This window comes from Cryptomeria japonica, chromosome 11 (assembly GCF_030272615.1).
Source record: "Cryptomeria japonica chromosome 11, Sugi_1.0, whole genome shotgun sequence".
Lineage (NCBI taxonomy): Eukaryota > Viridiplantae > Streptophyta > Pinopsida > Cupressales > Cupressaceae > Cryptomeria > Cryptomeria japonica.
In genome coordinates, this window is record NC_081415.1 from 92586388 (window position 1) to 92730566 (window position 144179).

Genomic DNA, 144179 nt, shown 5'->3' on the forward strand with positions numbered 1-144179 from the left:
CAAAACAAAAAAAGGACATGTAACTACTTCTTGAAGAAGTAATGATTGTAACGAAACTGGCCTAGGGAAGTCTGAAGCTTGGTATGCATCCATGTTATTATAAATGGATACCAAGACTGTTAAAAGGGGATCGCAAGAAATTGTAAAAGTGCTCTACAGAAATAGATCTGGATTTTCTAGTCCTAGGGAGAACACTCAAGTGTTTTTTGTAATATTTTCTGAATTAATATCAATATACAAACCATCAATGTGAACCTAGAATTTGTGTTGTCTTCAAGTCTGCTTGCAAATATTTACTGTTTTCAATTTGAGTAATCTAGGGTTATTCATTTGAGTATGGATTGTAAGGAAAACCTAAATAGAGGTGTTTCTTAGCTTTTCTCTTCAGGAGGGAAATTAAATATGCATGAAGCATTTCTATCAGTAAATTCCTTATTGAAGACTTTGAATTTCATGAATGCAGTCTAGTTTGATAAGGGTAAATTCTTATGTATGTTAGGCATATGTAGGGTTTTATAGAAGCCGAGGTGATGGGATGTGTGGAGATATTTGATTGTGGGAATATTGTTTAAACTTAGATGACTCTGTGGCCTAGATAAGGCACTGGTATCAATTTTAGTTATCTTTTTACATATCTTGTAGGTCAACACTAAAAATGAGCATAAGTCTTTCTTTATTGTTTTAGTTTTATTGAGGTGAAGAAGTCCATAGGTTTTTAGCATTGGTTTACTATGGATTTCAATTTAAAAGGTGTGAAAGTATTCACATAAGGTATACCCACCTGAACTTTGGATAAGTTCAAAGTGTAGAAGGTGTTTGAAAACCCTTGTTATATGTTTCCATAAGATTCTTTTGCTTTCTTATGTCCTCTTCCTTATACTGATAGAGTTGTTGATTAGATCTTGAAAGGAGGATAAGAGGGAATCAAAATTTGAGGACAACAAAAATGGCAACTCTGCTGGGGAAAGACACAATGTATCTGTTACAGATTGGCGCTTCAATAAACTATGAATGTTGTCTGGACATCTTTTTCAAAAATTTTCATGATATTTAATACATGATCTTGTTCTGAAGATTTACAATATTTTGTTCAAAGCTTGTTTTCATATTTCCCATTGTTTTGTGGGTGGTGACTCTGTTAGTACTAACCAGTCCTTTTGAAATAAGAAAATTCTAAAAAGAAAACAAGCACAATGCAAGGAGGAAAGAACACCAGATGCTTCATGAAAAATCATCCTCATGAAATGTTGCAGGAGGTATTACCTAAATAGTCATGAAGAGGTCAAAAAAGATCAGTAGTACATGAGCCATCAAATGTTGCTTGGGTGCAGAAAAGCAACAATACTGGTAAGATATCTGAAAGACCTATTTATGCTAAATCAAATGCTTCTTCCCAAGAATCTAAACAAGATGTTTTGGGTTTCCATTCTGGTTTATTTGGAAATATAGAAGATGTTCATGTCTTAAATCAAGATATATCTCATACTAGTTTTTCTGCTAGAGACAGAAGTAGTTCAAATATAGTCATAAATTTTGTACCTAGAATAGTTGATGGAAATATTAGCTTAATTGATATTGACCAAGTTAACATATCTGACTCTAAGGAGTTCTTCCCTAATGAAGATAAAGTGTCCCAAGAAATAAAGGACCTAAATAGAAAGGTTCTTCACTTAATCACCTTAAGAGCCCAAAAGGAAGCAAATAGGGAGAAGGAACTCAAAGCAAAATTGATGTAAAGAGATAGGCTTCTTAGGCAGACTGTTGATCTTGAATTGTTGGCCCAAGAAAAGGCCAAGAGTGAAGATGAAGGTCTTGTGATTAGAGAGATTCTAGTTCCCAAAGCCAAACTGGCATATAAGCCAGTAATCCAACCAAATAAGGAGGTTTTTAGTGACACACAACCTGTTAGAAATGAGGTTGATAAAGGAAAGCAAAAATGCATGCAAGGTAGGTTAGGATCAAAGACTACAGGGGAAATCTCTCATAGATTATTAGCACATGAAAGAGAAATGGAAAGAATGAGGAAAGAGAAAGAAGATCTACAAATGGAGCTAGAGAAAATTGAGTTAGAGGTAGCTAACCAAGAAGTTAAAAGAAAAATTGGTTATCTAAAAGCTCCCCCTATCATCTTCCCATCAAAAAATCTCAATAAGCCTGTTCCTCAGCAAGCTCCACTCCCTCCAATTAAAATTAAGTCCACTTTGCTTGTCAATATAGTAATAGTTGTAGACTAGGAAATTGAGGATTCATCAAAGCAAATAACAATTAGGACAATCACAAAACCTAAAGCAATGAAAGCAATCCTAATCTAATCAATGAAAACATAAAGATGAGATATTAAAAATGAAATCAAAGAAAACCAAATGCTGATATCTCCTTCATGTGGCTCCGTTGTTCTTCTTTCACCTTCCAATTTGTTGTTGTTCTCACCTACAAAGTGCATTTGAAAGTGGAAAGCAAGTTGTTGATGAAATTTGTAGCATAAGGTTACTTGAAAATGTGATTCGATCCATGATTAAAGAAAATCATCCAATTTATAGACAAATTGGAGAGATGACAAGATTAGCATGAAGAGATTTGAAAGGAAATTTCAAATCAAGAATGACAAATATGACAAATTATGACAAAATTGACATTTTCTATGCAAGATTGGTTGATTGACAAATTATGACAAATTGACATGCAAGATTGATTGATTGATAAATTATGACAAATTATGACAAAATTGAAATGCCATTCCCATGAATTTAGGGGAAATATTAGAAAAATAGGAGAAATAGAAAATTAGGTTTAGAAATGATGAATTGGAAATTAGGAAATTAGAAATTGATGAAAATTAGGTAAATTAATTAATAATTTTTCATTCATTAATTAATTCACAAAAAGAGGGGGAATTAATTAGCCAATTAAATAAATATTTAATTGTGACAAGAAGACTTAGGATAAATAAATAAATTAGTTAACCTAGAGGGAAAATGACAAATAAGATTAAATGAACAAATCATAAAACCCTAGAAGATGAATTAGAAATGCAAGGATGACAATTAGGTTTTGACAAAAGATAATTGATGTAGGTTCAATCATGATTCTGATTTTGATTGACAAAGGACCAATGTTAATAAATGATTGAGATTGATTGATAAAAAATCAATGACAAATTGACCAAGATTGACAAGGAGATCAAATTGATAGGCACCAATTGACAAGGAACAATGACTAATTGATCCAAACTGACATGATTGAAAATGACAATGATCGATGATGAATCGATTGCAAAATGACAAGATTGACAAGAGGACAAGGATCGATGATGAATTGATCACAAAATGACAAGATTGACAAGAACGAGGATTGATGACAAATCAATTGCAAGATGACAAGATTGACAAGAACAAGGATCGATGATGAATCGATTGCAAGATGACAAGATTGACAAGAACAAGGATCGATGATGAATTGATCACAAGATGACAAGATTGACAAGAATAAGGATTGATGATGAATCGATCACAAGATGACAAGATTGACAAGAACAAGGATTGATGACAAATCGATCGTAAGATGACAAGATTGACAAGAACAAGGATCGATGACAAATTGATCGCAAGATGACAAGATTGACAAGAACAAGGATTGATGACGAATCAATCACAAGATGACAAGATTGACAAGAACAAGGATCGATGATGAATCGATCACAAGATGACAAGATTGGCAAGAGGACAAAACCCTAATTCTATCATCGATTAGGATTGACGATGTCCAAAATGATGGTAAATGAGCATGCATATTGATGCGACAGGATAAGATCGACCAAAATCATGACTGAAGATTGCTATCAACAAGACCTAATTCGAAAGTGAGAAAAACAAGGAATGTAGAAGAAGGACTTGATGCTCACAAATGATAAAGACCAAGTACACAACATAGAAGAAATGTTAATGCAACCCAAAAACCCTAAAATAAGGCAATGCCTGAATGTTAAAGTATGACTCTGCAAGCGTTGAACATTTTTAGATGTCTACATTTTGCCCCTCTTTGAGACAATGCGATTCTAAGAATTGTTTCAAAGAACAATGATGAAAATGCCCCAGACAATGACAATGACATATGCATGCCCCCTTGAGGAATTAGCTGGAAAAATCCTGAACAGAGGCCAATTGATCGATAAGAATGATAGAAAATGATAGGATTGAATGGATGAAAGATCGGAGGTTGGATACACAAATGACAAGTAGTGGAAGTTGCAAAAGACCATGAACAACATAAGATGGAGAGGATGCATGTCCATATAGGCACTGACAAAGAGCTATGTAGGAGACAAAGAGAATGAAAATAGTTCATTTGCGCTAGCCAAAGTAGAGGAATTGTTGCTCTGGAAAAGGACCCTTGCATAGAGATGGCAAACATTCCAATGGAAGATCACCATGGGGAAAATGCACGCACCTATAGATGACTGGATGACATGGGAGCAGTGGTATGTATCTGAAAAACCCATATTGTCAATTTCATGAATTTTGCTTGATTGTGAGACATTGCGGGGCCTATAGGGAATGGAAAAATGGACATCTGCGCCTATGTGGGCACATTTTGTGCTTGTGTGAGGATGTTCTGCACCTGTGTAAGGGACACAAATGCAGCTTGATGTTGCACAGGTGCAAGACAGGGGACACAGGCACAGTTGTGCACTTAGGACCCTAATTTGACCTAAAACAACATGCGGATGATCCCGAAAAGAGGGATAAGTGTAGGATAGGTCAAAATAGATAAGAAAAACCCTAATTTGTGCATGAAACAAGGAAATGTAGCCCTTAGGAGAAAACCCTAAAACTGACAAAGTGTGCCCCAATTGTGATGCAAAGTCGACTATACCCATTGATTATGCGGGAGAACAGACCCAACTGCTTCATGTTGTGATATAGACTCAAGAGCACAGACAGAGATACATTAGCAGGACTTCGATTATACTATATTAAATTCATGCCCAAGATTAGGGAAAACATAGGACTACTCACCGTATTGGCAGAGTGATGGCATTCAGAGACTTCCTCATTCCATCTGTCGACTGGAGAGGCGACAGTGACACTAGAGGATGTGTGGCGTATCCTTCGCACTCTGGTTCATGGGGAGATGATAGTATATGACCCAGTGATAGGGAGAGATGCTTTGTGTAGATTATTCAAGTGTGACATAGAAGACCTTGATATCGTAGAGAGGGAGATCTGCTGGGAGACCATGGCAGCAGAGTACGATCAGCGATATGTGGTGATAGCTATGGTGATAGCATGCCTATTAGTAGGGGACAGATGAGGACATGGATTCCCTATTGGATGGAGAAGAGTGCTAGAGAAGATGGTGATAGAGGGGAATGTGTATGCATGGGGACCATGTGTGCTTGCTATGCTATATTTTCAGTTGCATCAGATAGCATATCAGAGGGTTCAGACTTTGAGTTGTGGGGTCACACTATTACAGGTATGGGCATTTGAGCACATAGCCATATGTCAACCGATTGTAGAGAGATAGGTAGTACCACATCGACCATATGTGTACTACTATGGGGGTACATTGAGACAGGGTCCATTTGGATACATACTGTATTGGCGACATGAGCTAGACAAATTGAGAGAGTTCACATGGAGGCCATATCAGGATTTCCCTTGATGGTCAGATGATAGTGATGAGCTACCGTATTATAGATAGGAGAGATACTTGATTGGGTGACCAATGAACTATTAGAGAGTGATTGAGATGTACCTACCAGAGAGAGTCAGATGACAGTTTGGAGAGAGATAAGATGTACCGAGAGGGACTGCACACTTTGCCTGATCTCATAGAGAGACGAGCCAGTGGGGGAGGATGATTCAGCCACACATAGCATATGCCAACTTCACATAGCTATAGTAGAGACAATGGGATTGTAGATTAGATGTGGTGGACGCCGGGATGATAGAGGAGTATGAGCGATGGTTTGCATGGTGATGGCCTGTGCCATTGACAGATCCTGATATTCCAGTACCTAGGAGACAAGAGGACTTCCCACTCATTGGAGAGGAGGAGGGAGATGATGAGGATGAGGATGATGATGAGGATGAAGGTGATGAGGATGAGGATGAGGATGAGGATGAAGGTGAGGAGGATGAGCCAGATCTAGCTGATCAGGAGTCATTGCAGGATATACCCATAGAGCCGGAGACAGCTAGCATAGAGGAGATGGAGATATGTAGGGCCACCATAGTGAGTCAGCATGATCAGATTGTGACATTAGAGAGATAGAATGCTATCTTGAGGATAGAGAAAGATCAGTTCAGAGCAGAGATAGCCAGACTGACAGCGGCTCGAGATACAGCAATAGCCCAGGCACAGCAAGCAGAGCAGAGAGTGACCAAATATATTGGGTCGATTAGGAATGTGAGTGCATGTGAGATGGCATAGATGTTGGTAGAGACTGGAGATGAGATACACTAGTTGAGGACACTATATGAGAGTGCAGTTCCACCAGAGTAGAGAGAAGCTTCATATTAGTCATGGTCAAGGATAGAGAGTAGGCCATGTTCTCAGAGGTTAGTGAGCAACATGGGGGTGAGTGGACCTAGGAGACCACCACAGCTAGGACCAGGGACAGGAGGGACATCATCCTTGAGACATGGCAGGGATGAGGAGGATAGAGAGAGCACCTAGTGATAGAGGCACATGCTCCTTACGATAGAGACATATATAGTGTGACATTATGTATTCAGCTTGCGGGCCATACTTAGGATAGGCAGTCCAATTTTGTACTCTGATATTGTTTTGATATATGATATAATATACAGCTATATGATGGGATGCAATGTGTTATGGCTTATATTTACTTTCCATGCATGTATGGCTTATGCACTATGGATGTACCATTGTGGAACATGTATGAATATATTCTTATGTGTTTTTGAGGTATTTATAATATTAAATGGATAAAATGCTTGATATGGGCTTGATATAATGCAAATGTACTAATCAATGAATGCAAGATACAACTTATATTTTTGGAGATCAGAGAACTAGACCAAACCGACTACCCAAACTGATGGAAGAAATGTTAGTAAGATGAAATTAGATAGAGGATAGTTAGAGATGAAGAAGAAAAACTTGCTTTCACCAATGCATAGAAGTAGGTGAGAACCTTTATTTAATGTAGCAAAGTGGATGCAGAGTATCATGGCATTGAAGGCCAGAGTTGGAACTCAACCCCTTTTGCAAAAGACAGACACATCATACACAAGGAATGAGTGAAGCATCCTAGGGTGCATACATCAAGGGTTGAGGTATGTGCGGCATTCACAAAGTGAACGTACTTATCATAGACACCCAATGATATAGTTGCCCCAGTTTTGTGACAGACATTCCACAAATAGAAAACACAACCAAAAAAGGAAAGGGACCATGAACCATCCTGGTCACTCTAAATCACTCAGTGACATCCTTGAGTAACATAGGAACATGATCAAATCCAAAGATAAATCAATAAAAAGATAAGACTCACAAATTCAACCAAGTCAAACAAACATTCTGATCATCATTGTCAAAAGTGAAGAACAAGAAAGATCATGTTGTCTGGTTTCAGGGAATGCGGTATCCTATCTAAGATAGGACATAGTCTGGTTTCAAGTATACCACACCCTATATAAGACCCATGATAATAGTGACAAGGCCAAATGATATTGATGTTGATTGATTGATATGACAATTGTGATCAGTTTGAATGTCTGGTTTGATTGAAAAATTCATCTGTTATTGCGTGATTTCATTGAAGCATAGTGTGTTGTGATTGAGAGTCATTGGATGTATGCTCAACAATCTGTCTATGCAGAGGGGGTACCATTTATTGACAAAATGCAAAATGCCAAAGAAATTATTTTTGGATTTTGATGTTTTTAAAATTTTGTTGTTTTGTTTTTTTTTCAGGACTTTATTTGACTTTTTAGGGATTTTTTTAGGACATTATGTGATTTTTTTGATTTTTTTAAGGACATTTTTTTATTTTTGTGATTTTTTTCATGACATTATTTGCTTTTTAGATATTTTTTCAGGACATTATATGATTTATAGGGATTATTTTAGGACATTATTTGATCTTTTTGGATTATTTCAGGACTTTATTTGATTTTTATGAGTGTGCCCCCAATGTCTAGCAAGCCAAAGAATATGACAGGTGAATAAATAGGCTTTCTGAAATGATAGTGGATAGAGGGAAGACAAAATCCTTTTATTATGGAGACAATAGGACAAGCGATTGGATATGACAATGTAAAGCAGGAACATGGCATGAGGGACATGTCAAGAGGTTTTTGAAAAACATGTTTAAATTTTGTGTCCTTATGTCAGATCAAGATCAAGGAATGAAAAAGAGTGTATGGATAGTGATAAGATATGGATAGGATAAGCAAGACCAAGAATGGATAAGGGACATGGACTAAAGGTCAGGATAGGATACAGGATAGTGGCAGAAAGTTGTAATAAGCTAGGGAATATGGATGAAAGGTTATAATAAGCAAATGGATGAATACCAAAAGCTATGATGGATTAAAAGCTGCAAACAAGATGCATGATGCTCATGATGATCCTCAACCTTGTCAAGATCAAAGGTGGAAAGAGGAAATGGACATGAAGGACAATAGGATAATAGAGGAGTGTGACATGGGTGTGATAGGATACTGGAACAATGAAGGACAAAAGGATATGAAGGAGGAAACTTGCCCCCAAGTATGGTATGCAAGAAGTTCATAGATTACGCATGACACCTATTTACCAGGTTTTCATCACGGTACTTGCCCAAGGTGCCTATTTGCTAGGTTTTCACCAGTGGATGAATTATTTTTGCTTTACTTTCTTTTCTTTTATCTTTTTTTTTTTCTCACTTTTTTTTTTTGATTTTGACATTTTACTCAAAAATGGACACATGATAGGGGATGGAAGAAGGACTCAAACATCTTTTTGTTTGGATAGTAGCCTTGAAAAAAAATGGACCATGACCTTTAAAATTATGCTCAAAGACGCTGGTAGGATAAGGACATGGAAAAAGAGATGAAATTAAGGCAAGGATTTATGTAAAGGATTGGATCAAAGGGATTGAAGAATGGAAAATATGCATTGGATAATGGATAGGGTATTGGAAGAATTGGGCTTCATTGGATGGAAATTAAGGAAAGATCAACATTGGAACACACCTTGAGGGGTGATGGACTGATGGAGGAAAAATGGATCTCAAATTGTGACATTTGGATGGAGGAATAGCTTGGGATTTTGGGACATAAGGGACCAAAATGGAAGAAGAAGGTGATGGAGGAATAGACTTGGAAATTTTAGATGGAGGAATAGCAACTTTGGATGCCAAGTTGGATGTTTCTTTAGGCTTTTGTGCTTCAAGGAGCCGCTTAGAGATCCACATGGTTTTTTATTTTTCATGCTTTTGTGGTTCCTTGGAGTGCATTGCTTGCACAAGGGATTTAGGAACCCATATATATTTTGACTTTTTTTTTTGACCAATGGGCCTTTGTGACCTTTTGGATATTTCTTTTTCTTTATAGATCATATTATTCTTTGTTTTGACATGTTGATTGTATTGGACATGTTGATCCTTTAATACATGTGGATTGCTAGACTTATGACATTTATACTTGGCATCCAAATTGCTTGGAGGAGGAAAGGAATGCATGGATGGATATGAATGAAATGGAGTTCTTTTGGATTGATGAAATTTACTCAAGGATGTGTGCCTTTGCTGACCTTGCATAGATGACGAAGGGATATAAGGACCTAAGATGGATGGAAAGTATGATGGGGAAGGTGTATATTTTTATTTTGATGGAGGGATACCAATGTCTTGAGAGTGAGTTGTGTAGACATGACCCTTAATATTTTCTTTAACATGAAGGGATTCTTGCTTATGAAGATCTACTCCTTTGCCTTTATGAATATCTTGACTTGTAGGATACTCTTTTCTTTGGGAAGAAGACGCGAGTCCATTATGAGGTGGATATGATATGAGAGAAATAATGAGATCTTGAAGTGGATCGGATTGCACCAAAGTGGAAGAACCCATTATGCATGTTGAGGGTTTGTGAACATCTTGCACTGACACGTTAGAATCATGAGGGGGATTAGGATTTGTAGTGTCATAAAATTGTGACACTTGCAATTTCGACTGCATTTGGGTCTTCATGATGGCGGCGCAACATTGAACCTGAATGGAGACCCTGAAACCTGTTTACGACATCAAAAACTGCATATTTCTGCACCTTGGCCTGATCCTCCTTGCACCCTGCTGTCCCGGGAGGTGGGACCATGGCGCCTAGCACCCTGGTCCTTCAGGACCATGGCACCTAGCACCCTAGTCCCACAGGACCTTGGCGCCTAGTGCCCTGGTCCCTCAAGACCATGGTGCCCAGTGCCCTGGTCCCTGGCCCTATTTTGGGCCCGGTCTCTTGTTGGGCATCGGGTCTTCAAGTTTGCAATTTGGAAAATAATACTTCTGGGTCGGCCTAAGGTCAGAAAAATCAGTCTCCTAACCCTAATTGACAAGTATATAAACTACATTTCCCCTTATGAAAAAAGGAGGGAGGAAAAACATATGTGTGCAAGAGGTGGAAGCGAAAGGCAAACATTCAAACATTCAAGCATTCAAGAATTCCTTCAAGCAATTGAACATTCTAAGTCTCCATTCAAGGCTAGGTGTTGCATTCAAGACAAGGATTCAACCATTGAAGAGGAAATCACTTACAACCTACAACATACTAGATACAACATCATTACACCTTCGCATGTAAGAATACAAACAATCTTACAACAAGGTTGCAGGTACGTGGCTGTAATTGAAGATCTGGAATCCTTGTGCAGAGATGAACAGATCCCCCTTCGTTTCGTGGATTTTTTGGAGGACCGTGTGCATGTCGGGCACCATCATCCCATCAAATTTTTCTCAAACTTGTAGGACAACATCATCTCGACATTTTACTACTAATTCCAAGTCCGTAGCTTCATCCCATGTCTCTATCTCAGTCTACAAGCCAATCTTTTTTACTTTCACATACACTCCTAGTTCAATCCTTCTATCTACATTCTTTACAAAAGAGGGTATCCTTGCTATCTCAAACCTTGAAACTCATTTAGAATTCAATCTTGCACTGTGTGGGATTGGATCTTGTGAGTTTCAACCCATCTTTTGAATGTAAAGTCTCTCCTAATTGAAAACTGTCAATCCTAGTGACCTTCTTTCTCTCTCCTTGGAGTGGGGGGAACACCTAGGGTTCGATTTTCCACTTTACATTTTGGTGAACCCAATGTGAACATCCTAATTCTGATTATTCATGGTTAGATCTGAAAATTTTTTGCTTCCTTAACTACATTTCCATGTTTGATCTTTTGCAAATTTTAGAGGTTAACGGCATAAAAACCCTAAATTTTCTTTTTAGTAATTGAGCTTGTGAAATGTTTAATTGTTAATGCTTGTTTTAGATCTACCCTTCTATTGCAAATTTTCAATTCATATTTGTGCTTTAATTCTAAAAATTAAGTGGTTAAGTGTCAAAACCCTAATTTTTAAAACCCTCATGATTCAACCTTTGATCGATGATTTCACTGATTAAAACACCTCCAAATCGGCTGTAACTTTGGATTCTGCAACAAAATAATAATATCTTTCATCCCTAAAAATTTTGAAAAAAGCTGCGAGGACCATGTGCACCCCGAGTGGCATTGTCCCCGACATTTTTTCTAAAATTTCGGGAGCTAGATCTTATTGTATTTTTCTGCTAAAATCCAAAATCTTGGCTGATTTCATCAATTCTAACACTTTCAAAATTAAAGTCAAAGTTGGTCTAGTGATTGCTTGGATTAAGGCTTCTAATCATTCAAAAATTATTGAAACTGAAATTTTGTGTCAAAATTGTGTTTCTTACTATGCTAAATCTAAAAAGTGTGTTGGCATTCATTCAAATTTTTAGTGCTTTATTCAAATTTTTGCAATTTGTGACTTTTGAAATTAAGTGTTTGATTGCAACAACTTTGATTTCTGCTTTCAAAATTGAATTTTGCATGAAATTGAGTCAACTTTTAAATTTCAAAGCTTGCATTGCTTTTAGTATTCCCTCTAAAATCATAAAATTCAAAATTTCAGTTTCCCTCTCTTTTTCAAAATTCAAATTTTGCATTTTTCAACAATCTTGGTAGGGTTCAATTTTGAGATTGCAACTTTAATTTGGCCTATCTACAGATCGTAAAATCACTCAATTTTTTCAGATTAGCTTTAAAATCATCATAACTTTCATCCCTAAAAATTTTGAAAAAAGTTGCGAGGACTGCATGCACTCCATTCACCACAGTCCCTGACATTTTTTTTGAAATTTTGGGAGATAGTCGTGATTGCATTTAACAGCTTAAATCTAGGAGATTGGCTGATTTTATTGAAATTTGCTACCTCTAAATTCAAAAATAAATTCAAAATTTGAGATTTCAATTTTCAAGATAACAATTAAAATTAAGTGCTACCCCCTTGGCCCTATTTTTTCAATTGTGCCTACCTTTTCTTGGAAATTGTGTTTCCCTCTTCTTTCATAAAGTTCAAATTGGATAATCATTATCTCATTGTTCAATTTTGCCAACTTTATTTTCCAAATTCAAAATCTTCTCTCTCTCTCTAGTGCATGAGTTTTACAACAATAAGCCCTACTTACACTATTCCCATTAGACAAAGCCTTAGAATTAAGTCTTTCCAAGGTTTAATTACCGAGGAGATGGAACCTAATTTGAATGGCCTTTTTAACGAGGACACGGGTAATTCTTCTAATCCTCTTAATGATGAAGAAGCTCTCCATGAGGTTTCTATAGAACAACTTGCAAAATTGGATAACCAATTTGATGATTTTCAGCAATGGATGTCTCGAGAATACCCCGATAGTCAAGCTCTTTCATTAATTGAGGGTCTAAAACGTATGGTTCAAAGTGATAAGAATAGAATTGATATTTTGCATAGTATTGCACACATTGTGGATTCGAATGTGATGCCTATGAAGAGTTGTGCCAAAACTTTAGGTTATACACAACCTCCTACTCAAGTCAATCATTCTATCCCTTTGACAACTTCTATTGCTAGTATACCTACTTTTACATCAAACATAATGACTACTTCAATACAAAACATTCCACCCATGATCACCAGTCATGGGGGCAATCCTTCCTCTTCAATCAACCCTCTTCCTTCATTCAATCCGACTTCTTCATTCATTCCTTCAATGAGTGTCCCTATTACATCTCTACAAATGAACATGACGCAAGGGGGCAATTCATTCAACCATTCCATTCCTCCTTGTAGTTGTAAAGCGGAAAATCACGGTCGAACCCTAGTTGGTCTCCCCTCTTCTAACTCCGAGGAGAGAGAAGGGAGGTTCGCTAGGATTCGATGGGTTTTCACTTAGGGGGAAGACTTTACATTCAAAAGAGGGGTTGAAACTCATAAGATTCAATCCCACACAATGTAAGATTGGATGCTAAATGAATTTCAAGGGTTTGGAAAGCAAAGCCACCCTCTTTTGTAAAGAATGTTGATTAAGGAAATTAAGCTAAGAATGCATATAAAGTCATAAAGGTTCGCTTATAAACTGAGTTTAGGTTATAGGATGAAGCTGCGGACCTGGAATTAGCAGTAGAATGTCGATACGGCGCTGTCCTGCAAATTTGAGAAAAAGTTGTCAGGACGATGGCGCCCGGCGCCACGGTCCTCCGAAAAATCCGCGAAACGAAGTGGGATCGGTTCGTCTCTGCACAAGGATTCCAAATCTTCAATCTCAGCCGCGTACCTGCAACCTACACACAGAAAAGCGAAGACGATTGGGGGGTTAGGGATTAGGGGTTTTCCTTTAGGTCAAACCCTGGTTTTGGAATTAACCAAGAAATGAGCAAGAGCTGTAAATGTAAATGACTATAATGTAAAACAAGTACTAATACCTTGTTCTAAGGATGTTTGTATCCTTATGTGCAAAGGTTTAGATGTTGTATGTTGTAGTATGTAGCATGTAATAAGTGATCTCCTCTTCAATGGTTGAATCCTTGACTTGAATGCAACACTTAGCCTTGAATGGAGACATGGAATGATCAATTGCTTGAATGCTTGAATGCTTGAGTGTTTGAGTATAGTTTCCACACTTTTTACACATCTACTTTCCATCCCTCCAAATGAGAGAGGAAAATGTAGTTTATATACTTGTCAATTAGGGCTGATAGACTGATTTTCCCGACCTTAGGCCAACTAGGGAAGTATATTTCCAAATTGCAATCAAAAAGACCCGATATCACTTAGGAAACTGGGCCCAAAATAGGACCCAGGGACCAGGGCGCTGGGCGCTCTGGTCCTGAGGGACCAGGGCGCTAGTCCTGAGGGACTAGGGCGCTGGGCGCTCTGGTCCCACCTCCAGGACAGCGGGGTGCAAGGGGGTTCAGGCCAATGGTGCTTGAAAAATGCAGTTTTCAGTGTCGTGAGCAAGTTTTGGGGTCTCCATTCAGGTTGCGTGTTGCGTCGCCATCGTGAAGACCGAAATGCAGTCGAAATTGCAAGTGTCACAATTTTAGGATGCTACATTTAGCCCCCACTTTAGCGAGAGTATGTATGCTCATACTTCCGGTAAAGTACAAGGAAACAACATTGAAAGACTTTCACCACGTCAAGGAGGCAAGACACACCGAGCCCCCAGTGGACTAAGGATCTTACGACTTCGATTGACAAAGTAAAAGGGAAGATCATGAGGGAGAACCATGACTGTCAGTAGTAAGGTTCCCTCACTATGAGTCATGCAAAAGAAATACCAAAAATTTTCAAGACAAAGCTAAGTTTGCCAAGAAATTTTCAAGTATCTTTGAAAGGATAGATAGGGTGTATGCCCCCCTACGTTAAAGCGATCGCACACGCCTCAACGGGGGTGATTGTTTTAACGTAGTGATACACATAAGAAATGAGAAGGGAAAGGAGCATGTTATTGCAAAGATTTAGCCCCCAAGTATGAGATAAACCTAAGGATAATAAACACAAACACAAAGCATGAGGTGACTTTGCTTTCCTCGGGGTCAGTATGCTGCATGATAAGTCATGTATATATATCATATGTATGTATGCATAATTGTTCTTCATTCCCCAATCAAGGAAGGTCACCTAGAAGAAGGAAACACATGTGTCTTTTGAGTCAACATGAGAGAGACCAAAAGAGATCTCAATGCTTTGCATCGTCCTCAAGTAGACAACACTAAGGATGACAAATAGAAGAATGAGAATAACATATAGAAGAAGTAACAAAAGAGAGGGGGAGAGAATCTGCCATGCTAATGTAACTAGTCTAGCATGTCATCTACCCCCCGATCTTGCTGATCAATGTTTCGGGAAGGCAGGGAACACGCTAGAGGAGGAACATCCAACACAGCAGATGGAGCTATCACAAGATCCAAACAAGGGCTATGTTCATGTTCCAAGCCACGTTGTTCTTGTCTAGGAGCGAGGATAAGTGCTTTAGAAAATTCATTAGATAAATGGTTATCAACATCAACAAGTTCATATTCGCTATCAGAAGCAAGAGGAGTAACATTTTCATCATGAATAACATTTTCATCTATATCATCATCAAGATTTATAAAAATAGCATCTTTAACTCGCATAGGATCAAGACCATCATGCATCTTATGTTTAAGAGATTTAGGCTCAATATCCGGCTAAGGAGAAAATGGAATAATGCTTGTTGAAGGTGTTTTTGGAGATTGCAAAGTTTGAGAAGCAGCTGCTTGAGCTCTAAGACGATGCTTTCGTCGACGTTCGCGTGCAGAACGATTACGTCTAGTCTTAGTAGGAAGTGGAGAAGATAGAGGAGGAGGAATGTTCTCATCCTTATCACTTGGGTGTTTAGGTTGTGGTCTCTTAGGCTGGATAATAGGAGAAGAAGAAGGTCTCTTCTCTCTATAAAAGGAAGGAGGAGGAACTGCTCCATATAAAGGAGGAATTTTTGGTTTAGGGAGAAGACCAAGTCCATCATGACGAGGAGGTATAGATCTACTCTTAGAAGATTTATTAGGCATAGACATAGTCACATCCATGGGGACGGGTTGGGAATCTTCCTGGGGAAAGACATTAGTTTTGTCTTTCAAAGGAAGAATTTCCTTCTCAAGAATGATAGGAATGTCAAGTTTAGGTGTTCTAGGTTCACTTAGAGATAGGATCATATCTGTTTTCCACTTTTGATAAGATTTAAAAAGATGATCACTTCGCGGAGGAAGAGATTGGAATTGTTTAGGCCAAAAGTAATCAATAGGAACACTAGAGGTTCATTCGGCTGGTTTAAAGAGACTATGATTGATAGTAACAACTTCACCATTATGGGGAAATTTTAAACACTTATGAATAGGAGAAGCAATAGCTTTCATGGAAGATAGCCAAGGATAGCCAAGCTTCACACGAAATTGTTCGGAAGAAGGAATAATAGCAAAGTTCACATCAAGGGATTTGTTATGGACTTCAATAGGCAATGTAAGAGAACCAATTGCAGGAGAAGAAAATGCATCAAATAGTTTCACATCACATCTGTTTTGTCATAGATTACTTGATTCAATTGCAAAGTAAAAAGAAATTCTTCAGTAATAACATTAACCATGCACGAAGGATCAATAAGCACTCCACGGCAAGGTGTATTTTTGACTTTTGCAACTACGTATAAAGGACCATCAGGTGCTCTAATGGTTTCACTAGAATCAAATGTGATGGAAGGTTCTTTAGGGATTTCTTGCTGCTCTACAAAGTTAATCACATTCGGAGTCATAGACACAAGACCATCAGATGAGAAAGAGGAATCATTAGCCTCAATTGCATTAGAGGTATGAGAGGTATGAGAAGGTAATGGATCAGTAAAAATCTAAAGATTTTGGTTAGGAGGAGCTACAGATGTGTTGCCTTTATCATTCACTCTAGAAACAGAAATAGTATTATTATCAATCAAATCTTGAATTTTACCCTTTAAAGAAAAACATTTTTTAGTATCATGCCCAGGCTGACGATGAAAATGACAAAAGGCTTTGTGATCAAAATAAGGTGAAGTAATCTTTGCAGGATCAATTTGTCGTACAGGAGGAAGAGTAAGCACATTTTGTCCCAATAACTTATTCATAATATCATGCAATGATTCATTCAAAGGAGTATACTTTCTTTCTTTCCTAAAAAATTTAGAAATAGGAGTCACACCCGATGCTGCATTCACATTGTTGTTGATGATTTTTTCATTGAATTTGATGGAATCTCTGTTCGGTTTAAACTTCCCAAATGGTTGTTGACTGCTATCACCCTTATCACTCAGAGCCATAGGATGTGATTGTTCCATTTGACTCACAGTCAGTTGATAATTGTGAAGAGTGGCACACAACTGTTGGAAAGAAGTAAACTCAGAAAACAGAAGTTTGTCTCGAATATCTTTTTGCAAATTAGAAATAAAGATTCTTTGAATATCATTATCAGGCACTGGAAAAGAAATTTGAGCATACAAATGCTTATATCTACCAATGAAATCAGTCACTTTTTCTTTAACACCTTGTTTACAATGTATTAAATCAATCAAAGTAACTTTAGGACTTATATTGTTTTGAAATTGTTGAATGAAAGCATTTGCAAGTTGTTCAAAAGAAGTAATAGAATAGGAAGGCAACGAGCAATACCATTGTAGGGCTTTGTCTCTTAATGTTCTAGTAAATAGTTTTGCAAGCAACCTTTGGTCATAAGCAAAATCAGTACATATTGTTTGAAAAGTGTTAACATGTGTTAGAGGATCTCCTTTACCATTATAGAGCTCCAAATGCGGGATTTCAACATGTTTAGGAGGAATAGCTCGAACAATATCAAGAGAAAATGGGCTCGCAACATCAAATGTGGGCACACTAAACTTAGATTGATTCATAGAGGCAATTTGTTGCTGTAAAGAAGAGACAGTTTGTGCAAGATTATTAATGGTAGCTTCAGTCGAAGAGTTCATATTAGGTGTGTTAGATTGAGATGGAGGTGTTATGTTATTGAAAGAGGGCAAAGAGTAAGGTGGTGGGACCCTATGATAGTCAACCATAGGGGATGATTGGATAGGAGGAACACTACAAGGAGGAATGGAATGGTTAAATGAATTGCCCCCTTGCATCATGTTCATTTGTGAAGATGTAATAGGAACACTCATTGAAGGAATGTACGAAGAAGTTGGATTGAATGAAGGAAGAGGATTAATTAAAGAAGGAGGATTGCCCCCATGACTGGTAATCACAGGAGGAATGTCTTGTATAGAGGTAGCCATGATGTTTGATATAAAGGTAGGTATACTAGCAATAGGAGTGGTCAAAGGAATAGAATGATTGACTTGTGTAGGAGGTTGTGTATAACCTAAAGATTCAACACAACTCTTCATAGGCATCACGTTCGAATTCACAATGTGTGAAATACCACACAAAATATCAATTCCATTCTTATCACTTTGAAGCATATGTTTTAGACCCTCAATTAAAGGAAGAGCTTGACTATCAGGATACTCATGAGACATCCATTGGTGAAAATCGTCAAATTGGTTATCCAATTTGGAAAGTTGTTCAACGGAAATTTCATGGGGAGCTTCTTCATCATTAGGAGGATTAGAGGAATTACCCATGTCCTCGTTAAAAAGGCTACTCAAATTAGGTTCCATCTCCTCGGTAGTTAAACCTCGGACAGACTTAATTCTACAGCTTCGTCTAACGGGAATAGTGTAAGTAGGGCTTATTGTTGTAAAACTCATGCACTAGAGAGAGAGAAAAGATTTTGATCTTAGAGGTAGCAATTTTCAGTAAAACCAGCCAATCTTCCAGATTTAAGCTGTTAAATGCAATCACGACAGTCTCCCAAAATTTCGGAAAAAATGTTCGGGACCGTGGCACTCGGAGTGCAACACGGTCCTTGCAACTTTTTTCGAAATTTGCAGGGATGAAAGGTATGATGATTTTAGAGCTAATCTGAAAAAATTGAGTGATTTTACGATCTGTAGATAGGCCAAATTAAAGTTGCAATCTCAAAATTGAACCCTATCAAGATTGTCGAAAAATGCAGAATTTTGAATTTTGAAAAAGAGAGGAAAACTGAAATTTTGAATTTTATGATTTTAGAGGGAATGTCAAAAGCAGTGCAAGTTTTGAAATTTAAAAATTTATTCAATTTCACGCAAAATTCAATTTTGAAAGCGGAAATCAAGGTTGTTGTAATTAAGCACTTAATTTCAACAGTCACAAATTGCAAGGATTTGAATAAAGCACTGAAATTTTGAATGAATGCAAACACAATTTTTAGATTTAGGACAGTAAGAACACAATTTTGACACAAAATTTCAATTTCCACAATTTTTGAATGATTAGGAGCCCTAGACCAAGCAATCACAAGACCAACTTTGACTGTAATTTTGAAAGTGTTATAATTGACAAAATCAGCCAAAATTCTGGATTTTAGCAGGAAAATACAACAAGATCTCGCTCCCGAAATTTTGGAAAAAATGTCGGGGACGATGGCGCTCGGAGTGCAACACGGTCCTCGCAACTATTTTAAAAATTTTTAGGGATGAAAGATATTGTGATTTTATTGCAGAATCCAAAGTTACAGCTGATTTGGAGATGTTTTGATTAGTGAAATTGTCGGACAAAGGTTGAATTAAGAGGGTTTCAAAAATTAGGGTTTTGACATTTAACCACTTAATTTTCAAAATTAAAGTACAGATATGAATTGATAATTTATAATAGAAGGGCAGATCTGAAACAAGCATTAACAATTAAACATTTCACAAGCTTAATTTTCAAAAAGAAATTTTAGGGTTTTTATGCAATCACCTCTAAAATTTTGCAAAAGATCAAACATGGAAATGTAATCAAGGAATCAATTTTCAGATCTAAGCATGAAAAATCAGAAAGGATGTTCACGTCGGGTTCACCAAAATGTAAAGCGGAAAATCACGGTCGAACCCTAGTTGGTCTCCCCTCTTCTAACTCTGAGGAGAGAGAAGGGAGGTTCGCTAGGATTCGATGGGTTTTCACTTAGGGGGAAGACTTTAAATTCAAAAGAGGGGTTGAAACTCATAAGATTCAATCCCACACAATGTAAGATTGGATGCTAAATGAATTTCAAGGGTTTGGAAAGCAAAGCCACCCTCTTTTGTAAAGAATGTTGATTAAGGAAATTAAGCTAAGAATGCATAGAAAGTCATAAAGGTTCCCTTATAAACTGAGTTTAGGTTATAGGATGAAGTTGCGGACCTGGAATTAGCAGTAGAATGTTGATACGGCACTGTCCTACAAATTTGAGAAAAAGTTGTCGGGACGATGGAGCCCGGCGCCACGGTCCTCCAAAAAATCCGCGAAACGAAGTGGGATCGGTTCGTCTCTGCACAAGGATTCCAAATCTTCAATCTCAGCCGCGTACCTGCAACCTACACATAGAAAAGCGAAGACGATTGGGGGGTTAGGGATTAGGGGTTTGCCTTTAGGTCAAACCCCGGTTTTGGAATTAACCAAGAAATGAGCAAGAGCTGTAAATGTAAATGACTGTAATGTAAAACAAGTACTAATACCTTGTTCTAAGGATGTTTGTATCCTTATGTGCAAAGGTTTAGATGTTGTATGTTGTAGTATGTAGCATGTAATAAGTGATCTCCTCTTCAATGGTTGAATCCTTCACTTGAATGCAACACTTAGCCTTGAATGGAGACTTGGAATGATCAATTGCTTGAATGCTTGAATGCTTGAGTGTTTGAGTATAGTTTCCACGCTTTTTACACATCTACTTTCCATCCCTCCAAATGAGAGAGGAAAATGTAGTTTATATACTTGTCAATTAGGGCTGATAGACTGATTTTCCCGACCTTAGGCTGACCAGGGAAGTATATTTCCAAATTGCAATCAAAAAGACCCGATATCACTTAGGAAACCGGGCCCAAAATAGGACCCAGGGACCAGGGCGCTGGGCGCCATGGTCCTGGAGGACCAGGGCGCTGGGCGCTCTGGTCCCACCTCCAGGACAGCGGGGTGCAAGGGGGTTCAGGCCAATGGTGCTTGAAAAATGTAGTTTTAAGTGTCGTGAGCAAGTTTTGGGGTCTCCATTCAGGTTGCGTGTTGCATCGCCATCGTGAAGAACGAAATGCAGTCAAAATTGCAAGTGTCACAATTTTAGGACGCTACAGTAGTGTTCCTTCTTTCCAATCATCTCCTATGACTAACTATCATAGTGTCCCGCCACCTTACTCTCAATCAATACCTTCGTTCAATAACATAATACCTCCATCACAATCTAACATGTCTAATATGAACTCTTCGACTAAAGAAACCATTAACAATCTTGCACAAATCGTCTCTTCTTTACAGCAACAAATTGCCTCTATGAATCAATCTAAGTTTAGTGTGCCCACATTTGATGTTGTGAGCCCACTTTCTCTTGACATTGTTCGAGCTATCCCTCCTAAGCATGTTGAAATCCCACAGTTGGAGCTTTATAATGGTAAAGGTGATCCTCTAACACATGTTAAGACCTTTCAAACAATATGTACCGATTTTGCTCATGACCAAAGGTTGCTCGCAAAACTATTGACTAGAACATTAAGAGATAAGGCTCTACAATGGTATTGCTCATTGCCTTCCTATTCTATTACTTCTTTCCAACAAGTTGCAAATGCTTTTATTCAACAATTTAAAAACAATGTAAGTCCTAAAGTTACTTTGATTGATTTAATGCATTGTAAACAAGGTGTTAAAGAAAAAGTGACTGATTTCATTGGTAGATATAAGCATTTGTGTGCTCAAATTTCTTTTCCAGTACCTGACAATGATATTCAAAGAATCTTTATTTCTAATTTACAAAAAGATATTAGAGAAAAACTTCTATTTTCTGAGTTTACTTCTTTCCAACAGTTGTGTGCAACTCTTCACAATTATCAAATGACTGTGAGTCAAATGGAACAAGCAAATCCAATGGCTCTGAGTGATAAGGGTGATAGTAGTCAACAACCATTTAGGAAGTTTAAACCAAACAGAGGGTTGATTAATGAAAACATCATCAACAACAATGTGAATGCAGCATCAGGTGTGCCTCCTATTTCTAAGTTTTTGAAGAAAGAAAGAAAGTTTACTCCTTTGAATGAATCATTGCATAGTATTATGAATAAGTTATTGGAACAAAATGTGCTTACTCTCCCTCCTATAAAGCAAATAGATCCTGCAAAGATTAATTCACCCTATTTTGATATCAAATCTTTTTGTCAATTTCATCGTCAACCTGGGCATGATATTGAAAAATATTTTTCTTTAAAGGGTAAAATTCAAGATTTGATTGATAATAATACTATCTCTGTTTTAGGTGTGAATGATATAGGCAACACATCTGTAGCTCTTCCTAACCAAAATCTTAAGATTTTTACTGATCCATTACCTTCTCATACCTCTAATGTGATTGAGACTAATGATTCCTCTCTCTCACTTGATGGTCTTGTGTCTATGACTCCGAATGTGATTAACTTTGTAGAGTAGCAGAGAATCCCTAAAGAACCTTCCATCACATTTGATTCTAGTGAAACTATCAGGGCACCTGATGGTCCTTTATATATAGTTGCAAAAGTCAAGAATACACCTTGTCGTGGAGTGATTATTGATCCTTCTTGCATGGTTAATGTTATTACTAAAGAATTTCTTTTTACTTTGCAATTGAATCAAGTGATCTATGACAAAACAAATGTGGTTGTGAAATTATTTGATGCATTTTCTTCTCCTGCAATTGGCTCTATTACATTACCTATTGAGGTCCATAACAAATCCCTTGATGTGAGCTTTGCTATTATTCCATCGTCCAAACAATTTCATGTGAAGCTAGGCTATCCTTGGCTATCTTCCATGAAAGCTATTGCCTCTCCTATTCACAAGTGTTTGAAATTTCCCCACAATGGTGAAGTTGTTACTGTCAATTATAGTCTCTTTAAACCAGCTGAAAGAACTTCTAGTGTTCCTATTGATTATTTTTGGCCTAAGCAATTCCAATCTCTTCCACCGCGAAGTGATCATCTTTTCAAATCTTATCAAAAGTGGAAAAAAGATATGATCCTATCTCTAAGTGAACCTCGAACACCCAAACTTGATATTCCTATCATTCTTGAGAAGGAATTTCTTCCTTTGAAAGATAAAACTAATGTCTTTCCTCAAGAAGATTCCCAACCCATTCCTATGGATGTGACTATGTCTATGTCTAATAAACTTTCTAAAAGTAGACCTATACCTCCTCGTCATGATGGACTTGGTCTCCTTCCTAAACCAAATATTCCTCCTTTATATGGAGCAGTTCCTCCTCCTTCCTCTTATAAAGAGAAGAGACCTTCCTCTTCTCCTATTATCCAACCCAAGAGACCACAACCTAAACACCCAAGTGATAAGGATGAGAACATTCCTCCTCCTCAATCTTCTCAACTTCCTACTAAGACTAGACGAAATCGTTCTGCATGTGAATGCTGACGAAAGCATCGTCTTAGAGCTCGTGCAACTGCTTCTCAAACTTTGCATTCCGCAAAAACACCTTCAGCTAGTATTACTCCATTTTCTCCTCAGCCGAAAATTGAGCCAAAATCTCCTAAGCGTAAGATGCATGATGGTTTTGATCCTGTGCGAGTTAAAGATCCTATTTTTATAAATCTTGATGATGATATAGATGAAAATGTTATTCATGATGAAAATGTTACTTCTCTTGCTTCTAAAGCACTTATCCTAGCTCCTAGACAAGAACAACGTGTCTTGGAACATGAACATAGCCCTTGTTTGGATCTTGCAATAGCTCCATCTGCTGTGTTGGATTTTCCTCCTCTAGCATGTTTCCTGCCTTCCCGAAATATTGATTAGCAAGATCAGGGGGTGGATGACGTGCTAGACTAGTTCATTAGCACAACAGACTCTCTCCCCCTCTCTTGATATCTTTTGTTACTTCTTCTATGTGTTATTCTCATTCTTCTATTTGTTGTCCTTAGTGTTGTCTACTTGAGGATGATGCAAAGCATTGAGATCTCTTTTGGTCTCTCTCATGTTGACTCAAAAGACACATGTGTTCCCTTCTTCTAGGTGACCTTCCTTGATTGGGGAATGAAGAACAATTATGCATACATACATATGATATACATGAATTATCATACAGCATACTGACCCCAAGGAAAGCGAAGTCACCTCATGATTTGTGTTTTGTGTCTATTATCCTTGGATTTATCTCACACTTGGGGGCTAAATCATTGTGATAACATGCTCCTTTCCCTTCTCATTTCTTATGTGTATCACTACCTTAAAGAAATCACCCCCGATGAGGGGTGTGCGATCACTTTAACGTAGGGGGAATACACTCCATCCATATCTCTTCAATATTCTTAAGAATTTCTTGGCAAACTTAGCTTTGCCTTGAAAATTTTTGGTACTTTTCTTGCATGACTCATAGTGAGGGAACCGCGCTACTGTTAGTCATGGTTCTCCCTCGTGATCTTCCCTTTTACTTTGTCAATCAAAGTCATAAGATCCTTAGTCCACTGGGGGCTTGGTGTATCTTGCCTCCTTGACGTGGTGAAAGTCTTTCATTGTTGTTTCCTTGTACTTTACCGGAAGTATGGGTGTATGCTTATACTCTCGCTAAAGTGGGGGCTAAATGTAGCATCGTAAAATTGTGACACTTGCAATTTCAACTGCATTTGGGTCTTCACGATGGTGGTGCAACATTGAACCTGAATGGAGACCCTTAAACCTGTTTATGACATCAAAAACTACATATTTCTGCACCTTGGCCTAATCCTCCTTGCACCCTGCTATCTCGGGAGGTGGGACCATGGTGCCCAGCACCTTGGTCTTTCAGGACCATGGCGCCTAGCGCCCAATGCCTTGGTCCCACAGGACCATGGCGCCTAGCGCCCTGGTCCTTCAGGACCATGGCGCCCAGCGCCTTGGTCCCTAGCCCTATTTTGGGCTCAGTCTCTTGTTGGGCATCAGGTCTTCAAGTTTGCAATTTGGAAAATAATGCTTCTAGGTCGGCCTAAGGTTGGAAAAATTAGTCTCCTAACCCTAATTGACAAGTATATAAACTACATTTCCCCTTATGAAAAAAAGAGGGAGGAAAAACATATGTGTGCAAGAGGCGGAAGCGATAGGCAAACATTCAAACATTCAAGCATTCAAGCATTCCTTCAAGCAATTGAACATTCTAAGTCTCCATTCAAGGCTAGGTGTTGCATTCAAGACAAGGATTCAACCATTGAAGAGGAGATCACTTACAACCTACAACATAGTACATACAACATCATTACACCTTCGCATGTAAGAATACAAACATTCTTACAACAGGTTACAGGTACGTGGCTGTAATTGAAGATCTGGAATCCTTGTGCAGAGACGAACAGATCCCCCTTCATTTTACGGATTTTTTGGAGGACCGTGTTCATGCTAGGTGCCATCATCCTATCAACTTTCACTCAAACTTGCAGGACAGCATCGTCTCGACATTTTACTACTAATTCTAGGTCCGTAGCTTCATCCCGTGTCTCTATCTTAGTCTACAAGCAAATCTTTTTTACTTTCACATACACTCCTAGTGCAATCCTTCTATCTATATTCTTTACAAAAGAGGGTATCCTTGCTATCTCAACCCTTGAAACTCATTTAGAATTCAATCTTGCATTGTGTGGGATTGGATCTTGTGAGTTTCAACCCCTCTTTTGAATGTAAAGTCTCTCCTAAGTGAAAACTATCAATCCTAGTGACCTTCTTTCTCTCTCCTTGGAGTGGGGGGAACACCTAGGGTTTGATTTTCTACTTTAAAGGATCATGAGGGGGACTAGGATTGTGTAGTGGACATGGTTCAATGACAGGTTCTTCAAGAGATGGAATGGGAGAAATAATGGGATCATCAAAAGAAATGTGATCTTGGAGTGTATATGGAGCATTAAGACAAGGAGATGGAGGAACAAAAGGATCTTGTGGAGGATTTAAAGAAATAATTTGATCTTGACAAGGAGGAAGATCATTGGAATCCTCTTTAAAGGTGCTTTGCTCTTGACTTTCAATGGGATCATCGGAAAGGATGGAAGGGATATCTTGATCTTTCTTAGTGAATGGAGTGTCAATAGGACTTTGGATAGGATGGACAAGAATAGGGGGATCATTGTGAGTGTCTGGGAACATGGGGTCCTAGTCAAGAATTGGATGGGATGATAAGGTTTTAGGATCTTGATCTTGATCTTTTTTAAGACACATTTCTTCATGCCCTAAATTATCTTCTTGACATGGGGTTGGACTTTGGATATGCATGGGGGATTCTGACAAGGGATCAATGCTTTGGCACGAAGGGCATGGAATTTGAATGGGACTCTCTAAAAGAGAAGCATTTGATGGCATTAACTCTTGCATTTCCAAATAATACAAGGGATTTGTATAAATGAATTGATTAGCATATATTTCTATGGAAAACAATCCTTGGGAGGATGCATTATTTGATACATCATTCGGAGACGATGGTGTAAATTGCTCTTGTGAAACTTCAAAATATGATGGAATGGGAGGGGAAGTGGAGGCAAATTGAGGGTCAAATTCTTGATGGATGGATGAGCCATTGCTAGACATTGGTATATGACTTTGATCATCCTCAGGAAAATCACTTAGGACTCTCTTTAAGATTTGTCTAATAAGGCCACCTTTCTTTTGAGGTTTTGACATAGTTGTGTCAGGAATTTGAACTTGTTTGGAAAGGAGTTGCTTCTGGTTTGATGTCATGTTTTGATTTTGAACTAGATGTTGATCAAATTGGTTTGACATGTTCAAAATTTGGCTTGGTGCATGTTGCAAGTTTTGTTTTTGAATTTGTGATTGTGGTTGTTGACATTGATATGTTGATTGAACTTGTTGATATTCCACCATTGGTTGAACTATTGGTGGAAATTGTATAGTTGGTTGGACATATTGTTGAAATTGGACCATTGGTTGTGTTGATTGTATATGTTGGACCATTGGTTGCGTTTGTTGAATATGATGTTGATTTGAGATTTGATTGAATGAAATTAGCCAGTCAAGCCCCTATTATTAGCCAAAATAACTAGATCTCTCCAATTCAAATCCTCAATGTAAGAATGAACATGGGTAATAATAATGTTGTTAGCCCTTTCCAAAGGAGACCCATCAACTTAGAGCAGTACATGCAGTTGTTTTTTGATCAAAACCCAAGATATCCCAACCATGTTCCTACTGAGTTAAGAGATAGACTTCCTAAGTTTGCTGGAAATAATGCAATTAGTGTAGAGGAGAATTTAAAATCTTTTGGTGACTTGATAAATGATTATGAGATAGTAGATGAAGATGTCATAATGAAATTATTTGTCCAGTCCCTAATAGATGATGCAAGAGATTGGTAAAGAGGTCTCCCTATTAATAGCATTGGGTCTTGGGAGGATTTCAAGAATTGCTTTCAAGAATAGTATGGTGACAAAACAAATGTGAGCTTCATGCGAAATGAATTTAATAATATTAGAAAATCTGATAATGAAATGGTCACTGATTTCAATGCTAGATTTCAAAAAGCCATGCATAGATTATTTCAGGTAATGAGACTAGATGATAACATGTTCCTGAATACTTACTACAATGCCTTTGAATCCAAAATGGTATATATTTTAAGGGATAAAAATCCACATAGCCTAAGAGATGCATTCAAAATTGCTATCAATGTAGAGAGTAATAGAAAGGCATCCGGAAAATTAGGAAGAAGAACTGATGGTAGGCTATGGCAAGAAACAAAATAGCAACCCAACAAAGTTGCTAAGGAGGAAGACAAGATAGAAAAGTTGGTCACTGCTATGAAGGATCTAACTACCAAGGTGAATAAAAATGATAAGCCTCATTATAATTGCCAAGATAGACCTCCCAGATTGCATGATATGCCTTATAATACCAACTGGAAGGATGGTAAACCTCAGAATGAGAAGCCTAAGAATGTTCAGAGTCAAGATACCCCTGATCCCTTAAGAGGAAAAAATGTTCATAACATAGAAAATACTCCCTAGTGTGTAGCTTGTGATGGACCACACTCTCCTCATCAATGTGCAATAGCTCAAGCCCTTGAAGAGTCCATGAGACAAGAGGCTGAGCCTGATATTAATATGTTTGAAACCATTATAGAAAGTGATGAGGAATCTATACAAAGTGAATTTAGTGATGTGTTGGATAGTAAAAGGTCCTCTCAAGGACAATTAACACTTGATTGGCATCCTACTCTGAATGTGGTAACCATTGAAGATGAAGAAGTTCATCTCAGAAGGCCTAGTGAGGAAGAAGTAAAAAATCTCACTAAGGCTACTATAGCTAAGGCCAGACACAATTATAACTTAAGGAGCATCAAAAAGGATAGTGATTAGAGTGAACCTGGTTCTATGTTTATAAAAGAGGTTTTCCAGAAAAAGGCATCAAGTAGTGCTACTTCCCCTCAAATTGGTCAAGAAAAGAGAGATCAAATTAAAGATGTACCCAAGGGTATAGATCATAAAAATACCAATGATACTCAAGGAGTTGCCACAGCAAAGAAGGTGAGTCAGCCTAAGGTAGAAAGAGCTAAAGCTAACAATGAGTTGAGCAACAATTCCACATTTGACATGGCTCAGGCTCTTACACAAATGAAGGTTACTATCCCATTAATAGAGTTGTTGAAAATAAAAGAACATAGAGAAGCTGCCTTTTCCTTATTTTCTAACATATATGACAGTAACACAGTTTTACCCACCGGTTCAGTTATAGATGGAAAGGATCAAGAGTTCCAAACCCTAGAGGTGTATGTTGGAACAACTATTACTCAAGAACCTTCACAGGTAGATCCTTTTTATGTCACTTTATTAGTAAATAACTAATTGATAAAAATGGTATGATAGATTCAGGTACAACTGCTAATGTAATGCCTTATGGTATTATGAAAGAATTAGGACTATCAGTGACTACAATATATGGGAAATGTTATGCTATGGACAACAAAGAAGTGCTTGTAATAGGTACAATGAGAGATATTGAAGTGAAGATAGTAGCATTCCCTGAAGCGATCTATAAGATGGATGTTATTGTCACTAACACTAAGCCTCATTATGGCATGTTATTATCTAGGCAGTGGGCAACAATAGTAGGCAGAAATGTCAAATTAGATTTATCTTATGCTACTATCCCAATCAATGGGAATCAATTCAAATTATACAAAGAACCACGTGCTCCTAGAGTAGTTGAAAATGTAGATCCTAGCATGCTCAATTGTATGATTGATGTGGATCTTGACAACTTTAGAGTACAACCAATTTTACCCCAATTAAAGAATACTAACTCCATTCTGACTGAATTGAAATCACAATAGCATGGTCTATGGCAGGTGTATTTTGATGGAGATTGCTCCAAACAAGGATTTGGAGCAGGAGTTCTTTTTGTATCCCCATCAGGTATAACTTTTAAGTATTCTTTCTTATTAGCCTTTTAGTGCACAAACAACATAGCTGAATATGAAGCCCTATTATTGGGGCTTGAAGTTGCAAAGAGGCATGGGATACAACTATTAAGAGTATTAGGAGATTCAGAATTGGTTGTTTCTCAAGTTAGAGCTAAGTATGCATCCAAGAATGATAGATTGAAAAGATACAAGCATGTAGTATGGGATGTCATTGAGAATTTTAATGCATTTTCTATAAATTGGATAGAAAGATCTAAGAACATCATGGAAGACTTCTTAGCTAATGTTACATTAAAGAATGATGATGCAACCCTAACTGGTGTATCCACAATTGAGATAAAAGTTAGGTCTACCATCCCTAATAATGTGTATAATTGGCAAGTGTTTGTTGATGATGAAGATATTCTCAGGTTTATACAATGCATTGATGACTATGACGGGCAAAAAATTGATTGTAATGCATTGGTGGAAGTGGTTGACAATAGAGAAATTGTATTTGGAAATGACCTAGTCCAATTAGAAACTAATAAAATACCTATTGGTAGAACTTGAAGGTATGTTCAGTTATAGTGATAGTCATCTACACCAGCAATCAACCACTAAGCTAGATGAGTTGGAGGAAGTAAACTTGGGGACATAATCATAACTTGGGGATAGAATCATAACTTGGGGACAGAATCATCCCCTAAGTTGGTATATATTGGAAAAAGGTTGCCTCCTCATGTTAGAGTGAATCTCATTAATTTATTAAAGAAATATAAGCATGTATTCAATTGGTCTTATGAAGATCTAAAGGCATATAGACAAGATTTGTTTTAGCATGAAGTCCCTTTGCTTCCAGATGCTAAGCCTTTTAGACAAAAGCAGAGACCTATTAATCCCTTGCTGGAAACCAAGATGCAACAAGAATTGACTAAACTAAGAGAGGGGGTGATTATTAAGCCTATAAGGCATTCCTCATGGGTCTCCAATCTGGTCCTAGTTAGAAATAAAAATGGGTACATAAGGCTCTATGTTGACTTCAGAAATTTAAATGTTGCTTCCCTGAAGGATAATTATTCTTCCCCCAATATGGAAGCTATGCTGTAAAGGGTAACTGGTTGTGATCTTTTGTCAATGATGGATGGTTTCTTAGGGTATAATCAAGTGTTAGTGAAGGAATCTGAACAATTCAAAACCACTTTCACCACCCCTTGGGGAACATATGTTTATGTTAGAATGCCTTTTGGGTTAAAAAATGTTGGAGCTACATTTCAGAGAGCAATGGATGTAGCCTTCAAAGAATTCATCAACATCATCATGGTAGTGTACCAAGATGATTTAACCTGTTTCTCCAAAAGAGATGATGACCACTGTGGACATTTGGAACAAGTGTTCAGTAAGGCTTTGGAATTTGGTGTGTCATTAAACCCCAAGAAGTGTCATTTTGCTGTCATTGAAAGGAAGTTGTTGGGGCATATTGTCTCCAAGGAAGAGGTAAGAATAAACCCTGAAAGAATTGAGGCAATAAATAATGTGCCTAAACCAAAGAGTGTTAAGGGTATCCAGTCTTTTTTAGGCAAAGTTAATTTTGTTAGAAGATTTATTGCGTAGTAAAGCCTATTGTTAGATTGCTCAAGAAAGACACCAAGTTTTGGTGGGATCAAGAAGCTTCAAAGGCTTTTGCTGAGATTAAAAAAGCCATTCAGGAAGCACCTATGTTGAAATGCCTAGATTATAATAAGCCCTTTTCTTTGTTCTCTTTTGCTTCGTATCATACAGTAGTTGTAGTGTTGTTGTAAAAGGATAATGAGGGACATGAACATCCCATATCTTTCTATAGCAAGTCTTTACAGGCAGCAGAATTAAGATATGAAATCATGGAAAAACAAGCATATGCTTTGGTTAAAGTTGTTAAGGCTTTCAGGCCATATCTTGTAAATGCACAAGTAGTTGCTTATGTTCCACATCCAGCAGTCAAGGACATTTTGTCCCAATCTGAGGTTATAGGCAAAAGGTGCAAATGGATTAACAGGATCCAAGAATTTGATTTGGAAATAAAGATCACCAAATTGGTGAGAGGCTTAGGCCTTTCCAAGCTTATGGTTGAATCCAATCTTCTTGATGTTGAAATAAATAATGTTGAAGTTGAAAACATCGTAGTCACTAGCATCGAAAGGCACACTGGTATTCAGAGATAGTCCATTTCTTAAGAGATGCTACATTTTCAGAAGGAATGACACATAATCAGAGAAGAACTCTAAAACTCAAGTCACAAAAATATGTTCTCATTCAAGGTGATCTATTTTGGAGAAATAGAGATGGGGAACTGCTAATATGCTTGGATGAATCCTAGGCTAAGAAAGTGCTGACTAAAATGCATGATGGAGTGTGTGGAGGTCATTACTCTGCTAAGACAACTACTGGCAAGATAGTTAGGGCTGGGTATTATTGGCCTACTTTATTTAAAGATGCCCATGAACATGTCAGGAAATGTGACCCATGTCAGAATTTTTCATCCAAATTGAAGTATGAAGGAGCTTTACCCCTAAATCCAATCACAGTTGAAGCCCCTTTTGTCCAATGGAGCATTGATTTTATTGGAGAAATTGTTGAGAGATCAGGAAGAGGTCATAGGTGGATCATAGTGGCAACTGATTATTTTACCAAGTGTATTGAAGCTATTCCCACCAGAAGAGCTACAAGTAAAGTTGTCATTGACTTCCTGATGGATAATATTATAACTAGATTTGGAGTCCTTGTAAAATTAGTAATGGATAATGCCATGAGCTTCAAGTTAGAAGAGTTTGTTGAATTTTGCACTAGTCATGGAATAATCATGTCCTACTCTTCACCTTATCATCCTCAGGGAAATGGACAAGATGAGTCTAGTAATAAAAGCCTCTTGAACATTATTAAGAAAATCTTGTAAGAAAACAAGAGGTCTTGGGATCAAAAGTTGAAATTAGCTTTGTGGGCTGACAGAGTTACTATCAAAAAGGGTATTGGAGTTTCACCTTTTGAATTGGTTTATGGTACACAAGCTAGAGTGCCAATAAATAATCTTCTTCCAGTATATAAGTTCCTACAAGCTGAAGACATGGAGTTGTCTGAACCTATGGAAGACCGAATGATTCAGATAGTGGAAGTGGAAGAAATTAGAACTCTAGCTCATAAAAGAAATTTAAAGATCCAATTGCGGTCCAAGTACCTATTTGACAAGAGAACCTCACTGAGAAAGTTCCATGTTGGAGATGTTGTTCTTCAATGGAATGCAAAAGGACAGGATAAAGGAAAGCATAAAAAAATTGAGTGACTATGGATTGGCCCCTCTGTGGTCTGTGATCTAAATGGAAATGACTCATATTTTTTAAAGAATATGAATGGTGAAGTACAAGAATTTCCAGTGCATGGACAATTCCTAAAACATTATTTCTCTTGAAGTCCATGCACAGTAGGTCCTTGTTTCTATATATTAGGTTTGCTTTAGTTGTTGTTTTTGGGCTTGTGTTTTGGTCTATTTTTCCAGAGTTTTCTAAGTTCTTGTGTTGATCTTGCAATCAACCATCCCCAGTCAGAGCCATTGTTATCACTGTTTAAAAATGGGTATGCTTGTCCCTTAATTGGGTAGGGTTTTTGAAAATTTTGTGTCTAGTATGCCCATGTTCTTTTAAATTGTTTTAAGTCCTAAGGGGTTCAGGGTTTAGGTTTTAAGTCGCTTCAATATCTAAGAAAAACCCTTTTGGTTTCTAATTTGGCATTACTTTATTCACTTAATTGATCAGTCCATTTATCATAAAAAGTGTCTCCCCCTTATCATTTACCTAGGTCGTCCCTTTAAATGTTTTATTTTTTTATTTACTTTTAATGGGCCCTTTCTAATGTTCGTCAAACCTTGTAAGCATCATGCAACTTTCTATTGATCTGATGGCCCACATTGATTCATGACCAAAAGGTGCTCACAACTTAGCTTTCACAAAGTAGCAAACGATGAAAGTGGACCCAACATATAGGTTTGGACTAAGGCTAAACATTGATCAAGTTCCATCTGATTGGACAGACAACATGGTTTCGTGAGATCAAGCTGAACGTGCTTTAACCTTTGCAAAATGGTGAAAGAGTTTAGCGGGACCTAGCAATGAAGACTTCTCCTTTGGCTAAAAGGTGATCAGGTCAGGGAGAGATCGATGGCTCGCGTTGTTTCGCGACTGATAGATGCTTGTGGTTTACTCTTCATGAAATAGTTAAAGGTTGATGGGCCCAGATAAGGAGGTTTATAAGAGGTGTAACAGATGCGCAGGTCCCCGAGATCTAATGGCCAACACAGTTTCGCAGGATGAAGGTGCTCGAAAGTTAGCTTTCACGAAGTGGAGAAATGACATGGCATTCCAAGTGAGTAGTCCAACTGGCTTAAATGGCAAGTAAGAAAGTGACACATGGCTGAAAAGTAAAGTGATCAATGAACTAAATTTGAGGACTAAGGAGTGGGCCCAAGGAGGAGAGTCATACCATGAATAAAGAAGTGACCTGTCAGACACAGGTGGCAATGAAAGAAGTGGATCCCACTGAATTCTTTTAGCGAGTAAGAAGTTGACACTTCAGTTCAAGAGGGATCAAATGCTAGGTGGATAAAGCTAAGTCAAAGGACCCACGTCTGCCAATTTTAAACGAGTTGTTAAGCAATGGGCATCTCAAGAAAGATCTGACAATGAGCATTATTTCGCAACCTGAAGATGCAAGCTTGTTACCATTCGCGAAGTGGTGAAAATGGGTAGCGATAACCGATTTAAGCATGGTTAGTGATATAAACCACCAGGTTAAGATGGTGTAAATACCAATCAAGTCTTAGTTGATTGGATGGCTAGCGTAGTTTTGTGAGGGAAAAATGCAAGATGGTTACCTATTGCGAAATAGTGAAAGGATTTTTAGCCCGTTGCCAAACAAGGAAGAGTCAAAAGGGTAAAAGCAGTGCAAGTTCACCTGATCCAATGATTGGCATGACTTCACTAGATCAACATGTGAGGGTTTTATGCTCTGCAAAGTAGTCAAAGAGCAAAAAAGAAGAATACTCAGTGACCCATTGGAGCCAAATTTTTGAATTCTTTCATGATTTCAATTCTAAAGGGACGACCGAAGTGTGCTGAGTTAATGTCACAGCTAAGAACCCCAATCATCGTATATACCCTTGCAATCAGTTGAATAAATATATAATTTCAAAGATGTTAAGGAAGAGAGAGCTGTTGTAGAGCAAAATTCTTTGAGCCAAAATCAAGTTTTCTTGTGTTTGTTCTTATGCACCCTTTGTAATGCCCCTACCCTAGTCGGCCTTGTAAACCCATTTGACCTTGGTTGACTTCCTATGTGGCATTCTTGAATGATTGATTAACCGTGATGTAATGTTGTAGATTAGATAATATAAATAATTGTGCATACCTATTATTGTGCTTTTGCATCGATGCTTGTGTTAATGTAATTTTTCCCTAATTCTTGTTATAAATATTGAGCTAACGCCTTCATTGAATATGTATATATATGTATGCTTGCGTGACTCATGGTTGTAGGAGATTGCAGGTACTATATCGCCTAGGTGCGGGGTTCACCTCCTTTAGGATTCACAGGGTTGATTATACCTCCTTCATCCTTAGAATTCGGATTAGGTGGTCATAAAACTCTCGTCTTTCCTTATCCATGATCAGGTGAGCATTGTGTGTGGTCCATCAAGTTACTTTTTTGTTTGGGTTGAGAGTCGTGTGATTGGTGGGCTTTCTTGGTTTGCCTGCCTTGCCTGTGGTGAATGGAGTATTTTAACCTAAGTATTTAATTCAATGTATGGTGTTGATTTATGCATTACTAATTGAGAAATTAAAATAGATAGGTTTATATTAGGTGATTAATCATTAATTAAAAAGATCACTTTATTTATGTTGTAGCGAATTTAATTTAATGGTTAATTTTAAATAATGAATTTAATTAGTTTATGCGTTTTTAAAAAAAAGAAATATCTAAAGTTATTTGAAATACAATTAATTTAACCTCTTTTGCATTTTGGAAAAAGAAAGGTTAATTTTACTTATTTAACAAAATCAATTTTTTATTAGAAAAGCAAGTTTAATTTATAAGTGAATTTGATATAGTGTGAAAGATTGATTTTGGGAATTAATTTGATTAAAATATTTTACCCTTGTCAATATTGCGAAATATAAATATTGGCTTAATTAATATCGAGAAATTAAAATTAAATAAGAGAGAAGCTTTTTAATTAGAAAATCAAGTTAAATTAATTGAATAGTTGAAAAAGAATTATCATTTCCTTTCTTATTTAAAAGTACTTAAATTTCAAAATTAGAAATTGCACGAGGGAGAGAAAAGCATTTTAGATTTAGTTAAAACAAAATAAAACAAAATGCTCTTTTATTAAATACTTTATTATTGGAAAATATTTTGGGGGAAAACCTAAAAAAAGTTTGGGTTGCATATATATTTTTCTAAATTATTTTTATTTGGGGAGTTCACAGGAAAGAGGCGGCAGCCTGGGGAAAAGAGGAAAATCTTCATTTTTTTTTATTTAGGTTGGAGGAATAAAAATCTGGAAGGAAGGTTGGGTGTGGATTTCTAGTTGCATGAGCTCTTCCTCAAGATCTTTCAGGAAAGCTTCCAAGGTTGGATAGCTTCTACCTATTTTTATTTTTTGGTTATTTATTAGCTTAATAAATTTATTCTTCTCTGTAGATTTGTGTCTTTCAAAAGGAATAAATGAAAATTGGTTGTGTCTTCCATTTCTAGTTGTGCTTTACTTTGTGTATAAATGTTTTGGTTTTCTAGTTTGAATTCATAGGGGTTATGCTAGCAAAATTTTGCCAGGATTTCCCTTCTGTGCTTACAGCCTTTGCATTCCTTTGATAGATTTGTTAAAATAAAATAAAAATAAATAAAATAATTATATTTCGTCTTTCCCATTCTTGTGTTGCCTAATTTATTTGAGATGTTCAGCCAATATGGATTTGTGAAAGAATTTGTCTGGGTTGGTTTTTTTTTCCCAATCTCTGGTTTTTGGAGTATCTCGGTATATTATTTTGCTAGTATTTATTTTATGAGTTATTGTTTTGATTTTTTTTTTTTTTAAATGGTGTAAATTTAAGAAAACTTATAGTTTTCTGGAAAAAGAATTATTTTTTTTAGTCTCTATGAGACTTGTTTTCCTTTTGGCTCTGTAAGTCATAGTAAATAAAATTAAAAATAAAAAAAAAAATAAATAAATAAATGATAATATAAAATAAATGGGTGGGCAACATTCTACCCTATGGTAACAAAGCTACCAGGCAATATTAAATTGCCTTAATGTTTTTTTTACACGCTGTTACCAGGCAATATTAAATTGGCTTAACTTTTTTTTACATGCCTCCAGCATGTGGTGTTTTGTATTTTTAATATATATATATATAGTTCGTTATTTATTTCATTATGTGGGGAAAGGATAAAGTAATATTTTATTTGGAAGATTTTGGAAATAAAAGGATAAAGTACTTTCTGTTTTAAAAAATCAATTTTATTTTTAGTGTTAAATATTATTATTATATAGCTATTAACAAGGGTTAAAAATATATACTATTTAATATTAAGTTTGAAATCTATGATGTATTCAATTCGTTTATTAATATATATATATTTTTTAAGTGAGATTAATATATATTTTAATAATAATAATTAAGTGAAAATTGTGTATTATTAAATTATTAATTGATTATATTTTATTATCCAGGGGCTAATAATTATATAATGATTAATATTGAAGTTGGGAACCTGTTTTAATGAGGAAATACTCCTTTGGGAATAGATAGAATAACTCTCTTTCATTGGAGATGTATGAAATAAATCATATTTATTATTCGGAGATTTTTAAATTTACATATTATCCAGGTGCATATTATTTTTGAATTTAGATGTTATAAGACATATGGGAAATTGCCATAGCTGGTCAAGTCCCTAGGTAGAGTACCGTCTGATAAGAAACCCCTTGTAATTGATTTAGATGTGTTTAGATGGTTCCACTTCTATGAAGGGATCATTTATGTATTTATTGGCCGAAGTGGTCATTGTATAGTGGTTGTGTTAGCCTATAAGGTTGAGATGTAAATGACATGAACCTTATGTAATCTTAACTTAAATAATTGCCAGAGGGGTCTTGCAGTTGAGCAAACCCGGAGATGTAGCCCTGTAGGGGTGAACTCTGAGATCATATATGTGTTATGTGATGCTTTTGTCTCTCATGTTTCATACTTAGTGCTAACATGTATGGATGCATTTTGTAAGTGTATAATGGGGATTTAATGAAGTTAATTTTTGAATGCATAAATAGAGTCATATTGTTATCTACATTTTAATCTTAATAAATAAACTTCATCTTGATAGTTATATTTGAACTAAAATGGGTGGACTCATTTAGTTATTTATATTTTAATCTTAACAAGTGAGACTCTTCATATTAACCTTATTCTATTTAAAATAGGTGAACTCAATTAGTTATTTATATCATAATCTTAGCAAATGTATTTCTTCATATTAACTTTATTTTTAACTATTAAGAGTGTACTCATTAAGTTACCTATATTTTAACCATAATGGATGAACTTCATTATGTTATTTACAATTTATCCTTATCAAATGATCTTCATCTTATTAGCTATATTTTAATTAAAGGGATGAACTCATGTGGCTATATTACATTTTCACCTTAAGGAATGAACTTTATCTCTTAGCAATATTCTAACTACAAAGGATGAAGTCAATTGGCTAATTACATTTTGACCCCTATAAATGAACTTCAATATATTAGTTTTATGGTATCTAAAATGAATGGCTCACCATGTTAACCATATTTAAACCTTAATGGGTGAATTCTTAAGTTATCTATGTTTTAAATTTATTTGGCAAATATCCTCATGTTAGCCTCATCTTCAACCATAATAGATGAACACTTCCTAATCCCTTTAATGTTAATTCATTGAACAAATTTTATCCATGTTCCAAGTAATAACATGTAATTAAGATATCCCATTAGATTGGATCAAGATCTCACGAATTGAGTTAGGTGTTAAGCTATGTAATCATGTTGGAAAACTCCATAGGTTCGTTTAGTCTTCCGCTATGTTATCTAAGATTTAGATAACTCCAAAGTATCTTAATGTCATGTCATATTTTAAAACTAAAAAAAAAAAATACTTACACTACATTGAGTGTTTTAAATTAATCCCTTCGAGATTTCCTGGCGAGGCATTACACTTGGTATCAGAGCCCATTTTGCAACACTAGGATCTCTAGTTTCGCTTGTGCCCTTAGTTGGTGTGAGGTTTATCTACCCTATGTTGTATGCTTGTCCTCTTGACGTGTGAGTTTGATTGAACAAACCCTACTTGTGTGTAACGCATGTGTTCACACCTTGTTTTCACCTTCTTGATGTGGGTGTTTTGGAATGATTTTGTGTGCTTTGACTGCTTATTGAGGTCTTGGTCTATGGTTTATCTTATTCTAAAAGAGAGTTGTATGTACCTTTGTTCTTGATTTGTTTTGCTCCTTTGACTGGCCCATCTGGGTTGGTTGGTGTTGTCTTGAATCTAAAAGTACAAAATGTTCTTGTTTATGGTTGTGATCTAGCGTAGTGTTGTTCACTTGAAGGACTAGTATGGCAAATATTAATGCTTTTTTTGTAATAAAAAGAATGATTATCACCTTTCCTTCTCTGTCTCTAGAAAATTAAAATGTTTTGATATGGGTAATTATCTCTTATTTAAGTTTTCTTATTGCAAGAGAAAGGATGATATTTCTTGAACCCTTGTGTGAGCCTTATAACGCTTATGTGTTTTAGATTGTGAAAGGGATTTGGATTGAAAGTAATATTGGTTAATGAGAGAAAATATTATGTTTAAATTAAGGATCCTCCATGTGCTTGGTAGGAGTAATAAAATTAAATTCCATCTTAAGGTGCATTAATATGCGCATAGTTGATTTTGTGAAAATTGCTTTGTTGTGAAAGAAGTACCAAAAGTGTTATAGTAGCTTCAAGAGTGTATTAATGTGTTCCATGAAAGATTGTTTTATGTGCATCTTCAAACCAATTTGATTTAGGACCTATTTTAGGAACACTCCATTTAACTTGCCTTTGGATATAGATAATTGTCTTATTGTATTTAGAAAGAGCAAATGAAAGAATTGTTAATTTGTATGCATTAATCTATAATATTTAGTAGATAGTTCCTCATTTACCCTCTTGTCGTATTTCAATTTTCAATGTTAGGTTGCAGATTTTGATGTATTGTTGTATTGAATTAAGAATAGTGAGGGTTCTCAAGGTCTTATACTACCGAAAGATTGTCTGTCTTGATTTCTTGTTCAAAAAACTAGAACATTATATTTCATCAATAATAATTAGAAAAGTCATGTTAGGTTGCTTTGGCACCCTCCTAAAAAATAACGAAATGAAAACCATGCAACTAAAATGATAGACTTATATCTAAGCCTATAGTGTGATCTTGTTGATCTTGTGTATTCCTAGGAAATAGTTGATTTTCCAACTCTCTTCCTCCTCTTGCCTAAATTATAGGGTTTGTTATTTTTGAAATGCTATTAAGAATGCAGTGATTTCAGAAGAATTTTTATAACACATATGAAATTGTATGTTTGCTTTGGCTTCTAATTCAATGAGGAAAGTTTTTCGCCTTGGAAAAGAAAATTGCATAGTTAGTAATGTGAATGAAAATGCTTAGTGGAAATTGAGAAAGATATCGAAATGATGTTATTTCCTTATGTAAATTTGATTTGTTGAGAATTTCAGTACATGTATCAAGAGTAAACTTTATTTAAGTGATTCATGTGAAAAGCATAATTAAAACTTCCCTTAAGTAGATGATAGCGTATTGAAGATTACCCTTGTAAATGTGACTAAACCAGTAATGGTGCTATTCCTTGTGTGTTGTAAGAAACCCGTACTTGCTATGTGTGCCCATGGGATGGTGAAGTAATCAACCATGGGGGATATGTTTGCCTATGAGTATGGGAAACCATACCTATTTATGTGATGTTGCATATTTGTTCCCTTACTGAGTGCCAACCCACAAGTTGTTGATAAGTTAGTATGTGAAGGCATAGTATTAGAAGTCACCATTCCTTGAATAGTATGAACAACGTACGAGTATGTCAATGCAAAGCAACTTTAGCTTCCCTATCTTGAGGAAAAATATAGTTATAGAATAAAACTGTAGTATAGGTGTACTCAATACTTTCCCTTGTGATGAACCGATTTATGAGGTTCATGTGTGCTAGCCTAATTCCTATCCCTTATATTGAGCATATAGATGATAGTTCTTGAGCATAATGATGGATTTTATTGGAGCATCTTTTTGCCTTGTCTTCATGAGAGGTGTGTTATTTTTCACATGAGCTGCCAATTGACTAGTGTTGGGAGACTTGTGGGTAGACCTTAGCCATGTATACCTCTGGCTTACGGTGAGTATCCTGAGAGGTACGTCACTATGTGGGGTGTGACCTACATGTCCCTTATCCATGAGGTACACTACCATGTGGGATACATCCATTGCATGCCTTTTCTGCTTGGAGTATTGCCATGTCGTGCTAAGACACGATGTGGGATGTAGTAGACATTACCATACGGCCTACCGATAGGTATAGGGTAGAGCCATGCCACGTGACGATGTGATGTGGGGTGATGTCAAGGTGCACACTGCCATGCCATGCGGATGTGTGACTTGGCCACACCACATGATGAGCTACTGTGATAGCTAGATGATTGTTCCTTCCTTCCTCATTGGTGGCTAGCTGCTAGTCACATAGTGATGTAATGTGCACTTATGATCTTCATTTATTATTTATTTATTTATTTATTTCCTTGTGGGCTAGCAATTTATTTTATTTTGACCTTGAAGGTTTAGCCACGATCTTGCAATCTTGTTCTTACTTGATTTGATGTTGCAATTCTAGAATTATTTTCTTGCCTTACTATTGGAATTGACGATTATTATCTTTATTCTTCTATACTTTGGTGGCTAAACTAGTTTATCCTTATTGTTTTTGTAAGCTCGTCTGGTGTTGCAATGTGAATTCCTCTCCAAGAATGTAGGAGATGGTCTTGGTTGAGTGTATACATGGAAGTAGACATAGGGAACCTTGAGGATGGAGGTATGTGAGGCTGTGAGATAGCTAGGATCCACTACCTACCTATGAGTGGTGACTATCTCTTGGAGGCTAAACACCTTACACAACAAGGGATGTTCACAAGGGTCTTGTATGGAAGGTAGCACTGCTATGGTGTACCCTAGCACCATCAAGCCCTTGAGTGAGATGTTGGATATTGATGATCATGTTATTTATTCTGAGAGCAAGCATAGAGATGTTGATCGTGCATGTTATCTTTGACCGAGCATTAGACGTGCTCACATGTGGCCTTTTGTGTTGTGCAATTCTAGTTATGTGGATGGTTATTATGTGTAATCATGGATTAAATGGTGTTAACTTGTCACTATGTTATGGGACATAGTCATTGGAATAGTTCTTATATGCCTGGAAAGTGTAAACAATTGAGTTATATATGTGGCTCTTATTTAATTAAAGTTAACTTGGTTGTAGAAATTTATATTTGAAGCTAGTACTATGGGATAAAGTTTTGCTAAAAGAGGTATGGGTGAAAGAATTTGATCTTGATGGCATGTTTTCTTGTCATGTTTGATAGATGAGTATGGTAACTGTTGCCTATATCTTTTAATGCTTTAATTTGGTGTAATGAAAGGAAGGAAAAAAAAATTCTCATTTCTCTACAATGATTGTGTGTAATTTCTAGAATATTTTAAGAAGTCGATGATTTTAGATGTAGCCTGCTAATGGATAATGACATTCATAGAGGATTTATAAATAATGTTTTAATTGTTGACAAAATATTTATTTGTGCAAATTGATAATTGTTAATTGAGTTTCAGGGCTAATACGTGTTGTATGACTTCCGCTTAGCCTTGCAACTTCCAGGAGTAAGTTGAAGGCTAGGGGGGAGAATGTAATGCCCCTACCCTAGTCAGCCTTGTAAAACCTATTTGACCTTGGTTGACTTCCTATGTGGCATTCATGAATGATTGATTAACCATGATGTAATGTTGTAGATTAGATAATATAAATAATTGTGTATACCTATTATTGTGCTATTGCATCGATGCTTGTGTAAATGTAATTGTTCCCTAATTCTTGTTATAAATCTCGAGCTAATGCCTTCATTGAATATGTGTATATATGTATGCTTGCGTGACTCATGGTTGCAGGAGATTGTAGGTACTATATTGCCTAGGTGCGGGGTTCATCTCCTTCAGGATTCACAAGGTTGAGTATACCTCCTTCATCCTTAGAATTTAGATTAGGTGGTCATAAAACTCTCGTCTTTCCTTAGCCATGATTAGGTGAGCGTCGTGTGTCATCCATCATGTTCCTTTTTCATTTGGGTTGAGAGTCGTGTGATTGGTGGGCTTTCTTGGTTTGCATGCCTTGTGTGCGGTGAATGGAGTATTTTAACCTAAGTATTTAATTCAATGTAAGGTGTTGATTTACGCATTAGTAATTGAGAAATTAAAATAGATAGGTTTCTTTTAGGTGATTAATCATTAGTTAAAAAGATCACTTTATTTATGTTGTAGAGAATTTAATTTAACGGTTAATTTTAAATAATGAATTTAATTAGTTTATGCATTTATTAAAAAAAGAAATATTTAAAGTTATTTGAAATACAATTAATTTAACCTCTTTTGCATATGGAAAAAGAAAGGTTAATTTTACTTATTTAAGAAAATTAATTTTTTATTAGAAAAGCAAGTTTAATTTATAAGTAAATTTGATATAGTGTGAAAGATTGATTTTGGGAATTAATTTGATTAAAATATTTTACCCTTGTCAATATTGCGAAATATAAATGTTGGCTTAATTAATATCAAAAAATTAAAATTAAATAAGAGAGAAGCTTTTTAATTAGAAAATCAAGTTAAATTAATTGAATAGTTGAAAAAGAATTATTATTTGCTTTTTTATTTAAAAGTGCTTAAATTTTGAAATTAGAAATTACATGAGGGAGAGAAAAGCATTTTAGATTTAGTTAAAACAAAATAAAACAAAATGCTCTTTTATTAAATACTTTATTATTGGAAAATATTTTGGGGGAAAACCTAAAAAAAGTTTAGGTTACATATATATTTTTCTAAATTATTTTTATTTGGAGAGTTCATGGGAAAGCACTGGCAGCCTGTGGAAAAGAGGAAAATCTTCATTTTTTTTAATGCAGGTTGGAGGAATAAAAATCTGGAAGGTTGGGTGTGGATTTCTGGTTGCATGAGCTCTTCCTCAAGATCTTTTAGGAAAGCTTCCAAGGTTGGATAGCTTCTGCCTATTTTTATTTTTTGGTTATTTATTAGCTTAATAAATTTATTCTTCTCTGTAGTTTTGTTTCTTTCAAAAGGAATAATGAAAATTGGTTGTGTCTTCCATTTCTCGTTGTGCTTTACTTTGTGTAGGAATAAATGTTTTGGTTTTCTAGTTTGAATTCACAGGGGTTATGCTAGCAACATTTTGCCAGGATTTCCCTCCTGTGCTTACAGCCTTTGCATTCCTTTGATAGATTTGTTAAAAAAAAATAAAAATAAATAAAATAATTATATTTCCTCTTTCCCATTCTTGTGTTGCCTAATTTATTTGAGATGTTTAGCCATTATGGATTTGTGAAAGAATTTGTCTGGGTTGGTTTTTTTTTTCCCAATCTCTGGTTTTTGGAGTATCTAGATATATTATTTTGCTAGTATTTATTTTATGAGTTATTGTTTTGATTTTATTTTAAAAAAATGGTGTAAATTTAGGTAAACTTATAGTTTTCTGAAAAAAGAATTATTTTTTTAGTCTCTGTGAGACTGGTTTTCCTTTTGGCTGTGTAAGTCACAGTAAATAAAATTAAAAATAAAAATAAAAATAAAAAAATAAATAATAATATAAAATAAATGGGTGCGCAGCATGCTACCCTATGGTAACAAAGCTACCAGGCAATATTAAATTGCCTTAATGTTTTTTTTACATGTTGTTACTAGGCAATATTAGATTGCCTTAACTTTTTACATGCCTCCAGCATGCAGTGTTTTGTATTTTTAATTTATGTAAATATATATATATATATATATATATATATATATATATATATATATATATATATATATATATATATATATATATATATATAGTTTGTTATTTATTTCATTATGTGGGGAAAGGATAAAGTAATATTTTATTTGGAAGATCTTGGAAATAAAAGGATAAAGTAACATTTTATTTGGAAGATCTTGGAAATAAAAAGATAAAGTAATATTTTATTTGGAAGATTTTGGAAATAAAAGGATAAAGTAATATTTTATTTGGAAGATTTTGGAAATAAAAGGATAAAGTACTTTTTGTTTAAAAAAGTCCATTTTATTTTTAGTGTTAAATATTATTATTATATAGCTATTAACAAGGGTTAATAAACATATACTATTTAATATTAAGTTTGAAATCTATGATTTATTCAATTCGTTTATTAATATATATATATTTTTTAAGTGAGATTAATATATATTTTAATAATAATAATTAAGTGAAAATTGTGTATTATTAAATTATTAATTGATTATATTTTATTATCCAGGGGCTAATAATTATATAATGATTAATATTGAAGTTGGGAACCTGTTTTAATGAGGAAATACTCCTTTGGGAATAGATAGAATAACTCTCTTTCATTAGAGATGTATGAAATAAATCATATTTATTATTCGGAGATGTTTAAATTTACATATTATCCAGGTGCATATTATTTTTGAATTTAGATGTTATAAGACATATGGGAAATTGCCATAGCTGGTCAAGTCCCTAGGTAGAGTGTCGTCTGATAAGAAACCCCTTGTAATTGATTTAGATGTGTTTAGATGGTTCCACTTCTATGAAGGGATCATTTATGTATTTATTGGCTGAAGTGGTCGTTGTATAGTGGTTGTGTTCGCCTATAAGGCTGATATGTAAATGACATGAACCCTATGTAATCTTAACTTAAATAATTGCCAGAGGGGTCTTGTAGTTGAGCAGACCCAGAGATGTAGCCATCTAGGGGTGAACTCCGAGATCATATATGTGTTATGTGATGCTTTTGTCTCTCATGTTTCATACTTAGTGCTAGCATGTATGGATGCATTTTGTAAGTGTATAATAGGGATTTAATGAAGTTAATTTTTGAATGCATAAATATAGTCATATTGTTATCTACATTTTAATCTTAATAAATAAACTTCATCTTGATAGTTATATTTGAACTAAAATGGGTGGACTCATTTAGTTATTTATATTTTAATCTTAACAAATGAGACTCTTCATATTAACCTTATTCTATTTAAAATGGGTGAACTCAATTAGTTATTTATATCATAATCTTAGCAAATGTATTTCTTCATATTAACTTTATTTTTAACTATTAAGAGTGTACTCATTAAGTTACCTATATTTTAACCATAATGGATGAACTTCATTATGTTATTTACAATTTATCCTTATCAAATGATCTTCATCTTATTAGCTATATTTTAATTAAAGGGATGAACTCATGTGGCTATATTACATTTTCACCTTAATGAATGAACTTCATCTCTTAGCAATATTCTAACTACAAAAGATGAACTCAATTGGCTAGTTACATTTTAACCCCTATAAATGAACTTCAATATATTAGTTTCGTGGTATCTAAAATGAATGGTTCACCATGTTAACCATATTTAAACCTTAATGGGTGAATTCTTATGTTATCAATGTTTTAAATTCATTGGGCAAATATCCCCATGTTAGCCTCATCTTCAACCATAATAGATGAACACTTCCTAATCCCTTTAATGTTAATTCATTGAACAAATTTTATCCATGTTCCAAGTAATAACATGTAATTAAGATATCCCATTAGATTGGATCAAGATGTCACAAGTTGAGTTAGGTGTGAAGCTATGTAATCAGATTGGGAAACTCCTTAGGTTCATTTAGTCTTCTGCTATCTTATCTAAGCTTTAGATAACTCCAAAGTATCTTAATGTCGTGTCTTATTTTAAAACTCAAAAAAAAAAATACTTACACTCCGTTGAGTGTTTTAGCTTAATCTGTTAGGGGTTTTCTAGTGGGGCATTACACCCTTTGCTTAAAGATTGTTTAATTATGGTCTTGTGTTGTTATAACATTACTTTGATTGATAATCGGCTCAGTCATATACCCTTAAAATGGCACCTAGAAGAGAATTAATAGAGAAAGTGAATTACCAGGACCGAAATATTTGTGATGACTTCCTTGAGTAGTTAACCATGTTGACCAATCTTGGGGCTAGGGCTAAGGAGTTAGTTCCAAAGAACCCTCATTTGAAAATTGGGGATGGTTTATATGACAAGGAGAATTGGTTGAGGGTCCCTGAAATAGGGATTTCAGGTCTTAGTCTATTCAAAATTTGTTTTGGTCAAAGATATTCCTCTACCCCTTTGAATAGTATTTGGGAACTAGATGTAGGAAAACTTGTAATCCCTGGTGTATTCATGGATGTGCACTTATTGGACTTAATTTCATAGAGGTATGACCCTATTGCTAGATGTATCAGAAGTATAAAAGGATCAGTCCTAGTTGAAATCAAAGATGAGGAGTTTAGGAATGTTTTCAAGCTTAGTGAAGCTTCAAATTATCTAGAGCCTATTGATTTCAAAGCATTAGCTTAGGTCTACGATGCACAAAGAGATCATCTTAGGAGTGGTTCACTGAAAGAATTCTTTGTTAAAATAGGAGTGTTAATAGTTGTAGGCCCTAGCAAAATGGAACCATTTTCCCTAAATTTGTTTACCCTAAGTGCTAAGGGTATGTATTGGACACTATGTCAGATCTTTGGAGAAGATGCTGAGAAGAATATGCCCACCCACTATATGCTAATGATTGCCTAAATTTTGAACCCTTCCTTGGCCATAACATTTGACTTTGCTCCTTTCCTCATAGATGCTATCCATGCAAGCCTAATAGGAATTAAGAATGGTAAGGTAGATAAACTATTTGGATGGTATTCCTTGTTGATGCACATGCTTTTATCAAAGGGGCTGATTATTATGAAAAGGAGATGGACCTAGTTAAGGTTCAAAATAAAGAGGAGATGCCTGTGCAATTATGGAGTACTGTTCTATCTTGGAATAGGGAGGATGCAAGTTATTTGAAGTTTGATAGATGCTTTGCATCTAAGATTAGAGTGTTGTTATGTGCAGAAAACCCTAGGATTGCCAAAGCTCTCTTGGAATTCCTTAGGCCCGAAGAGTTTGCAGAGGATATCAAGATTGTTCATAACTAGGGAGATATGTATTTGTATCCTATCTCTACTGATTTTAGAGTATATGGTTTTAGAGGGATCCCTTATCTGCTGCCCTATCAAGTGCCATTAAAAATAGGAATTGCAAAAGTACTGAGGCAGATTGGTGGAGTGCAAGAGGCCAAATTGACCAACAGGGGTAAAGGGACAATTTTCCCAACCATCACAATGGCTCATCACTTTGTAATAACTAAAGGTGGATGGAAGTTTTTTGAAGAATTCTTTAAACCATACATGTTATCAACTGCAGTGTCAAGGTGTGCAGACCCTGAAGATTTCTTCAATGACATGTTCAGAAAAAGGGCAGTATGTAAGATCGGGCCTCACCAATTTTAGTTTCCTGAAGATTTGATCAGGAATGCATTCAGTCTAGATGAGCAGGAGTTGAGGAAGGAGAAGTGGATTGCATATAGAAGAGCCCTTGACTTTATCCACCAATTTGATTCTAGCTATGATCCTCTTTCCAGTTTTACTCCTTTTGAAGAAAAGGTTAAATTATTAATTCTTTATTTTGAAGATTTAAGGCAAACCTTGAAGGAGAAAAGGGAGGCCATAATACAGAATGATCCTGATAGGGCTAGATTGATCCTAGCCAAGCCTGCTTTTGCTAAAACTATTCCACCAAGTAACTATATAATGTAGAAGAAATCTAAGTATACTATAATGATGCCAGTGTCAGATGAACCTTCTACTTCTAGAGGGAAGAGGGCCATTGATGATGCTATTGAGATTCAAGATTCGCTTAAGAGGTAGAGGATAGGAAAAGAAATTGAAACTGATGAACCTTGATACTCTCCATCTTAGTCCCCAATTCACATTGGAGATGAACAAGCAGTAGCTAAGCAATTGCTACAATTAGGGAGTCTAGGTGAAATTTCATACACCTACAATGAGACTCAAGAAGGAATGCCAGAGGAGCCACCCAGTGCTGAAATGGACATAACTAATGGTGAGCTACAAGGAAAAGAATTGGACATCACTATCAAGCAAGCTAGTGAAGAATTCCTAGCTGATAGTAATTTTGTTGCATCAGGTGCTTTCATGCAGTTTCTATGGAATCATAATATTGATCAATTGAAGGCTAGATGTGAGCAAAGGATAAATGAACAGCCTCTCAAGGATGCAACCCAAGAGGAAGAAGAAATAAAGTAGGAGATGATGGATGAATTTAAAACTATTACTCCTGAGGCTGGAAGAGAGATGATATCAAAGGCTGGTGTGCTAATCCTCCCTGAATAGGATATAGCTAATGCATTGGTCCTAGAAGCAGTCAGAAAGGAAACCAAGCCAATGAAAGGAGTAGCATTCAGCAAAGATGATGCCTCTCTAGTAATGTGGTCCCTCAGAAGGGATTAAGGTAGGAGAAGAAAGGATACCTCAGGATCTAATCTCCTATGAGGTATAGTAGTGAGAAGAGTTTAGGATACAGGGGTGGTGGAGGTAGCTAGTACTATGTTAGAGACTACTAAATTCAATGTTGCAGTAGCAGAGAAGGAAGCAAAAGAAAAGGTTGATCTCCAAGTTAAGTTGAACACAATTCTAAAGGCTTATAATGAAGCCAAAAAGGAGGTAATCAGCAAGGACACTATCATTGCTAAGCTTTAGAGCCAACTATGGGGACAATACCAAAGAGGTGAGCCCTCAACTCTTGCAATTTCTTCTTCTCCAGCAAAGCCTCCACCCACTAGTCCCATCATAGAATTCCCTCCTCCTATACCTTCTATTTTTCAACCAGCTGAGAGCTATCAACATGAATTGGAGAAGATGAAACAAGCCCAAGCCTTATTTGCAAGCAAATATGAGGAGAGGATAAAGGCTACAATTTTGAGTTTTGCTAATACTATTGATGCTCCTACCATGCACACCAATATGAAGAGAATTTTGGACACTCTTAGTTAGTTAAATGAGGACAAGGATATTTTAGAGCCTATTCTGAATAAATGGTTGCCTAGAGAAGTGGACTTAGAACTGATGTGTGCACCATATGATGAGGTAGGAGCTGATGTCACTATCAAGTCTACATGTAAGTTGACAAAAGGATTGACAAAGTTGGTGGAAGGAAGAGCTAATGTGGAGAGAAAGGCTAACTTGTATAGGAAAGAGTATACCAAGCATAAATTTGCATTATTTCCTGGAGGTTTTGTCAACTAGAATCAGTTGAAAGATAAACAGGTATGGCTGGATGAGTTAGGGGCTAATTTATCCTTAAGGGTAAATGAAATAATCAATAAAGATGACACCTCTTTGTTTGTTAAAACAATTGAGGAAATAGAGAAGATCAAATTTGATTATGGGATTTTGGAATTAGAGGTAAGGAAAGTGAGGAATGCTTGGAAAAAGTTATTAAAGTTGAATAAAACAATTACTGGCCACTCATGGCCTACTGATGATTTTTTCCAAGAGTGGTCCAAAAAGTATGTGGTGGCTGATGTGGAGGTTCAAGAAGAAGATGCTCCAGAATAGTTGGAAGGTGCTTCGGGATGGTTAGAGGATATTGCGGAAGAACAACCAATTGAAGAAGCCACCGAAATAGAAAAAGACATGTAACTGCTTCTTGAAAGAAGTAATGATTGTAACAAAATTGGCCTAGGGAAGTCCAAAGCTTGGTATGCATCCATGTTATTATAAATGGATACCAGGATTGTTAAAAGGGGATTGCAAGAAATTATAAAAGAGCTCTGCAAAAATAGATCTATATTTTCTAGTCCTATGGAGAACACTCAAGTGTTTTTTGTAATATTTTTTGAATTAATATCAATATACAGACCATCAATGTGAGCCTATAATTTGTGTTGTCTTCAAGTCTACTTGCAAATATTTATTGTTTTCAATTTGAGTAATCTAGAGCTATTCATCTGAGTATGGATTGTAAGAAAATCCTAAATAGAGGTGTTTCTTAGCTTTTCTCTTTAGGAGGGAAATTAAATATGCATGAAGCATTTCTATTAGTAAATTCCTTGTTGAAGACTTTGAATTTGATGAATGTAGTCTAGTTTGATAAGGGTAAATTCTTATGTATGTCAGGCATATGTAGGGTTTTATAGAAGCCAAGGTGATGGGATGTGTGGAGATATTTGATTGTGGGAATATTGTTTAAACTTGGATGACTCTGTGGCCTGGATAAGGCACTGGTATCAATTGTAGTTATCTTTTCACATATCTTGTAGGTCAACACTGAAAATGAGCATAAGTCTTTCTTTATTGTTTTAGTTTTATTGAGGTGAAGAAGTCCATAGGTTTTTAGCACTGGTTTACTATGGATTTCAATTTAAAAGGTGTGAAAGTATTCACATAAGGTATACCCACCTGAACTTCAGATAAGTTCAAAGTGTAGAAGGTGTTTCAAAACCCTTGTTATATGTTTCCATAAGATTATTTTTCTTTCTTATGTCCTCTTCCTTATATAGACAGAGTTGTTGATTATATCTTGAAAGGAGGATAAGAGGGAATCAGAATTTGAGGACAACACAATGATCTGATCTTCTAAAGGATTCAACCTCACATACCTAGGAGTCTTTTGATTTTTTGTTCCTCTACCCTGATCTTCAATTATTGTTGAATTTTCTGATGCTACCAGAGTAACTAGTATCAGTTTAGTTATGATCATTTCCACTAGCATTTCTCTCTCAAAAGTTTTGATTTGACTTCTATTCAGCTCATCCACCTTGACATTTTTGCTCTCCACAATTCTCTACAATCTCTTGCTATAACATCTATATATTTTTCTTTCATTAGAATAAACAAGAAAAATTCCTTCATCAAATCTAGGATCAAACTTGCCAATAGAATCATCTCTTTTGATATAACATTTACTACCAAAGATTCTGAAATACTTAACTATAGGTGTATGACCCAAATATAACTAATAAGGTGTCTTACCAGTTTCTCCTTTGATATGAACTTTGGTGAATGTGTATATCATCGTGCTCAAACCTTCTCTCCAATAGATATGGGGTAGATTATCTTCCATCATCATAGTTATAGACGCATCCAAGATAGTTTTATTCTTCCTTTCCATAACTCCATTTTGTTGAGGTGTCTAGAGGCAGAAAATTGTCTCCTTATGCCATGCTTCTCACAATAGTTGTTAAACTCACCAGATGTGAATTCTCCACCCTGATCCGACCTTAAGAATTTAATCTTCAATCCTATCTCATTCTCTACTTTAGATTTAAAGATTTTAAACTTTTCAAAAGCCTCAGATTTCTCCCTTAGAAAAGTAACCCGCATCATTCTAGAATAGTCATCAATGATTAACATAAAGTATCTATCACCCTGAAAACTTTTGATTCTAGTAGGACCACACAAATCAGTATGAATAAGATCAAGAATATCATTAGATTTATCTTGTATACTCTTAAAAGAAGCTCTGACCCGTTTACCCATTTGACATTCCTTACATACCAAATTATAAGGTTTCACAATTTTAGGTATGTCTCTAATTGCCTTAGTAGAATTGATCTTTACAATGCAATCAAAATTCACATGAAACAACCTCTTATGACATAGCCAACTTTCATCAATTTGTGTAGTCAAATATGCCTTCTCACCAGAATTCAAATGAAATATATTACCTCTAATTTGTGTACCCTTTGTAATGTATAATCTAGATCTATTAATAATCTTGCATTTTCCATCCTTGAATTGTAATTGAAATCCCTTATCCACCAACTGACCTACACTCAAAAGATTATGTCTTAAACCTTCATCATAATAAACATTATCAGTATTATGCTTACCATCCAATGATATAGTTCCTCTTCCCTTGATCATGCATGCTTTGTCATCTCTGAATCTAACTAGTCCGCCATCAAATTCTTGCAGAGATAGAAACTTCCTTTTATCTCCAGTCATATGATGTGAAAATCCATGGTCTATCACCCATTCATCCTTATCTTCAACTTTAGTAGCAAGTGTCTTCTCCTTAGCTTCTTTCTCTTTCAGTATCAGATCATCTTCCTTGATAGCCAAGAATACCCATTCCTTTCCATTGCTGAAACTAGAAGTTGATTCTTATGCTAGATCATCATCAAAATCAATCACACCTTCCTCATAATCATAGTAACATGATTTGTATTTGTTTCTCTTGTACTTATGCTTGTTTTGATAATCATGGTTAGGATGAAAAGATCTTCTCTCTTTCTTCAAATCTTGAATTCCTTGCAAGACATCTAGATGCAAAATGGCCTATCTTATTATATGCAAAACATTTAAAAGGTGATTGTCCTTCATACTTACTTCTTGCTGATCTTTTAGGTACTCTTATAGTGAATAGGGCTTCAAGTTTCTTAAACTCTTCATGTTCCTTTGCATATAAATCTTTCCAATCACTCTTATCAGTAGATGATGTAGATGCATGAAAAGAAGGTTAAGATTTTGAAGCTCTAGAAGGTCCAAACTCCTCAAGCTCAAAAACATATAATTATCCAACCAAGGTATCTCTATTGACAGAAGTATTAGGCATTTTTTTCAACTCATTAATTGTAGTAGCCTTCATCTTACAAGCCGATGGTAAAGCTTGTTGGCATATGGACACTCCAATGAGACATTGTGTGTGATTGAAGGTTTTTTCATTGATGGCAACCTTGCAATCCTATGCCACCGGCAAAGCATTACTTAGGCAACCTTACAATCCTATGGCACCGGCAAAGCATTACTCAGGCAACCTTGCAATCCTATGGCACCGATAAGACATTATACTGACAAAGCATTACTCAAACAAAATAGTGCACCGGCATCAACAAAATCAATCTACACCGGCATCGACACAGAAGATGTACACCGGCACAAAAGATGTACACCGGCATAGAAGGAAATATGTATACCAGCATAGAGGCCAACAAGATTTTTGATATGTAATATTTTGTTTATCATTGTAAGCCAACTTGGCAAATTGTAAAGTGACTCTTGTATATAAAAGAGATCATTGTAGGCATTTGTAGGATATGAATAGGAAGCATAAATAAATTATAAGGTAGACCTAATGTGCGAATTGTAGAACAAGGGTATATGTAAAGATCAGAGCAAGAACCGGTACTGAATCTAGCATTAAATATGCTATTGTAAAGCAGTACAGAATATTGGATTTGTGTAAATCTTCATTGTAAGTCAGTGTGAATTCTTATTGAGCAGTGAGCTCTAGGCAGTTGGCCTTCCTACATTAGCAGGCCCCTATTGTAAGTAATATTCTCTTATTGGCCAGTAAGTGAATATTGTGGGTCACAAATCCCACACTGGGTTTCTTCATTAAACATCTTGTGTTATGGTGTTCTTTTCATGTGGATGTTTTTGATTCTGTTATTTGCATTAATTCTTGTATACTAGTATATTGTTACTTTATGTTCTGCATATTTAGTTTTAAGAAAATTTTATTACCGATTAGATACTGATTCACTCACCCCTCTCAGTATCTGTGGGAACCCTAACAATTGGTATCAGAGCTTGGTCCTTTATTTTCAAAAGCCTAACAACTTGAGGAAGACCTTGACACTGGTAAAGATGGAAAATCTGATGAAGCAACTTGAAGGAGCTCTTACTGACTATGATGTAGAGAAGTTGAAAAATATCAAATTAGAAGATGATTTAAAAGCAACTCAGGACATTATTCAAGAACTTCAAGAAAATCTTACTGTTACAAGAAACAAGAGAAGAGAACTTTGTGAAAAATTGCAAAATGAGAATGATGAAAAGGAATCACTAAATGATATGATAAGAAAATTGAAACAAGAGATCATGACAAAAAAAAATGAAATGCAAGATATGACTTTGAGATTTTGCAAAGAAATTGAGGACAAAAAGAAGAATGAAGAAGAATTGACCAAAAGACTAAGTGATGCAACAAATGAGAACACAATACTTAGCTATGAAAATGACATGTTGAAGACAGATCTGATGCACACTTAGAATGACTCAAATGAACTAATGAGACAAAAAGAAATCTTGGAAAGGGAATTGGAAACTCCAAATCAACACAAAGAAAAATTCAAGAAAAGCTCAAAAGAACTTGGTTCCTTATTGAATAATCAAAAACACAAAGGTGACACTTCTGGAGTTGGATTTGAAGTTGGAGAAAGCTCCGGTACTACAAATACCCAAGATCATAGCAAATCAGTAGGACCTTCTAACACTTACAAATTCAATGAAAAATGCTTTAACTATAATAAATATGGTCATAGGGCAAATGAATGCAGATCTAGGAATTATCAGAACATCAATCCTCCCACCAGTCAATGCACCAAATGCAACAAAATTGGTGCAGAATGAATGTAAGATGTTATGTTTGTGGAAGATTTGGTCATTTATCAAATAAATGCAGAACACAAACCAGCATAGGCTATGGGAAAGCTATTTAGAAATATAATGTAACTTGTTATGCATGTAACAAGATTGGTCATATTGCTAAATTATGTAGAAGTAAAGGTACATCGGTAGATAACAAAAGCACTAGCTTGAAAGGTAAGGAAAAGGTTGAATAGGTTAATCAAGAATTTTCAAAACAATGGATTAGAAAAGGTGATCTAAATATTGGTGTTACTCCTCCACCGGTAGAACCAACAAATGCTTCACCGGTAGGACAATATGATGCTCCACCGGTAGAACAGAGCAATGCTCCACTGGTAGGATGTTCTTCATCCAATTGAAGAAAATTATCTTGAGGGTTTGGCAATCAAATGACACATGTGCTATTATTCCCTCGGTTAGAGAAAAGAAGTTGAAAATCCTTCATTACTAGAAAATAAAGTTAAGCTAATACATTGATGGTAGGCAATTAATGTGGTAGGTAGCAGAAAAGACTTATAAAATAAGGTTTTTGGCTCCATTTCATTTCACCGTGAATTCAAACTTTCAGAGAGCGCAAATATTTCCAAGCTAAGGCATTCCGAGAAAAGAGGCAAAGCACTTCAGCAATCAATCCATCCAAAGGTAGAAACAGGTATTTATCATCATGGAATCCTCCTTTGCACCTGAATTCATAGCAAACCCTATAGTAGTCGAAGTTATAAACTGACCTAGGCCCATGTTTCAGCTAGTTTCTGAGGTAGCTAAGAAAGATGACAACATAGGTGCTTTTTCCCAAATTCCAAAAGGTGTTGTTTATATAGAAGACCCTAGAATGTATATTCATTGCAACATAGAGGAATTAGGTGATGAAGAAATTAAAAACATGTATAAATATATTATATGTGAGGATGCCAAAAATGTGAAACCTAAACATAAAATTGTTGAAACCCTAGGATTCACTGAAATCCTTTGCATTCCTGAATTTCCCAAGGAAGTGGTTAGGATAGTTCTAAGCAGGGTACATGGCTCATTCTTTTAGCTTGACTCAGTGCATAAAATTATAAAGGTAGCTATGAAAGCAGTAACAGGGTTACCTTCCACTAGTACTAGACCCAACAAAACCAAGAAAGTCTCCAATGACCTAGTAATGAAATTAACTAGTGCAACATCTAACAAAAGATCATTGAGGGTTAATGATGTGACTGATACAAATGTGAGATTCATTAGCATGATTATAGGTTACAAAGCAACTCATGCTAATAGGCTTAACTCTGTTTCCAGTTTATGCATAAAGAGTGCTTATGACATGGTGAAGGACAATGTAAAAATTGATATCTGTGAATGGTTAAAAGATGAGTTAATTGACAATTTGGCAAAAATCAAGAAGGATAAAAAAGGAACCTTTAGATTTGGAAATTTACTTGTATGCTTAATGCTACATATAACCAAACAGGCTCCTGATATAGGCTACAATAATTTTGGATTCGACATACCGATAGGAAAACAATTGTCTGACTTATTCAACAACATGGGTGAAAATAGAGAAAAGAATATCAATGAGTATTTTCAAGCACTAAAGGTCAGAATGAATAAAAGAATCAGACTATCACAAGAAATAGTCAAAAAATACAAGGATGATATATGCTTTGTAATAAAAAAGGATGAGATCTGGATGGAAGCAGTCATCCCAAGAACAATCTGGGTTACAGAGATGGGGTATGAAACAAATGACCACATAGTGGAAACTTATGCCAAAGCACTTCTGGAAGCCCCCAATGAACCAAAGGAAGAAGTATTTGGTAGTGTTGAGACCATCGAAAGTCTAATTCAATCTAAAAAGAGAGTAAAGAGGCATTTGTGAGGAAAGGAACTAGGCAAGTAAAAGCCATAAAAGAAGATGTATTAAAGAAAACTAGCATAACAGAAGAAGATTTGGCAGCCCAATAGCCTAAAACTCATCTATCACCAGTAGATACCTCCTCAGAAGTAGATATGCCAACAAATTTCAAAAGATTTGTTAGGAAAAGAGACCCCTCACCGGTATCCACTCCTTCATCTAGAAGGATAAGACAGAAGCAACAAGCTGTGAGGTCTCTAGTCAAGAAAGCCACACCTAAGAAAAAGCTGACCCCCAAAAAGAAGAAGAAGACAAACAGTGACTTGGCCCCTTTTGACATATTACTGAATGAGATCACAGAGGAAGGTAAATTGAAAAATATAGGGAAAATCTATGACACCTTATCAGATGATGAGAAAGGACAAGTTGAGGAGGTTGTTATATTACACATGGACATGTATACGAAGTTTTTGATGCAAGTCCTAAATGAAATTCCTGATGAATTATATATAAGACTTGAGGCCAGAAGGCAAGGAATAGTTGAGTTGGATAAGAAGATTAAAATAGAAAAATTACTTGTATTATACCTGGTCAACTCACCTAAGGAAATTGATGATCTGATAGCTCAGGCCAACCGGACAGTTTTTTCCACTGCACACCAGCAAATATCGCTAATGGCAGGTAGAGTTACTGAAGTTTCAAAGGAAACAGAAGATGGTTGGGATACATTCTTGGTTGAAAAAGAAAAACAAGAAGAATATAGGAATCCCAAGCCCATTCTGGTATATCAAAAGAACAAAGGGAAAGGTAAAGTTGGTGGACCACCAAGTATCAAAATTAGAGACAACTTACCCCCACCTCCTTTAAATACTCCACCGATAAAAACAACAATTGCAGAAGATCAACTAGTAGCTGAGAGCATGGACACATAGGATAATAATCCTAATCCTGAAGTCCTATATACTATGAATGTTGATACTCAAAAAATCAACATAGTGGTAGATAAGGATACCATAGATAAATCTGATAACAAAGAGCAACTGACAGTAGATTCAGAGAAAAAGATGGAATCTAGAACACAATCAGAGAAATCAATAGAGCTAAAGGCTCCAGAATAGATGCCACTGGGAAGAAATGATGCAGGAAAAACCATGCCTAAAGAGATGGAGACACAAACAGACCTACCAGAGGTCAATACTAGCATGGTCACTTCCACCGGTACTCAGTTTATTGGGTCACCATCAAATGTAACAAAGGTATTGCTCGAATCTATCAAGAAAATAACTGATTATAGCACACAAGCTTATAAAGCGATAGATGATTCAATTCCAATTTTGAAATCAATAGCTCCCAATTGTAATATAGCCAATAAAGATTCTTTAGGCTAGTTGGATACACTTTGTAAATATATTTCTAGAAATTTTGAGCAAACAAAGGTAGAAACTATAAAGGAAAGTGTAGAAAAAGAGAAACAAAAATTCTTTAAGGAATAAAGAAGTGTAATAGGGAATTTGACACACTTCTACCGGAACTATGCAATTTATTAAAAGAGTACAAAACTCTGTACAAAGACACCTGCAAGATAAATTTTTTGACTGCGGATGTAGACAAAAAGATGAGCAAGGTACAGGAAGAGATCAATAAACTTGCTGATAATTTTGTTAACTCACCTGATACATTATCAGTTTTTGAGGAAAAGATAACAAATTTTGAGGAAGAATTGCTCAAATTAGAAAGAGAGAAAGAGAAAATAATAAACAAGGCAAAATTCTTGAGATCTAAACTAAGTCCAAGATTGGACCATTTAGCATCTCTATGGAAGGAAATCTTAGAGGCACTAACACAGGGTAGCAAAACATCGGCAGAGCACTTGCAGCATCTCAACGGTATAGTATATAGAACTAAGATAGCAATAAAGGAAAGCAAGAAGTTTATGGATGGCATAAACTTAATTTTGGGAGATATTCTTCAGCTAATAACTACCCAACTACAAGGTTGAGGTTATGAATTGGTACAACTACAAAATCTACTAACCTTTGTCATTGATGCCAAAGGGGGAGTAGTAGATGAGAAAATTCAAAACACATGAATCACATGCTCAGGGGGAGCTCTCACATTTTTGGTAACATTTTTGGTCTACACATTTTTTGGATATCTTTTTGAAATTTCTCATGAGTGTTGCCATCAATGCCAAAGGGGGAGATTGTTGGCATATGGACACTCCAATGAGACATTGTGTGTGATTGAAGGTTTTGTCATTGATGGCAGCCTTGCAATCCTATGGCACCGACAAAGCATTACTCAGGCAACCTTGCAATCCTATGGCACCGGCAAAGCATTACTCAAGCAACCTTGCAATCCTATGGCACCGACAAGACATTATACCGGCAAACCATTACTCAAAAAAAATAGTGCACTGACATCAACAAAATCAATCTACACCAGCACCGGCATAGAAGATGTACATCGACACAGAAGGAAATATGTATATCGGCATAGAGGCCGATAGGATTTTTGATATGTAATATTTTGTTTATCATTGTAAGCCAACTTGAAAAATTGTAAAATGACTCTTGTATATAAAAGAGATCATTGTAGGCATTTGTAGGATATGAATAGGAAGCATAAAAAAATTATAAGGCAGACCTAATGTGCGAATTATAGAACAAGGGTATATGTAAAGATCAGAGCAAGAACCGGTACTGAATCTAGCATTAAAGATGCTATTGTAAAGTAGTATAGAATATTGGTTTTGTGTAAATCTTCATTGTAAGTCAGTGTGACTTCTTATTGAGCAGTGAGCTTTAGGCAGTTGGCCTTCCTGCATGTGCAAGCCCCTATTGTAAGTAATATTCTCTTATTGGCCAGTAAGTGAATATTGTGGGTCACAAATCCCACTGAGGTTTTTCCCACACCAGGTTTCCTCATTAAACATCTTGTGTTATGGTGTTCTTTTCATGTGGATGTTTTTGATTCTGTTATTTGCATTAATTTTTGTATACCGGTATACTATTACTTTATGTTCTGCATACTTAGTTTTTTAAAAAAATCATTACCGGTCAGATATTGATTCACCCCCCCCCTCTCAGTATCTATGGGAACCCTAACAAAGCTCTCAAGACTTTATAAACTATTTTATCTTCACTCATAGATCCACCACAACATTGAATTCGCATGACAATTTCATTTACCCTTTCCATAAATGCAGTAATCCTTTCATCTTCTTACATCTTCATATTTTTATATCTCACCCAATAACCATCAAGTTTAGAAATTTTAATAGTGGTCTCACCTTCATTCAAAGTCTCCAAATTATCCCATATAGCCTTTGTAGTTGATTTGTCAATTAGCCTCATTATTTATTGACCTAAAAGTGCACACAAAAGGTCTTCTCTAGCTATACAATCATTCTCAAGCTCCTTATCCAACTTTTCCATAGGAGGATTGTTAGATGTCAGATTATAAGGTGTAACACCTTTCTCATTGATCTCCCAGATTTCCTTCCCAAGACATCTTGGTTGAGTCTCCATCTGAATCTTCCATACCTTATGATTTGTTCCATCAAGCCTAGGAATTTTTCTCCACAAAATAGTTGTAGATAAACTTGATGAACTTGAACTATTAGATTCCATTGGTATTCCACCTAATGCAGAGTGGGCAACTAGAAGGTTAGAAGACCCAAAATCACCCCTCTATGCCTAATTCAAGGCCTAATACAACCCCACAACTAGAGTTCTAAACATACTAATGACAACAAGTCACAAATTGCACTTCCTACAAAGGGTTTGGAGTGTTTCATACCTATTAAAACTCACCCTAACCTTCCAATCAATTTTGGAAATCTCCTTTGTGCACCTGGGTCAAGAAACCTCTATTTAGGCCTAGTTCTAGTAGTCTTGCCACACCGGTATTTCCCACTTTGTTCAAAATCCTTCCAAAATTACCTTGGAAAAATTTACAGATTTGAGTACCCTTTTTGGGATTACACCCAACCCCAAGAGATTGAGGTTTGACTCTGCTCCAACACCCCTAAGCACCTACTAAGGACACAAACCTAATAGGCCTAATTAGGCTTGATTTCTACAACAACTACTTGAAGATGGGTTTGCAGGACTAAACTCAACACTTGAAAATGTTCCCATGTCCTTTTATGGGCCAAAACAACCATCAAAATAGTCTCCATACACTCCCTTAGTGATTTTTTCCTCTTTCCTCCTTGTAGTCTAGACTAAACATATTGTCTTGTTTAGCATAGGGCTTGGTGGTAGCCACACCAACTCTCACTCCTAGATTTGACCCTTTTGGAATATTAGTGTAAACTCCCCTAACTTGAATTTTCCAAAAGGTCATTGAATTCCAAAATGGAATTTGTAAGTTAGGGCCACATCTTGGGTGAAACCCTATGAACTAGGGTTTTGAATGACAGTTTTCAGTAAATAGACCACTACTTGCTCCAAACTATGCCAAATGGAGTCAGATCACTTGCATTAGAACCTTAACTCACATCCCTACACAAGAACTTCAAATTTTCATGTAATCAAATCCTTTGTCAGATCGTACTATATGGGAAACAATGAGAATTGGGCAAAATCTAAGTTTTTATTGTTGTTCAATCCACCAAATCTTTACACACCTCATCCAACACCAACATGGATGATATTAAAAGTCTAAATAGGCCTTCAAAAAATGGATATAACTATTTTTAAATGGTTATTGCTATTGGAACTGATGAATAATGATGAACAATAGATACCCCACCGGTACTGTGAGGGCGGGGTGAATCACTACAGGGAAAAACCTTTCTTAACAACTTATCTAGTTAAAGCAATACTAATAGGTTGTCACCATTACTAAACATAACCACAACAATACTAGTTAAACACAATAAGACATCGGACACCATAAACTGATAAGTCTAAACACTTCAAATACAATCAATACTTGATATCAACTTCACCCATAAACATATGCATGTGGTATACCAGTAATACCATAACCTATTAACTCTACATACATAATCTTTCAACCAAATAATTCATAAACATCACATGAAAAATGCATAACACATAACACACAAATTTTTCACATGGAAACCCAAATGGGAAAAACCATGATGGGGATGAATACCCACAAGCTTGTTTTTGAACTCTTTTGAAGCTCGCCTTGTTAGGAGCCTAGTCCGATTAAAGACTTTACAATAAGGTTCTGTTAGGAACCAATTCTATTAGAGATCACTCGGTTAAGGGATGGCTATATACCCTGTTAAAGGTTACCTTGCTAGAGGATTTGAAGAACTCAATGATCTTGAGTCACCCTGTTAGAGGTTTTACAATAAGCTTGATAAAGCTACTAGGTAAAGGGATTTTCCAGCTATTGAAATGATTAGAAGACAATAGGTAAAACTTCTGATTGGATAATAGCACTACATGCTAAGGCAGATCTTTTTTAGTTCCTCTACTTTGCAATCACACCCTGCAGTTCTCCACTCATTGGTCTAGCAAGTATCTCATTATTCGGATACATATACACAACTTTTGCCAACAAATTTACAATAAAAAACATCATTGACCTTATAGACAATAGTTAGGTATGTTGCATAAACCCTAAACCCTAAGCATATTAGGTTTACAACATAGGTAGTCCAAACTTGACCGTCCAAACACATTGCTTATAGTATTACAATTTCAAATAGATAACAAGACAATCTACATCATTCATTCTTCATTGTACAAGGGAATCAGTAACCCACCACACTCTCTTCACATACTACTAAAAAGAATGATCATTCCTGAGGTAGACTTCAAATGCAATCGATCTTCTCATGCAAGATCCTCAAGGAAATCCTTCATGCGCACAAAGTTGATGTGGCACCTCAATCTCATTCACGTCTCTTAGATAAACCATCATAGAGAATCATTGGTTACATCGCACAAACTGGATCACCAAACTGATAACCCTAGAGCTAAGACTACCAATAGATAGTCACACTTAGTGAAACCCTAACACCAGTTCACTTCATCTCCTCATACCTCTTCATATTGGTCCACTTGAACTTATTGACATCAATGACAACAAACATTATTATCATATCAACATGTTGGTTCATCGTATGCTAATAATATCCAACAATCTCCCCCTTTGGTATTGATGGTAATACTCAGTACAATATTGCAACTGAAAACATTATAGACCAGTGTGATGAATACTAAGAGAGGGGGGTGAATTAGTATACCAAAAAACACTACACATAAACACTTTGTAAGACTAATAGTAAACCGGTAAAATAGTTTAACAGAAAAACCGATTAACACACATGTAAACCAAAATGCAAATAAAGCATTCACCCATAGGAGCAATGCAACCATAACACAAGATATTTGACATGGAAACCCAAATGGGAAAAACCACGATGAGATGAAACCCACAAGTTGCTATCTGCAGAATAGAACCCAGACTGGTTAAGGTCTTACAATGTTCTTTACCAGAACAAATCCTGTTAGGAATCTCAATCTCTGTTAGGAGATAAGTCCAATCAAGGACTACCTTGCTAGAGGATTTTAGATTCATAGAGGTGAACCACCTTGTTAGAGGATTTTACAAAGGCTACTTTGAGCCTACCTGGTTAAGGGCTACAGACTTGTCAAAGAGGTGAGTAATCAACAAGTATTTGATTATCAGATAGCACAGATTGCTTGGTTAGATCTAGTATAGCTCACAACTAATGCATTCCAGCATTACTTCAGTCTTCAACACTTTCACACTCTATAAAAACTCATGAACCACCTTAAACCCTAGCAACAACAAAAAACTCCAACAACAACCTAAAACCCTAGACATGATGTCCTTATAAAGGAATCTGATTTCATGTCAGTCCAATAGGATTTCAATACAATTCCCTAGGTTCAATGAACCTGGACATACTTTGTAACATGACACAAAAAGTACCATTAAAGTGTCAACACCATCAAACAATTGGTGGATGGTAACTCATCACAAAATGCCAGTTGGTAACTCATCACAGAGTATTACCGGTTCATACAAAATATTGGTTGCCGGTTAGACAAAAATGAAGACTGGTAAGAATGTGTTATGCCACTTTAATCCTTCATATCACTTGAGATCCATGAACCACTTGTGGTCATCATGCCGCTTTAGACCGGTAAACACATTCTACAAAATACCAATAGTCTAAAGACTATAATACAACATACCAGTTGGAACAAATACCAATTGAGCTCTAACTCATACATATAAAGGGGATCACAATGCAAGTGTGTGTCCATCAATGACAATCACAACATTAACATCAAAAATGCCAACAATCTCCCCCTTTGGCATTGAAGGCAACACTTAGGAAAATAAAATTTTGACATCTAAGTGTTTTAAAACAAGATCATGTCATTAGCAAAATTGCTCCCCCTAAGCATATACACTATCCCTTTAACAATACAATGTATAACAATTTTGCATATAGAGCATAGACATTGAGATATTCAGAGCATATACCAAAATTTTAATTCTCTCCAAAATAGAATTCTTCTCCCCCTTTCCCAATAATGACAAAGTACCACTGAACAACCCTGTTTCCATTTGATATTAAAATAATAAAATTTTATGACAATAAGGAATGATACTTGTTAAAAAAAGATTTAAAGTCCCGTAGGAATTGTTTTATCGACAAAGACTAGGACTCAAGTAGGGAGGTGGCTACTTCTTTCTCTATTTGCATCTGGGAGACCTGTTCTTCCATGGCATCAACTATGCTCATCTCCTATGTAATGGTCAAGGCATCCAGGTTCAGATAACACTTCTAAAGAATTTGCAGATGTGGGAGTAGAACCAGTTGTAGCTCTTGCAAGTCTCTAGACCTTGTGCTAATCTCTTGCTCAATTTTTGCTAACTGGATGTGAAACTAATGAACGGTTTTCCCATAAGTTGCAAAGGAATCATAAGGCGGCTTGAATGTGCTTATGTAGGACTGCAAGTCCATTTGAAGCTTTTGCTTCTGAGTTAGCACATCATCACAAAATAGATGGGGTTGGCAAATCTTACTGAGTACCAGATTCCCCTCATCCAGAGCAACCCTTATATCCTTTTGCTCTTGTTGCAACTCAGACCTAAGCTCAGTCAACTTCTTCACCATAGCTATATTGAAAGCTTTTTGATGTGCTTTCTTGACATTTGTCTCTCCTACCTCTTCTAGGCTCTACACCTAATCATCCACTGCTATGCATAGTAGCTCTAGCTTAGCCAGTGATGATTCAGTGTTGGGAAGATTTGTATCAGGTAACAAACTAGTAAGAGTGTCCACAGCTGCTTGGATCACATCTTCCTCCTTCTTCCTCCTTATTGCCTCTAGACGTTCTTGGGCAACTTTGATACTCTACATCAGCTTCGTTTCACTAGTAGATTGGAGATTGATAGGACTAGAGAGATCAGCCAGTTTGGCTTGACTCTTGGTTGCCTTCAGAGTCTCCATCTGTGTGCTCTTCTCCGCTTCTCCTATCTTGTCTTCTTTCACTTTCTTTTTCTCTGCTTCTCTCATTTTCTTTGCTTCCTTATCTTCTTCTTTTTTCTTCTTCCTTTCTACTTCCTTCTTCTTTTCCTATTCCTTATCTTCCTCTTCCTCTTTCTTCTTTCTTGCATCTTCCTATTTCTTTTGCTCTTCATCTACTTTTCTTTTATCCTCCTCTTTCTTTTTCTTTTCCTCTTCATTCTTTTTCTTCTTCTCCTCTTCGTCTTGTTTCTTCTTCTCCTCTTCATCCTTTTTCCTCTTCTCCTCTTCATCTTTCTTCTTCTTCTCTTCATCCTTTTTCCTCTTCTCCTCTTCATCCTTTTTCCTTTTCTCCTCTTCATCCTTTTTCTTCTGCTCTGCTTGTTCCTTTTCCGCTTCCTGTCTATCCTCTTCCTTCTTCTCCTATTCAGCCTGTTGCTCCTGTCTTGTTGCCTCAGATGGGATTTCTTGGGTAACATCTTCTTCATCCAGGGCATCGACATCAATAGTGTCAACCAGTTCAACAACCAGGTTTCCTTCATCATCAAATACTTCATCTGGTTTGGATATAACCAGTTTTGTTTCAGCTTGTTGGTTGGCTAGATGCGCTTTATGCATATGAGCCACTGTAGTCATATGCAGATGAGTGTCTTTTTCCACATCATTAATTTTTCCTTCTAGCAACCAGAGTCTTCTTTTTCTGGTAAAGAAGAGTCCTTTATTTTTGTTGATGACATCAAATAATTCTAAATTGGACAGGTTAGGAAAGTATTGAGAAAAAACCTTCTCCCTGATTTCCTATTCTTTCTCTATGGCAATGCACCATTTATTATCTAAGGACTTATACAAAGAATCCGGTGTCTCAGCTCTAATGTATGAGGGCGACTGGTCATTAGCACATAAATATTTAATGATTTCATTTTCAACAGCTTCTTTTTCATCATCATTTAAATCATCAAAATGATCAATCAAATCATTCAGTAGTTTTCTCCTAATATTTTTGATGGTTCTTTGACAATGTGTTAAAGGTTTGTAGGAGGAGATGTCAATATTTATCGGTGCTGAGGATGTCGGTTCATTCTTTGTCTTCTTCTTTGCTTGCCTCATCTTCATGGGTTTTTCCTTAGAAATAGTTTCTTCTAAGTCCAGAGAGGTATTCCTTGTCTTCCTTTTCCTCTTGAAGACTTTAGCCAGTGCAGATTTTGGTTTCTTCTTGGCCAATGACTGTTTGGTCACTTTAGGACTCGCTGTTGTAACCAGTGCTGATGCTGCAGGCACTGCCTTTGTCTTCTTCACTGCTGGTTCTTTTCCTTTCTTTATAGAGGGTTCCTCAACTAGTGTGACCCTTTCCAGATAGGTTCTGGTCCTCTTTGCCTTAGGATCAAGAGGTGAGGCAATAAGGGTAGAGGCATACCCTTCCAACATATCATACATCACCTCATAGCCCATTGGCTCCACTTCTTCCATTCTAGGCTCAACAGCCTCCATTATGCATTTATCCACCTGGATAGTGAAACAGATGTCATCTTCATATTTCTTGATGATATCACCTGAGATCCTCATCCTTTGGCTCATTTTCCTTCTAAATTCATCAAAATACTTGTTCAGAACATCAGGGTAACTGGTTCCAATTGCTTGAATGCTCTCCTTGATTTGCTTCATTACTAATTGGTCAGGAGACCACTAGACATCTCCTACTCCTGGGAAGTAACCTTGGAAATAGAAGAACAACCCAACTAGTAGTTGTCCAAACTTGAACCTAAGTGCATTATCCTATTTAATCAACTTCAGGTTCAACATGAGTTTTCTCTGCATACCAATGCATAGGTCAAATGATGCATCCTCCTTTATCATCAAGTAAGCAGCATTTACCACTACAGCAGATACAGAGTTGATTCTACTGGCAGAGAATGTTTTGTAGCCTATCACCATGCAGGCATACTTAACCAAATCATCCTTGATGGAGTTCACTATCATGCCTCTTGAGTCGCTCACTGAACCAGTGAGCTTTGACATCTCCATTTTACCTGTCATTCTTAGGGCTAGCACATCCTCTGTATTGCAGAAACTGGTGATGACATGAATAGCTTGCAGTGTGATATCATGTGTTCTCTCCAAGTACATCTTGTCACCATGGACTTTGCTCAAAATGATCCTTATGTGATCCTCTAAAAAATCTTCCAAGAAGTAGATAGCATTGTGGAGTTTCTTCTTCTCCAAAATATGAAACTCCGGTTTGATCTTCTTATCCTTTCCACAAAATAGACCTAACTGGGAATGGATAGCTAGAGACCCTAGGTCTTCTATCTTGTAGTCTATATAGTCAGAAATTCCCTCTTCTACTATCACACCAACCAGAACTTGTGATAGGGCATTATACCTAGACTTCCTTTGAATGAAACTTGCAAACTTGACAGATGCACTAGAACTGGTATGAGATGCGGAAGCCATGATAGAAAATTTCAAGAACTTGAGAAATACCTTTTGAAACACGTGAAATTAGGGCTTGTCGATTCTCCTTCACTTCACACTTCATTAGTTGCTGAATCACCGCTTTGTGTTCTCCACTTGACCGTTTGTAGTTTGAATTCAAATCTCCTTTGCGGTTTCTCAATTTCTCAAAATCTCAGCTCAAATCATCTTTTTGTCACTCTGCACCTTGAAAAACTTTTCTTCGCTCAAAAACTGATAGTGAGAAATGATTTCAAAATCCCTTTTAAACATATTTCTCATTGTTGGTGTAAATAATTATTCATCTTGGATATTATTACACCTTACTTAAGTTTACTTAGGAAATGCATTTCATAGTAGTTTGGGTATGAGACACTTGGGTGTTTGTGCCAATATTGGGATAGTGTGTGTAGGAGAATTTCCACCTTTTATGGTGTTGATCTTGTTGTTACACTCCACATTTAGTGGGTGATCCACCTCATGTAGACTATTATATTATTTCTCCTACCTACCCACACCTATTTCCTACCTACCCTTATTTCTTATTGAGCCACATTTCATGTTTGTGTGCTCACATATCCATAAGCCTTGCCTATATAAACAGGCTCATCTACATTGTATGTAATTGAACGATTGATGATCCAGTTGATTAGTATTTTCTCTTGATAGAATATAGTTTATTTCTATCATCTATTTTGTCTCTCTTATTTGTGCTTTCCATTGCCTCTTGATCTTGGCAAAATCCTACATGGTATCAAAGCCAATAGAGTGTCATTGGTTTTCCAATTGAGAGAAATTTGATGCTATTTACGGTTTTGTATTTTGGAGTTTTTAATTGCAGGTTATTATTGAAGCTTGATGGGTCAAATCTAAGGTCACCATTGGATTTAGAAGGTCCAAGAAAGTCATTTTTGCCTTTTGTTTCATCCAAATCGGACTTCAGAGGCCAAATCTAGAGGCATTTGAAGTTTGAAGCTGCGACGGAAATTTTCCAAAAATTATAATTTTGCAAGCAATTTTTAAATAGCGATATCTCACTCATCCAAACTTGTTTTTTCGAGCAATTTTTTTTGTTTTGGAGTATAATTTCATGATCTCTATAGTGGTGCAGAAGTTTTTTGATTTTTGGATACAGGTTTCTCAGAAATCACAAAATCCTGATTTTTACAACTTTGAAGGCTTCGTTTGGGCTCATATGGACTCCTTTTTCATGTGCTGTTTTTTTTGAAAGTGCATATTTTTTCATCTACTTTCATAATCTACCATCTATTTGTAGTGGTTTTAAGTAGAAATTGTACTTTCAGTATTTAACCATTTTTGGCATATTTGGTACTTGTATTTTGCTTGGATCTCAGTTTAGATCGCTAGCAGTATTTGTTGAAGTCTCTTAGATCTCATTTTGAGAAGTTGTAAATTGAAATCAGATATCCACTTTGCCTTGTTTTGCAAGTTTCCCATTGTATATGCACTAAGTATAAAGTGCCAAAATCACCATTTTGGGGGGATTTCTTGATTGAGTATTTTGGGGGGCTGTCTTGTGTAATTGTGCCTCTCTCTATCTTGTGTTTTTTCATTTTGGTGCTATGGGTTCTCCTAAATTTCCACTTTTAACTCCTCATAATTATGCATCATGGAAAATCAAGGCATGGAGTAAACTAATGGAAAAAGGACTCATTCATTATGTAAATGAAACTATTATAGCACCACCTGATCCTAAGGCTAATCCTAATGCTCAAATTGAATGGCTTACTAAGAATGCTATGGCAATTGGAACTCTTAGAAAGTATGTATCAAATGACCTTATTTTTCACATTGATAAGTGTACTACAATTAAAGAGGCTTGGGATATTTTTAATAAATTATATGGTCAAGTTGATGAGATTAAGGGCTACAAGCTTGATAGTGAACTCACAACTTTGGATCCCAAGGATTTTGATACAATCCAAGATTATGTCACAAAAGCAACTAAGCTAAGAGAAAAGCTAAAGGATTGTGGAATTGACAAAAAGGATGCTCAATTGGTTTATAACTTGTTGGACAAGCTTCCTTCAGAGTATGCAGCCTTTGTATCTAGCTTTCACACCCATAGGTTAGCTCAAGGTTCCTCATACACCTCTCCCTCATTTGATTCATTCACGGAGATGCTGATACTTGAGCAATCTAAGTTGACCATAATGGGGATTCTCAAATCTTCAAAGTCACAAGCTTTGGTGGCTAACAAAGGGAATCAAAGTAATCAAGGAAAAGGCAAGAATCAAAACCAACCTAAGTCAAAACCACAACAAGATGGAGCACAATCTTCCTCTCCACAATAAGGTGATTCACCATTCTCACCTAAGAGGAAATCATATAACCAAAATCTTTTTTGTGGATATTGCAAGAAGTCAAGACATGATGAACATCATTGTTATAAGAAGGATATTGATGAGTTGAAGAATCTTCTTGAGAAGAATAGAATCAACCTACCTTCTAGAATGTCTACATTGACTTGTTCTTCCAAGAAAGGATCACTCTTTTGGGACAGATAAAGGAAAGGGACAAGCTCTTTGTGCTACTACAAGTCATGATTCAGGGAGATGGCTTCTAGATTCAGGGGCTTCTCATCATATGGAATCTTCATAATCTATGTTTTCTACATTTGAGCCTTGCCACATACCACAGATTTTGACGGGCAATCATACATACATGGATGTGATTGGGAAAGGATCTATTTCCATTGGGGATAACTCCTTCAATGATGTGTTGTGTGTACCCCACTTGACAAATAATCTTCTTTCCATCTATCAAAACACAAATGGGGCAACTAGGAAAACTATGGAGTTCACACTTAATTTAGTTATCATTAGAGACTTGGAGAGTGGAGCTATCATTGTGACTGGTGTGGTTGATCATGCATCTCAGTTGTACTCTTTTTCACATTTTGGTCCTATTGATGAGGTTGATTCTTCCTATGTTGATGATTCAGATTTTGAGGAGAACTTTGGGCATTTGAACTTGGGGATTCTCACTTGTGACCCCATTCTTGAGCCTTGCATTTCATCTCCTCCTATTGATATCACACCACCTATTGCACCTGATGATGCAGCTAGTGCGATAGTTTTTCCTTCCTATGATATAGTGCAGCAAGATATTTCATGTCTTCTAGCTTCAGTTGATTGGGATGCCTATTTGATAGACATTGCAGGTTTGTTTGTGGAGTCCTACACTACAGATTTGGGAGATAACATTGATGACATTCATCTTCTCTTTGATGAAGAAGATCCTTCTTTGATTGTTGCGAGGGATGACTTTGACCCTATTGTGCATTCTCTACATGATCAATCTTTAGAGGTTGACATGATTGTGGATACTTTTGTACAACACTTGGAGAAGGTCTCTTTATCTTTTCAGGAGACATGTGAGTCTTTGGGACATGTTCTCCATCCATCTCCACTAGATCTTAGAGTGCCTTTTTCAGCAATGTGGCACAGTTTACCACCTTTGGAGGGGGCATCTTTCAACATCGACATGGGGACACTTGAGTAGTTTTCAGAGATTCCTTTCATTATGAGTATTTTTGCTTCATCTTCCCTTCATGGTTAGGGAGACTTCATGGATACACCTTTGTTTTTGTTTCTTCCCAAGGGGAGGAATGTTGTTCGATGACCATGGAGTAGTTTCTTCATACATCGGGCTTCTATCATTGGTGCAAATTCCACATTGAGGGGGGGCTTCCTAGTCTCTCTTCTTCTTCTTCTCTCATATGGGGGGGAATTTTTCCTCACATGGGGTTTTGTTCCTCACATTCTTCTATCAGAGTTTTCTTGTATATCTTTCATCTCTCTTTTGGGGGAGGGTTTTTTCCCACTCGGTTTTTCTCTCTTTCCCCACTTTGTGAGAGATTTCATTGCATTGGTTTTCATGCATTTGCATTTGTACATGGGTACCTAACATGGCCTAGTAGCTAGGACCCATCTTGCATTGCTTAGTTGCATTGTTGACTTTAGTACGTTCCCCTAAGTTGCACTTAAGGGGGGGTGTTGGTGTAAATAATTATTCATCTTGGATATTATTACACCTTACTTAAGTTTACTTAGGAAATGCATTTCATAGTAGTTTGGGTATGAGACACTTGGGTGTTTGTGCCAATATTGGGATGGTGTGTGTAGGATAATTTCCACCTTTTATGGTGTTGATCTTGTTGTTACACTCCACATTCAGTGGGTGATCCACGTCATGTGGACTATTATATTATTTCTCCTACCTACCCACACCTATTTCCTACCTACCCTTGTTTCTTATTGAGCCATATGTCATGTTTGTGTGCTCACATATCCATAAGCCTTGCCTATATAAGCAGGCTCATCTACATTGTATGTAATTGAACGATTGATGATCCAGTTGACTAGTATTTTCTCTTGATAGAATATAGTTTATTTCTATCATCTATTTTGTCTCTCTTATTTGTTCTTTCCATTGCCTCTTGATCTTGGCAAAATCCTACACTCACCTACCATCATTAATGCTCCACTATTAGGGTTAAAACCCTAATTTACCTTTTTACCATTTCTGATCTTTCGCCAAATGATAGGCAACACACACCAGTTAAGGTCTTTTACCAGTGTAAACTGGGGGTTCAAAAGCATTTTGTTGTTTGCTCCCCCTAAGCTTTGAAGCTTAGTTTGTCGGTTCCAGGATTTCCACACTAGGTGTAGAAACTGGTTCCTCTTGTAGCACTTCATCAGACTTCTTCTTCCATACTATCTTTACATCCGATTAAACAACTTCAACATCAATATTTCCTTCTGGAGTGACTGGTATATCATCTGACATGTTCTTTCTTATTCTGTAGAATCTAGCTATATGACCTAGTTTGTTGCAATGATAGCAAACCATTTCAAGTGCTCTCCATGGTCCATTATTCACATTTCCACTCTTCCTTCTGCATGTTGTAGTAGTATGACCATGACCATGACAAATCCAACAATTTTCTCTCCATCCAGTTGTTGCTTGATAGCCACTTCTACCTAACTGATTGTTGTAGGTATTATACCAGTTTGGATTCTAGTTCCCAGAGGGTTCAGGAAAAACTCCTTGACTCCTTTGAGGATACCTTCTAGTGTTGTGCATGACAGACCTGCATTCAAATGCTCTATGCCCAAACTTGTTGCATGCATAACAATGACCATTGAACTTATTGGATCTAGGCTTATCATTTAGAAAATAAGGAAAATTGTTGTAAGCCCCACTTCTACATACATTGGCAGTGTGTCCTTCCTTAAGATAGTTAAAGCAAACAGGTTTGAATTTTTGCTTACCTTTTCCTTTGAATGTTGATTGCTTCTTTGATGCTCCATTTTTTGTACCATAAGATTCACCTTCCTCATAACTGGAGAAACCAAGTCTAGACTTATTCTTTACCAGTTGAGTAGATTCAAGCTTTTGTTCTATCTTGACAGAACTCATATTGAACTTAGCAAGTATTTCCTTTGACTCAAAGAGTTCCTTGGAAATAGTAGCATTGGTTTCCAGCAGGTTAGCATTCTCAGAGATAGCAATGTTCAGTTCTCCTTGCATGCCTTCCTTTTCCACTTTGCTCTCATGGAGTTGAGCAGTTAGGGCACTGATTTCTTGTTTCAATTTAGAGATCTCATTATCCTTATCTCTTACCAGATCCTTAGTTTTTCTCCTATTCTCTAGCTCGTGACACATTCTGATGGTTAGTCCTTCCAACTCTTTTCTTAGAGTGGCATTGGACTCATTTAGCTTTTCCACTTCTTGGATTAGGTCTTCCATATCTACTTCATCAGAGGAACTATTTTTAGATAGCTCCATCAACTTTTCAGCATGCTCTCTCCTTTTAGCTTGAGAGGCCTTATATTTAACCATAAGTTCATCATAAGCTTGCTCAGACTGAGTGAGTCAATGAGTAAGTTCCCTCATAGTGTATTCCTCCATATCTCTTTCCAAGTAGTTAAACTTATAGAAAGATAGGATCTGATACCAATTGATGAATACTAAGATGGGAGGGTGAATTAGTATACCAAAAAATAATACACTTAAACACTTTGTAAGACTAATAGTAAACTGGTAAAATAGTTTAATAGTCAAATTGGTTAACACACATGCAAACCAAAATGCAAATAAAGAATTCACCCACAGGAGCAATGCAACCATAACACAAGATATTTGATGTGGAAACCCAAATGGGAAAAACCACGGTGAGATGAAACTCACAAGTTTCTATCTGCAGAATAGAACCCAGACCGGTTAAGGTTAGACCATTTAAGGTCTTACAATGTTCTTTACTAGAACAGATCCTATTAGGAATCTCAATCTCTATTAGGAGATAAGTCCAATCAAGGACTACCTTGCTAGAGGATTTTAGATTCATAGAGGTGAACCACCTTGTTAGAGGTTTTTACAAAGGCTACTCTGAGCCTACCCGGTTAAGGGCTATAGACTTGTCAAAGAGGTGAGTAATCAACAAGTATTTGATCTATCAGATAGCACAACTTGCTTGGTTAGATCTAGTATAGCTCATAGCTAATGCATTCCAGCATTACATCAGTCTTCAACACTTTCACTCTCTACAAAAACTCATGAACCACCTTAAACCCTAGCAACAACAAAAAACTCCAACAACAACCTAAAACCCTAGACATGATGTCCTTATAAAGGAATCTGATTTCATGTCGATCCAATAGGATTTCAATACAATTCCCTAGGTTCAATGAACCTAGACATACATGGTAACATGACACAAAAAGCACCATTAAAGTGTCAACACCGTCAAACAATTGGTGGATGGTAACTCATCACAAAATGTCAGTTGGTAACTTATCACAGAGTATGACCAGTTCATACAAAATACCAGTTGCTAGTTAGACAAAAATGAAGACTAGTAAGAATGTGTTATACCACTTTAATCCTTCGTACCACTTGGGATCCATGAACCGCTTGGGGTCTTTATGCCACTTTAGACTAGTAAACACATTCTGCAAAATACCAATAGTCTAAAGACTATAATACAACATACCGGTTGGAACAAATAGCAGTTGAGCTCTAACTCATACATATAAAGGGGATCACAATGCAAGTGTGTGTCCATCAATGACAATCACAACATAAACATCAAAAATGCCAACACAGTGTATCTTCATCATCGGAGATCTTCTCCTCACACATCAAATATCTTCTCCCCCATACATCAGATATCTTCTCTCCCTTTGATGATAATGCCAAAGTGGAGGCACAAGCTTCCATAATCTACTGTACTGTTCCCCCTAAGGAGTAGCATCCTTCAACACATCAATCCTGAAAGATTTGTCACTATAGTACTTGACTGATGCAGAGCACAGAAGTCTAGTTGACTTCATGAAGGGGTAGAACCCTTAATTCAACTCTCAAATAGGTAAATGTAGTCTTCAGTAAGGGCTTAGTCAATATATCTGCTAGCTACTCCTTACTGGAAACATGTTGTATTACAACCTCCTTATTCTAAACTTTCTCTCTCAAGAAGTGATATTTAAGCACAATGTGCTTAGTTCTAGCATGCAATACTGGATTCTTGGAAATATTTATTTCACTTGTTTTATCAAAAAATATATTCACCAGAGTACTTTGATATTGGTAATTTGAAACCTTCCAATACATGCTTCATCCAATATAGGTACAGGTACTTTGAAACCTTCCAATACATGCTTCATCTAGATTGCTTGAGTGCAGTTCATAAATGCTGCCACATATTCTGCTTCAGCTGTAGTTTGGGAAATATAGCTCTGCTTATTACTTTTCCATGATACTAATCTTCTACCAAGAAAGAACACTCCACCAATTGTGCTTTTCTGGTCATCCACATTACTTGCCCAATCGGCATCAATATATACCTTGAGATTATAGTCACCATTATATGGATACCACAATCCATAATCAACTGTTCCTTTCAGATATCTAAGAATCCTCTTAACAGCTACCAAGTGTGATTCTCCTGGACATTTCTGAAAGAGAGCTACTATGCCCACTACATGAGCAATATCTGGTCCGTTGTGCACAACATAGTACAGCTTACCGATCATTGACCGGTACTCATTTTCATTCAATAGTGTTGAATCATCTTTGTTAGTTAGTTTAGATCTAGTCACCATTGGTGTACCAACTAGTTTTCTTTCCTCCATGCCAAAATTCTTCAATAACTCTTTGACATACTTAGACTAGGTAATAAAAATACCCTCTTTCATTTGCTGAATCTGTAAACCAATGAAGAACTTTATCTCTACTATTAGAGACATTTCAAACTCTTTCTTCATTTCATCTACAAACACATGACTCATTTTATCTTCTCCTCCAAAGATTTTGTCATCCACAAACACTTCATAGATCAAAATCTAATCACCTTCTGATTTCAAGTAGATGTTGCTATCTTCACTTGTTCTCTAAAATCCAATCTTCACAAGATGAGAGTGTAATCTTTCATACCATGCCCTAGGTGCTTGTTTTAATCCATACAGGGCTTTGTGTAATCTGCACACCATGTCACTATCTTCTGATAAGGAAAACCCTTTTGGTTTCTCTATATATACTTCCTCTTCAAGGATTCCATTCAGAAAAGAAGACTTCACATCCATCTGATAAACCTTAAATCCCTTAAATGTGGTAAATGCAAGTAGCATTTGAACACCTTCTAGTCTAGCCATAGGAGAAAAGGTTTCTCCATAGTCTTCTCCCTCCTCCTAGGCATATCCCTTGCATACAAGCCTATCCTTGTTCTTGACAACTATGCCTTCTTTATTTAGCTTAATCTTGAAGACCCATTTGGTACCTATGACATTTTTTATGTTCTGGTCTGGGCACCAAAGACCATGTTGCATTTTTTTCTATCTAGTCTAGCTCCTCTTCCATTGCTTTAATCCAATCTTCATCTATAAGAGCTTCTCTGGAAGTCTTGGGTTCAAATTTAGAAATCATGCAAGAGTTCTCCTTCACTTTTTTTCTTGTGAGTATCCCTGTATCTTTATCTCCTATGATTTTCTTTGGATCATGATGCAACTTCATATATCTAGGAATGACTTCAGCTTGATCTGCTAGCTTTTCTTCTTCTTCTTCAATTACCTCTTCTTCTTCTCTTACTGTAGCTTCTACCAGTACAGGAACATTGAGATCTTTACAAATTTCTTTCTTAACTGGTTCCCAGAAGGCTATACCTGATTCATCTTCCACATCTTCGCTGAATGTTTCCTCTGGTTCCTTAGGGGATTCATCAACCCTGACATTGATAGTTTCAACAATCTTCTGAGTTTTATTGTTGTAGCACTTGAGAGCTTTTCTCTTAGTAGAATATCCCAAAAATATTCCTTCATCACATTTTGCATCAAATTTGCTCAAATGCTCACCTCTCTTGATATAGCACTTACTACCAAACACTTTAAAGTAACTCATAGTGGGAGTTTTCCTAGTCCAATACTCATAAGGAGTTTTATCTTTTCCTTTCTTGATGAGTACCCGGTTCATAGTATAGACTACAGTGCTCACCGCTTCTCTCCAAAAAGTGTGAGCAACCTTTCCTTGGATCGAACATTATTCTAGCCGCTTCAACTACAGTCTTGTTATTTCTTTCTACTATGCCATTCTATTATGGTTTCCTTGGGGTAGAAAACTACCTCTTAATACCATTATCTTCATAGTACTTATTGAATTCATCAAAAGTGAATTCTCCTCCTTGATTAGTTCTCAGGCATTTTATCTTTTTACCACTTTGTTTCTCTACCAATGCTCTAAAGGCTTTGAACTTTCCAAATGCTTCAGACTTGTCTTTCAAGAATTTTACCCACATCATTCTTGAGTAGTCATCAGTAAGAATCATAAAATACCTATCTCCCTAAATACTTCTAGTTTTCATAGGACCACACAAATTAGTATGCACAAGATCATGTAAATTTTTCGCTGAGAAAGACTTACCTTTAAAAGTTGAGGAAGACATCTTCCCAAGTTGACATTCTTTGCACAAAGAATTCTCAGGTTTGTTTAGAAAAGGTAATCCTCTTACCACCTTGATCTTACTGTCTTTAACAATATTTTCAAAGTTCATATGATAGGGTCTGCTATGCCATATCAGATTGTCATCAAACTTAGCCATTAGAAACTGACTTATCTTGGCAGTTAACTAAAATAGGTTACCTCTAGTCTACTCACCGATGGCAATAAGCTCACCATTCTTCCCAATTATACTGTAGACTTCAGCTTTGAATTCCAAAAGTAGTCCTTTATCATTTAGCTAAGCAACACTCAACAAGTTATGCTTAAGACCTTCTACCTAGTAGACATCATTTGCACTGCTCTTTCCATTCAGTGAGATGGATCCTTTACCTTTCACCAAGCATGGTGCATTGTTGCCAAATCTGACAATGCCTCCATCATATTCCTCCAAAGATAGAAACTTTCTCTAGTCTCTAGTCATGTGGTGAGAACACCCACTATCTATAATTGACTCATTGGAGTTGTCAATGCGAGAGACAAGTGCTTTCTTGTCAGAAACTTCTTCCTTTACAGCTACAAATACTATGTCTTCATTTTCATCATCTTCTAATTCTTCATCAGTGACACCTTCATCCACAACAACTAGATAATTTCTTCTATTACCTCCTTTATACTTTCTAAACCTCTCCAGTTTATCCTTATTGTCATTGTTAGGACAATTAACACCTATATGTCCTATCTTGTTATAGGAAAAAAATTTCAAAGGAAGTTTACCTCTATATTTTCTAGTTCCCTTCGGAAGTCTTTTAGCAAGAAGAGCTTCGAACTCCATCAAAATCTCTTCATCATCCATATCTTTGCATTGTCTAGATTCATAACTGGTACTAGTTTCTTTTCCTTTTCTAGATGGTGCGGTAGATGCTTTAAATGCTGACTCAATCTTCTGAACATTGCCATCATAGCTATTCAACTCATATGCAGTTAACTTTGCAATAATAGAATCTAAGGATACCTTGGTTTAATCAATAGACCTTACTTCCTGGATAGCAGCAACTCTGATTGCATATATTGGTAACAATGATCTAAGGGCTTTACTAACAACAGTGGTATCATCAATAGTTCCACTAGCGCTTTTGATATCACCAACCACAATCTTAATCCTAATTCCATACTACTAAATGGTTTCACCTTCAACCATCCTCATATCCTCAAATTTACCTCTAAGGATTTCTTCCTTAGCTTGCTTTACATGCTCATCACCACCATAGATGTTTTCCAGTACATCCCATACATCGTTAGGTGTGTCCTTGTCTTGTACATCAATAAACTCAATATCAGACATGATGATGATAAGAGCTTCCATGACTTTCCCATTTTCCTGGATCTCTCTCTGTTGATCATCAGTCAGGGTGCAATTGGGAGCCACATAGGCATTCTTAACATATCTCCAGTGTTGAGCACCCATACTCTTGATGTAAATCTTCATTCTGTCCTTCCATATCTTAAACTTATCTCTATTGAACTTAGGACTTTCCCTCTTCATCATTACAGTAGGATCTTTTACCTCAAGCAGTTAAGCTTATATCACCAAGGACCTGGAGGCGCTTTGATACCAATTGATGAATAATGATGAACAACAGATACCCCAACTCGTACTGAGAGGGGGGGTGAATCAGTATAGGCAAAAACCTTTCTTAACAACTTATCTAGTTAAAGCAATACCAACTAGTTGTCACCATTACTAAACTTAACCACAACAATACTGGTTAAACATAGTAAGACATCAAACACCATAAACCGATAAGTCTGAACATTTCAAATATGATCAATACTTGATATCAACTTCACCCATTAACATATGCATGTGGTATACTAGTAATACCATAACCTATTAACTCTGCATGCATAATATTTCAGCCAAATAATTCATAAACATTACATGAAAAATGCATAACACATAACACACAGATTTATCATGTGGAAACCCAAATGGGAAAAACCACGGTGGGGATGAATACCCACAAGATTGTTTTTGAACTCTTTTGAAGCTCACCCTATTAGGAGCTTAGTCCGGTTAAAGAATTTACAATAAGGTTCTGTTAGGAATTGATCCTGTTAGAGATCACCCAATTAAGGGATGGCTATATACCCTATTAGAGGTTGAAACCCTGTTAAAGGTTACCTCGCTAGAGGATTTGAAGAACTCAATGATCTTGAGTCACCCTATTAGAGATTTTACAATAAGTCTATTAAAGCTACCCAATAAAGGGATTTTCCAACTGTTGAAATTATTAGAAGACAACAAGTAAAACTTCTGATTTGATAACAACACTACATGCTAAGGCAAATCCTTTTCAGTTCCTCTACTCTGCAATCACACTCTGCAGTTCTCCACTCATTGGTTTGGCAAGTATCTCATTACTTAGAGACACACACACAACTTTTTACAACAATTTTACAATAACAAACATCGTCGACCTTATAGACAACAGTTAGGTCTTGTGGCAAAAACCCTAAACCCTGAGCATCTTAGGTTTACAACACAAGTGATCCAATCCTGACCATCGAAACACATTGCATAGAGTATTGCAATTTCAAACAGATCACAAGACAATTTGCATCATTCATTCTTCATCGCACATGGGCATCAGTAACCCATCACGTTCTCTTCACATACCGCTAAAAAGAATGATCATTCCCGAGGTAGACTTCAAACGTAGTCGATCTTCTCATGCAAGATCCTTAAGGAAATCCTTCACGTGCACAAAGATGACATGTCACCTCTATCTCATTCACATCTATGAGCTAACTCATCACAAAGTATCATTGGTTGCATCGCACAAGCTAGATCACCAAACCAATAACCCTAGAGCTGAGACTACCAACCGATAGTCACACTTAGTGAAACCCTCACACCGGTTCATTGCATCTCCTCATACCTCTTCATACCAATCCACTTGAACTTATTGACATCAATGACAACAAACATTATCATCATATCAACATGTCAGTTTATCATATGCCAATAATATCCAATAGGAACTTCTTTTTCCCCAATGGACTTTGTAGACCTATCCTAGGCACAAAACTACTCAAAACAATCTATCAACATGCTTCCTACACTACATGAACCCCATGGCCTAATTTGTGTTGGAATTGAAGGAATCCAAGAACACTAAGAGGGGGGGGGGGTGAATCAGTGTTCCATCAGTAATATAAGATTTTACCTTATTAAAACATACACATATAAACTGGTAAATGAAGAAACATATAACATGAAGTAAATAAACCAGTGACATGAATGAACACCATAACACACTAAATTTTATACGTGGAAAACCTCAAAGAGGAAAAACCATGATGGGATTTGTGACCCACAATATCAATTCACTAGCCATATGAAAGATATTACATAGTATGGAGGCCTACACATGCAGGAAGTCACACTTCCTAGAGCACACTTCTCAACACAAAAGACTCTCACTAACTACAAGCTTCTACCTAGATAAAACAATAATGGTAAACTCACAAAATGCATCTACAATGCCAAAAGGAGTTCTGATTATAGCTCTGTTTTGTACCAGTTCATAAACCCTAAACCCTTTTACTAGTATCTCCTTTTCTCTAAGAATTCTTTACAAATCATCTACTGATCATTGCATGATATAAATTTTGTATACAAATGATCTACATATATATCCTTCACATCATTTTCTTCTCCATATTGTGATACACATTGTCCTCTATCAAAATAACCTAATAAACTGACCTATATACCCTTTACAAATAATATGCCTTATGTCGGCTTACAAAATGTTACAAAAGATATTAAATGGTGGCTCTATACAATAATTACAAAATAATTTTTACAAATAAAGCTTTTTAGATCCCAGACTGATGTCAGCTTCATTGAAGTGCTAGATGTCAGTGCCGATTATGACCCTGATTACTCCAATATCAGTATTTGCCAGTATTTGCCAGTATATTCCTTCTATAGAATCTTGTTTCCATCAATGAAAATATATGAATCCAATGAGTGTCAATTTCCAACAATGTCATCCTTTGACATTGCTGGCAACACTCATGAAAAATGGATTCGCTGTCATTTCAACTGAAACTGAAACATGCTCCCCTTGAGTTGATTGACTATGATTGAAATATACTCTCTATCTGATATCCTCCCCTAGGATTATATATATTTTTCGCATACATATCCTCCCCTTTTGGCATCAATGCCAAAGACCAATGAAAAAATTGAAAGAATTGTTAAAAGAATGAATAATTATAGATTACTTTACCTTAGCTTGACCAATTTTAGGATTTCCGGATAAGGTTTCTCTAATAACTCTATATAGCTATCCCAGCTGATTTTGAATGTTTTAGATATGGATACAAATCTACTCAGTAAATGTGTAAGTGTTTCTTTCTCAATTACACTGAGTGAATCCAATCTTGGACTTCACCAGTGTGGTCTTTGCAAGCATATCCATGCATTCCCTCTTATGTACACCAAGTGAATCCAATCTTGGACTCACCAAACCTCTGAGACTTCTGGCTCTTCGGATGATCTTGTCTCTTTCTTTTTCAAAAGAAAAAATTTGGTTCTCCAAAGTCAAAATTTGTCCATCAATAGATGTTGTAAGTGAAGTTAGTCCATCAAAAGAATTAGCAATATTCACAATCTTTTCCTGTAACTCCTTTATTTTCTTATCTACATTTGTCATAAGAATTTCTATATTACAACAAACCCTATAGATGTTAGTACACTGTTTCAAAGAATTTTCAATAAGAATAAGTTTCTCTCCAATCTTACTCTTTTTTTGTCTTAATAATCTAGTCAAAAGTGGCTCTCTTAGCCAAAGTAAATCTTTCAAGTGCTTGCTGGTTGGAAATCTGTTGTAATGATTGAAAGTTTTTAGAGATGTGTTTGTCAATACCTTAAGCTTGCCAGAAGGGCTTGATTCATTTTCAATAATACATTTAGGAATCAATCTATGCAAAATTGTTATTGACTAATCTATTATTCCCTTGTCTGCATATCCCTCCTTCATTCGCTTTTGATCAACCATCATCATTAGCTCTGTGGGACTCTTCATAATGAAGGATTTCTTCTCAACTTGAGAAGTGTCAATTCCCAAAAGTTTTGATGAGGAATCAACTCCCGGTATGGTACTGGGTGTCTTATCAGTCTCCTTTTCCTTTTCTTTCTTTTCTTTATCCTCTCCTTGTGTATCCTTGTTCTCATCCTCTTTTTCACTAGTGGGTTTGCCACTTGGTGTAGTATCTATCACTGCCGATGGATTATTATCCACATATTATCATTATCCTATAAATTATCTATATTACATTACTTGAATTGTAAAAATGTTGTCTCTATTGGTTTAGTATGTACATTCTCATCAATTTTAGGTTTATCTATCAGTGGAGTTTGTAGACTCTTATTATCTACCGGTTCATTCAAAATTTGATTTGAGCTTCCCAAAATTCCTTTTTCTTTAGATCTATCTGGAATGGTGGGAGTTGTTGCCTTAGCAAATTCTTCTTGAGAAGTAAGGAAATTGAGATTCTTTCAAAATAATTTAGCCCAACCTTCTTTGGTCTCATTTATTATCTCATTGACTCTACCCATCAATAAGCTTATTTGTTGGGGTTTGCTGCTAAAAATTGTTCTATTGGCAACTTCTATACATCTTTTCATTTCCTCATTATTTATAGAACCACAAACACTCAAAAGTTCAATTTCTTTAATCTCTTTGTCCCTCTTAACTACATCTAATCTTCTTGCATTCAATTTATTATACAAAGATAAAGGAATTTCCTTCAAAATTTCTACCAAAGCCTTCTTATATATGTTTAAATAGAAAAAAATTGTTTCTTCCATTTCAGTTTGCTCATTGTCATCTAGATGCTCATAAAAATTTGATACATTCTTCAAAATTTATATCTTTATTTACCTCATCTATTAGTTCTGCACAAGTCATTGGGGGATGATGGTAACATTACTAGATTCACTTGCTTCATCACTCTTTTTCTTCTTCTTGTCAGGGGTTACAGGAGTGGATGGAGTTGGCTTCCTCTCCTTAGAAGGTTTCCTTGCCAGAGGTGTGGATGATGTTGTCACCTTTCTTACTAGCTTCCTCCTTGGTTCCTGCTTCTTCTCTTCTACCGAAGGCTTGTCAACTTTCTTCCTCTATACCCTTCGGAATGCAGTAGGTTGATTATCCTCTATATCAGAGTCAAAAGTGATAAGAGATATGAAAGTCTCTAGCCTCTTTACCTCAGGAGCACTTTTTACTACAATTGTTGTAGCTGCCATTGCCGGTTGATCTACTGGTTTAGATCCAGAACCTAGTTTTGTATCTATCCTATGAATTACATTCTGAATGAAGATAAACATTTTGTCTATTTTCTTTTCCCTCCTTTTCTTATTGAGGCTAATTATAACTTCAAGAGCCTTCTCCTCTTCAGTACCAAAGTGTTCAGTCTTGTCATCTAAAGGAGCATCAAGCAACATTTTAGCATATAGTTCCAAGATGTTGTCATCAACTTCATAGCCCAATTCAATGATCCATATTGTTCTTGATTCCACTGCTTCCATGAGAGTCTCATCGGTGTTTACCATGAAGTAGATTTTAGTGGAGCATTTTTCCTCAATGTTTCTGGAGATTCTCTCCCTCATTCTCATGTTCTTTTGAAAAGATTTGAAGAAACCCCATAACTTCTCATCCATATTGCTGCCAAGACTGGTGATTGCATCTCTAATCTTCATACCTACCGGTATGTCATGAGCCCATCATTTCTTTCCCAAACCTAACAGCTCATTCATGAAATATAGCATCAAATAGACAATAAGGTTGCCAAACCAGAATGTCCCTTTCTTAACACCTTTGATTTTTCTAAGATTTATCATTAACTCACTTCTTAACCATTCACACAAATCATACTTTCCATCATTCTTTATCATTTGATATGCAACATGGATACATGAATTGGCAATAGAGTTAAATTGACTTGATTATGTTACCTTGTAGCTGATGATCATGCTGACAAATTTTACATTTGAATCCTTAATGGTGCTTATCATCATTGACCTTCCATCATGGGTTGCGCCAGTGAGCTTTTCAAACTTAGTGCTAGAGATCTTCTTACCGGGTTCTTGCTCAACTTTGGGTAAGTCAATGACCGCTTGAATTTCTTCTTTGGTGATCATGTGAGGCCAATCTAGCCAGATGAATTCATTATGGACCCTTCTCATTACATAGCTAATCATTTTGTCCTTGAATTCTAGTATATACAGGATTCTGGTTAACCCTAGATCTTCAATGATTTGATATTCTGGCTTTATTGGTCTAGAGCTTCTCAATATCATAGATTGATACATTTCCTTGATTTCCTTAGTGCCTAAATTCTCCAAGGTGTAGTGAATATAGGCCTTGACATCTTCCACATAAACTATGCCATCAAGAACCCTCTAAAATGCACTAGAAGAGTCTTCCTTCCTTGCTATTTGAGGAACTTCCTTGAAAACATGTCTAAGCCTATCCTTAACCTAAATAATAGTAGGATTCACAATGAAAGTAGGAGCAGATGATGATTCGGATGCCATTTCAAAGAAATACCTGGACAATAGTTGCAGGCTTGAAAGATCTTGATTACTTCTCATAAAACTATTGGAAATATCTTTAGAATGCCTTTGCTTGCTTTTGATCATCTATGATTTGCCTTTTCTTCATTTTGGTTTGGTCAAGTGTTGGGTGAGAGAAAATGAATCAATTTTCCCTTTTTATCAGCAAGTAAACCCTAATCCTTCATTGTCATAAATGCTTAGTGGTGTGCCCTACTGGATGCTAGTTTCATAGTTTTATGTCAAATAAACATCCATCAATGATCAATACAACTCTCCAGATCTCTTTTGGGGAATCTGCAAGATTTGTAATGAATTTTCCAACCCCTAAGGTGTCTACCTTGTTAGGAACTAGTAAGGATAACTAAGAGGGGGGCGGTGAATCAATTGTCAATAAATTACAACCCAAAACTAATTATGCTAACTTGAAACTTAGTGCCGGTAAAATAGATTAATAGTTAAATTAATACCGATATAACTTAAAGCATGAAATAGAAAGAGAAACAACATCCATAACACATGACACAAATATTTTGATGTGGAAACCCTATAAGGGAAAAAACCATGGTGGAAAGCCTTACCCACAATCTAATGATACTACTATAGATAGTAACTGAATACAATAATGGGGTCCGGACATGCAGAAAGGCCAAACGCCTATAGCTCAGTGCTCAATCACAAAATAGGAGTCACACTGACTACAATTGGATGGTTAAATCCAATAACAATGTACTCCTTCAATATAGCATCTGCAATACTGGATTCAGTACTAGTTTAAGCTCTGACCATGAGTGCCAAACACTTTCATAATCTTTCCTTCAACCTTCAAATAATATCTGTGTGATTCATACAAGGATTTGCTTATTTTTTCTCTACAATAATCTTCAATATTCACATACTCATAATATCTGATCTTTAATAAGATCTTACAATTATTTATACAAAACGCTAAGGCCAAATGATAAGGTCAGCTCTCTAGAGATATTACACTTTAAATAAATTACAAAATAAGTCTTGATGTGATACAATATGTCAGCCCAATACATTTACACATTATTAATAAATAACCCATTTTCAAAATGTTTTGTGTTGATCTAGAAAATGATATCTTGTACTGATCCATAAGCTAGACCTATCTACTGGTTAAAGCAAATATGTCAACCCGATTAGATCAATAAGTAAAATACCAAATGCAAACATCCAATCCATGTCTTCGACATAACCAAATGATCTCCAAATGATAACAAGTCATCATCAACATTGGTGAGCCATATAACCTACTGATGAACATATACTGATGACTGTGCATAAGCCAATATCCATGTCAAAACCACAATATGTCAGTTCAACAATAAACCAATATAACCATAGTGATAAATTAACAATGTAGACCTCCAAAAGGTAAGTGTTGAGATCAATGATGAAAACAATGCAACACATGATGAAGTCATCTAGAATACCAACAATCCCCCCCTTTGGCATTGATGGCAACACTAGATGGAAAATCATCTAAGTGCCAGAAATAGAATGCCAAAAACCAACAATCCCCAGAATATATCAATACAAAGTTTTGTACAAAAAATAGAAACCAATAACCAAAACCAAATACATCTCTCCCCAAAGTACAATGTTTTTCCATAGATATCTCTCCCCCTTTGACATCAATGCCGAAGTAGTTAAGAATAAAAAATCAAAACATAACATATATCTAACTACTCCCCCAGAGCAGTAGATCTCCTTCATCAAGACCGAAAAAAGATTTTTCTATTAGTCCCTGCCAATTTGATGCCAATCTTCATCATTCAAGTCTTTATTGGTGGGGAAATTACCCCAAGCTGCTCTCTAAGATATTCAAATGTTTCCTTAGGCAAAGGCTTTGTAAAGATATCTACAATTTTCTCTTTAGTATTCACATAAATGAATCTTACTTCATTTGCTTCAACATTCTCTTTCATAAAATTGTACTTAATAGAAACATGCTTTGTTTTAGAGTGAAATACCGGATTCTTTGATATATCAATGGCTGCTGAGTTATCATAATGAATAATTATTGATTCTTTGCATTTTACCATGATATCCTTCAACATTTGCTTGATCCATAATACTTGAGTGCAATTAGTTGTTGCTGCAACATATTCTATTTCTGTTGTAGATAATGATGTACAAGTCTGCTTCTTGCTGATCCATGAAATTAACCTTCTACCAAGAAAGAATGCACCGCTAGTTGTACTCTTTCTGTCATCAACATATATAGCCCAATGAGCATCTGTATATGCACATAACTTAGGATACCATAAACCAAGATTTGCCTTGTAGGTACCGGAAAAACCTTTTTACTATTTTTTCATGATTTTCTTTAGGATTGCTTTGAAATCTTGATACAATACACACTGCATCCATTATATTGGGTCTAGTTTGTGTCAAATATAGTAATCTTCCAATCATAGATTTGTACTTTATTGGATTTATAGGACCTGAATCATCCTTTAATGTCAATTTATTAGTTGTAGTCATAGGAGTGCTTACTAGTTTGGAGTTTTCCATACCAAATTTCTTCAAGAGTTCCTTCAAGCATTTTGTTTGACATATGAATATACCTTTATCTTTTTGACAAATTTTAAAACCTAGAAATTTGTTTATCTCTCCAATCATAGACATTTCAAACTCTTCCTGCATCTTGTTAGCAAAGTCTTTACATAACTCCTCTTCACCTCTAAAAAATGATATCATCCACAAATACTTCAATAACCAAAATGTCATCATTAGTGATTTTGTAATACAAATTGTTGTGAGAATTACCTTTTGTCTATCCAAGCTTTAAAAGATATTTATCCAATCTAGCATACCAAGCTTTGGGAGCTTGCTTCAATCGATATAAATCTTTCCTTAACCTACAAACCATATCCTTATAATCTATTAATGAAAATCCATCAGGTTGTTCAATGTAAACTTCCTCTTCAAGATCTCCATTAAAAAATGCACATTTTACATTCATCTGATAAACTTTATAGTTCTTGTGAGCTACAAATGCAAGAAATATTCTAACTACTTCAATTCTGGCTACCGGTGCAAAGGTTTCATTATAATCAATTCCTTCTTTTTGTGAATAACCTTTACAAACTAATCTTGCTTTGTTTCTGATTACTTCACCATCTTCATTAAGTTTATTTCTAAATGCCCATTTAGTTCCAATTACATTTTTTTTTTTAGGCCGTGTTGTCACTGAGGATTGCACCTATGATGCTAAGCTCGAAAACAAGCAATCCTCTGAAATATGGAAACACCTTCGAGCCTATGGGTTGCTCAAAGTGAAGGTGAATCTCCAGAGATCAGGCTGGCTTCTTGTTTGGTGAATCTCTTTTAAATATTGTTGATAAGAAAAGGGATAGAAAGGGATATAAAACTTGCATTTAATGAAAATCTATTCTAATGGAGGTGATGCACCAAATATCCTATCTGAGATCTACAACCTGCTTAACTCACAAAACCTTCAACAAATAACCCTGATTGCTCCATAACTCAATTGAACATGTAGATGCATAAAAATTTCTTAGAAAGGGATGAATTTAATGCATGCATGAAGGAAAACAACAAGTTTTCATAACTTCAAGCAATTAAAATCAACTAACACAAACTAGAACCTGCAACTAACATGTATCTCCTTGCACCACAAATTAACTGAATGAGATAAATTAGAGGATAAAATTTATAGGAAATCATGAAATCATTCATTCACTAGATAATACAAGAAGTACCAAAAAGTAAATCTGCTGCTATATTACTGAAAAATAAAGGAGTGTTGTTGTTACAAAACTCAAACAGTGCTGGGCTAAAATGTGTATGCAAAAAGGAAAGAACCAAGGGGGAAAAAGAAGGAGAGAAATAATATATAGGAATCATGATGAATCTCTTCCAAAACCCTAAAAAGACTGCACGAGAAAAGCCCTAGGCAAATCTGCCCAAAAATGACATAAAAACTCATGCATAATACTATAAAATAATAATCTTTACTGCTCAAAAGAACTAACACTAATCTTGCATGAAGAGAAACCCTCACTACTGAATATAAAATTATCAGTCTCACCCAAAATAGCTCCATTGAGAAAAAAGGAAACCACTATTTAAAAATATGCATGAAACTCTAGAATCTCTTTTCGTGTTGAAACTTCTATTAAAAATGGTTGAAGAAATGATCTCCCTATTTGGTGACCTTTCCAACGGTATATAACACTTGCATATTTAGATAAAAATAACCATCTACATTACACTTTCATGTATAAATCATCTCCTTGCTTGGTGGGCTTTTCACCATTCAAACAACCAATTCTGAGTCCACCATGCAATTTTATTTTATTATTGCAAGCCACTAGATTGCCTTCATTGACCATGGATGCTTGTATTAACTATTTCATTTACTTCCTACTGGCCCCCCCATTTTTTTCCAAATCCACATGATTATCCATCGAGCAGTTTCCCACTATAGTATGGCAACCACCGTCTGATCTGTCCTGAACCTACTTTCTTTTTACCTCTCCAGTTATCTGACCATTTGCATGAACTTGTTGAACACAGAGTACCACTAAGTGGTCCCTAGGTCTTTTTCTTTCTTGATCTATCTTAAGAATATCAATTATATACTTAATCTCATAAACAATCAAACAAGTAATTTAAGAGAGAAAGCCAAAGTGACCATGCATACACAACCAACTCACAACACCAGATTTATGAGGAAAACTCGATATGAGAAAAACCTCGATGAGAAAAGCTACTGAAGACTACTGCTCCAATCTAGTCTCACAGGTAAACAACATATTTACAAAGATTTTGGGCACCAACCCAAGGAGCACCAACCCCTACACCAAACACCAACTTGGCTATGTATACTGAAATACCAATTGAATGCAATTTAAGGCTTCCTGCTACAAATGAATTTTGCACCTCTTGAATCAATTAACTCTTTGTTATCTTTCTTTCCTTTTCACACATAGTCTCTCAGTACACTGTGTCACACTAGGATGTTTCCTGCACTGCCACACCTTACTGATTAGACACAACTGCCATACTAAGAAACTACCATGAGAAACTTTTTACCAGTCTATCTGCTACCTTGCACTGTAACTTGGTCGAAACCTCTCCTCAAGTTTCCTTCTTCTAAATTCTCTCCTCTTCACTATCTTCACAACAACATCATCATCTCTCTGTCCATATTTCCTTTTTTCATATAAGATGAGTTCCCACCAAAAAGTCAATTCAAAATCTAGGTAGTTAGGGTTCCTTCACCATCCTTGAGGAAAATAAAATCCAATCAGATCTTGTAAGATCTCATCACCTTGAACTCCATCTATTCATCTCCATCATTTTCATTCTTTTCAAGACACATTTTATAGACATGGAAAACATGATCCTTCATTTAGATTTGCGTCTGTTAGATTGCTATGAATGCCTCTGTTATTTCCTTCTTGAGGTATTCATTCAATTTGATCTTCTGACTTCAATCCAAGTGCCAACTACTCCCCTGATCTTCCTCTTTCAATCCTTCTTCCTCGAGCCACAATTAGTCTGATACAACCCCTTGATTTGTGGTTCCTTCATTAATGGCGAATATCAATTTCATCAATCCTGCAGATGAAGCTTCACCAACTACACCCTACTTACCACCTTAGCTTCACACAACATCACACCAATCAAGACACGACCTTCCAATGTTCAGTAGGTTTGTCAAAATATATATCGGTAAAACCCTTTGCTAGTAGAGTGTTCTTCACCGGTCAAGCTCTTCACCCATTGACTGGTATAGCATCTAGTACCGGTTACACATCTTAACACTCTACCTCTTCATCTTTAACCAAGCAACCATCTATTAGGTCCCAGGGACAACTAAGAGGGGTGGGTGAATCAGTTGTGTTAATAATATTAACCAAAAACAATTTAACCAATTTACTGCTTAATACCGGTGAGACAATCTGTTATACCGATTGACAATTTTAATAGATAAATGCAATACCGATAGAGATTAATGCATGAAACCAAAAGACAAAGTCATTCACAACACATAACACCAATATTTGTACATGGAAACCTTGTAAGGGGAAAAACCACAGTGGGAAACCTTACCCACAATCAGATGATACTACTCAGATAGTAAGTGTACATAAATGGGATTTGTACATGAAGAAAGGCCAAACACCTAGAGCTCACTGCTCAAACACATAAGGGAAGTCACACTAACTTACAATTGGATGGTTAAATCCAATAATAATGTACTGCACAAAATAGCATCTTCATATGCTAGATTCAGTACCGATGTAGTTCTGATATGCTTTCACAAAAACCTAGCTTTATCTTCAAATGATGTTTGTGTGTGTAGCTCTGCTAAATCTTGCATATACCTTCACGCAAAACCTTTTTTGCATTCCTTCATCGATCTTACAATTAAGATCTTACATTTATACCATAACCTAAGACCAATTTTAGTAGGTCGGCTCTACAAGATATTACAATAAAATATTTTATAAACAAAACAAATATCTGATGCAATAACTGATTGAACATGTTAGCTTGATGCATTTACAACATTAATTAATCATCTCCAGAGCATGCCATGCTGATCTGGAAAAGATAAACCTATCGGTGAAACCTTAGACTTATTTGTCGGTAACAACAAATATGCAAATATGAATATTCCAATAAACAATATTCCAAGATAAGATGTCCAAACAATGCCTTTGACATTACCAAGTGTTTTCGAAGTCATTTCAAGTGCCGGTGATTATTATTTCCTGCTGGTGTACCATATACCAGTGACTGTGCAAAAGTCACTTGCTTGCCGGTGAATGTTGTTGGATCTCCAGAGTGCTAGAGTTTTAGTAGGTGTTGACATCAATGACAAAACCATACCAAAATACCAACAATCTCCCCCTTTGGCATTGAGGGCAACACAATATGGAAAAACCATCAAAGTACCAAAACAGAAATGCCAAGTAAAACCAATAATCTCCCCAAAGTAACAATCTCTCCCCCTTAGAGTAATGTGAGTTTCTTTATGTTTTTGTTTATGTTTTTCAATGTGTTTTTCCAATAGATATCTCTCCCCCTTTGACATCAAATGCGAAAGTTACAAAACAATATACAAAATACCAATCAATTTCAATATACCAACTACTCCCCTTGAGAAGTAGCTTCCTCATCAAAGCTAGAGTAAAAAATTTCTTTTGTTAGATCTACCGGTTGATGACAATCATCAACTATCTAAGTGTTTACCGGTGGGGGTATGAACCCAAGCTGATCTCTTAGATACTCAAAGTCTCCTTAGGTAGAGGTTTAGTGAAAATATCTGCAATCTGCTCTTTAGTATTTACACAAACCATTTTGACTATTTTTGCTTCAACATTTTCTTTTAGAAAGTTCAATTTGATAGAAACATGTTTAGTTTTAAAATGTTGTACTAGATTCTTGGATAATCAATTGCTGCAGTGTTGTCATAATAGATAGTTATAGGTTCCTTGCAATTTACCTTTATGTCTTTTAACATTTGTTTAAGCCATAATACATGTGTACAGTTTGTTGTTGCTGTAACATATTCTGATTCTGCTATTAATAAAGATGTAGAACTCTGTTTCTTACTTAACCAAGAAATTAGTCTATTTCCAAGGAAAAATGCTCCACCGGTGGTGCTTTTCCTATCATCTACATCTCCTACCTAGTTTGCATCTGTGTATGCACATAATTCAAAGTTTTCATCTCTAGGATACCATAAGCCAAGATTTGTAGTGCCTTGTAATTACCAGAAAATCCTTTTCACTGCTGATTCATGATTTTCTCTAGGATTACTTTGAAATCTTGAAATAATACATACTGCAGTCATAATATGTGGTCTTGTTTGTGTTAGATACAGTAAACCTCCTATCATAGATTTGTACCTAGTTGGATTAACAGGTGTTGATTAATCTCTTAGTGATAATTTGTCATTTGTAGTCATAGGTGTACTTACCGGTTTAGAGTTCTCCATCCCAAATTTCTTTAGTAGCTCTTTTAAGTACTTATTTTGACTCAAGAATATACCTTTATCAGTTTGTGAGATCTACAATCCTACAAAGAATTTTACTTCTCCAATCATAGACATTTCAAATTCTTGTTGCATTTTGATAAAGAAATCCTTACATAATCCATCTTCTCCTCCAAATATTATATCATCAACAAAAACTTCTATAACCAAGATGTCATCATTAGTCACTTTATAGTATAAATTACTGTCTGCATTTTCTTTAGAGAAACCAATCTTCAAAAGATACTTATCTAATCTTGCATACCAAGCTCTTGGAGCTTGTTTCAACCCATATAAAGCTTTCTTTAATTTGTAAACCATTTCTTTGTCTTCTGTCAAAGAAAATCCATCAGGTTGTTCAATGTAAACTTCTTCAAGAATTCCATTAAAAAATGCACATTTAATATCCATCTGATATACTTTATAGTTCTTATGAGCTGCAAAAGCCAAGAATAATCTAACTGCCTCAATTCTAGCTACCAGTGCAAAGGTTTAAATGTAATCAATTCCTTCTTTCTGAGAATATCCCTTACATACTAGTCTTGCTTTGTTTTTTATTACTTCACCATTTTCATTAAGTTTGTTTCTAAATACCCATTTGGTTCCAATAACATTTTTATTTATAGGTCGGGGAACTAATGTTCATGTCTCATTCTTTTCAATCCGTTCTAATTCTTCTTCCATAGCTTTAATCCAAAATTTATCTTCACATGCCTCATTAATTGATGATGGTTCAATTTGAGAAATAAGACATACCTCTTTATTTGCCAATCTTCCTCTTGTCATAAATCCTCTATATTTGTTTCCTATTATCTGATCTTCAGAATGATTCAATCTTACATATCAGGGTGTCTTTGTTTGCTACTATTCTTCAGTTACTATGGAATTTTCAAATGATGTTGGTGTAATTGGATCTTCACTCTGTACTAGTGGATACAGTGTAAGTTCATTTGTCAAAATTTCTATTGCTGGTTCAAAATCCATATACCTTGAAGTTCCTCTGAATTATTCATCAATTTTTACATTTGTGCTTTCAACAATTTTATGCAATCTCTTGTTAAAACATCTATATGCTTTACTCTTAGATGAATATCCTAAAAATATTCCTTCATCACTTCTAGGATCAAATTTCTCAATGTACTCATCTCTTCTAATATATCATTTACTTCCAAAAATTATGAAATATTTAAGAGTAGGAGTAATACCAAACCATAGTTCATGAGGGGTCTTATCGGTTTCACCTTTGATGTGAACTTTGTTGAATGTATAGACTATTTTACTTACTGCTTCTCTCCAATATACATGTGGTAGATTTGATTCATACAACATACTTCTTGCTGCATCCAAGATAGTTCTGTTCTTTCTTTCTACAACTCCATTCTGCTATGGTGTCCAGGGTGCTAATAGATGTCTTCTGATTCCATTCACTTCACAGTAGGTATTAAATTTCTTAGATGTAAACTTGCCTCCTTGATCTGATCTTAAACATTTGATTTTCTTACTGGTTTCATTTTCAACCATTGCTTTGAATAGATTGAACTTTCCAAGTGCTTCTGATTTTTCTCTAAGAAAAGTAACCCAACACATTCTAGAGTAGTCATCAATGATTAGCATGAAATATCTATCACCTTGTAAACTTCTGGTTCTAGCTGGACCACATAAATCAGTATGAATTAAATCAAGAGCATTATTTGATTTTTCTTGTATACTTTTGAAACTAGCTATAGCTTGTTTACCAAATTGACATTCCCTACATACTATGTTGTGAGGTTTGACAATTTTGGGTAAATCTCTAACTGCCTTAGTAGTACTAATCTTTACCATGCAATCAAAATTTACATGACAGAGTCTATTATGCCATAACCAACTTTCATCAATATGTGCAATCAAGCATATTTTTTCACTGTTATTCAAATGAAAGATATTACCTCTAGTCTGATTACTAGTTGCAATTTCTAAACTAGTTTTGCTCATGATTTTGCATTTACCATTCTTAAATTGTAACTAAAATCCTTTCTCAACTAATTGACCAATACTCAAAAGATTATGCTTTAATCCTTCAACATAGTAAACATTGTCAGTGTTATGCTTACCATCAAGACATATTGAACCCTTACCTTTGATTGAGCAAGCTTTGTCATCTCCAAATCTTACTAGACCTCCATTATACTCCTGAAAAGTTAAGAATTTACTTTTGCCACCAATCATGTGATGTGAGCATCCTGAATCAATGATCCATTCATTCTTAGTTTCAATTCTAGTAGCCAAGGCCTATTCTTCTGGTTGTATTGTAGGTGCTGGTTGGTCTTCTATTATGGCAACAAAAACCCATCCATTGTCTTCCGGATCCTCATCAAAATCATTAGACACTCCTTCATCAGCAACATAACAAGATTTGTCCTTATTTTTCTTGAATTTGTATCTCTGATATTCAGGGTTAGGTTTGTATGTCCTTCTAGCTTCTTCTCTTAACCTAGCATGTCTATTAGGGCATCTTGAAGCCATATGACCAATCTTATTGCAATTAAAACATTTAAAGGGTGCTTTACCTTCATACTTACTTCCAACTGGACCTTTAGGCATTTTTCTTGCAAATAGTTCTTCCAGTTCAAGTTCTTCATTTTCTCTCCTTCTTTCTTCAAGATCTCTTGCATAAAAAGCTTTCCAATTAGACTTGTCAAATGATGGTGTAGATGATGTTTATGCCTTAAAAGCTAAGTCTATTTTTATAGTAGCAGCAGGACCAAATTCCTCAATTTCAAAGGCTGATAGTTTTTCGATCAATGTATCCCTAGTTACTGATGTGTTAGGCATTGTTCTCAATTCATTTATTGCAGTAACCTTCATTTTATATGCCAGTGGCAATCCTCTTAAAACTTTTGAAACAATTTCATCTTCACTTAAGGTTCCTCCACAACATTTAATACCCAAAACAATTTCATTTACTCTTTCCATAAAATAGAAATTCTTTCATCCTCTTCCATTTTTCAGACTTTCATACGTGACCTGGAAGTTTCAAGTTTTGCAATTTTGACTATGGAATCTCCTTGATTTAGTGTTTCCAAGTGATCCCAAATATAGCTTTATCAGTAGACCTATCTGATAGTCCCATGATTTGCTGATTTGATAGAGCACTTAAGAGTGCTTCTCTTGCCTTGCAATCATTTTCCTCATCTTTAGTCAGATTTGGTGGATTAGGTTGACTTGTAGTAGGAGCAGTATATCCATTCTATGCTACATCCTAGATGTCCTTTCCAATGCAATTCAGATGTGTCTCCATCTTGATCTTCCATATGCCATAGTTGGTTCCATCAAGTTTAGGACTATCCTTCCTAAAATAGTTAGTAGACATTGGATCTCCTCAAGTTAAACTTCTACAAAAAGAGGACTAGGCTCTGATACCAATTGTTAGGTCTCGAGGACAACTGAGAGGGGGATTGAATTAGTTATCCTAATAATATTAACCAAAAACAATTTAATCTATTTACTGCTTAATATTGGTAAGACAGTCTATTATATTGGTGGATAGTTTTAATAGATAAATGCAATACCGGTAGAGATTAATGCATGAAACCAAAAGACAAAGTCATCCACAACACATAACACCAATATTTGTATGTGGAAACCCTGCAAGGGGAAAAACCACAATGGGAAACCTTACCCACAATCAGATGATACTACTATAGATAGTAAGTGTACATAAATGGGGTTTGCACATGCAGAAAGACCAAGCACCTAGAGCTCACTGCTCAAACACATAAGGGAAGTCACACTAACTTATAGTTGGATGGTTAAATCCAATAATAATGTACTGCACAAAATAACATCTTCATATGCTGGATTCAGTACCGATGTAGTTCTGATATGCTTTCACAAAAACCTAGCTTTATCTTCAAATGATGTTTGTGTGTGTAGCTCTGCTAAATCTCGCATATACCTTCATGCAAAACCTTTTTCGCATTCCTTCATCGATCTTACAATTAAGATCTTACATTTATACCATAACCTAAGACCAATTTTAGTAGGTCATCTCTAGAAGATATTACAATAAAATATTTTATGAACAAAACAAATATCTGATGCAATAACTGATTAAACATGTCAGCTTGATGCATTTACAACATTAATTAATCATCTCCATAGTGTGCCATGCTCATCTGGAAAAGATAAACCTACCAGTGAAACCCTAGACTTATTTGCCGGTAACAACAAATATGCAAATATGAATATTCCTATAAATAATATTCCAAGATAAGATGTCCAAACAATGTCTTTGACATTACCAAGTGTTTTCCAAGTCATTTCAAGTGCTGGTGATCATTATTTCCTACCGGTGTACCATATACCAGTGACTATGCAAAAGTCACTTGCTTGTCGGTGAATTTTGCTGGATCTCTAGAGTGCTAGAGTTTTAGTAGGTGTTGACATCAATGACAAAACAATACCAAAATACCAACACCATCTACCGTGCTCCATCTCCACTGGATGACATCAATGACAACTAAGTGCCCAAATGCCAACAATCTCCCCCTTTGGCATTGATGTCAACTTCACATAGTCCACTCCATATCGGTACATTTCTCTCCCTTTGACATAATGACAAAGGGTACTTGCGCACTCCCCCTTTGATCCACACAAGGCTCCCCCTAAGCCACACAAACCTTCTATGTAGATGATACAACTCCCAACTTGTGTCAGAGGTATTCAAATGTGCTTACTAGTAGTGGTTTGGTGAAAATGTCTGCTACTTCATCTCCAGTAGGAACATAGTCCATTCTTACCTCATGTCCTTCAGCCTTCTCTCTGAGGAAGTGGTATTTGATTGCAATGTGTTTTGTTCTGGAATGCATGACCAAATTCTTTACTATGTTGATTGCACTCAAATTGTCACACCGAATGAGAATGGGATTAGTGATGTCCACCTGGATATCTTTGAGAGTCTTCTTCATCCAAAGCACTTGAGAGAAACATGTAGTAGCAACAATGTATTCAACTTTAGCCGTAGATAGGGAGACTGAGTTTTGCTTCTTGCTATGCCATGAGACCAACCAGTCACCCAGAAAGAATGCACCACCGCTTGTGCTCTTTCTATTATCAATGCATCCTACCTAATCGGCATCAGTGTATGCTTCCAAAATGAAATTTCCCTTTTTGGGATACCACAAACCATAACTGAGTGTTCCTTGTAGATAACTAAAAATTCTACTAACAACATTCATGTGAGACTGCTTTGGTGCAACTTAAAATCTGACCACCATGCATAATGCTTGAACTATATCTAGTTGTGAAGTAGTTAGATATAGTAGACTGCCTATCATGGATGTGTACAAAGTTTGATCCACTACCAGTGATTCATCATTCTTACTTAATTTGTTGCTAGTCACCATGGGAGTATTTACTGGTTTGCAATCTTCCAGTTGGAATTTCCTCAACATCTCCTTTCCATACTTGACCTATGAGATAAAGATTCCTTTATCTTTCTGTAGTATCTGAAGGCCAAGGAAGTAAGTCAATTCACCAAGCATTGACATCTCAAATTTTGACTGCATTTGATCAACAAATTCTTTGCACAGAGTATCCTTGTTGCCACCAAAAATGATGTCATCTACATACACAACCACAATAATCATGTGATTCCCATCTTTCTTTATGTAAAAATTGCTGTCAGCACTTCCCTTTTTGAATTCCCACTCCTTTAGATACAGATATAATCTTGAGTACCATGCTCTAGCAGCTTACTTAAGACCATATAGAGATTTCTTTAACTGACATACAAAAGTCTCATCATCATGTAGCAGAAATCCTTCTGGTTGCTCCATGTATACTTCTTCTTCTAAATTTCCATTTAGAAAAGTAGATTTTACATCCATTTGGTACACTTTTTAGCCCTTGTAGGCAGAGTAAGCTAGAAAAATCCTAATTGCTTCCAATCTAGCAACTGATGCAAATGTTTCTTCAAAGTCAATCCCTTCTACCTGAGAGTATCCTTTGCACACTAGTCTAGCTTTGTGCCTTAAAACCTTACCTTCTTCATTCTTTTGTTCTGGTAGATCGACTTTGTGCCAATAATGTTCTTGTCTTTCGGTCTAGGGACTAAATCCCAAGTCTTGTTCTTCTTAATCTGGTGCATTTCCTCTTCCATGGCATCCATCCATTTTTGTCTCTTGCTGGCCTCAATGAAAGTTTTGGGTTCAACTTTAGTCATGAGCCATAGGTTGACTTGTTCACCATTTCGGGCAAGTCTTCTTCTAGTCTGCACACCATCACTCTTATTTCCTAGAATTTTCTCTTTCGAATGATTCAACTATACATACTGATTGGGAAACTTCTGAGGTGCTGCCTCTGGTTCAGTATTAGACTGAACTTCAATATTTTCATCTTCAGAGTCATCATATCGGTTAGTGTGTGGTTGACATCATTTGTGTATGTTCTCATCAACTCTTACATGCACACTTTCAACAATTCTTCTTAGTCTTTTATTGTAGCATTTGTAGGTCTTGTTGTTTGATGAGTAACCAAGGAAGATCCCTTCATCACTTCTAGAGTCAAAGCTTCCCAAACCATCCATATCTCTCTTAATGAAGCATTTTCTTCCAAAAACTTTGAAATATTTGACTAATGGCTTCCGGTCATACCATAATTCATAAGGTGTCATCTTGTTGTTTGTTCTTAACTGAACCTGGTCCAAGGTGTATGCACCAGTATCAATAAATTCTTTCCAATAAGTATCTGGTAGAATGGCCTCATTCAACATAGTTCTAGCCATCTCCTTGACTATCATGTTCTTCCTTTCTACCACACCATTTTGTTGTGGTGTTCTAGGAGCAGAGTATTGTCTTCTAATTCCATGTTTTTCACAAGTCTTCAAATTCATCTAATGTGAACTCTCCACCCCTATCTGATCTTAGACATTTTACTTTGTACCCACTTTCCTTTTCCACCATCTTCTAAAAGATCTTGAATCTTTTGAATGCTTGTGATTTACCTTGCAGAAAGGTGACCCATATCATCCTTGAGTAGTCATCAATGAAAAGTATGAAGTATCTTTCACCGGAAAGGGATCTTGTTCTAGTTGGACCACATAGATCTGTATGCACAATTGTCCTAATACTTTCTCTTGTTTTCTTTCCTTTTACACATTCATCACAAAATGTGTTTACTAGCTTAATGATGGGTGGAATATTTCTCACACATCCCTTTTTGCTTACTATAGTCAAGTTATCAATATTTATGTGGCCTAATCTTCTGTGCCACAACCAACTTTCATCTACTTGTCCTAAAATACATAGGGACTCATAGCATTCCTTCAGATTATAAATATTTCCATCAATTCTCTTTCGTTCTACCACCACCTTACTGGTACTATCTTTCTTTATCTGATAGCTAGTTGAGTCAAAGGTGAATTTGTAACCTTTGTCGCACATCTGACTCACACTTAGCAGATTATGTTTGAGGCCTTCCACATAATATATATCATGTGCCTTGAATTTTCCATCAATGCTTAGTGTTCATTTTCCCTTTATTTTGATGGAGGAATTGTCTCCAAACCTTACCGATCCACCATTCTAATCTTCAAGATTGATGAATTTTCTTTTGTCACTAGTCATATGGTTTGAGCAACCACTATCTACCACCCATAGATTTTTCCTCTCAACATGCAAGGTAGTCTACACTAAGAGACTTGATTATGCCTTTTCCTTTTCTTTTTCAACCCAAACTAGTTTGATTTCCTTCTTATTGTCAGCTCCTGTATTCTCCTCAGGTTTAGATACTAATCTTTGATCAGGATTTTCCTTCACTTGCTTGCTCTTTTTGTTTCTACATAATTTGGCTATGTGTCCAAATTCTTGACAGTTATAGCATTTTATGTTTTCAATAAAGTAAGCACCCTTAATGCTATTGTATGATATCGGTTGGTTCTCCCTACAATCAAAAATCTTATGTCCATATCCATTACACTGATAGAAAACAACATCCATATCTCAGAGTGCATTAAATGAATTTCTACTTTCAAAATTCATAGAGGGTTTATTATTTTGCCTACAGCCAACTATTTTGTGCCCAAATTTATTGCACCGGTAAGAGTAACAATGAAAATTTGATACATATCGACTGTGTTGTCTTGGTCCTGAATGGAACTACCTCATTGGGGGTCTTCCATTCATTTTGTTAAATTTGGTGAATCCTTCTCAGTCAATCCTAGCATTCCTCCTTGGATCTGCAAATTTGTGCATGAAATGTGACCTCTGGTTCATTTTTGTATACCGGTTTGGGTGTCAATTTCCAATAGCATCAGCATATGTCTTTTTGTCGGTTTCCTTGCCTACAGTGAATGTCTTCTTTTTTTCTCCTTTATTTGAAGAAGTGAACATTATCTCTTTGTCAGATTTATCTTTGTGGGTTGACCGTTGACCAACTTCAAAGCCTAAGCCACCGGTGTCTTTGGGTTTATTTTGTTTGCTTAACATCTTATCCAAGGCATCAGTGTTGCCTTCATACTTGCTTCTTATTTTTGTTTCTTCCTTGTTTTCTTCTAGCTCCTTTCTGAGCTTTATTATTTTTGCCTCCAGCTCTTGATATTCCTTTTCTTTCTTTGTCAAGTCAAGGGTTGTAGCTTCACCAATTTTCTTAGCTTCTTCTAGTTATAGCTTCAAGTCAGATATGATTTGATTGGATTCTTCCAGAGACTACTTCAAGAGATCTTGTTCATCTACTGCAACAAGCTTAACTCTCTTGAGTTATCTTCTTGTTTTACTTAGTTCTTCAAGTGCACTGATAAGTTCACTCTCCAAATCCACTTCAGCCTCAACATCCTCTTCTTCCTCATCTTCAGTAGTAGGTCTGTCAAATGCCATGAAAAGATTTACTTTTCTCTAGTCCTCATGGTCATCATCCTCTGATGCGTCCTCATCATCTGTCGAGTCATCTTCAATGGTATATAAGCCATTTTGGTTCTAGTAGTCTCTTCTTCCTTGCCTATAGTCATTCCTTTCTCTATCTTTACCGATAGATCTTTTGAACTCTCTTGACTCATCTCCACCAGTATCTTTATGAGGACAACTTATAGTGAAGTGTCCTACCTTCCCACAGTTGAAACACTTAAGTGGTAGCTTTCTGTTGTACTAGCCTGATCCTCTTTTGAACTTCTTGACAAAGTTTTCTACTTCAGCATTAGAGCCTTCATTGGATTCTTTATGAGTAATAGCTTCCTTCCCCTTTTTGGTGGTATTGAAAGCAACTTCTTTTCTTAAGGAAGTCTCACCGGTTGTTCTCATCTCATAGACTGTCAGGGAACCAAATAGTTCATCCATAGTAAAAGTCTTTAGATCCTTGGCTTCTTCTATGGCTAACATTTTAGTATCATATTTGGGAGTGAGAGATCTAAGTATCTTTTTGACAAGAATTTCATCTGCAATCTCTTCACCAAGTCCTCTGATAGCATTCACAGTTTTATTAAATATGTGTAGGTATTGTGCAATTTTTTCATCATCTCTCATTTTGATTCTTTCAAGTTGGCTCCTTAGAGTTTGTAGTTTGGCCTCCCTAACCTTTGCATCTCCCTCAAACAACCTCTACAACTTGTCCCATGTTTCCTTTGTTGAAGCATAGTGCATAACTTTTACAAATTCAATATTAGACAGTCCACTCAAAATGGCATGTTTAGCCCTTGCATTATTTTCATACTCCTTTGCATCTAGATCAGTGGGAGGAGTATTAGGAACAATATACCCATTCTTGACTGACATCCATACATCAAATCCAAGAGATGAAATATATGTCTCCATTGTTCTACTCCAGAAGGTATAGTTAGATCCATCAAATATGGGGGCTTTTGAGGAAGCAGACTCACTTCTTGCCATTGTGCTCAAAGTCTAGAATCTACCCACAATTTAGAGATAACTGGGAACTTGGCTCTGATGCCAATTGTTGAACACAAAGTACCACTAAGAGGGGGGGTGAATCAGTGGTCCCTAGGTATTTTTCTTTCTTGATCTATCTTGAGAATATCAATTATATACTTAATCTCATAAATAGTCAAACAAGTAATATAAGAGAGAAAGCCAAAGTGACCATGCACACACAACCAACTCACAACACCAAATTTACAAGGAAAACTCAAAATGAGAAAAACCTCAATGAGAAATGCTGCTGAAGACTACTGCTCCAATCTAGCCTCACAGGTAAACCACAAATTAACAAAGATTTTGGGCACCAACCCAAGGAGCACCAACCCCTTCACCAAGCACCAACTTGGCTATGTATATTGAAATACTAATTAATGCGATTTAAGGATTCCTGCTGCAAATGGATTTTGCAACTCTTGAATCAATTAACTCTTTGTTATCTTTCTTTCTTTTTCACACACAGTCTATCATTATAGTGTGTCACATTAGGATGCTACTTGCACTACCACACCTTATCGATTAGGCACAACTGTCCTAGTAAGAAACTACTGGTACAAACCTTTGATTGGTCTGCCTGCTACCCTGCACTATAACTTGATTGAAACCTCTCCTCAATTTTCCTTCTTCTAACTTCTCTCCTCTTCACTATCTTCACAACAACATCATCATCTCTCTTTCCATAGTTCCTTTTTTCTTATAAGATGAGTTCCCGCCAAAAAGTCGATTCAAAATCCACACGGTTAGGGTTCCTTCACCATCCTTGAGGAAAATTAAATCCAATCAGATCTTGCAAGATCTGATCACCTTGAAGTCCATCTATTCATCTCCATCATTTTTGTGCTTTTTAAGACACATTTTATAGACATGGGAAACGCGATCCTTCATTTAGATTTGCATCTTTCAAATTGCTATTAATGCCTTTGTTGTTTCCTTCTCAAGGTATTCTTTCAATCCAATATTTTGACTTCGATCCAAGCACCAACTACTCCCCTAATCTTCCTCTTTCATTCCTTCTTCCTCAAGCCACATTCAATCTAATACAATCCCTTGATTTGTGGTTCCTTCATTAATGGCGAATATCAGTTTCATCAACTCTGTGAATGAAGCTTCATGAACTACACCCTACTTTCCACCTCAGCTTCACATGGCATCACACCAATCAAGACATGGCCTTCCAATGTTCAATAGGTTCGACAAAACATATAGCGGTAAAACCCTTTTCCAGTAGAGTGTTCTTCACCGGTCAAGTTCTTCACTTGTTGACTGGTATAGCATCCAGTACCGGTTGCACATCTTAACACTCTGCCTCTTCATCTTTAAGAAAGAAACCACCTACTGTGCTCCATCTCCACCAGTTGACATCAATGACAACTAAGTGCCAAAATGACAATAGAACCATTAGTATTAACCATCATCACATGATAGATTACCTTTAATCGCCTGGGACTACTAGAGGCTTGTCGCTATGTCTGCATGCTTAATGTTTGGGCACTTTCCCATTGAAGTATAGTGACAGCTGTTGGATTTATCAAGACTTTCTCAGCCTTTAAAACCTCACCCAAGTTGCTATTTGAAAATGGGCCCACTTAGTCACTTGACCCTTGCCACGTGTCATCCTTTGATTTGCTCGCGGGTCCACTTTGTTTGTCATCTAGACTACCATCTCAACCAGGACCCACTTTGTCTCTCTTTTGTCACTGATCCATGATGAGTTTAGGTCATGCATCTTCAATCATGGATCAGCGACCATCATTGGATCATCCGCAATCAACACCCGATTTGCTTGATAAGATCAACCTTCTCAAGCATTACCCTCACTTGAGTCAACTGCTTGACATGTTCCATCATAACATTGGGGTAACATCCAAACAAGGTTACCAATACCCAATAACTACACCAACTCATCGTACTTCCTATCATTTTTTTAGTGTAACTTCATCATGGGGATACTGATATGCGATGGTGACCTCACCTCTTTGATTTTTCTCTGCACTGCTTCGCACTTTCCATCGGATCTTCGGGAAAACTTCAAACCTACTACTCCAATGTCTAATGACCTCACACATTGGTTTGCACTTTCTATCATGTCATCAGGGTAACTTCAACATGGGGTTCCCGATGTCTGGATGGTGGCACTTATTGCTTCATACCTATTCCCACTCCTTCCATCGAGCCTTTGAGATAACATCAAACCAGCTACTCTAATGTCTGATGACAACCAGCATTTCTTCACACTTTTTATTGGTTCTTTGGTGTAACATATCATGGGTCTTACCCATGCCTGATGGACCTAGGCTTACTTTGTCACCAAGTTGCGATGATAACCCGATGTGCAACTTTCCATTGTGCCTTAGCAACCTACCATCTGATATTTTTACCTGAATTTTAGATGTGAACAATCTACTTGATCTTTACTTTTCTGAGTGGATCTCTCTTATGCCATTGTGTCACCACATGTCAGCCACTTCATCTGCCACTAGATTCCATCTCATCAGTCACTGATCTACGATGGGTAATGGGCAATCAACTTTGCATAGCAAATCAACAACCACCATTGATCCTCCTTGATCTGCTTGACCTTTAACCATCTCTTTTTGGCAAGTGCTTTGTCACCAAGTCACAGAGATTAATAGTTGAGCACTTTTGCATAGTTGTATAGCAATGGGCATCAAATCCTTTGCAGCCTGTTGGACTATTAATTTGCCCTTTTACTACAAAAATTGGTTGCTTTGAGATGCGTGTGTACACAAGGGGCCCACCAATGCTAAGCTGCAACTTACCAAAAGCCCTTAAGCTTTGACACTAAGGATATATGCAGCCTTGGTTTTAAATACAAAAGTGCTCCTCTCTGCAACCAATGTGGGATGGATGTTCTTCATGGCCCTTGCTGTTGTATGTGACCTACACCGGAGTGTTTGTCATGAAAATCTTTGAGCTTTTTCTTTGTCACTACTAGATTAGGCGATCGGGAGAATTCGGTATTCTTAAGTTAGCATGTAGAGATCAACCTCTTCAGGAGCCCATTTTTAACCCACATGCTGCATTGCTTTTCCTATATCTTCACATGAAGCAAACAAGTTAGATAAAAAACATATATTTCTGATTTTTTGCTCATGATTTGGACCTTTTCAAAATGAATGAATGCAAGGCTTCATTTGGGCACTGATTTTGGCATGTGTAAAATTTTGGTAACTTTTTTGGTGACCTCTCAGGGGTGTTTGCCTACTAAATAGTATAATCCAGTAGCCTAGCATATCCATTGGGCATTGAGTCAATTTTGCCTTTTTCAAAATCTAGAACTACATCTCAGCATTCTAAAAAAAACTGAAAAAGAAACTACAAAGGCTCTACATACAGCTGAGCCTACACACTGTGCAATCTGCACTTATGGAAAATAGAAACAAAACTAAACAAAACTGGAAACTAAAAGCAACAATGTGTTGGAAGCACTTATTTAATTGAAACTACTACAACTCTGATTATAGCTGAGCCTAACAAACTGCTGAAAAGAAAGAACTGCAAATATTCTACTATGTACATATGCAAAGTGTTAGTACTCAATATCATAATTTGAGGTGAATCCCACTGATAGGGATTGGCAACACCTCTCTATCCAACTTAGCGAGCTGGAATGCATTATTTTGTTTGCATTATGTGATAACATATGGACCATCCCACATGGCATCAAACTTGGTATGTCTACCAGGTCTATTCTTTAACTCATCCCATTTGAAAACAAGATCACCTTGACTAAATATGTGTGGTACAGTTTTTCTATCAAAGGTTCTTTTAATTTGAGCATGATGAACTTGTAATTTTTGATATACTTCCTTGCGAGATTCGTCTAATTCTATAAGCTGAGCAATCCTAATCTGCATTGGCTTCTCTTCAAGTAACTCAAACTCTTTTACATAATTTAAAGTTGGCAATTCATCTAAAATAGGTAATTTGGCTTCTTCGACATAAGTTAAAACATAAGGAGAGCTACCTGTTGATCTCTTTGGTGTAATCCTGTCAACCCAAAGGGCTAACTTGATCTTTTCATGCCAATTTCTTTGATTCTCAACAATGGTCTTCTGAATGATGTTGATCAAGTTCTTGTTAGTTGATTCAGCTTGTCCATTACCCTAAGGTTAATAATTGGATGAAGTATTCAAATATATATTATGATTAATTGACCAATCTGAAACTTAAAGACCAATGAAAGCTAAAGTATTATCAGAAATGATTGATTTTGGGGTACCAAACCTAGACACTAAGTCTTGATAGAAATTCATAACAAAATTTCCATTAGCTTCTTTCAATGGAACTACTTCTGTCCACTTTATGAAATAATAAGTTGCTGTAAGAATCCATTTGTGACCTACACTAGAAGGTGGACTAATAGGTCCTATAAAATCAAGTCCCCACTTTGCAAAGGGCTTCTCTACTTCAATTGGTTGCAAAGGCAAGGCTGTCAGCCTCTGTTTACCTACAAACAATGAACATTTTTCACATTTCCTTACCCATGAGTGAGCATCCTCAGGCCAATAATAGCCAGCTCTCATAATTTTCAGAGTTGTTGTGACCTCCTGCAGGTCCTTCATGAAATTCTTTTAGAACTTTTTCAATCTGATCTGGCTCAATGCATCCTAATAAAACATTTTTATGATATTTTTTGAACAAAATACCATCTATTAAAGCATAAGGAATGTCTTGTATCCTAAAATACCTTTGTTTTAACTTGTCTAAGCCTTTTGGATAGTCATCAGTTTGTAAATAATGGACAATTTGCTAATTCCAAGTGACTGGCAAAGCTAGGGTAGCAGGTTGTTCTTCATTATTAAGCACTGTTTCAACTTGTTGCTCCACTTCTTTACTATTTTATATGCCAGAAAGATTCTCACTTAAACCCTTGCCTCTAACTAGCTTGGTTACCTTGATAGAAATGTCATATTCCATTACCTTAGTAATCCAACCTACCCTTTTGTCATTTATGTCTTTGCTGAGCAAAAACTCTTTCACTATAGGATGAGCGACCATAAGATGAATCTTATTGTTAGACAGCATGTGCCTAAATTTCTTAAGGCTTCTTATTAGAGTTAACACATTCTTTTCTACAAATTAATACCTAGTCTCATAATCATGCAAGATCTGACTAAAGAAAGCAATTGGCTATTCTAAGCCTTCATTATTTTGCTGAAACAACATTGCAAAAATAGTATCCTCCCTCCCAAAAGAATATAGAATAAAATCTTTCTTAAAATCAGGATTAATGAGAGTAGGGGCTGCTGCAATTGTTTCTTTAATTTCTTCAAAACTGTTCTTACCTTCCTTAGTCCACTGAAAAGGAATATTTTTCTTAAGCATGGCTGTAAGTGGCTGCATCAATGCTGCAATATTAGGAATAAATATTTTGATAAATTTTATCCTAACTATGAAACTCTGGAGTCCTTTCTTATGTGCTGGTAATGACAATGCAAGTATGGTTGTGATCCTCTTAGGATCTATCGAAATCCCATGCTTCGAAACAATATATCCCAACAACTTGCCTTCATGAATAGAAAATATGCTCTTCTTAGGATTTAATGAGACTCCATATTCCCTGCATCTCTCAAATACTTGTCTGAGATGGTCAAGATGTTCATTAGCCTTTTTAGAAAAAAATAGTTACATCATCTAGATAAACCAAAATAAATTTGTTAACCAGGCCTTGAAATGTCATATCCATTGCACGTTGAAATGTTGCCCCTGCATTGGTCAGTCCAAATGGCATTTTATTATAATCCATTGTACCCCACTTGGTGGTAAATGTTGTTTTGTATTGGTCTTCTTCTTTGACCATAATTTGGTTATATCCTGAATAACCATCAAGTAATGAGAATATCTCTGATCCTGATACAACCTGCAAAATTTTCTCTATTGAGGGGAATGGGTAATGGTCTTTTAGGGATGCTCTATTTAGGTCTCTAAAATCAACACACAATCTAAGTTCACCATTATTTTTCCTAACGGGAACTAGATTGGACACCCAGGATGTGTGCTTGATTGGAAATATGATATTTCCTTCAATTAGTTTATTTAACTCAGTTTTCATAAGATGTTCTAATTTTGGATTAAGAGGCCTTTGTTTCTGCCTTACTGCTTTTGCATTATCTGCCAACTCTATGGTATGTTGAGCTAAATGAGGATCAAATCCTTTCAAATCTTCATACCTCCATGCAAATATGTCATTGAATTCTTGACAAAGTTTTACAAAAGCATGTTTTTCTTTAGGGGTACATACCTTGCCAATTTTCCGTAGCTTGTCCTTTAATATTTCAATAGGTTCATAATATTCTTCCTTGACAAACATGCTACCTTTATGCTTTCTGACCTGAAAATCTATATTAAAAATAGATTCAAGGGTTACCAAACCCTTGGGCATCTTGTTAGTTTTCAATTGGAGAAACTGATTTTCATATTGCTCATTGAACTTACGTTGATTTCCGATAGAAAACTTAGCTTCTTCAATTAGGAAATCAGTAATCTGTTCATCTGAGTCAAAAACCTGCCAATTAGCAGTGTTATCTAGAACTGAGGGCCTTACTACAACTTTGACATACTATTATCTATCAATATTTTCTAGCTCTTTTGGAATATTGAACTGAGCTCCTAAGGCAACAAGCCTATCTGCTTCTTTATTTTGACTTGTAGGTATGGACAACAAATTAAATGCATCGAAATCTTCAATTAAATCCCAAATTCTATCCTTGTACATCTTCAAAACATCATTTTTGGTGACATGGATATTCCTTACTTGGTTCACAACTAATTCACTATCGCCAAAAACTTGTAAACACCTTACATTTCATTGCCTAGCCCATTCTAAGCCATGTGATAATGATTCATACTCAGTTGTATTATTTGTATAGCTAAAAGAAAATCTAAAAGTAGTGTAGTATTTCATACCTTCGAGTGAAACTAGCATAACATAACCTCCGGAACCATTTTTACCTCTTGAACCATCAAAATAAAGCTGCCAAACCTGATTTTTCTACTATGTTGATTGCTGGTCAAGTGGAATTTCCTTCTTTTCAAGCTTAAGAATGACATAATCCTCCTCATGAATCATATAAACACCAAGACCTATTTCATCCATGTTGATGAAAGGATCTTCTGTAGTATTTTGGGCTGCCCACTCAACCAAATTCACATTAGGTATGCATTGAATAGATGCATTTGGATCTTGGATAGGTTGTAATTCCCCATGATCTTTGATGACAAGATCTACATTTATAGGGCTGGGGGTATATGGTCCTAAGTTGTAAGTGGCTTGAGGTTCTGACTTAATGGTAACCTTAGTACCATACCTAGTTCTAAAAAACAAGTGTGACCAATCAGCAGAAAGGTATCCTCCTAATTTTGCTATGAAATCTCTAGACAGACAAACAACAAAGTGTAAAGGTAAGTCATCTATGTACATGTCCTGAGGTATTATAAAATTAGGACAAGCATGCAAGGTCACACCAAGATCTTTGACCAATCCAACTGACTTAACTATTGTTCCATCTAATTGCACAACTCCTCTAGAAATAGGCTCATAAATTAGACCAAGTTTATCTGCAAGGTCTTTGGGCATAATTGAACTACTAGCTCCTGAGTCTATCAAGCAATTGTGGACTAGATGGTTGCCAATTATCAATGTTACAAAAAATGGAGGAGGCTTTGGTGTCTGGATTGGATGATTATTCTTAACTGGGATATCATTAGTTAATGCAACTCTGGGCTAATCTTTTTGAAGCTCATTAGTCAAGGAAAGATTATCCAATTTGTCTCTTAGTAATTCCTTTTGTCTAGGAATTTGCACTGCATCTATCATTGTCATGGAAACAATGTTTTTTGCCATAGATTCAACAATATTAAATGGAACACCACTAACCTTTTGTTGTAATTTTGGAATAGTAGGCTCTAGATGAGTTGGTTTTGACTGAGATTGAACTCTCTATTGTTCTTTAGGTACTATAGGATATCCTCTTGGTAAAATCTACTCATTCTGGATAGGTGGAGGTGTACTAACAACTTATTGACTTGTAGAAGCTTGTTGTTTTCCTTTATCTAGCTATTGTCTAGATTTATTTTGTTGTTATCCATCACTTATAGCTTGTTGTTGATTATTTGCAGCTTGTTGTCCAATGTCAATAGCATGTTTCTTTGACTTTGTATTAGTTGCAATAGGTGAAATAGGTATATTTTGTTCTTGTGGATAATTAACTCCACAAAATTTCTCACCTTGCCAATTCATCATAGGCACCTCAAGATCTTTTGGTTCTTCATTTGTACCTACATCGCGATAAGACATTTTATTTTGTACCATCAAGGCTTGTGATTGGGAATTCATTGCATTTTGACATGATGCTTGATTATGAGGTTGTTGGCACGGAAAACATCACTCTTGTGCCATATTGTTCTGAGTAGGAACAATTTCTTTAGAATTGCTAGTAGTATTCTAATTATACTACTAGTTTTGCCTATTGTTGTAGTTCCTCCTTTGATTCTAAGGATCAACTTGGTAGATAGGCCTATTGGGTTGATAAGGAGCTTGATATGGGGCTTAATACCTTTGATTTTGGTTCTGGTTTTTCTTGAGGTTCACCAACTCATTGCCAAAATTTTGCATAGTCTACTAGATTTATTGAGTTGCTTCAACATTCTTTATAAACATCTCTTGTAATGTCTGTAGCTACTTTGACAGGTCTACTACAACATTATTTTGAGCATAATTTTGAAAATCTAGTACTAGTACAATAGGTATTGCAACTATAGGGGATACTTGTAAAGGAATCAATGGTTGTATATCAGGAAAAATAGACCTAAGAGGCCTAGGGGGAATTTTACTAGCTTGTATAAGGTTGTTTTCTGCTCTAATATATATATCATAAGCTGCTGGTAATATAACCCCACCCATATATTGAATCATAACAATAATATCGCTATTTAAAGCTCTCAAATAATATAAAAATACATGTTCAGGAGAGGGTTTTACCATTGTAGGAATTCTATTCTAGGTTCACTCAAAATGGTAATTGAAATCAATCATCTGCTCAACCAATGATAGGTGATCTGATTTATCTGCAAACTACTTTGTTAGCTTATCACCCAAATCATCCCAATCAGTAACTAAATTAATTTGCAAACCCCTAAACCATTGTAGTGCTTTGCCTTTTAATGATGCAGTGAGTAGCTTGAGTGCTACATTTTCTTGGGTTATATGGTGAACTGCACATAGAGATGCTATATCTCTTATGTGCTCAATGGGTGTGACATGGTCTTCACCAGTTAAAATTTGAAGACTTTTCAGAGATGCTCCTAGTATAGGATCATGTTGGGTCAAATTCAAAAGGCTTCCTCCATTCAAGGGTACAAAAGCATGTGCTCTTAGTATGACCATTGTAAATAATGGAAGATTTACTGGTAGATTATGGGTAATAGATGGTGGAATTGGAGTAGTTGCAAAAAGAGGATTTATGTGGGTAGCAAAATTGGGCTGAGAACTATTAGGTAGAAGATAAGAATTAGATAAAAGATTAAGATCTAGAGTTTCAATAAAAACTTTAACTAACGAACTTTCGGGAAACTCAACTGTTGAATTTGTTGCTTTTTCTATCTTTTTTGTTGTCCTTGACCTTCTCTATGATGGTGGTAGCTCAATATGCTCAGCTGGATCCTCGTTCTATCTAGTTTGATACTTTTTCATATGCTGTTAAGACCTATTCTACACATAGAACCAGACAAATAGAGTCGACAGGTACTTAGAAAAAATAACCTCAATAGGCTGAAATGTTGCTGTCAATACCAAAACAACAACAAAAATGGATTTTATTTGAGGTGTAAAAGCTCAAATGCATCCCACTAAGTGTGCCAAAAACCATTGTCACTGACGATTGCACCTGTGATGCTAATTTTGAAAACAAGTAGTCCTGTGAAACATGGAAACACGTTCGAGCCTATGTGTTGCTCAAAGTGAAGGTGAATCTCTGGAGATCAGGTTAGCTTCCTCTTTGGTGAATCTCTTGTAAATAATGTTGATAAGAAAAGGGATAGAAAGGGATAGAAAATGTGCATGTAAGGAAAATCTATTCTACTAAAGGTGATGCACCAAATATCCTATCCGAGATCTGTAACCTACTTAACTCACAAAACCTTCAACAAATAACCCTGATTGCTCCACAACTCAATTGAACAATTAGATGCATAAACATTTCCTAGAAAGGGATGAATTTAATGCATGCATGAAGGAAAACAACAAGTTTTCACAACTTCAAGCAATTAAAATTAACTAACACAAACTACAACCTGTAACTAACATGTATCTCCTTGCACCACAAATTGACTGAATGAGATAAATTAGAAGACAAAAATCATAGGAAATCATTAAATTATTCATTCATGAGAGAATACAAGAAGTACCAAGAAGGAAATCTACTGCTATATTACTGAAAAATAAAGGAGTGCTACTATTACAAAACTCAAATTCTGCTGAGTTACAATGCTTTTTTGCAAAAATGGGTATGCAAAAAAGAAAGAACCAGGGGGAAAAAAGAAGGAGAGAAAGACTATGTAGGAATCATGATGAATCTCCTCTAAAACTCTAAAAAGACTGCATGAGAAAAGCCTTTGGCGAATCTATCCAAAAATGGCATAAAAACTAATGCATAATCCTATAAAATAATAATCTTTACTACTCAAAAGGACTACCACTAATCCTGCATGAAGAGAAACCCTCACTACTAAATATAGAACTGTCAGTCTTGCCCAAAATAGCTCCATTTAAAAAAAAGGAAACCATTGTTTAAAAATCTACATGAAACTCTAGAATCTCTTTTTGTGTTGAAACTTCTATTAAAAATGGTTGAAAAAATTATCTCCCTATTTGGTGAGATTTCCAATGGTATATAACACTTGCATATTCAGATAAAAATAACCATCTGCATTAAAATTTCATGTAGAAATCATCTTCTTGCTTGGTGAACTTTTCATCGTTCAGACAACCAGTTCTGAGTCCACCATGCAATTTTTTTTATTATTGCAAGCTATTGGATCACTTGCATTGACCATGGATGCTTGCATTAACTTTTTCATTTACTTCCTAGTGGTCCCCACCATTTGTCACCAAATCTACATGATTATCCATCGAGCAGTCTCCCACTATAGTGTAGCAACCATTGTCTGATCTATTGGGAACATACTTGCTTTTTACCTCTCCAGTTGCCTAACCATCTCCATGAACCATTAGCATTGACCATCATCAAATGATAGATTACCTTTAACCACCTAAGACTACTAGTGGCTTGTCGCTATGGTTGCATGCTTAATGTTCAGGCACTTTCCCATTGCAGTATAGCGACAATCATGGGATCTGTCAGGACTTACTTGGCCTTTAAAACCTTGCTCGAGTTTCTATTTGAAAACAAGCCCACTTAGTCACTTGACCCTTGCCACATGTCAGCCCCTAATTTGCTCACAGGTCCACTTTGTCTGCCATCTAGATTGCCATCTCCACCTAGACCCGCCTTGTATCTTTTTTGTCACTGATCTGTGATGAGTTTAGGTCATGCATCTTCCAATCATGGATTAGTGACCATCATTAGATCATTCGCAATCATCACCCAATCTACTTGATAAGATCAACCTTCTCTTGCATTACCCTTTCTTGAGTCAACTACTTGATAGGTTCCATCAGAACATTAGGGTAACATCCAAACAAGGTTACTGATACCCGATGACTAAACCAACTCATCAAACTTCCTATTGGGTTTTCGGTGTAACTTCATCATGGGGATATTGATATCCGATGGTGACCTCACCACTTTTCTTTTTCTTTGCACTACTTTGCACTTTCCATCAGGTCTTTGGGGAAACTTCAAACTTGCTACTCTGATGTTTTATGGCCTCACACATCGGTTTTCACTTTCTATTGGGTCATTAGGGTAACTTCAACATGGGGTTCCCGATGTCCCGATGATAGCACTCATTTCTTCACACCTATTCCCACTCCTTCCATCGAGCCTTCGGGATAACATCAAACCAGCTACTTTGGTGTCAAATGACAACCCACATTTCTTCGCACTTTTTATCGGGTTTTTGGCATAACATATCATGGGTCTTACCAATGTTCGATGGACCTAGGCTCACTTTGTTTCCAAGTCGTGATGATAACCCGGTGTGCAACTTTCCATTGCACCTTAGTGACCACCATCTAATCTTTTTGCCTGACCATTGGATGTGATCAATTTGCTTGATCTAACTTATCTGAGTGGCTCTCTCTTATGCCATTGTATCACCACGTGTCAGCCACTTCATCTGCCACTGGATGCCATCTCATCAGTCACTGCTTCGCAATGGGTAATGGGTGATCAACCTTGCATAGTGGATCAGCAACCACCATTGATCCTCCTTGATCTGCTCGACCTTTAACCATCTCTTTTCAACATGGTCTTTGTCCCCAATTCATAGAGATTAACAGTCGATCACTTTTGCATGTCGGTATAACAATGGGCATCAGATCCTTTGCAACCTACTCACCTTTTAATTTGCCCTTTTACTACAAAAATTGGCTTCTTTGAGACGCGCATGCTGTTAGGTCCCGAAGACAACTAAGATGGGGGGGTGAATCAGTTGCCAAACAACTTAACCAACTTAATGCTTAATATCGGTGAAATAGTCTAATATGTCGGTAGATAGTTTTAACAGTTAATTGCAATACTAGTAGGAATTAATGCATGAAACAAATAGACAATAACATCCACATCACATAACACCAATGTTTGTACGTGGAAACCCTATAAGGGGAAAAACCACGGTGGGAAACCTTACCCATAATCAGATGATACTATAGCAGATAGTATGTGTATACAAAGGGGGTCTGCACATGCAGAAAGACCAAGTGCCTAGAGCTCACTACTCAAACACAAATGGGAGTCACACTGACTACAATTGCATGGTTAAATCCAATAAGAATGTACTACTCAAATTAGCATCTTTCTATGTTGGATTCAGTACCGATGTAGTTTTGATTGCCTTCACAAAAACCCTCCTTCAACCTTCAGATGATGTCTATGTGTATAGCTCTACTTAATCTTGCATATACCTTCACACAATTCTTTTTCGCATTCCACACTTGATCTTTCAAATAAGATCTTACATTTATACCATGCCCTAAGACCAATTTTAGTAGGTCGGCTCTACAAGATATTACAATAAAATCAATTTACAAATAATACAATACCCGATGCAATAACTGATTTAACATGTCCTCTTAGTGCATTTACAACAATAATAAGTCATCTTCATAGTGTGCCATGCTGATCTGGAAAAGATTAACTTGCTAGTGTAACCTGGACCTATTTGCCAGTAACAACAAATATGCAAACATGAATATACCGATTAACAAACCTCCAAGATAAAGTGTCCAAACAATGTATTCAACATAACCAAGTTTTTTCCATATCATTCCAAGTGCTGGTGATCATTATATCCTATCGGTGTACCAGATACTGGTAACTATGCATAATTGTTTGCTTGCTGGTGAATGTTGTTGGTTCTCCAAAATGCCAATGTTGATAAGTGTTTAGTAGGTGTTGACATCAATGACAAAACCATACCAAAATACCAACAATCTCCCCCTTTGGCATTGATGGCAACATAAGATGGAAAAACCATCAAAGTGCTAAAACAGAAATGCCAAATACCAAAAACCAACAATCTTCAAAGAAAGAGATTATAACCAGAAATCAAAATAGCAAGCTCTCCCCCTGAGAGTAACATGTGTCTTCATTGTGTTTTTCCATACCAAGATCTCCCCCTTTGACATCAAATGCCAAAGTAAAAAAGATACAAAATACCAACCAATTCAGTATACCAACTACTCCCCCTGAGAAGTGGCTTCCTCATCAAAGCCGGAATAGAGGATTTCTTTGTTAATTTTGTTGGTTGATGACAATCATCAATTGTCTAAGTCTCTACCAGTGGGGGTATGACCCCAAGCTGATCTCTAAGATATTCAAAAGTCTCCTTAGGTAGAGGTTTAGTGAAAATATCCACAATCTGCTCTTTAGTATTCACATAAACTAGTTTTACTTCTTTTGCTTCAACATGTTCTCTTAGAAAATTTAGTTTGATAGAAACATGTTTGCTTCAACATGTTCTCTAGGATACCATAAGCCAAGATTGTTAGTACCTTGTAAGTATCTAAAAATCCTTTTAACTGCTGATTCATGATTTTCTTTAGGATTACTCTGAAATCTAGAAACAATACATACTGCATTCATAATATCAGGTCTTGTTTGTGTCAAGTATAGTAGTCCTCCTATCATAGATTTGTACCTAGTCAGATTAATAGGTTCTGATTCATCCTTCAAAGATAATTTATCAGTTGTAGTCATAGGTGTGCTTACTGGTTTAGAATTCTCCATCCCAAATTTCTTTAGTAACTCTTTCAAGTACTTAGATTGACTCAAGAATGTGCCTTTATCGGTCTGTGAAATATGCAATCCTAAAAATAATTTTCTCTCCAATCATAGACATTTCAAATTCTTGTTGCATCTCATTAGAAAAGTCTTTACATAATCCATCTTCTCCTCCAAAGATTATATCATCAACAAAAACTTCTATAACCAAGATGTCATCATTAGTCACTTTATAATATAAGTTACTGTCAGCATTGCTTTTAGAAAAACCAATCTTCAAAAGATATTTATCCAATCTAGCATACCAAGCTCTTGGGGCTTGTTTTAATCCATACAAAGCTTTCCTTAACCTACAAATCATATCTTTATTATCTATCAAAGAAAATCCATCAGGTTGTTCAATGTAAACTTCTTCTTCAAGATCTCCATTCAGAAATGCACATTTAATATCCATTTGATAAACTTTGTAGTTCTTGTGTGCTGCAAAAGCCAAAAATAATCTAACTTCCTCAACTCTAGCTGCCAGTGCAAAGGCTTCATTATAATCAATTCCTTCTTTCTATGAATATCAATTACACACTAGTCTTGCTTTATTTCTTATTACCTTTCCATCTTCATTAAGTTTGTTTCTGAATACCCATTTGGTTCCAATAACATTTTTATCTTTAGGCTAGGGAACTAATGTCCATGTATTATTTTTCTCTATTTGTTCTAATTCTTCTTCCATAGCTTTAATCTAGTGTTTGTCTTCACATGCCTCATTAACAGATGATGGTTCAATTTGAGAAATAAGACATACCTCTTCATTTGCTAGTTTTCCTCTTGTCATAACTCCTCTATACTTGTTTCCAATTATCTGATCTTCAGAATGATTTAGTCTTACATATCGGGGTGTCTTTGTTTGTTGTTGTTCTTTAGTTGCTGTGGAATTTTTAGATGATTCTGGTGTAACTCGATCTTCATTCTATACCAGTGGATTCAAAGTAGGTTCATTTGTCAAAAATTTTGTTGTCAGTTCAGAGTCTATATACCTTGAAGTTCCTCTAAATTGTTCGTCAATCTTCACATTTGTACTCTCAACAATTTTCTGCAATCTTTTGTTAAAATATCTATATGCTTTTCTCTTAGATGAATAACCAAGAAATATTCTTTCATCACTTCTAGGATCAAATTTTCCAATATACTCATCTCTTCTGATATAACATTTGCTTCCAAATATTCTAAAATATTTAAGAGTATGAGTAATACCAAACCATAGTTCATGAAGGGTCTTATCGATTTCTCTTTTGATGTGAACTTTGTTGAATGTGTAGACCATTGTGCTTACTGCCTCTCTCCAATATACATGTGGTAGATTTTCTTCTGATAACATACTTCTAGCTGTATCCAAGATAGTTCTATTTTTCCTTTCTACAACTCCATTCTACTGTGGTGTCTGGGGTGCTGATAGATGTCTTCTGATTCCATTCAATTCACAGAATGTATTAAATTCCTTAGATGTGAATTCACCTCCTTGATTTGATCTTAAACATTTGATTTTCTTACTAGTTTCATTTTTTACCATAGCTTTGAATAGTTTGAACTTTCCAAGTGCTTCTGATTTTTCTCTAAGAAAAGTAACCCAACACATTCTAGAATAGTCATCAATGATTAACATGAAATATCTATCACCTTGTAAACTTTTAGTTCTAGCTGGACCACATAAATCAGTATGAATTAAGTCAAGAGCATTATCAGATTTTTCTAGAATACTCTTAAAAGATTGTCTAACCTATTTTCCAAATTGACATTCCTTACATACCGGATTGTGAGGTTTAACAATCTTAGATAAATCTCTAACTGCCTTAGTAGTACTGATTTTTACCATACAATCATAATTTACATGACAAAGTCTCTTATGCCATAGCCAACTTTCATCAATATGTGCAATCAAGCATGTCTTTTCACTATTATTCAAATGAAAGATATTACCTGTAGTCTGATTACCGGTTGCAATTTCCAAACCAGTTCTATTCATGATTTTGCATTTTCCATTTTTGAACTATAACTGAAATCCTTTTTCAACTAATTGGCCAACACTCAAAAGATTATGCTTTAAACCTTCAACATAGTACACATTGTCAGTATTATGTTTTCCATCAAGAGATATAGTACCTTTTCCTTTGATTGAACAAGCTTTATCATCTCCAAATCTTACTAGGCGTCCATTATATTCCTAAAAGGGTAGGAATTTACCCTTATCACCAGTCATGTGATGTGAACATCCAGAATCAATAATCCATTCTTCCTTAACTTCAACTTTAGCTGCCAGAGCCTATTCTACCAGTTGAATAGTAGGTGTCAGTTTATCTTCTGCAATAGCAACAAATACCCATCCATTGTCTGTCAGATCGTCATCAGAATCATCAGTGACTCCTTCATCAACAAGATAACAAGATTTATCTTTATTCTTCTTAAATCCAAATCTCTGATATTCAGGGTTAGGCTTGTATGTTCTTCTAGCTTCTTCTCTTAGTCTATCATTTCTATCAGGCAATCTTGAAGCCATATGACCAATCTTATTACAGTTAAAACATTTAAAGGGTGCTTTACCTTCATACTTACTTCCAACTGGACCTTTAGGCATTTTCTTTGGAAATAGTGCTTCAAGTTCTTCAAGTTCTTTATTTTCTCTCCTGCTTTCTTCAAGTTCTCTTGCATAGAAGGCTTTCCAATTAGATTTTTCAAATGATGGTGCAGATGATGTTGATGCCTTAAAAGCTAAATCTATCTTCATAGTAGCAACAGGACGAAATTCCTCAATTTCAAAAGCTAAAATTTTTCCAATCAATGTATCTCTAGTTACTGATGTATTAGGCATTGTTCTTAGTTCATTTATAGTAGTAACCTTCATTTTATATGCCGGTGGCAATCCTCTTAAAACTTTTGAAACAATCTCACTCTCACTTAAGGTTGCTCCACAACATTTAATACCCAAAACAACTTCATTAACTCTTTCCATAAAAGAAGAAATCCTTTCATCTTCTTCCATTTTCATATTTTCATACCTGACTTAGAAGCTTTCAAGTTTTGCAATTTTGATTGTGGAATCTCCTTCATTCAGTGTTTCCAAATGATCCCAAATAGCTTTAGCAGTAGACTTATCTAACAATCGCATGATTTGCTGATCTGATTATGCACTCAAAAGTGCTTCTCTTGCCTTGCAATCATTTTCTTCATCTTTAGCCAAGTTAGCTGGAGCAGGCTGACCTTGAACAGCAGCAGTATAACCATTCTTTGTAACATCCCAGATGTCCTTCCTAATGCAATTTATATGTGTCTCCATTCTGATCTTCCATATGCCATAGTTGGTTCCATCAAGTTTCAGACTGTCCTTCTTGAAATAGTTAGTAGACATTGGATCTCCTCAAGTTGTTAAACTTCTACAAAAGAGGACTATGCTCTGATACCAATTGTTAGGTTCCGGAGACAACTGAGGATAGGGGGGGTGAATCAGTTGTCAAACAAATTCAAACCAAAAACAACTTAACCAACTTAATGCTTAATACCAGTGAAACAGTCTAATATGTCAGTAGACAGTTTTAATAGTTAATTGCAATACCGGTAGGAATTAATGCATGAAACAAATAGACAATAACATCCACAACACATAACACCAATGTTTGTACGTGGAAACCCTGTAAGGAGAAAAACCATGGTGGGAAACCTTACCCACAATCAGATGATACTACTACGGATAGTATGTGTATACAAATGGGGTTTGCACATGCAGAAAGGCCAAGTACCTAGAGCTGACTGCTCAAACACAAATGGGAGTTACACTGACTATAATTGGATGGTTAAATCCAATAAGAATGTACTACTCAAATTAGCATCTTTCTATGCTAGATTCAGTACCGGTGTAGTTTTGATTGCCTTCACAAAAACCCTCCTTCAACCTTCAGATGATGTCTACATGTATAGCTCTGCTTAATCTCGCATATACCTTCACACAATTCTTTTTCGCATTCGACACTTGATCTTTCAAATAAGATCTTACATTTATACCATGCCCTAAGACCAATTTTAGTTGGTCGGTGCTATAAGATATTACAATAAAATCAATTTACAAATAATACAATACCCAATGCAATAACCAATTTAACATGTCATCTTAATGCATTTACAACAATAATAAGTCATCTTCATAGTGTGTCATACTGATCTAGAAAAGATTAACTTGCCGGTGTAACCTGGACCTATTTGCTAGTAACAACAAATATGCAAACATGAATATACCAATTAACAAACCTCCAAGACAAAGTGTCCAAATGATGTCTTCAACATAACCAAGTGTTTTCCATATTATTCCAAGTGTCGATGATCATTATATCCTGTCGGTGTACCAGATACTAGTAACTGTGCATAATTGTTTGCTTGCCAGTGAATGTTGTTGATTCTCCAAAATGCCAGTGTTGATAAGTGTTTCATAGGTGTTGACATCAATGACAAAACCATACCAATATGCCATCTCATCAGTTGCTGATTCGTGATGGGTAATGGGCGATCAACTTTACATAGCAGATCAGTGACCACCATTGATCCTCCTTGATCTGCTCAACCTTTAACAATCTCTTTTTGGCACATTATTTGTCCCCAAGTCATAGAGATTAATAGTTGATCACTTTTGTATGTCGGTATAGCGATGGGCGTTAGATCCTTTACAACCTGCTCGCCTTTTAATTTGCCCTTTTACTACAAAAATTGGCTTCTTTAAGATGTGCATGCATGTGAGAGGCCCACCAATGTTGAGCTACAACTTGCCAAAAGCCCTTAAGATTTGACACTAAGGATATATGCGGCCTTGTTTTTAAATACAAAAATGCTCCTCCCCGTGACCAATGTGGGATAAATGTTCTTCATGGCCCCTATTGTTGTATGTGACCTGCACCTGAGTGTTTGTCATGAAAATCATCGAGCTTGTTCTTTGTCACTACTTGATCAGGTGGTAGGGAGAATTTGGTATTCTTAAATCAGCATATTGAGCTTAGCCTCTTTGGGAGCCCATTTTTAACCCACATGTTGCATTGCTTTTCCTATATTTGCACATGAAGCAAATAAGTTAGAAAAAAAACATATATTTCTAATTTTTTGCTCATGATTTTGGACCTTTTCAAAATGAATGAATGCAAGGTTTCATTAGGGGACCAATTTTGGAATGTGCAAAATTTTGGTAAGAGGCGGGGGAACTAATGTCCAACTATTATTCTTTTCAATCTGTTCTAATTCATCTTCCATTGCTTTTATCCAATGTTTATCTTGACATGCTTCAACGACTGATGTTGGTTCAACTTGAGAAATTAAACATACCTCTTCATTTGCCAATCTTCCTCTAGTCATAACACCTTGATTTTTATTTCCAATTATCTGATTTTCTGAATGATTCAATCTTACAGACCTGGGTTTATTCGGATTTACATTTACAGGCTGTTGTTCTTCAGTCATGGTTGAGTTTTCTGATGATGCTGGTGTGACTAGTTATTCATTCTTTACCAGTGCAATTTGTGCCAGTTTTATAGATCTTGATTCTTCTCTAAAATGTTTGTATATCTTCACATTACTACTCTCAATGATTTTCTACAATCTTTTATTCTAACATCTATATGCCTTGCTTCTACTTGAATAACCAAGAAATATTCCTTCATCTCTTCTAGGATCAAATTTGCCAATAAACTCATCTCTCCTAATATAGCATTTGCTTCCAAATATTTTGAAGTATTTAAGAGTAGGAGTATGACCAAACCATAATTCATAAGGGGTCTTACTGGTTTCACCTTTGATGTGAACTCTGTTGAAAGTATAGACCGCAGTATTCACTACTTCTCTCTAGTACACATGAGGTAGATTTTCTTCCATCATCATGGTTCTTGCTACATCCAGTATAGTTTTGTTCTTCCTTTCCACAACTCCATTCTACTGGGGTGTCTGGGGTGTTGATAGTTGTCTTTTGATTCCATTCTCCTCATAGAATGAATTGAATTCCCTTGATGTAAATTCTCCTCCTTGATTAGATCTCAAACATTTGATTTTCTTGTCGGTTTTATTCTCTACCATTGCCTTGTATATCTTGAATCTTCCAAAAGCTTTTGATTTCTCCCTGAAAAAAGTAACCCAACACATTCTAGAATAATCATCAATTATTAGCATAAAGTATCTATCACCCTAAAAACTTCTTGTTCTTGCTAGACCACATAAATTAGTATGAATTAAAGCAAGAATATTATTGGATTTCTTAGAAATGCTCTTAGATATTGTTCTAACTTGCTTTCCCATTTGACATTCCTTACATACTGGATTATGAGGTTTCACAATCTTAGGTAAGTCCCTTACTGCCTTAGTTGAATTGATCTTTACAATGCAATCAAAATCCACATGACAAAGTCTTTTATGCCATAACCAACTTTCATCAATGTGTGCAATCAAACATGTCTTATCACTGGTATTCAAGTGAAACATATTACCTTTAGCCTTGTTGGGACTCATAAAATTTGAGGAATTTGAGAGCCCCATTTCAAAATTTTGCATCTGCACTTTCAAATGACTACCTAATGAATCAATCTGAGAGGCGACATCAAGCTGGAATGAAATGAACTTGGTGAAGAGGTCTTGGAAATTGTAAAGAAAATGCTCAGGCCAACAATCTCAGCCTCACATGCCACGCACCCTACCAGTATGCTCCTCGAGCTTGTGCACCAAAATGGCAATATGGAGAAGTTTTTAGAAACTTTCAAACAAATTCAATTGGCAGGTGTAAGGCCAAGTCTGTGCACAGGCTAAAAAAGACTTAGAAATTACAAAGCAAATGTGCATGCCATGGCAGTCATATGCACAAAACATGGAGGCAGCGCCAAGCATGGGCAATGCAAAAACATTATCCCACATTCACTGTGGGTTATACTTTGTTAAGGTTTAAATGAAAATTCACTCACAATGCAAATAAAAAAATCTTTGTGGCTTTTGTCGAGCGCATGGTAGGTGAGACAGTTGATGATTAGTGGGGCCCACACACAGACACACATCTCAAGGAAACCAAATTTTACGACAGATTATTGAGGAAAGAAGCTAAATGTCAAGAAAGTTAGGCAGATCAGGTAGTGATTGCATATGATCCAACAGTGATCATTGATTTGCAATTGGAAGATGCACGACCTAAACTCATTGTGGATCAGTGACAAAGCACGTGCAGCAAAAAGGGGAGTTAACAGGTGAGCAGAACTGAGGAAGATCAATGGCTATCGCTATACCGTGATGGGAAACTTCTCGCTAGTTACCCATCATGACTTGGTGACAAGGTGGGCCTAGGTCCAAGTGGTGGATACAAGTGGCAAACAGGTGGATCCGCGACTGAACCAGAGGCTGACACATGGCATGAGATGTATGAAGATTAAAGAGCATGTAAGTTAGATGCAGATCGACGGTGGTCGCTATACCACAATGGAAATATGCTCACTAGTTTTTCATCATGACCCAATGACAAAGCACCTATAGTAAAGAATGGAGGATAAAGAGCAAGCATGTTGAAGATGATCTGATGGTGGTCACTGATCCACGAAGGGAAGTTGCACGATGAATATCCATTGCGGATCAGAGACAACGAAGAACCAAAGTCTAGTGCTAACATGGTGGCATTGAGGTGGTAGGTTAGGTGGCAAGTCATATGGTGGCTAGCTAGATGCAGGCAAATCAGGAGGCACCACATGGCCAGGGGTCTATAGATGAGTGACTGAATGATGGTCCTTCTTTGAAGGTTAAAGTGGTTAACGACTGAGCTAATTAGATGAATATCAATGGTGGTCACTATACCGTAATGGGAAACTACTCGATGAATATCCATTGCAGATCAGTGACAAAGAGGAGCCAAGGCCTAAGATGGGTCCGGTAGTGATGATGTGGCAAATGAGGTGGCAAACAATGGATCTGTGAGCCAAGCACAAGGTGCCACATGGCAGAGAAAAAAGGATAGAAAATCAAGATTAAATGTATAGTTTTGACTATAGTGAAAATGAAGAAATTTAAATGCCTGGTTGCACTTGGTTGTAAAGAAAAATTAATTGTTGATGGGTTATTTTTTACCCAAATATAGGCATATTATATGTCGTTAGAAAGCTCGCAAAACTAGGAGTTTGTTTTTGCTATTAGTTTTAATACTTGTCAAATATTTGGAGAGATATTTCCATGGGAATGCAAAGAATATTTTTTGTTGGGAAATAGGACACATGGCAATTTTTAATGTAGATATGATCCTTTCCCTCTCTTTATATTCTCAATTCTTCTCATTTGTAAGGGTTTCAATTTCTGATGAAATTCTTTGAGGGAGATTTCGAAGAGGGGTTCTAGTCTGATGCATTTAATTTTCTGGGTTGTAATTGTTGATGTTCTCATTCTTCTTGCATTGAAAGGATACATTTAGCTATAAATTCTTAGATGCCGGTCACATATATGTAAGGCATATATACGTTTACATTGGATTGTCTTTAGGCATTTTTGAATTTCAATAAATCCAGTCTTGAAGGGAGTTTGAATTTATCCTCTCCAAGGGAGAGTGTAATTCCCATTCTTAGGCATCCTTTACAGAAGGTATTTAAATTATATGAGTAAAAATTGTGAAACTGAATTAATGTTTGGATTTGTATGATCTTTTGATTTGAATTTTAGAATGTATTAATGTCAGGCATTAATATAGGGATATCTTTAAGTAAATCTGATGTGCGGCTTGGATTTCATTTATGGTTATTTGTATTGACCCTATGCCCGGATTGAGGCACTGATCTGTTATAGCTAGGAGTTACTTGCATCAACAATTTAAAATTAAATCATAATATCTTTCTTTTCTATTCTATGGTAATGTTCCACCTATCTCATGTCCAAACATGTTGAGTTGTCAATGTAGATTTAGCCTATCTACAATACCCTCCTTGTTTTTGAACCTTTAATGAGATCTATCTTCTTTTGTTGATGTTGTCATATGTGTGTCATCAGTCTAACTTTATGCATCAAGGTTACACCCACCTATGTTTAGTAGAGCCTGAAGAGTAGAAGGATTTTTATCCTTGTTATGTTGTCCCAATCACTGAAGTATTTCATTGATTGAAATTGGCTACTGCATAGGTAAATTGTAGGTGAACTTAGGTTTTCTCTTTTTTGAGAACAACAAAAAATGGCAACTCTATTGGGGAGGTATAATAACAATTCATGTTAAATCGAATCTCAGAGTTATGCCTATCCATTTTTTGGGAAAAGTTTTAAAAATGTTGACATGTAGAATTTAATCTATAGCTGATTTGAGGGAAGTGTGATTCTGTTGGAGATCCTAGAAATTTATTAAAGATATTTTCCTCTGTGAAGGAGGTGGCAACTTTGTATGAAGATTAGTGTATAAAGTTAGAAGATTTGAGAAAGATCTCACCTAATATCAAAGCAACAGCTGCAATGTCCAGGTATTTGCCAAAATTGATATTAAAGATTGTAAGAAATTTTGTTCCTTACTAAGGGAATTTCAGCACTAAGAAGGAAAAACAATAAGTTAGGTTGCATGCTCCTATCAGCTTAAAAGCATGGGTGAAGTATTTTGGATAATAGGGAAGGTAGACTCTAAGCTGCAATAATTCTTATTGGTTGAAAATTGTGAATGTATTTTAGCAAGGTTGCATCTAGTAATGGATTGTTGTAGAAATTTCTCTATTAAAGTTTATGTGCCATTTTGTTTTGACAACATACCTGGTTACTCGAATCAGATTCCAAGTGACATTAGGAAGTAGTTACCATTGTTTAATGGGGACCAGCTACAATCAGCAAAAATGCATGTGCAAAACTTTGTTGATTTCATGAATGACTATGATATCTATCATGAGGATATTTGCATGAAGTTGTTTGTGCAGAGCTTGAAAGGGGATGCTAGGATTTGGTTCTCATTTTCGCAGGAAGCTTCTATTCCCTCATGGGAAGAATTAGTTGCATCTTTTCTTGAGCAATTTGCTGAGAGAATAAACTTTAATGATATGTTGAGGAAGTTGATGGAGATTAGAGTTGAGGAAGGTGAATTAGTGCCAGCCTTCAATGTCAAATTTTCCAAAGCACTGGATGATATCCCACAAGCGTATAGACTAAATGACGAAGTGTGTTTAGTGATTTATTTGGATGCCATTGGAAGTAATATGAGTTATAGGTTGAGGGATAAAGAGCCAAAGACATTACATCAGGCTTTTGTAATAGCCAAGGACATAGAGAAAAACTTAAAATATGGTATTCCTAAAGGATTTTTATTTGTCGGTGTCCGCTATCATAGTGTTTGTAATGTTGCAATTAATTGTAAAGTGAGAACTAATGTTCAGAGCTTTGGTATTCATATTTGTATCAGAAACACCAATAATTTAATTCTAAATGAAAATTAGAGTTGTTTGGTGCAAACAATGGTTGATCCTCGTATAGATATTGATAATGCCAATTGTGTTGAAGATGAAGTTAGAGTTCTTTCAGATTTCACTTCTTATAATCATGTTGATGATCTTTTGGATATGAAAGTTGTGCACAAAATTAATTCAGAAAATTTTAATAGTACGGATGATTGCAATGAAAATACAACCCACATTGATGAACAAATTTATAAAGAATGTCACATTGAACAACAAAGTGTAGTGCGATTACAAACAATTGTAGAACTTAGAGAAGCTCTTGAAGTTGTGGACAAGAAAGTTCAAATGTTGGAGAGCCTTTTGTAAAGTGGTAAAGAGAATTTTTTTAGAAAAGGACTATGAACTGAATGTTTATACACTGGATGAACAACACGTTGATCTAATAGATAGTTTTGTGACAGAAACTTTAAGTGCACATGCTATAAATTCATCTGATGAAGTTAATCATGCATCTCATAATGATGATGATGATGAAAATGATGATGGTGATGAGGAGTGGTCTTTACATGTTACTAATGTATATCAAGGTAAACATGAAAGTGTTGAATGACAGTGTGCAACTCTTCTTGAAAGGATTGAACAACTAAATGCATTAATTAATGATGACATGAAGGAAATTGCAAATACTCACCATGTTTCAACAAAGGCTGAAGAGAAGTCTTATGACAAGGAATTATCAACAAAAGAATGTGAGAACCACAGTCATGAAGATACAACTAAAGACAATAGTAATTCTTTCATTGACATAGAGATTGATGTGCATAATCCTAAAAATATTTCTATATATGCTGATGAAGAGCCTATTGCTTGTGAAGATGTTGATAATTACTCATATGCCAGCAACAATGATGAAACTGTTGAAGTTCATTGTTACCCTGATATACATGCTAATATTCCTCACCAAGATGATTCCAATGAAAATGATGGTCATAGTGTCAATCCTTGTGATTGTGACAGATGGAATGTTGAACACAATTTTATTTTAGATTCTATTTCTTCCCTTTTAGATGAAGATGATCATGACAACAGAATGGATGGTATCTTTAACAAATCTTCTAATTTTTTATTTCATGTCAATATAGACATGGACCAACCACTTCTTTGCCATAATGTTCACAAAAGGGGTTTGCATTTTATTTCTAACCTCTTGTATCAAGAGATGCTGGATATGCTAGATGTTGTAAATGATGAACTAGTTCTTGATGCTGATATCGTTCCATGCAGCAATGACATGTGTTAGGATGAAGATTTTTGTACTGGGTTTCTTACTAGTGTGTTTGAACCCCATCTTGAAGTTTTTCATGCGAACATGAGTGAATGTTCAAATCTTATTTCAGATTATATGTTTGAGCTAGAGGTATATTCATTTTTTCAAGAGTGGGATATTAAAGATGCTAATTTATTGCATTTAGTAGATGATGAAAAGAACGGATATGTTTCAATAGTTGATCATGAAAGTAAGGTTCAAAATTATGTGTGTCACAATACAAACACCACTCTCATGATCAATATTTGCTTCAAACTATTTACATTATCAAGTGATGAAAATAAGATTTTTGACAGAGGTAAATGGTAATATTGTTTGGGGTAGTTTAATCAGTTGTAAATATGTGTGTCTATATTGTACAGTTGCTTTATTTTCAGTTGTGTGGTGTTCAATAAAGGTACCTAGTTGTTTGGGTAGAATAAGGAACCTCTTTTTTGGAGAGTGAAGCTCATTAAATAATTTAAGAAGAGAAGTGATTTACCTAATTTTGGATGGTCTGCTTTACCACAGATTCTAGATTCTTGTGTTAATCTAGCAATCAACCATCCCCAGTCAGAGCCACTATTGAGACTCATAAAATTTGAGGAATTTGAGAGCCCCATTTCAAAATTTTGCATCTATACTTTCAAATGATTACCTAATGAATCAACCTAAGAGGCGACACCAAGCTGTAATGAAATGAACCTGGTGAAGAGGTCTTGGAAATTGTAAAGAAAATGCTCAGGCCAACAATCTTGGCCTCACATGCCACGCACCCTGCCAGTATGCTCCTCGAGCTTGCGCACCAGAATGGCACTATGGAGAAGACTTTAGAAACTTTTAAACAAATTCAATTGGTAGGTGTAAGGCCAATTCTGTGCATAGGCTAAAAAATAGTTAGAAATTAGCAAGCAAATGCGCATGCCATGGTAGATATATGCGCAAAAGGTGGAGGTAGCGCCAACCATGGGAAATGCAAAAAAATTATCCCACATTCATTATGGGTTAAAATTTCTTAAGGTTTAAATGAAAAGTCACTCACAATGCAAATAACAAAAGCTTCATGGCTTTTGTCGAGCGTGTGGTAGGTGAGACAATTGGTGATCAGCGGGGCCTGCACATAGATACACATCTCAAGGAAACCAAATTTTGTGACAGATTGGCAAGGATACAAGCTAAATGTCAAGCAAGTCAGGCAGATTGGGCGGTGATCACAAATGATCCAATGGTGGTCACTGATCCATGATTGGAAGATGCACAACCAAAACTCATCGTGGATTAGCGACAAAGCATGTGCAGCAAAAAGGTGAGTTAGCAAGTGAGAAGATCTGAGGAAGATCAACGGTTGTCACTATACCATGATGGGAAACTGCTCACTAGTTACCCATCATGACTTGGTGACAAGGTAGGACCAGGTCTAGCTGGTGGGCCCAGGTGGTGAACGGGTGGATCTGTAAGTGAACGTGAGGTTGACATGTGGCACAATTTGTATGAAGATTCAAGAGCATGCAAGTTAGATGCAGAGCGATGTTGGTCATTGTACCGCAATGGAAAGATGCTCACTAGTTATTCATCATGACCCAGTGCTAAAGCATGTGCAGTAAAGAATGGAGGATAAAGAGCGAGGAGGTTGAAGATGATTTGACGGTGGTTGTTGATTCACAAAGGGAAGTTGTATGATAAATATCCATTGCAGATTACTGACAAAGAAGAACCAAAGTCTAGTGCTGGCATGTTGAGGTGGCAGACTAGTGGCAAGTCAGGTGGCAAGTCAGATGGTGGCCAGCTGGATGCAGATAAATTAGGAGGTGCCACATGGCTAGGGGTTTGCAAATGAGTGACTGAATGATGGGCCCACTTTGAAGGTTAAATTGGCTAACGATCGAGCAGGTTAGATGAAGATCAACAGTGGTTGCTATACCGCAATGGGAAACTGCTTAATGAATATCTATTGTGGATCAACGACAAAAAGGAGCCAAGGCCTAAGGTAGGTTTGACAGTGCTGATGTGGTGGATGAGGTGGTAGAGAAGAAAGGGTAGCAAATAAAGATTAAATGTATAGTTTTGACTATAGTGAAAATGAAGAAATTTAAATGCGTGGTTACGCTTGGCTGTACATAAAAATTAATTGCCGACGGGTTATTTTTTTTCCAAATATGGGCATATTATATATCATTAGAAAGCTCACAAAACAAGGAGTTCATTTTTTCTATCAGTTTTCATACTTGTCAAATATTTGGAGAGCGGTTTCCATAGGAATGTAAATAATATTTTTTGTTGGGGAAATAGGACACATGGCAATTTGTAATGCAGATCTGATCTTTTCCCTCTTCTTTATATTCTCAATTCTTCTCATTTGTAAGGGTTCCAATTTCTAATGAAATTCTTTGAGAGAGATTTCAAAGAGGGGTTCCAGTGTGATGCTTTTTATTTTTTGGGTTGTAATTGTTGATGTTCCCATTCTTCTAGCATTGAAGGGATTTATTTAACTATAAATTCTTAGTTGCAGGTCACATATATGTAAGGCATATACCTTGTTGTTCTCAAATTTTGATTTCCATGTCCCCTTTGTAAGAAAATTAGAGCCTCTGTTGCATGTGGAGAGAACGATAAGAAAATAAAAATCTAGAATAATATATAACAAGGTTTATACAAAACCTTCTACACTTTAAGCTTATCCTAAGCTCAGGTGGGTATACCTTTTGTGAATACTTTCACAATTATAATATAAGATCCACAGTAAACTAGTGTTAGAAACCTGTGAACCTTATCACCTCAACAATACTAAAACTTAAAAGAAAACATTTGTTCATTTTCATTCTTGACCCCAAGAAAGATAGAAAAAACTCCACAAATGCTATCAGTGTCTTATCCAGGCTACAGAGTCACCCAAACTAGACAAAAATTCTAAATCTAGACATTCACATACATCTCATCACTCTAGCTTCATCAACCTAATATATGCTTGACATATATATAATTTTTTCCTTTATGCTAAACCCGGTTATCAAATTCAAGCAAAAAACTATTGATTTACTAACAAAGAGATTTCACGTACATTTAATTCCTCTCCTTGAGAGAAAAACCTAAAACATGTCTATAAGGTTGCCTTGCAATCCCTATTCAATCAAGAAACCCTAGATTATTTAAAAGAAACTAGTAAATCAATGAATGCGCACAAGAAGACAACAAAAATTTAGGCTCAAAATGCTTTGATCTATATATTAACATTCATTTTCAAAATTGTACATATCTCAAGGTGATTTTTGAAAAACCAGAAAATTATAGATAAATTTTGGCAGAGTTTCTTTACAAATTCTTGTGATGCCCTTTCTTAATGTCCTGGTATCCATTTATAATGATATGGATGCAACAAGCTTTGGAATTTCCTAGGAATAGTTTTTTGCAACTATAATTCCCTTCAAAAAGAGGTTACAAATCATTTTCACTCCTAACTCCCTGAGGGTTGTTACAATGCTGCAACATCAGTTAATTATTCTTTATCCTCCGCTTCTTGCACCATATACTTATTTTTCCAGTCATTAAACACATCATCATTAGGCTAGGAGTAACTAATAATTTTCTTCTTCAATTTATTTAATCTTTTCCAGGTGTTCCTCAACTTCTGAACTTCAGTTTCCAGAAAATTATAGTGTGACTTTATCTTTTCAATTTCCTTAATTGTTCTAATGAATAAATATGTATCATATGAATTGATAACATCATTTATCCATTGAGATAAGTTATGGCCTAGCTCGCCAAGCCACACTTCCTCATCCTTTATTTTGCTGGCACTAACAAAACCTCCAGGAAATAATTCATACTTTTGGTCAGTATACTCTTTTCTATACAGGTTTGCCTTTCTTTCTAGACTAGATCTCTCCTCTACCAACCTAGACATGCCTTTTACTAGCTCACAAGTGGACTTAATAGTGGCATCAACATTATCCTCTTCATAAGATGAGCACATAAGTTCCAAATCCACCTCTCTAACCATCCATTTATCCAAAATTGGCTCCAGGGTAGCCTAGTCCTCCTTTAATGCCATCAACATGCTCAAAAATCTCTTCATATATATGTACACAATAGAAGCTCCCACTATGTCAACAAACTTTAAAATTGTGCCCCTAATCTTTTCCTCATATTTACTTGCAAATATGGCTTGAGCTTGTTTTAATTTTTCTATTTCATCTTAAATAGACTCAGTAGATTGGAAACTGGGATTTACAGGGGACAAGGGAAACTCAATGATTGGACTAGCAGATGGAGTTTTAGTTAGAGAAGAAGCAATCATCAAGGTAGAAGATTCACCTTGATGATGTTGCCCTGCTATTTGATTCTTCAATTTGGCAATTGTATTGTCCCTCTGAGCTATTTCAAATTTAGCTTCATTGTAGGCTTTTAGGATTACCTCCAACTTAACCTAGAGATCAACCTTTTCCTTGGCCTCTTTCTCAACTATAGCCATGTTGAATTTTGTTGATTCTAAAATTGTGCTAGCAGCCTCCACTACCCCTATGTCCTTCACTCTCTTCACAATCATACCTCCGAGATAGCTAGACTCTAAGGTGTCCTTCCTCTTTTTGCTCTCCTCTCTCCTTAGTGACCACATGACTAAGGCAACATGATCATTGCTATAAGTCACTCCTTCCAGGGGCTTTGTTTCTTTCCTTGCTGCCTCAAGCACTAATGCATTTGCTATATCCCATTCAAGGAGGATCAAAACTCCCGCTTCTACAATCATCTTCCTTCCTTGCTTGAGGGTGATGGCCCCAAACTCTGTCAATATTTCTTGCTTTATATCTACCTCAACTATAGATGTATCTTTGTGAGGACACTCATTTTTTCTTTTCTCGCATCTTACCTTAAACTGGTCTATATTCTTTCTCCACATAAACTAAAAGAAGGACCCTATTTTAATGAAACTATCATCTGCCAAAAACTCCTCACTGGCCTACTTAATGACAAGGTCCAGTTATTTACCAATAAATTCCTCTACAGTTAAGTCCATTTGGGCACTTGTTGGTTCTTCAGGCATTCCTTCCTACAACTCCTCATAAGTGAGAGCAATTTCCCCAAGACTTCCTAGTTGCAACAGTTTCTCTGCTACTACATGTTCATCCCCTACATGTGCTAGGGATTGGGAGGGAGAATACAAAGGCTCATCTGTCTCCACTTCTACCCCTACTTTCTACCTTTTAGGGGAGTCTCAAATCTCAACATCTTCTAATTCCCTTTTATCTTTTGAAGTAGAAGGCTCTTCCCTTATTGGCATTAGTACACTATACTTTGACCTTTTCTGCACTACATATTTTCCTAGGGAGATTACCTTGGCATAGGAAGGGCTAGCTAAAGCCAATTTGGCCTTTTTAGGATTGGATTTCATCACAACCTCCTTCTTTTCCTTCAAGGTTTGCATTAGATCCTCAAATTAATCTACCAAAAATTTAATCTTTTCCTGAAAAGGATGAAAACTAACTAGGGTATCATAACTACTGTCAAAATAATGAATGAAATCCAAAGTCTTCTTGAAAGCTAGCCATTTTTCTTTCCTAATTTCTTGCTTAGCCAAATTGAACTCATTCCTTATTAAATCCTCAGGGAAGTGAAACTGGTGTGCTTTACCTTTACATACAACTCTCTTCTTAAACATACCATTAAATAAATCCTCTAGATCGACAAATCTTGCCACTGTAGTAGACAACATATGTGGCTGAAAGAAATCATCAAAATGTGTCCAACCACCCTTGGTTATTACAAATTGATGTGCAATAGTAATAGTTGGGAAAATGGTTCCCTTCCCCCTATTTGTCAATTTTGCTTCTTGCAAGCCTCCAATTTGCCCCAGGACCTCAGCAATTCCTATCTTCAATGGGACTTGATATGGGAGAAAATATGGAGCTCCTCTAAAACCAAAAACTTTGAACATAGTATAAACAAGGTATAAATATATATCACCCCAGTTGTGCACAATTTTGATGTCTTCAACAAATTCCTTAGGCCTAAGGAATTCAAGGAGAGATTTGGGAATCCTAGGGTTTTGTGGGCACAGAAGGATTCTAAGCCTAGATGCAAAACATCTATCAAACTTTAAGTAACTTGTATCTTCTCTATCCCAAGACCAAATTATGCTCTACAACTAAGCGGGCATGTCCTCGCCATCTTTTTCCTTGATCAGGTCCATCTCATTAGCAAAATACTCAGCACCTTTAAATAAAAACATGTGCATGAGGAGAGAGTACCATCCAAAAGGTCTGTCCACCTTAGCATTTTTTATCCCTATCAACCCTTCATGAATGGCATTAGTGAGATAAGCTACAAAATCAAAAGTCACTACCAGAGATGGGTTCAAAATCTATGCTATCATGAGCATATAGTGGGTTGGCATAGTAGTTTTTGCATCCTCCCCAAAAATCTGACATAAGGACCAGTACATCCCTTTAGCCCTCAAAGTAAATAGGTTTAATGAAAATGGTTCCATGGTGCTAGGATCTACAACTATTAGTCCTCCTATTTTGGTGAAGAATTCCTTCAAGGGGCCATTTCTGAGGTGTTGTCTCTGTGCATCATAGACCTTTGCAAGTGTCTCAAAATTAATGGGCTCTAAATAATTTGATACCTTGCTAAGTTTGAAAACTTTCCTAAACTCATCATCATTCTGTAAAGCGGAAAATCGCTGTCGAACCCTAGTTGTTCTCCCCTCTTCTAACTCCGAGGAGAGAGACGGGAGGTTCGCTAGGATTCGATGGGTTTTCACTTAGGGGGAAGACTTTACATTCAAAAGAGGGGTTGAAACTCATAAGATCCAATCCCACACAAGGCAAGATTGGATGCTAAATGAATTTCAAGGGTTTGGAAAGCAAAGCTACCCTCTTTTGTAAAGAATGTTGATTAGGGAAATTAAGCTAAGAATGCATAGAAAGTCATAAAGATTCGCTTATAAACTGAGTTTAGGTTATAGGATGAAGCTGCGGACCTGGAATTAGCCGTAGAATGTCGATACGGCGCTGTCCTGCAAATTTGAGAAAAAGTTGTCAGGACGATGGCGCCCGGCGCCACGGTCCTCCGAAAAATCCGCGAAACGAACTGGGATCGGTTCGTCTCTGCACAAGGATTCCAGATCTTTAATCTCAGCCACGTACCTGCAACCTACACACAGAAAAGCGAAGACTATGGGGGGTTAGGGATTAGGGGTTTGCCTTTAGGTCAAACCTTGGTTTTGGAATTAACCAAGAAATGAGCAAGAACTGTAAATGTAAATGACTGTAATGTAAAACAAGTACTAATACCTTGTTCTAAGGATGTTGGTATTATTATGTGCGAAGGCTTAGATGTTGTATGTTGTAGTATGCAGCATGTAATAAGTGATCTCCTCTTCAATGGTTGGATCCTTGACTTGAATGCAACACTTAGCCTTGAATGGAGACTTGAAATGATCAATTGCTTGAATGCTTGAATGCTTGAGTATAGTTTCCACGCCTTTTCCATCATATCGAATGAGAGAGGAAAATGTAGTTTATATACTTGTCAATTAGGGCTGATAGACTGATTTTCCTGACCTTAGGCCGACCAGGGAAGTATATTTCCAAATTGCAATAAAAAAGACTCGATATCACTTAGGAAACCGGGCCCAAAATAGGACCCAGGGACCAGGGCGCTGGGCGCCATGGTCCTGGAGGACCAGGGCGCTGGGCGCCTTGGTCCTGAGGGACCAGGGCGTTGGGCGCTCTGGTCCCACCTCCGGGACAGCGGGGTGCAAAGGAGGTTCAGGCCAGGGTGCATGAAAAATGCAGTTTTCAGTGTCGTGAGCAAGTTTTGGGGTCTCCATTCAGGTTGCGTGTTGCATCGCCATCGTGAAGACCGAAATGCAGTCGAAATTGCAAGTGTCGCAATTTTAGGACGCTACATTTAGCCCCCACTTTAGCGGGAGTATGTATGCTCATACTTCCGGTAAAGTACAAGGAAACAACATTGAAAGACTTTCACCACGTCAAGGAGGCAAGACACACTAAGCCCCCAGTGGACTAAGGATCTTATGACTTCGATTGACAAAGTAAAAGGGAAGATCACGAGGGAGAACCATGACTGTCAGTAGTAAGGTTCCCTCACTATGAGTCATGCAAAAGAAATACCAAAAATTTTCAAGACAAAGCTAAGTTTGCCAAGAAATTTTCAAGTATTGTTGAAAGGATAGACAGGGTGTATGCCCCCCTACGTTAAAGCGATCGCACACGCCTCAACGGGGGTGATTGTTTTAACGTAGTGATACACATAGGAAATGAGAAAGGAAAGGAGCACGTTATCGCAAAGATTTAGCCCCCAAGTGTGAGATAAACCCAAGGATAATAGATACAAAACACAAAGCACGAGGTGACTTCGCTTTCCTCGAGGTCAGTATGCTGTATGATAAGTCATGTATATATCATATGTATGTATGCATAATTGTTCTTCATTCCCCAATCAAGGAAGGTCACCTAGAAGAAGGGAACACATGTGTCTTTTGAGTCAACATGAGAGAGACCAAAGAGATCTCAATGCTTTGCATCATCCTCAAGTAGACAACACTAAGGACAATAAATAGAAGAATGAGAATAACATATAGAAGAAGTAACAAAAGAGAGGGGGAGAGAATCTACCATGCTAATGTAACTAGTCTAGCACGTCATCTACCCCCCGATCTTGCTGATCAATGTTTCAGGAAGGCAGGGAACATGCTAGAGGAGGAACATCCAACACAGCAGATGGAGCTATCACAAGATCCAAACAAGGGCTATGTTCATGTTCCGAGCCACATTGTTCTTGTCTAGGAGCTAGGATAAGTGCTTTTCAAAATTCATTAGATAAATGGTTATCAACATCAACAAGTTCATATTCACTGTCAGAAGCAAGAGGAGTAACATTTTCATCATGAATAACATTCTCATCTATATCATCATCAAGATTTATAAAAATAGGATCTTTAACTCACACAGGATCAAGACCATCATGCATCTTATGTTTAGGAGATTTAGGCTCAATATCCGGCTGAGGAGAAAATGGAATAATGCTTGTTGAAGGTGTTTTTGGAGATTGTAAATTTTGAGAAGCAGCTGCTTGAGCCCTAAGACGACGCTTTTGTCGGCGTTCACGTGCAGAACGATTTTGTCGAGTCTTAGTAGGAAGTGTAGAAAATAGAGGAGGAGGAATGTGCTCATCCTTAGCACTTGGGTGTTTAGGTTGTGGTCTCTTAGGCTGAATAATAGGAGAAGAAGAAGGTCTCTTCTCTCTATAAAAGGCAGGTGGAGGAACTGCTCCATATAAGGGAAGAATATTTGGTTTAGGGAGAAGACCAAGTCCATCATGACGAGGAGGTATAGATCTACTCTTAGAAGATTTATTAGGCATAGACATAGTCACATCCATGGGGATGGGTTGGGAATCTTCTTGGGGAAAGACATTAGTTTTGTCTTTCAAAGGAAGAATTTCCTTCTCAAGAATGATAGGGATGTCAAGTTTAGGTGTTCTAGTTTCACTTAGAGATAGGATCATATCTGTTTTCCACTTTTGATAAGATTTGAAAAGATGATCACTTCGCGGAGGAAGAGATTGGAATTGTTTAGGCCAAAAGTAATCAATAGGAACACTAGAGGTTCTTTCAGCTGGTTTAAAGAGACTATGATTGACAGTAACAACTTCACCATTATGGGGAAATTTTAAACATTTATGAATAGGAGAAGCAATAGCTTTTATGGAAGATAGCCAAGGATAGCCAAGCTTCACACGAAATTGTTCGGAAGAAGGAATAATAGCAAAGTTCACATCAAGAGATTTATTATGGACCTCAATAGGCAATGTAATAGAACCAATTGCAGGAGAAGAAAATGCATCAAATAGTTTCACAATCACATCTGTTTTGTCATATATCACTTGATTCAATTGCAAAGTAAAAAGAAATTCTTCAGTAATAACATTAACCATGCACGAAGGATCAATAAGCACTCCACGGCAAGGCATATTCTTGACTTTTGCAACTATGTATAAAGGAACATCAGGTGCTCTAATGGTTTCACTAGAATTAAATGTGATGGAAGGTTCTTTAGGGATTTCTTGCTGCTCTACAAAGTTAACCACATTCGGAGTCATAGACACGAGACCATCAGATGAAAGAGAGGAATCATTAGCCTCAATCGCATTAGAGGTATGAGAGGTATGAGAAGGTAATGGATCAGTAAAAATATGAAGATTTTGGTTAGGAGGAGCTACAGATGTGTTGCCTTTATCATTCACTCCAGAAACAAAAATAGTATTATTATCAATCAAATCTTGAATTTTACCCTTTAAAGAAAAACATTTTTCAGTATCATGACCAAGCTGACGATGAAAATGACAAAAAGATTTGTGATCAAAATAAGGTGAAGTAATCTTTGCAGGATCAATTTGTCTTATAGGAGGAAGAGTAAGCACATTTTGTCCCAATAACTTATTCATAATATCATGCAATGATTCATTCAAAGGAGTATACTTTCTTTCTTTCCTGAAAAATTTAGAAATAGGAGGCACACCTGATGCTGCATTTACATTGTTGTTGATGATGTTTTCATTGAATTTGATGGAATCTCTGTTCGGTTTAAACTTCCCAAATGGTTGTTGACTGCTATCACCCTTATCACTCGGAGTCATAGGATGTGATTGTTCCATTTGACTCACAGTCAGTTGATAATTGTGAAGAGTGGCACACAACTGTTGGAAAGAAGTAAACTCAGAAAATAGAAGTTTGTCTCGAATATCTTTTTGCAAATTAGAAATAAAGATTCTTTGAATATCATTATCAGGCACTGGAAAAGAAATTTGAGCATACAAATGTTTATATCTACCAATGAAATCAGTCACTTTTTCTTTAACACCTTGTTTACAATGCATTAAATCAATCAAAGTAAATTTAGGACTTATATTGTTTTGAAATTGTTGAATGAAAGCATTTGCAAGTTGTTTGAAAGAAGTAATAGAATAAGAAGGCAACGAGCAATACCATTGTAGGGCTTTGTCTCTTAATGTTCTAGTGAATAGTTTCGCAAGCAACCTTGGGTCGTAAGCAAAATCAGTACAAATTGTTTGAAAAGTCTTAACATGTGTTAGAGGATCTCCTTTACCATTATAAAGCTCCAGATGCGGGATTTCAACATGTTTAGGAGGGATAGCTCGAACAATGTCAAGAGAAAGTGGGCTCGCAACATCAAATGTAGGCACACTAAACTTAGATTGATTCATAGAGGCAATTTGTTGCTGTAAAGAAGATACAGTCTGTGCAAGATTATTAATGGTAGCTTCGGTCGAAGAATTCATATTAGGTGTGTTAGATTGAGATGGCGGTGTGATGTTATTGAAAGAGGGTAAAGAGTAAGGTGGTGGGACCCTATGATAGTCAACCATAGGGGATGATTGGATAGGAGGAACACTACAAGGAGGAATGGAATGGTTAAATGAATTGCCCCCTTGCGTCATGTTCATTTGTGAAGATGTAATAGGAACACTCATTGAAGGAATGTACGAAGAAGTTGGATTGAATGAAGGAAGAGGATTAATTGAAGAAGGAGGATTGCCCCCATGACTAGTAATCACAGGAGGTATGTCTTGTATAGAGGTAGCCATTATGTTTGATGTAAAGGTAGGTATACTAGCAATAGGAGTGGTCAAAGGAATATAATGATTGACTTGTGTAGGAGGTTGTGTATAACCTAAAGATTCAACACAACTCTTCATAGGCATCACATTCGAATCCACAATGTGTGCAATACCACGCAAAACATCAATTCCATTCTTATCACTTTGAAGCATGCATTTTAGACCCTCAATTAAAGGAAGAGCTTGACTATCGGGATACTCATGAGACATCCATTGGTGAAAATCGTCAAATTGGTTATCCAATTTGGAAAGTTGTTCAACGGAAACTTCATGGAGAGCTTCTTCATCATTAGGAGGATTAGAGGAATTACCCATGTCCTCGTTAAAAAGGCTACTCAAATTAGGTTCCATCTCCTCGGTAGTTAAACCTCGGAAAGACTTAATTCTACGGCTTCGTCTAACGGGAATAGTGTAAGTAGGGCTTATTGTTGTAAAACTCATGCACTAGAGAGAAAGATAAAATTTTGAATTTACAGGTAGCAATTTTCAGTAAAAACAGCCAATCTTCCAGATTTAAGCTGTTAAATGCAATCACAACAGTCTCCCGAAATTTCGGAAAAAATGTTCGGGACCGTGGCGCTCGGAGTGCAACACGGTCCTTGCAACTTTTTTTGAAATTTACAGGGATGAAAGGTATGATGATTTTAGAGCTAATCTAAAAAAATTGAGTGATTTTACGATCTGTAGATAGGCCAAATTAAAGTTGCAATCTCAAAATTGAACCCTATCAAGATTGTCAAAAAAATGCAAAATTTTGAATTTTGAAAAAGAGGGAAACTGAAATTTTGAATTTTATGATTTTAGAGGGAATGTCAAGAGCAATGCAAATTTTGAATTTTAAAAATTGACTCAATTTCATGCAAAATTCAATTTTGAAAGCGGAAATCAAGGTTGTTGTAATTAAGCACTTAATTTCAAAAGTCACAAAATGCAAGAATTTGAATAAAGCACTGAAATTTCGAATGAATGCAAACACACTTTTCAGATTTAAGACAGTAAGAAAGCAATTTTGACACAAAATTTCAATTTCGATGATTTTTGAATGATTAGGAGCCTTAAACCAAGCAATCACAAGACCAACTTTGACTGTAATTTTGAAAGTGTTATAATTGACAAAATCAGCCAAAATTCTGGATTTTAGCAGGAAAATACAGCAAGATCTCGCTCCCGAAATTTTGGAAAAAATGTCGGGGACGATGGCGCTCGGAGTGCAACACGGTCCTCGCAACTTTTTTCCAAATTTTCAGGGATGAAAGATATTGTGATTTTATTGCAGAATCCAAAGTTACAGCTGATTTGGAGATGTTTTGATCGGTCAAATTGTCGGACAAAGGTTGAATTAAGAGGGTTTCAAAAATTAGGGTTTTGACATTTAACCACTTAATTTTCAAAATTAGAGTACAGATATGAATTGATAATTTATAATAGAAAAGCAGATCTGAAGCAAGCATTAATAATTAAACATTTCGCAAGTTCAATGTTCAAAAAAAGGAAATTTAGGGTTTTTATGCAATCACCTCTAAAATTTTGCAAAAGATCAAACATGGAAATGTAATCAAGGAATCAATTTTCAGATCTAAGCATGAAAAATCAGAAAGGATGTTCAAGTCGGGTTCACCAAAATGTAAAGCGGAAAATCGCTGTCGAACCCTAGTTGTTCTCTCCTCTTCTAACTCCGAGGAGAGAGACGGGAGGTTCGCTAGGATTCGATGGGTTTTCACTTAGGGGGAAGACTTTACATTCAAAAGAGGGGTTGAAACTCATAAGATCCAATCCCACACAAGGCAAGATTGGATGCTAAATGAATTTCAAGGGTTTGGAAAGCAAAGCTACCCTCTTTTGTAAAGAATGTTGATTAGGGAAATTAAGCTAAGAATGCATAGAAAGTCATAAAGATTCGCTTATAAACTGAGTTTAGGTTATAGGATGAAGCTGCGGACCTGGAATTAGTAGTAGAATGTCGATACGGCACTGTCCTGCAAATTTGAGAAAAAGTTGTCGGGATGATGGCGCCCGGCGCCACGGTCCTCCGAAAAATCCGCGAAACGAACTGGGATCGGTTCGTCTCTGCACAAGGATTCCAGATCTTCAATCTCAGCCGCATACCTGCAACCTACACATAGAAAAGCGAAGACGATGGGGGGTTAGGGATTAGGGGTTTGCCTTTAGGTCAAACCCCGGTTTTGGAATTAACCAAGAAATGAGCAAGAGCTGTAAATGTAAATGACTGTAATGTAAAACAAGTACTAATACCTTGTTCTAAGGATGTTGGTATCCTTATGTGCGAAGGCTTAGATGTTGTATGTTGTAGTATGTAGCATGTAATAAGTGATCTCCTCTTCAATGGTTGGATCCTTGACTTGAATGCAACACTTAGCCTTGAATGGAGACTTGAAATGATCAATTGCTTGAATGCTTGAATGCTTGAGTATAGTTTCCACGCCTTTTCCATCATATCGAATGAGAGAGGAAAATGTAGTTTATATACTTGTCAATTAGGGCTGATAGATTGATTTTCCTGACCTTAGGCCGACCAAGGAAGTATATTTCCAAATTGCAATCAAAAAGACCCGATATCACTTAGGAAACCGGGCCCAAAATAGGACCCAGGGACCAGGGCACTAGGCGCCATGGTCCTGGAGGACTAGGGCGCTGGGCACCTTGGTCCTGAGGGACTAGGGCGCTAGGTGCCCTGTTCCTGAGGGACCAGGGCGCTGGGCGCTCTGGTCCCACCTCCGGGACAGCGGGGTGCAAAGGAGGTTCAGGCCAGGGTGCATGAAAAATGCAGTTTTTAGTGTCGTGAGCAAGTTTTGGGGTCTCCATTCAGGTTGTGTGTTGCGTCACCATCGTGAAGACCGAAATGCAGTCGAAATTGCAAGTGTCG